Source organism: Vitis vinifera, chromosome 4 (assembly GCF_030704535.1).
Source record: "Vitis vinifera cultivar Pinot Noir 40024 chromosome 4, ASM3070453v1".
Taxonomy (NCBI): domain Eukaryota; kingdom Viridiplantae; phylum Streptophyta; class Magnoliopsida; order Vitales; family Vitaceae; genus Vitis; species Vitis vinifera.
Genome location: NC_081808.1, coordinates 15,778,303 through 15,900,198, shown reverse-complemented (window position 1 = coordinate 15,900,198; position 121,896 = coordinate 15,778,303). Strand labels below are relative to the sequence as shown.

The 121,896-nt window shown below is 34.8% G+C and overlaps 2 protein-coding genes and 1 pseudogene across 2 annotated transcripts; 1 reads left to right on the top strand and 2 right to left on the bottom strand.

Annotated features, from left to right (window-relative positions):
* Nucleotides 1-328: 328 nt before the first annotated feature.
* LOC100263816 (heat shock 70 kDa protein 17-like) lies at nucleotides 329-13,290 on the top strand (annotated as a pseudogene).
* Nucleotides 13,291-22,463: 9,173 nt separating this feature from the next.
* Nucleotides 22,464-83,586, bottom strand: LOC100241547 (uncharacterized). Its single transcript, XM_002268058.5, has 13 exons — nucleotides 83,188-83,586; nucleotides 81,714-81,885; nucleotides 81,376-81,593; nucleotides 73,269-73,329; nucleotides 61,062-61,134; nucleotides 55,669-55,746; nucleotides 39,712-39,869; nucleotides 36,099-36,267; nucleotides 28,235-28,697; nucleotides 27,677-28,060; nucleotides 25,793-25,996; nucleotides 23,683-23,816; nucleotides 22,464-22,861 (listed from the first exon to the last, which is right to left on the bottom strand). The coding sequence occupies exons 1-13, from the start codon at nucleotides 83,542-83,544 to the stop codon at nucleotides 22,678-22,680; spliced, it is 2,655 nt and encodes an 884-aa protein (XP_002268094.2). The 5' UTR covers nucleotides 83,545-83,586; the 3' UTR covers nucleotides 22,464-22,677.
* Nucleotides 83,587-105,694: 22,108 nt separating this feature from the next.
* On the bottom strand, nucleotides 105,695-108,156 carry LOC100255209 (two-component response regulator ARR22). Its single transcript, XM_002268997.5, has 3 exons — nucleotides 107,325-108,156; nucleotides 106,621-106,877; nucleotides 105,695-106,068 (listed from the first exon to the last, which is right to left on the bottom strand). The coding sequence occupies exons 2-3, from the start codon at nucleotides 106,867-106,869 to the stop codon at nucleotides 105,895-105,897; spliced, it is 423 nt and encodes a 140-aa protein (XP_002269033.1). The 5' UTR covers nucleotides 106,870-106,877; nucleotides 107,325-108,156; the 3' UTR covers nucleotides 105,695-105,894.
* Between the last annotated feature and the right edge of the window lie 13,740 nt (nucleotides 108,157-121,896).

The window sequence follows — 121,896 nt, the reverse complement described above, 5'->3', positions numbered from 1 at the left end:
GTTTTATGAAGGTCGAGAAATAAACATGTAAAGAATGAATTACCAAAGTGGTTGACATAATAGAAGGAGCACACAGATAGGTAGGTAGGTATGGTGGTGGTGGTGAGGGGCGTGCGGGGGGGAGGGGAGGGAGGGGAGGGAGGGAGGTTTTGTTCCTTCTGTTGGATGCATGGAGTGAGAAGTGGTTCCTTCTATTTTAAATTGGGGAGGAGCCACATGGATGTAATTGTTCATTTTTGATTGGTTATAAATAAATAGAGAGAGGGAGGGAGAGAGAGTTGTTCCTTCTGTTGGATGCATGGAGTGAGAAGTGGTTCCTTCTATTTAACTTACTGCTGCGCAATTGGCGGGTGTTAATGTGCTTGCGCTAATTCATGAGCATTCGGGTGCGGCATTGCAATATGGGATCAATAAGGATTTCTCGAATGGATCGAGGCATGTTGTGTTTTATGATATGGGATCAAGTAGTACCTATGCTGCACTTGTGTATTTTTCTGCTTACAATGCCAAGGAGTATGGAAAGACGGTCACGGTTAACCAATTTCAGGTAAACTTTTATTAATTGAAGATTGTTTGTGTTAATTGTTGTACATATGTTTTGTATGGAGCCTTATACTGCTTAACAATTTTTCATGATGACTAGTTTACTGCAATAATATATCAATTGTTTGATAACAAGATTTAATGTTGAAAATTTCAGTGTTGATATAATCTAGAAGTGTGAATTTGAACTATAAAATCAAAGATGCAAATTCAGGTTTCTTTTTTATTATCTGTTGAAATTTGGCATTCAAAGTTAGGATTTTAATTTAGGAAAGTATTTTAGGAATAAAAAAGGAGAGATCATTTAGGATGATTCAGTTTCCTAATTTTAGGAGAGAATCAAGCTAGATTGATATTTTTTTATTCAGTCATTTGTGTATATATATGTGTATGGTGTGTACCTAAAAAATCAATAAAAGGAATTCAGAAATTCTTCATGGTATCAGAACCAGTTTTTTGAAACCCTAATCCCTTCTGGCCACCTCTTATTCAGGCCATCATTCATTCCGGCCAAATCTCTCTGGCCATCTCTCAATCCGACCATCTCTCTCTCTGGCCATCTCTCATTCCGGTCATCAGTCCCTGTTCTCAGAGCCAAGGGAGAAAACGCTTTCCGGTCGGTCGAATCGTCGTCAGAAAACATTCACCGCCGGCGAACTTTTCCGACGACGGTTTTTTCTACACTGCAAGGACCGCCTGGAGGAGATCTCCAATTTTTCCCAAAGCACCGGAGTCAGAAAACCATCCACGCGCTGGCCACGCGCGTTTTTCCGGCTGGCGACTGCATCTCACGCGCCGACGCGTGAGGGTGCGTGAGCCAATTTTCGGCGACGCGCTTCCTCTTCCAGGCTCGCCTGACGCCGACCAACCACCCTTCTTACCTGTTTCTGCCATCCGAGCCCTGCACGTGCCTCTTTTGGGGTTCTTTTGCCTCCGCGGGCCCTTCGATCAGTTTTTCCGGCGTCCTCCGGCTATTTTTTCTCAACTCCAATCCCTGCACGTGCCTTGGGAAGTGTTCTTCTACCTTTCCGGTCCATGACAAAATACGGAATGACATCATCACAAGTATCCAGCGTCACGTCACCAGAATCAGGGGGCAGATCTGAAATTCCAAACCTTGGTGGCAGTGATTCCTCTCCTATTCTCATTACAGGACACAAATTAAATGGCCATAACTATTTACAATGGTCACAATCTGTGTTGCTGTTCATTTGCGGTAAAGGAAAGGATGAGTACCTCACTGGAGAAGCAGCCATGCCAGAAACTACAGAACCGGGTTTCAGGAAGTGAAAGATTGAAAACAGCATGATCATGTCATGGCTTATCAATTCCATGAACAATGACATAGGTGAAAATTTTTTGCTATTTAGGACTGCAAAGGACATCTGGGATGCAGCCAAAGAAACTTACTCAAGTTCTGAAAATACTTCAGAACTTTTTCAGGTTGAATCAGCCTTACATGACTTCCGCCAAGGAGAACAGTCAGTTACTCAGTATTACAACACACTCACAAGGTATTGGCAGCAACTTGACTTATTCGAGACTCACTCATGGAAATGTTCGGATGATGCAGCAACATACAGGAAAATTGTGGAACAAAAGAGACTGTTCAAGTTTTTCCTAGGACTAAACAGGGAATTGGATGATGTTAGAGGCCGAATCATGGGCATTAAACCCCTTCCAAGTCTCAGGGAGGTTTTTTCAGATGTTAGGCGTGAAGAAAGTAGAAAGAAAGTGATGATGGGATCCAAAGAGCAACCTGCCCCAACATTGGATGCCTCTGCCCTTGCTGCTCGGTCATTTAATAGTAGTGATGGAGATCGTCAGAAACGGGATAGGCCTTGGTGTGATTATTGTAAGAAACCAGGCCATTATAAGGAGGCTTGCTGGAAGCTTCATGGCAAACCGACTGATTGGAAACCAAAGCCACGGTCTGACAGAGATGGCAGAGCACACGTGGCTGCCAACTCTGAGAGCACATCTGTTCCCGAGCCGAGTCCATTCAACAAAGAGCAGATGGAGATGCTACAAAAACTATTAAGCCAAGTTGGCAGTGGCAGTACTACTGGGATAGCCTTCACTGCTAATCGAGGAGGAATGAAGCCGTGGATAGTGGACACAGGTGCTTCTGATCACATGACAGGAGATGCTGCCATTCTTCAAAATTACAAGCCAAGTAATGGTCATTCATCCGTCCATATTGCTGATGGTTCAAAGTCAAAAATTGCCGGGACAGGTTCTATAAAACTTACTAAAGACTTATATCTTGACTCTGTCCTCCATGTTCCAAACTTGGATTGTAATCTTTTGTCCATTAGCAAATTGGCCCGTGATCTCCAATGTGTTACTAAATTCTATCCAAACTCGTGTGTTTTTCAGGACTTGAAATCGGGAAAGATGATTGGCAGTGCTGAATTGTGTTCTGGGCTCTACCTCCTCTCATGTGGCCAATTCTCAAACCAAGTCTCTCAAGCAAGTTGCGTACAGTCTCAGAGTATGTTAGAGTCTTTCAATTCTGTGTCAAATTCTAAGGTCAATAAAAATAGTGAGATTATAATGTTACACTATCGCCTTGGTCATCCTAGCTTTGTTTACCTTGCAAAATTGTTTCCCAAATTATTTATCAATAAAAATCCAGCATCTTATCACTGTGAAATTTGTCAGTTTGCAAAGCATACTTGAACAGTATATCCTCAAATCCCATACAAACCTTCGACTGTTTTCTCTCTAGTACATAGTGATGTGTGGGGTCCCTCCTGGATAAAAAATATTTCTGGCAATCGATGGTTTGTGACATTCGTTGATGATCATACACGGGTAACATGGGTTTTCCTTATGAAAGAAAAGTCAGAGGTCGGACACATTTTTCAAACCTTCAATCTTATGGTTCAAAATCAATTCAATTCCAAAATTCAAGTCCTCAAGTCAGATAATGCAAAGGAATACTTTACTAGTAGTCTCAGTACTTATCTTCAAAATCACGGCATTATCCACATAAGTTCTTGCGTTGACACCCCACAACAAAATGGGGTGGCTGAACGCAAGAATAGACATCTCTTGGAGGTTGCCCGGTGCCTTATGTTTTCCTCTAATGTTCCAAACTATTTCTGGGGGGAAGCTATTCTCACAGCTACCTATTTGATTAACCGTATGCCATCCAGAGTGCTTACCTTTCAATCCCCACGTCAACTTTTCTTAAAACAATTTCCTCACACCCGTGCAGCCTCTTTTGATTTACCACTCAAAGTATTTGGATGCACGGCATTTGTTCATGTGTATCCTCAAAATCGTAGCAAATTTGCTCCTCGAGCCAATAAGTGCATTTTCCTAGGGTATTCTCCAACCCAAAAAGGGTACAAATGCTATTCTCCAACCAACAAAAGATTTTACACCACCATGGACGTCTCTTTCTTTGAACATGTCTTCTTCTATCCCAAATCTCATGTTCAGGGGGAGAGCATGAATGAACATCAAGTTTGGGAGTCTCTTCTTGAGGATGTACCTTCTTGTCACTCAGAGTCACCAAATCCTTCCCAATTCGCGCCCACTGAGTTGTCCACACCCATGCCATCATCAGTCCAGCCAGCCCAGCACACAAATGTTCTTTCTCCCGTGACCATCCAGTCTCCCATGCCTATTCAACCTATAGCCCCACAACTTGCTAATGAGAACTTACAAGTTTATATCAGGAGGAGAAAAAGACAGGAATTAGAGCACGGATCACAGTCAACATGTGGCCAATATATTGACTCCAATTCAAGTCTTCCTGAAGAGAACATAGGTGAGGATAGGGCTGGAGAGGTGTTAATTCCAAGCATTGATGATTCTACTCTGCCGATTGCATTGAGGAAGGGTGTTAGGAGATGTACAGATCATCCAATTGGGAATTATGTTACGTATGAAGGGCTATCACCATTTTATAGAGCATTTGCTACTTCTCTTGATGATACTCAGGTTCCCAACACAATACAAGAGGCATTAAAAATTTCAGAATGGAAGAAGGCAGTACAAGATGAGATTGATGCACTTGAGAAGAATGGGACGTGGACTATCACAGATTTGCCGGTTGGGAAGAGGCCCGTGGGGTGCAAGTGGATTTTCACCATAAAATACAAAGCAGATGGATCAGTCGAGAGATTCAAGGCTCGTTTGGTAGCTAGAGGGTTTACACAATCCTATGGGATAGACTATCAGGAGACTTTTGCTCCTGTTGCAAAACTGAACACTATCAAGATTCTTCTCTCATTGGCTGTCAATCAAGATTGGTGCTTGCAACAACTGGACATAAAAAATGCGTTTCTAAATGGTGACCTAGAAGAGGAAGTCTACATGGAAATACCACCTGGTTTCGAAGAAAGTATGGCAAAGAATCAGGTTTGCAAACTCCAAAAATCCTTGTACGGCCTTAAACAATCTCCCCGAGCCTGGTTTGATAGATTCACAAAAGCAATCCTGAAGCTGGGCTACAAACAAGGTCAGGCTGATCATACTCTATTTGTCAAGAAGTCTCATGTCGGGAAAATGGCCATATTGATAGTCTATGTCGATGATATTATTCTATCTGGGAATGATATGGAGGAATTACAGAAGTTGAAGAAGTATTTGTCAGAAGAGTTTGAAGTTAAAGACCTTGGAAATTTGAAATATTTCCTTGGTATGGAAGTGGCTAGATCAAGGAAGGGAATTGTAGTCTCTCAAAGAAAATACATACTCGATCTTCTTAAGGAGACTGGTATGCTTGGATGCAAACCAATTGATACTCCTATGGATAGCCAGAAGAAACTTGGTATCGAGAAAGAAAGTACACCGGTAGACAGGGGGAGATATTAGCGGCTTGTCGGGCGCTTGATTTATCTCTCACACACTCGGCCAGATATTGGCTTTGCAGTGAGTGCTGTAAGTCAATTCATGCACAGCCCCACTGAGGAACACATGGAAGCAGTCTACAGGATTCTTAGATATTTAAAAATGACACCAGGGAAAGGTCTATTCTTCAGAAAGACAGAGAACCGTGACACTAAAGTATACTCAGATGCGGATTGGGCAGGAAACATCATTGACAGGCGGTCCACTTCTGGATATTGTTCTTTTGTCTAGGGAAATCTTGTTACCTGGAGGAGTAAGAAGCAATCAGTTGTAGCCAGAAGTAGTGCATAAGCTAAGTACAGAGCTCTTGCACAGGGAATCTGTGAAGGGATTTGGATAAAAAGGGTTCTTAGTGAACTGGGACAAACGAGTTCATCTCCAATTCTGATGATGTGTGATAATCAGGCAGCTATAAGCATAGCAAAGAACCCCGTGCATCATGACAGAACCAAGCATGTTGAGATTGACAGACACTTCATCACAGAGAAGGTGATTAGTGAGACGGTTAAATTGAACTATGTTCCTACCAAGCACCAAACCGCAGACATCCTCACCAAAGCTTTACCTAGGCCTAACTTCGAAGACTTAACTTGCAAGCTGGGATTATATGATATATATTCTCCAGCTTGAGGGGGAGTGTTGAAATTTGGCATTCAAAGTTAGGATTTTAATTTAGGAAAGTATTTTAGGAATAAAAAAGGAGAGATCATTTAGGATGATTCAGTTTCCTAATTTTAGGAGAGAATCAAGCTAGATTGATATTTTTTTATTCAGTCATTTGTGTATATATATGTGTATGGTGTGTACCTAAAAAATCAATAAAAGGAATTCAGAAATTCTTCATTATCCTTATCATATTTATTTCTTTTAGCTGCTTGAAGTTTTAAGTACTACAAATTCAACATTAAAAAATTTTCGTATGCTAAACTTTCAGTTTTATCAAACTCTGTCTTAGTTTGTGGTACTTAGGTTCCTTTGTAGAAATTTGTTGGTTGAAGATTTAGTTATTTTTTCTACTTAATTTTGAGCAAATGTTAATTAATTTGTGAAGATTGGGTCTTCTGGGAATCATTTATCACTCTAATTGGGTGGTTTATAGCTGTTGATTGAGATTATATTGCAGAAGATTGATATACAAGACCCTGATGATTAATGGTTCTGTTAGCTTGTTTTTAATTTTAGTTTTTTGTCACTATTGTCTGTGTTATTGTTTCAATCTGTGCATATGTATTTACATTGTTGATTGGGTAATTGTAACCCCCTTTAAATCATTTATCATTGTCGCCATCCTCATTTTATATGCAGTTTCATTCCTATCCGATATTTTGCTTAATGTTGTACACATCTTTGTAACTTCTAATCAACTTGGTGTTCTATCCACCTGTGGATACAATTGTAGGTTAAGGATGTTAGCTGGGATCCAGAGCTTGGTGGCCAAAATATGGAAATGCGTTTAGTGGAGTATTTTGCAGATGAGTTCAACCAACAAGTTGGAAATGGAGTTGATGTGAGGAAGTTCCCCAAGGCAATGGCTAAATTGAAGAAACAGGTTAAGCGGACAAAAGAAATTCTAAGTGCGAACACGGCTGCTCCAATATCAATAGAATCCCTCTATGATGATTGAGACTTCAGGTATGTCCAATCATATACTTCCTTGCTAGTCTTTTCTGTCCAACATCAGTTTTTGGTTATCCTTTGTTTAGTACAGAAAGTTAGAACTGTAAGGACATAGTGAATAAGTTTGCAGTTTGAATATGCTTTTAATTCTGGCCCAAATGTTGATAATTGATTCTACGGTGGACACTCACCAAATGGATGCTGGATTGAGCTCAAAATGTCTATTTTTTATTGCAATGAGGTGAATGAGTGCTCAAAAACAATTGATAGTATAAATTTTGTTTGACCATACATTTCAAGTTGGTCCATAATTAACCAAGTAACAGAGGAATAACTTGGAAAGCCAAGTTCTATTTTCTTGATTCATTGTTTATAAGCCATGCATTTATGTCAATGGTTCTTGAAAAAGGATAGGTCTATCCCATGAAAGTACACACAGATGTTTGAAATTAATGTTTATTGGTTTGTTGTTGGAAGTTATTCAAACCATGCAAAATGTTGATAGGCTCTGGGCATAAGAGTGATATTGGGTTGTCTGTTAAGGAAATCCATTATTTTGGAAGCATCCATTTCCTACAATAAAATTTTAGAACTAAACTTCATTCTAAGTAGCTGGCATAGAATGAAGGGGTTAAAAAGGAGAGGACCTGTTAGTTTGATAAAACTATATTGCTTCGACTCTCTATGACAAATGTGTTTTATTTTGCAGTTTCCATTGCTTATCTAGATATACCCTAGATAGGACAAATACCCTAGATGTAGGTTATAATTTACTTCCTTTACCTTGGAGTTATGCGTTTGATGGTTGGCTTAGGTAAATAAGCTAAACATTATTAATTTTTCTTATCAGAGATTTGCTTTTTCTCTGCCAGGAGTGCCATAACTTGTGAGAAGTTTGAGGAGCTCTGCGAAGATTTGTGGGAGAGATCTCTTATTCTTGTGAAGGAAGTGCTTAAGAATTCAGGTTTGAAGGTTGATGAGATATATGCAGTGGAGCTGATAGGAGGTGCCACTCGAGTGCCAAAGTTGCAGGTTTGCATTTCCTTCCTCCAGTTTTACATATTGCCATTTTCTGTGCATAGAAGCAGCACTGACTTTAGTTTAAATTAACTATCCCAATGTACTAAATAGTTGTAAATGTTGTGCCAGATAAATTATCTTAAATTCATGTTTTTTAGTTAAAAGCTTTGTTTCTTGTTCTTGTAGGGCTGTTATGTCAAGGCTTTTGTGTTCCACCTATTCTCTGCTTGAGAACCTGTTATTGGAAAATTATTTACATTTTGAACTCCAAGGTGGAAGAGTACTAAACAAAATGTCTATATATTGAATCTAATAAAAAAATTCTCAGAGATTCCCTGATGACTGCTAAATCAACATTACATGTAGTATAACTGAACCTTACCTATCAAAAAAAAAAAAAATGTAGTATAACTGAACCTTACACAATTCTCAAGCATGCATTTAATTGTAAAGCTGCTGCAGTCATTATCAGTGATATCAACTTTGAGCAAAGCATCCATTTTTAACTTGCTCTGTCTCATAGATGTGATAGACCAATCTTGTTGTGTATGCTGAGTGTGTAACAATATTCTGGATTTCACAAATGCCAGTATTGTGGGTTTTGACTGTTGGTGTGAGGATGCTCGTTCATACTTATAATACAATCTACATTTGTGTATCAATTCATTGGCACATAGTACTCATATATGATTTTAGATCCTTATTTGCACAACTATTTTTTGAAGCTTTTACTGGTTTTGGCCTTCTCTGTATTCTTCTGTATCAAAGCATAACGTGTGTTATCAATTGATACATAATGTGTGTTCTGCATTAGTGTCCCATGTATTATCCATCAGACCTCAGCTGTATCAATTGACAATGTGTTTGTTGAAGCAAAATTCATTGTTTTTTTCCTTTTTCAGGCAAAGCTTCAGGAATTTCTTGGAAGGAAGGATCTGGACAGACATCTGGATGCTGATGAAGCTATAGTTCTTGGTGCTGCACTACATGCTGCAAATTTAAGTGATGGAATCAAATTGAATCGCAAGCTAGGAATGGTTGATGGTTCTTCATATGGACTCGTGGTTGAGTTAGATGGCCCTGGTCTTTTGAAAGATGAAAGCACTAGACAGTTAATTGTCCCAAGAATGAAAAAACTCCCCAGTAAGGTATTGAACCGATTCTATTAGAGGGAAAATAGTAGAACAGAATTTCGAGCTATTATTTCTGTGTTTTTAGTTCTAGTCAGTCATTTTTGTGTCTTCCTTTGTAGCAGATGTTCAGATCCATTATCCATGACAAAGATTTTGATGTTTCACTTTCATATGAGGATGAAGATCTTCTACCGCCTGGTGTTTCCTCTCCTAGATTTGCTCAGTATGCCGTGTCTGGTTTGGCAGATGCTAGTGCAAAGTAAGGATCAACAACTTCTACATGCCATGGAGATTTCAGTTTTCTTTAATGCTTTTTAAAACACTGATGACCTATTCATCTGCATGAAACCTTCAAATAAATTGGTCGAATTTGAAGTCTTTCTTCTTGTTTGCAGATACTCTTCTCGGAACCTGTCTTCTCCCATCAAGGCAAATCTGCATTTCTCTCTTAGTAGAAGTGGGATACTTTCTCTGGATCGAGCAGATGCTGTTACTGAAATAACAGAATGGATTGAAGTTCCCAAAGTGAATGTGACTCTGGAGAATTCATCTGCTGCATCCCCCAATATATCAGTTGAAACAAGTCCTCATAATGCTTCAGAAGACAGCAATGAAAACTTGCATACTGATGGCAGGATTGATAACACATCCAATGCCACTGAAAATCAAAGTGACAAGGATCTTGGCACAGAAAAAAAAACTGAAAAAGTGAACATTTAGGGTTCCACTGAAGGTACAAATTAGCTTAAAACTTAAATCCACGTGAAAGAGACCGTTGCATGCTGTATCTTAAATCAGAATCTGTATCTTGCATATCCTTCTATTAATGATTATTGTTATTAATGATCATAGGTAGTTGAGAAGACAGTGGCACCTGGAATGCCACTTTCAAAAGAATTAATTGCTGAAGCTAAACACAAGTTGGAAGCATTGGACAAAAAGGATGTAGAGCGGCGTAGATCTGCAGAGTTAAAAAATAATCTGGAAGGATACATCTATACTACTAAAGAAAAGGTTCGAAGCTTTTGATGAATTCATCTTGCATTTCTTAAGGGGAAATGGGATGGTTGTCCTATATTATGTTGTCATCCTTTGCATTATTCTCTCTCACATGTAATGTTTCTTTTTTCCCCCATATTATAGTTAGTTTTCTTTTAACTGCATAACATGTATAACTTTTCCCCCATCTTGCTGATAACATGATTGGTTATACCAGCTTGAATCATCTGAGGAGTTAGAGAAGATATCAACCACTCAGGAACGCCAGTCCTTTATTGAAAAGCTTGATGAGGTTAGCCTAAGTTCAGAGTCTGTTATATATTTACACATGCACATTCAACTTAAAGTTTTGACTTGATATCATGTTATATTTTTAGGTGCAAGAATGGTTGTATACTGATGGTGAAGATGCTACAGCTGCTGAGTTTCAAGAACGTCTAGATTTGTTAAAATCTATTGGTGACCCAATATTTTTCAGGTCTAGCCCAATTCTCAGTAACTGCTTAGAAAACCTAGCCTATCAAAAAACTTAGAAAACCTTTACTTTGTTGAGTACAAGACTTATTCTAGCTGATGAATTACTGATTGTAGATTGAATGAGCTTACTGCATGGCCAGCGGCAATGGAAGATGCTCGCAAATACCTTGGTCAGCTGAAACAGGTATTTTAGATGTCTAAGTTGTAAGAATTTGGTGGCTTATAGTTCTTGTTATCCTTTCTGGACTTTGTGTCTTTATATGCATGAATGCACTAGCTACAGGAATGCATGATACATGGGTGGATAGATGGTGGTTGTTGAAGAGTTAAAGAAGACAAAAAAAGCTTGATAAGATAAATGAACCTTTTTATCTGTACATTTCATTCAGTGTACTTTTGCAGCACTTCTTGAGTTATTTAAAGCGAATGGGAACAGTGATTGACTTTTTCTCTTCTGAGCATCTGCAGATTGTACAGGACTGGGAGACAAAGAAACCTTGGCTTCTGAAAGATAAAATAGATGAGGTGCTTGATCACATTTTCTTTGATTTGGATCCCACTTAATTTCAACTTAGATATGCTTAAATGAAAATTGAATATATTTGGATTGGTATTATGTTATGTTTTATGAGATATATAGATAAGCACAATTTTCATTTTCAGGTCCTGAGTGATGGTGACAAGGTCAAAAATTGGTTGGAAGAGAAAGAGGCCGAGCAGAAAAAGTAAGTTGGTTTGTACGTTTTCTTGGTGTGCCAGGTGTCTTCTAATACCTAGTCAAACTGCTTCTCTAGGATCCTTTTGTGGTGTGGGACAAAGTGGTAACTAATGAATGAGCTGAAGCATTGATAATATCTAGACTTAGCTGTTGCCCTAGCTAGGAAAAGAAATGGAAAAGAATACGAAATCTTTTAAGGGCTGTTTAGAAACTGTTCTTGAAAATAACTTTTTGTTCTTTAAATCAGAAAACAAGTTTCTAACCTCTAAAAACATGTTTGACAAAATTTGTTCTGAGAATGGGGTAAACTTTTAGAAAAAAATTTGAGGTGTTTTTGGGTGTTTTTTTAGAGTGCTCTAAAAACAATTGGAAACATGGAAAATAGGTCAGGAACTCCTGCATCATGCATGCGTAAACAGTGTCTTCATAAAGAACATGCCAAAAAAACTGTTTTCCATATTTGAATTTTCAAAACTGAATTTTGTCCTTGAAAACAATTTTTAGGAACTTGTTTAAAAAACTATTTTGTTGAGACAGCGGATGTTGAGTCTGCTCTCAATATATGCTTAACCTAGAATCAAACTAAATGATTGTTGGTTTGGCTCTGTTCTAATATATCATGTTTCAGTTTTGGGTCAAAATTTTGGGAACTGAACATGGTTGGATTAGTTTTGGATTGGCACCTAGGATTCATACTCTGCTTATGGTTATTTTGGTTAGTTTTCTATTTGTTTTGAAAAACCCTTATTTATAAAGATTTTTTGTTTGTTCTGCACATTTATAGTAGAAGCTGGGTGTTATAAGTTGAGCAGGATACTGCAAACTTGGGTGCTTGTTTTTGAACTTTCTGCTTGATTTTTCTTCATATATTCTAATGCAAGGACGTGTTCTTCTATTTTTAATTTTACTCTCCTTGCTGCAAGATCATATCTGTAATGAGCAGAAGGATGCCTTCAGCTTTAAATCTGAGTGCACATTCTTTTTAATTTCTGAGTTGCTACACAGAAATTGAGAAGGCAGTTGAGTGAATTTTTTCATTCAGGGCTGCCAAGGAACATTGTTCTGTTGTTTGAATTGATCATTTGCAATTTTTGACCTTAAAAATTGCTTTATTTATACCTAAATGGAGTTTTGCCTGCTTGCAAGACTTCTTATACACATTTTCTTTTTCTTTTTACAGGACTTCTGGATTCAGCACTCCTGCATTTACCTCAGATGAGGTGTATGAGAAAATTTTCAAATTTCAAGAGAAGGTATGATTGCAGTTTCTTCCTTAAGTAAATGTAGATGCGATTTCCAGTTCATCATATGGATTTGTGATACCCTCTTGGACTGAATTGATCATCCGTATTTCTCTAGGTTGCCAGCATCAACCGAATTCCTAAGCCAAAGCCAAAAATTGAGAAGCCCACAAAGAATGAAACCACAAACAATGGGGCTAGCAGTGAGAGAAAGCAAATGCTTCCAACTCATCATCTGAGGAGACTCCCTCCTCCCAAGATGATCAATCAGCCGCAGGGGATTCAGATGGCAAGCCCAACGAGGAAGCAGAAGCAGATGTCCATGATGAGTTATGATCAAACCAAAACAGACATACAGGTATCTATACTGATTATTGCCCTCCTAATTCAAAAAACATGGAGAAGCAAATGTAGAATGAAAGGGGTGAGGCAGATGCAGAAAGAAAACAGAGATGAACCCTTTTTTTCTTTTATCTTTTCTAGGAAGGCATTTTTTTTTCTTATCCCACATCCTCTCAGAACAAAGAAGAGAAACAGGAATATGGTTCCCATGTTATACCCAGCTGATGGGGAATTTTGGTTTGTTATATTGAATATTCTGACCATATAATTACACTTAGAGGAAAGAAGGTGATGTAACGGATATTAAATAATATAATGTTCTCTTGTCGTCCAATTAATCTATTATTACTACTGCGATCATAATTGATGAGTATCTCTATAATTTTCCTGGTTGTGATGAAGATGGAGCTACTGGTAAGCCTTTTGTTTTGCCTTTTAGTATTCTTGGAGGTTGCAATCTGAAGTACTATTCACTATCATTAGGATGTGGTTGTTAAGGGGGGGAATAGGAATCAGCTAATCCTGTGAGGGAACGAATGGGAAAAAAAAAAAGAGCATGTGGTATCAATTATCAATGGAGAATTCTGAGAACATATCTTTTAAGATATTCTGTAAGCCCCATTTTTTTTTAATATTCTTTTATTTAATTTATTTGAAATTATGAATGAAAAACAAATTTTAAAAGTTCAGGTTTTGTTTGGTAATTGTTTTTTAGCACAATTTTTGTTCTCCATAAGAAAAAAAACACAAAAAAACATGTATGACAATAAAAAATTGTTTACTATTTTTTTTCTTACAAATAGAAAATAAGTTGTTTTCAGAAAACATCTTTTAGTTGTTTTCTATTATTTTCTGAGAATTGTTTTAAGAAATAATTATATAAACATGTGTAGAATGATTAAAAATAAAACGTTAGATATAAAATGTAACGCCCAAGTTTTTTTTTTTAGGGATACTTTAGGAAATTAATAATAATAATTAAATTAATTAATTAATTAATTTAATAAAATGAAAGAGGGGTAAAAATGTAATTTTTTGAATAAATACCCTAGGTATAAATTAGAAATTATTGTTCTTCCTGTTCTTTTCTGAATAGCATTCCTGTTTGTTAGGAATTTGAGGCTAATCCAACCTATGGTAATCACCCTAGAGGGGGAGAGGGAGGGGGGGGGGGGTGAATATGGTGATGGTCTTTTTTCGCAAATTTAAACAAGTGAATGTAAGAGACAATTATATGCAAATATATAATAATCAATATATAGACAATTGCATATAAATTAAAGAGTAGGGAAGAGAGAATGCAAACACAAGAGTTTATAGTGGTTCGGCGCAACCCGGCCTACATCCACTCTCCTCTAGCTTCAATCCCGAGCTTGAGGTTCCACTAATCCAAGGCTTCCAAACCAAGCCTTCAAGCAATACAATTGGATTATTGTTCCAATTCACCCTCTTGGACTTTTGGCTCCAAGCACCCTTTACACTTCTCAAGAGATATCCAACTCTTGAACAACCCCTCAAGTGATACCTCACACTTGAGAAACTTTATCTCAAAGATTTACAAATGAATGATTTCTCAAAAATCCTAGCACAAGAACTTTAAGCTCAAATGATACAAGAAAAACTAGGATTGAATGGTGTACTAAAGATATGCAAGTTTTGAAACAATGGTGCACTAAAAAATACTCTTCTAAAGCTCAAATATAATCAAGAAAGATTTGGGAAGGTTAAACTATTTAAACAATGAAGATTGAAGCCTTTTTATAGAAGAGAAAAGCCAAACTAGCCGTTTGGGGTTCGACCGGTCGAGTTAGGGGTCTACCGGTTGACTAGCCATTAGCATTAAATGCTTGGCAGGTGACCGTTGGGCCTCAACTGGGCCTCGACCGGACCTCAACCGGTTGAGGTTCAACCTTGACTGGGAAGAGAAGGCCACTGGGAGAGAGAGAAACTTTTTGGCCTCCCTCAACCGGTCGATTGGTTGAACCGATTGAGCCATTTTTTGGCTCAACACCCAACCTTTTTCAACTTAAAACCTTTTAACATAAGTTTGAAAATCATTTAACACAAGGTTTTAGTTGAAAACATGAAATCATCCAATTCTTAAGATATTTAAAACAATATTACTCTTGGATGATTTTGGTGCATAAATAAAGAATGAAATGCATGAAAGTCCTAATGCACCAATTGTTGAGATATTAGGAATGCTTTCCTTATATCATTATTTCCTTATATCATTTAGTGTTGAAATATTAGGAATGTTTAGATATTAGGAAAGTTGAGATATTAGGATATTAGTTGTTATTTCCTTATATCATTATTTCCTTGTATCATTCCTTCCCATTCTTAGAATGATGATTACCCTTTATATATACTCTGTACATGAGCGAATGAAATTTTTTAATGAAAAAACTATCATTTATCAATTTGAAGACCAACAACCTTACAAAGAGATCTTATGAAGCTTTGGTCTTAAAAAACTCTTCTTTTTTAGGTGGTCTTCTTCTTCATGATTTCTCCTTGGCTTGATTTGTCTTTGTGATTGCTACTTTGAAAATCGTCTTGCCTAATCACACTTGAAATATGATCATTAGTTCTAAACCTTGTTTTGTTATCATCAAAATCAAGATTAACCAAACCTTGGTTTCACACTATTCATTCCAGAGAACATAAGGTTGAAGTTGGAATTCAGGGTTTGAAGAACAGACCTCTACAGGTAAGATTCTAACCCATAGATTAATATTTTAAATTCATTAGTTAATTTCAAATACATTAGATATTTTTTTGGAAAATCCAAATCTAGGTTAGGGTTTGTTTATTTAACTTTTAGATCAAAATGTTTGAAAAATTGCAAATATAGGTTGATTTATTGATGAAGATAGGAAAATTTCAAAAATTTCAATGGAATAGAAAAATAAATAAATAAATTTAAAATAAAAAAAAAATCAAAGGAAGAAAAAAAATTTTAGATTTAGATAATAAATAAATAAGTCGTTTGTGGAGGCTTTAGATTGAAAAGAAAATAAATAAATAATAAGAAGAATTACATGATTTTTGGATTTTGGAGGGGTGATATAGATACTTGTATTTATGGTATTAAGGCATTGTATTTGTGTGCATATTGTTGGAAGGAAAAAAAAAAAAAAAAGGTGGTGTCAGGGTTAAGAAAGAAAGAAAGAAAAAAAAAAAGAAAAAAAAAAGAGGCATGTGCATTGGAAGAAAGGCCTAAGAAAACCAATATATATATATAAATAATGAATCATCATAATAACGATGATGACAATTGGAAGAACTTGCTTTGTTTTATTGGTTTTGTGTGTATCGAAAACAAGTAGGTGATGGTTTGGATGGCTATTGAATTTGATAATTAATAAAATAATAATATTTAGATTTAGGTTAATATATAAGATAATAGTAATAAATAGATCAAGAGATTTAGTAAATCTATATATATATATATATATAGAATTTTATAATGAAATAAAATTGCAATTTAATTAAATTAGTAATGTGTTATTAAAAACAAATTGGGAATTTATTAATTTATTTAAATAAGGAATAGATTAGTTAAATTATAGATAAATAGTAATAGTTATTTCTCTTATGTTATATTAGGTGAATAGTGGATTTTCCAGAATTATTTTTCTCCCAAGTTTTTGAGACTTCTTTCGAGGTAAGGGAAATTAATGCAGTTGTTTTTTTTTTTTAGAAACAAATTTTTATATACATCATTTGGAAATGTTTTGAGTTATTATTCCTTTTATAAATTGATCAAGTATGTTTTGCATGTAAAGTATGTTAGAACCTTATATTTTGTTTATAATAGAGAAATGTGGGGATATTATATTTTGCAAATTTGAATGATTGAAATAAATGTTTGACTCTGGTTTGTTTGGCCTTTACCAATGGGGTATAATAGTTAACTTTTACATTTCTTGGTGAGAAATGTAATTGATTTGGACCCCAATCTCTAGGGGTTTGGTTAGAGGTTTCTAGTACTAGTAGTGTTTGGTTTCGTCTACCTTAAAAAAACAATTTGAGGCTAGTCACCTATTTGAAAAGTCCCACCTAACTGGACACCATTTGATGTTTGATGACTAGAGTAAATAAATGATTTGAATGTTTTGACTGAATTTGATATGAAAATGTTTGAATCAGAAATGAAAGTGTACAGTTAAAAATTTCGAATGTATTGACAAAACTGTAAAACCAAAAGTCAGATCAACATTTCTTTTGAAACCATTCCACTTTTATTCCAAACCGATGGATCAATAGTACTAACTTACCACCATATTTATATAAAGCATAATAAAGAACCACTTATCCCTCAACAAGAACCAGAATGGGAAATGACCCATTTAATTGAATTTCCATAATATATTGTTACATTTAGGGCTTTTTAAATTTATGATCTTAGACCAAACATAAATAATTTTTTTATCTTGTTAGAGAAACAAAAATTGTCTATTTGGAGAAACCAAACTCTTGTACACATTACAATTTCAAAACCTTTTATAACTCCTAAAGAAGAAAATTTTATAACTGAACTTATTATAAAATTACCAGAACCATCATTTTACCTTAGTAATAACACAATATTTTAGGACGATCCTGACGAAAAAGGTTATCAGAACCTTAAAAATGCGATGAAACGATGACATCAACAATGACGATATTGAAATAATAACTATGTTCCCAACTGCAAACATTTAAAGCAACAAATAAATATCAACAAAAGATAAACATTGCCACATTAAAGTACTTTTGACCACATGAAAAGAACGAAAGAAAAAAGAAGAAAGGAAGTGGCGGATGAAGGAAGGGAAAAAAAAAAAGTCAAAATTTTATATCAACTCCCGTTAACACCTATGTAATATTTTTTTTTTTAAAAAGATCGAGTCATAGTAGAAATTTTTTAGAAATCAAATTTTATTACTAGAGTCTTTATTCTTAACCCTTGACCCATAACTTGTTTTTGCCGAAAATTGGCATATTTTTGGGACACTTTGTTTGGTCAAAAGGGTAGTGTTACCATGACACAAAGTGATGTTTTAAAATTTTGATTTTATTCAAAAAAATTTCTACAAAAATCTAATCTTCAAACAAACTGTCTATTTTCCTTTCCATCGCTGCTTGTCATGTTGCAATAATATTTCCAACAACAATTATACTAAAAACCTTAGAATTAAAGGTAGATGCAATGTTAGATATTGGAGCCAACAAAAATCTTTTATTTGAAACCTTAGTGCCTCAAAAAAAACCTTAGTGCCTCAAGGACAAGCTATTCTTTAGAAAAATTATCATAATTTAATTACAATAATTTTAATATCTTGAAAAAAAAACTTGGATTAGATAATAATTTTCTTTCAAAAAATATGATAATCTAAGTTTTTTAAATTAAAAAAAAAAAAATACAAAAAATGACTTTTGAAATCCAAATTACATATTTTTTTAGTTATAATTTAATTTATTTATATAATAGTTTATTCCCAACTATTAAACTTATTGATCATATATATATATATATATATGATTTGTTTATTCATATTAAATAATTTTTATATCTATTGTTGTTTAATATATTATTAATTATTAAATAAATTAAAATTTAAACGGATGCATGAACTATTACTCATCTGATTACAATGGCCTCATTCATGCACCTAATCACCTTTCAATTGTCTTTTTCATAGTTAATCGTCATTACTCACTTTTCCTCTTTTCTTTAGGTGGGATGAGAGAGTTACAACTAATCCATTATGGAAATTGCACCAAATCATCTCTTTGTGTTCTAAGAAATGAAGAATCCTTGTATTTATCAAAATCATCAGTGTCTTCCAATTGAAATGTTGGTTAAGATGATGATTCACGTTGAAAAAAACAACATCAATGGACTTGTGCATCAAGCCTCCAAATTATTTTTATATGTATATAGATATATAGTTATATTATAAATAGAGATTAATCTTCATATTTAAAATTGTAGTTAAAGAAAATTACATGAGGCATCAAAGGAGAGATGAATCATATGATATATCTTGCTAGAAAAATTCCTAGTCAGCCCATGGTGTGAATTTAGGATCGAGGTGACTTCATTGTTAAAAAGTTGTAGAAATGTTCGAAATCCATAGGCTAATATGATAAGGAATAGTAAATTTTTATTTTAGAAGATTTGGTAACCCTATTTGAATCAATATTTATGCTTTATTTATTGTGAACTTCTCTAGAATTGATTTTTTTTTTTTTAATAGTTAGAGTTTCTTAGCTTGGAGAAAGTATACTAAGGTGTTACTCTTTTGAAGAGAGCACTTACAATGAAGCACATGGGAGCAATGTATGTGTATGGAATCATTTTGTTGTGCAGAGCTAGAAATTTTAATGAAAAAGAATGGTTATATCTTTTGGATGTGGTTAAGAAATCAATCTAGTTAGAGGAATGCAAAGCAAGAGTGAAGTCTTTCATATTGACAATGTGGGTTAGAAACCAGTCTTACATATGAAGAACTCAAGATCTATAGGTTAGAAACATGTAAAAAAATAGAAGTTGACAGACAAAGATTGGAGTGACACTTATTTTGGAGAAGTTGAATGTGAGAAAGGTTGCTAAACTTGTATGGCCGCCAATGAAGTCTCCACCTCTATAGAATATTTAAATAGATTATAAGGTTGTTTAATTATGGTTGGTTTGATTTTGATATAGAATGCACTCCCATCTTTCTCAATTTTTTTTTTTCTCATTTTAGTTGTTTCTAAAAAAAATGTTTGGGTAAATAAAAACGAGTTTGCATTATCTTTTGTAAATAATTTTGTGAAAGGTCATTTTCCCATAATTTTTTTTAACTAATAAAATTGAATTAGATTTTAGTACTTGTAAATAAAATTATAAAAGTCATGTTTTCAATAAAAGTAACAAAAATCATTTTATTTGCAAATAAAATTGAATTGAAATATATTTGTAGATAAATTTATAAAAAAAAAAAAAAATCATTTTTCTAAATTATTTATAAAAATCACTTTTCTTAAATTATTAAGATTGTAAAATTCATTTTTTTTTATTAAGTAATTAATTATCACACTTCCTTTAACTTATTTATTAAAGGTTTTTTTAGGGTTTAAAGGATGCTTTCATGGTACATTCCCAATAAATTACAACTTTGTTTTTGTAGATATGTTTTTTTTTAAAATGAGTAATTTTAATGTTTTATTATTTATTTATTTACCTTTAGAAATAAACAAAAATAAAAGACGACTCCAACTTTTCAAAAATTAGTTTTTCATAATATAAAAACAAATCTTGTGATCAAGTGGGAATCCACATAAAAGAATATAGGTCCACACTAATCAATTTTCTTTTCTATATTTTAATAAAGATGAGGATTTCTCCAATATTATGAGCTACTAAAGAAGATTAGAGGTTATATGGAGGAGAATGAACAGATGGATGATGTTAGATGTGTTGCTATTTCATATGACATAGCTTCATAAATCTCCTCCAAATTCTTTCTAAGAGTTATTTTGAAGTTCAAAATAGGAGATAAAACTATTTTAGTATATGAAAGTTTTGACATGACTCCAATAGAATGAGTTTCTTTCAATATGTTACAAGTTCTTGAGGATTTACAGATAGTTTCTGGGATACGGTGAGGAGACTTATTATTATTATTATTATTATAGTGCTTCATTTATGTTAAAAAAAAAATTTTGATTTATATTTCATTTTATCAAAATTGTATAGTATATATTAGGGGCATTTCATAAAGCAAAAATATTTCATGATGAATTGATATTAATGACATTGTTCAGAAAGGGAAAGAAATTTGAATATGACAGCTATTTTTGAAATGATTTTTCACATTTGGTAAATTGTTTTTTCGAATAGATCTTTTGGATGATAATTAATCTTGATCAACTCATGAAGTTGGACTAAAATGTTAGATTATTAGTTCCTTGATTTTCAAGTCATCAATGTTTTCAATTCTTAATTTAAACATCCATATTTTTGAGGAATAGATGAGGGCTTGGGGCTTTGCACACAAGTTTCTTGCGAATTTCCATGAAAATAGGAGAATAGTGAAATTAGTAAGGAATAAATTGAGAGAAAAAAAAATTATCTTGTTCTCAATTATGTGATTTATTTATAGTAAAAAGAAAAATTCATTTTTATGTCACAAATAATGAACTTTTAATAAACTCTATTTTTTTTAAAATTTAAAATTTAAAGAGGATAACTCATTTCTTCTAATAAACTTTTAAAATAATTTAAAATTTAAAAACTAATCCAATTTATAAAAGAAATTCCTAAGCCAAATGACACAAATAGTCTCAATAATTGAATAGTAAATATGTACAAAAACATGGCTTATTTGCATAAAGTGAAAATTATGCTTGTTAACATCATATTTTATAACATTTCCTAAAACAATACAATTTATGATTTTATTGTTAATATTGGTATTCGTCTTTTGCCAAAAAACCATTAACTTTTATTTAATTTTACTTCATTCATAACTGTAAAGTTATGTTGAATTTAAATTCATATTAATAAAAATACAATTTATAAATAAAAAGGATTTTTAAAACAAAATTAATTATTTTTTCCAAAAAGGTTTTTTATTTTGTTTTTGAAAAATGTTTTAAAAACAAGTTCTAGAAATATATGCTCCAACCACTTTATTTTTTTATTGATTGAATATAACATGAGATAAGATAAGAGATAAGATATTATATCTTGTCTGATGTTTGATTAGTGATAGAGTAGAATGAGTTATTTTATAACTTATCCTATATTCAATTAAATATAAAATAAGTGGTGAGGTATATTATCCACCCACTTTTTTTTATGTCTTCTAGATAGAATATGTTAATCCCATGTTAATATATGATATATATGGGATATGCATATCGTATGTATCATAAATTTATATGTTTTTATCAATTTTTTTATATACTTAGTTTGTAAAATAATTTTTTTATTATAAATTAAATGTATGATTAAAGAAAAACTATATAAAAAAAATTATAGACCAATATTAATATATAATATATAAATTAATTTATATATTAAATAACATGATATAAAAAAATTTATTTATAAAGTTTAAATATTTAATTATGAATATTATTAAATATAAAAGAAATTTTAAAATTTTAAATAGAAGATATTGAAATGTGTTTTAAACATTAAAAATAATCTATATTTCATATACATATATATATATTGAAAATCAATATGTAATTCATATTCATTGGGATATGATATCGTAGAATACACGTATCCTATTCTATCCAATCATATCCCACACCAACCAAACGTAGTCCTTATGCATAAGAGGAATTCCATTAAAGAAATGATCAAGTTTAATCTTATTTATCGTTTTTGCCTTTTCTTTTTCACTACCCTGTTTTCCTCATTATTTTCTGTCTCATACTTTCCTGTCCTTTTCAGGTTTCACTATCCAAATAATAAAGCCTTAAATTAGACGATATAAAGAAATATAATACAATAAACCATTACCAAATAATTGCTTAAATCATAATTAAGTTCAAATTTGAAAATTTTCATATGTTAATGTAGTAGTTAACCTTACAGTTACACTACAACTACCAATTTCAGGTATGATCTTGGGACATTGAAAAATGCAAGTGGTTGGCACAGGGCAGAGCTGCATGCAAAATGATGTTTTTGGTTCCTAAGGAAAGGGGAATATACAAGAAATACCTGTTGTTATTGCTGTGATGATGTGTCATCAGTGGCAGCAGTATCAATCATCTGCCTAGCAGATATCACCCTGTCCAGGGTTTCGTCCGGGACTGCAATTCCAGAAGTCTCCATGTCTGCAACTATGGCTATGGCTGCGTCCAGTTCCCCAAGATCCAGACATAGAATGATGACTTCATTGTAAAGGGGACTGCAAGAGGAAAAAAGGAAACATCAAGACACAATTTTCTCAATGAAACCATCCTAGATTGGATTGATAAAAACCTACATGGTTTCAACCTCTTGAGAACTGATCTGAGCACAGAAATCAGGATACATTCAGCATAATTAATAAGCATTTGGTAACTCTATACCGTCTGCAAATTTCAAGTGGCCAAGTTGAGATTTACTAGCTTCAAATGAGGCCACAGGTACTGCAGATCTTATCCCCACAATACTAATTGCAATATTCTAATTCTTGAGGATATTGAGAGATTTCACTTGCATATAAATAACCATTATGTAGCAGTTAAGGGAGCTTGTACTCATATTCTCAAGCAGAGAACCCAAGCACTATATGATACAATACGAGTGTTAGGGTGCAACAGTGCCACTCTAAAAAGCTCGGAATGGGTTACCCAAATGATGGTAATCCAGTGTCATAAAAGGCTGAGCCTACCCTCATTCAACACTTATTGGTTTTTAGATGAGATGGTCAAAGCCCAATCCAAGAATGAGGATTGATACCAACAAAATGGTCTGAACCAAGTCTTTAAACATTTTATAACAAGCAGCAACAACTCAGTGTGCTACTCATGTTTAGTATGTTTTAGAATTCTTCCATTAGTACGTCTTTTCCAGAAATGCATTAGATATCATGATAGAAAACAAATTCTGAAACAAATATTGGAAAATGCTCAGGTGATTCTAACATTGCTTGTTTGTTTTTAGCTGGCACGTCTGACAAGATTCAATATGAATTTTTTTAAATATAAGTCATCTGCAATTATCATTTCAGAAGCTTAATCTTACCTCCCAAAGACGTAACCGAGTTTGTGCGTTGTCTGCAAGACTTTTAAGAAGGCTGAAGGGAGAGGAGCCCTTATAGCTGCTCGCAGTATCATAGCACAGTCTCCAATAGTTGGTGTCCCACCCAATTCTATTACCTGAAATATAATTCAATATTTGATTTAGCTCAGAGGGAAAAAGATAAAAGGCAATTATTTTGGCTACAGTGAATATTCAGTATCAGGGTGATAGGAAAAAACAGATTCTTTTTGGTGCATTAGCTCAGAAGGAGAAAGATAAAAGGGAATTATTTTGGCAACAGCAAATATTCAGTATCAGGATGACCAAAGAAAACAGATTCTTTTTGGTGCAGTCTTTCTACAGAATCCTTAGGGAAGCCACATGATATATCAATATGTAAATGCAGCATGGAATGATAAATACAACATTTCATTGTAGTGAAAGTTTCAAAGGTGTACATGGAGAACTCGAGGTTCGAAATGCAGACATGTCAATAGATACATCAATTTTGGCACTGAATTTCAGTTTCAACAAAAATATCTAAAACACAAGATGCAAGTAACGATTGAAACCTGGTGGAGTAGCAAAATATGACAAGACATAACATTAAAAAGAAAAGTTTATGCCTACAAGTGTTGCAGATTTAGAAAGTTCCTTTATCCATATGTATGACAATTCATTATCTTTCCTAACAATTTATAAAACAGAAGAATGAAATACAACAATAACCTGCTAAGGATGTTTACCATATTGCTCAATTCAATAATAAGTTCTTGAAACCTTTATTAGTATGAATTTTTGCTATAGTTTGACAACCACAGAATAAACAAAATGATAATAAAAATTGTTGAATTTTTTTTTCCCAATAAGAAAATTTATATAGTGGAAAGAAAAAGTTGGTTATTCTTCAGCCAAAACTGAAAGAACTAATGAATATCAGCACCAACACAAGAAATGAGAGTCTCAACACCCTCTTAACACTAGCAAGGCACCAAAAACCCAAATAAACCGTAGGGAAGTAGGAGGTCCTTGACAAACATGTCTACAGAACAATGCTCCTCTCTTAGCCAACCAACCTACTACGTAATTGGTGGACCTCCACATCCAAGAAAAGCAACAGTCAATCTCTTTCTTGACATTTAAGATCTTCCAAATCCTTGTATCTCATCCCCATACTCCCCCTCCTGTCCTGAGAAACTCATGAGATGGTAATAAAAAATTTTCATATTCATTTTCGTATATACATAAACATATAGTTTAGTAGCTTTTGGGATTACTAAATTATTATTTGGATGTACATGAGAACCTTGCAGAGACCTACCTGTTATACCATAAAATATTGCAGAATGTTTCTTCAAATTTATAATAGACAAAGCTGGTTTCCCGTGTGCAGTAAGTAATGGAAAAAAGGAACAAATGGAAACAGGAAAGGGAGAGGAGAGAAAACAAGGGTAATAAATAACATCTTTACCTAAGACAAAGAAAAAAAATCTCAGGAACATCTTAAATTCATCAATTTAAGGAAGTTCAGCCAAATCAGTGTGTTAGAATTCAATGGGCTATGATATCCATCACAGACACCAGTTATTTGACACAGCAGCCCCCAAAGAATTGAACTTTGCTAAACAATGGTGACGAATACTGATATTGGTTTCAATTGGAAAGCAGGTTAGATATTCAACATCAGAAAAAAGGAAATGTTAATTTAGTAGTTTGTCGTTACATAGCCATTTCAAAATTTCAATTCTGACATGGGTTCTGTACTCAATATTAAAGAAAAGGAATAGCAAAATTAGGAGGTGCTTTACAGTTCCAATATTTTGGATTTTGAGATAGCCTCTATATTTGTTCCACTGATACGACATGCCAATGGTCATCCATGAATGACAGACTAACAAGTTCAAAAAATTAGCTGAACTCCAGAAAAAAAAAATCAACTAAGCATATGCAATTCCAAGGAACCATAGTGATGGGGAGAAAATGATAAATACAAACTAAACAGACCAACTGAACTAGGAGTAATTCATATAGATGAGGAAAGATGATGTATAATGTGAAATAATACTAGAATCAGAAATGCAGTAGGATGTAAGCACAAGATACGCGAACATGCCTTCAGCATTACTTTGATTGCCAACTCAACTTCCCATTCCTGTGTCCAACTACGAGGAGGTTTGTTCTTCAGTTCTTTTTCCCAAGTCCAACCCCAAACATCAGCAATTGTGTACATGTCTGATACATCAAAAATTTTTCTCTCTCTCATCTCTTTAAACGCCTCATGTATGTCTAGAGGAAACCAGTCATCATCATCAGAGTCCTGCATCCGTATGCAACAAATGTATTGAATTTCTGTTTTTGACAGAAAAAATGGTGATAGATAAACATCTCCAAAGTTGGAGAAAGAGGAAATGAAATGCACATGCCAAGTAACTCAAATGCAAATAAAAAAGCTGTGGCATTTTCATTTCAAGAGATTGTTAAAGATTTAGAAGAAACACCAGACCAGAAATAATTTATCCTTGATAACATCTTCACTTAAATGCACAAGCCAAGATGCAGGAAAATGGAAACCCAGGCCCTCCTTAACTGACAGGAGGCTGCCTTCAAAGATTTTATTGTTGGTCAAGAGTTGAGAATAAGGGCAATTAGGTCACAATGAGATTGATTTAATGAAATTTATAAGTGGAAGGGTATGTTTGCCACCAAAGGACAGAAAACTTCTGTTCTATATAATCAGGTGGGATGACAGTGAACATTAGATGAGCATATGACACACCACAACACCAAGACTGGTTTGAGCAATTATGGCCATGACATGAATGGACAACTGCATTGGGTTTTTTCTTTCTTTCTTTTGTTTTGGTTGTTATAGATGTTGTCTTTTATATCATGCTTTTTGTGCTAAAACTTGGGAATCATGCTCTAATTACGAAGTTTTTCAATCATGCTAGAGAGTGTGTGAGAAGGCGATGAATGCTTCTAGATCAAGTAGAATTTATTGGGAGTCTACAAAGATGTCTCTCTCTCTCTCTCTCTCTCTTCCTTCCTATGAGTCAATATTGGCAAGATAACTCCATACAAATAAAACCTTACACCACACAGCAAAAAGGCCTAATAGGAAAAAAAAAAAAAAAAAAAAATAATTATCCTTCTACCTCTGGCCCTTTGAGGCAAGTTCTTCCAAACACTGAAACCAGCTAGGAAAAAAAAATTTCAATTGCATTATCAAAACACACAAATGAAACTATCTTGTACTATTAATAACATTTTCAAGACAAAATGAAAACATGTTTCTTGATTCCTTTCTCGTCATACTCTGTTTTTTTGACAAACATAAATAATGGACACACAGACAATGTGCTGTAGGCATTGAACAAGCCTGTATGCAGTGGTATACAAAATGAATACACATCAATATGTATCTCTACATGAAAATGCAGGTTTTCTAGAAAAAACTATAGTTCCTTACAGATTGCTTACACCATTTAACATATTATATATGGAAGACAACTTGGGAACAAATCCATGTATCCAATAAGAGCATTAAGTACTTTAAGATAGTAATATGTACAACCGTGATCAACCTACATTGTTGTCTATGAGGTGAACTTCTAGATTACAAGATTGCTTGTTTCATGTAGTCTATTTATTTATTTATTATTATTTAAATCAAATTTACTTCCATTCATTATATTTTTGTGTATCATAGTGTATTGACCAACATTGTACTGGAGCACGATGATATCACCATCCTGATTGATGGTGCTGTCACTATTTTAAACTTTTCAAGCATTATGGGCAAGTTCCAATCCCCTTGTATGCACAATGGCCTTAAAAGGAAAGAAAGGAAAAAAATAAAGAAACCCCTACCTCCAAGATATTGCATTATGAAAATAAAACAAAATCAGGTACTCTACAAACAAAAGAACTAAGTTAAGAGTGTACAGAAGAATGTAGTTTGATCAGTTGAAACTTGCATGAACATATACTCCCATACCTCCATTGATGCGCGAGACAACTTTCTCCTTGATTTTCTCGTTGCAGGAGTAGTTTGATCAGAATCTTTTAATAGTTGGACTCCAATCATTTGAAGAGGCTTCGCAGCTTCAACTTCCTTGTCCTTGACTCTGTCTGCTACTTGGCTTTCAGTTGGCTCCACTTCCTCTTCCTCTTCATCAGCTTCATCATCTTCAACCTCTTTTGCAGTATCCTCTCCAATATCAGCATCATCCAGAACATCTGGAAGTTCTGAATTCTCCTTGTCCATAGGCTTTCCACGACCAACAGTCAAGTCCTCTCCAAGGAAGCGACGCTTCCAGAACTCTGTATTACCTTCTTGCAGCTTTATCCGTGAAATTAATTCGTCTAGTTCTTCGTCAACCTGCCAAACAGATAACACAATTTAATAATCAAACTTGAGAAATTACAACCAAGAAATTCATTACAGGCCTTCATAATTTGACACCACAAAAATTAAAACAATAGCAAAAACAAAAAACTGCCACACACATAAAGCAACATGAATCAGGGACTCAGTCATAAAGGAATGATTAACCTCTTCTTCCTCCTCCTCCACAGGAGGAACCCAAAGGGGACGACCACGTGATCGATTTATTCTCCTGGCCTTTTGCACCCGCTGGTAGAGCACATTTCTAGTTCCATCAGTTGGCAAACCTTGTGCTTCCAATTCTTCCTTCAGTTCAGATACTATCATTTTACTAGCTGCCTTGGGCTTTAAAGCATTTTGGTCAGGACCCTTTATTATTTTCCTCAGTCTCTCCTCTACTCTGATATAATCTGACTCTGATACTTCCCCTAAGGCTGCAAGTCCTTCATTCCTTAATGTTTTCAAAAGCTTTCGATGGTACATCTTCCAATCCTCGAGACATCTTTGTTTGAAGGAAGTTTCCATTGGGTTTGAATAAATAAATCCAAGGGCATCAGGATCAAGAGGAGTTTTTCCTCTTCGTGGAACCCATCGCTTGCGATCACCTGTAAGCCCTCCCTCTGCAATGTACCTGGTTAATGTGCAAAGTTAGTAGTTATTCCAACAGAAAAATTAACATCAATTCCATTCAGTAGATCATTTCAAGCATGAGTTCCCAAAAATCACTGCACTAATGCTCAAAATATTTTTTTTTGATTTAATTTCTCAAAATTTTTACTACAACAATTTTCAGAAATAAAGATTATTTATAAATTATTAGGGATAGAAGTGGAGAAGACAATATTTGTCCTGGAAGTTTTGGAAGACTACCAATAAATAAATAAATAAAAATAAAAAAAGAAAAGGAAAAAAGAAAAAAGAAAAAGGCCCAACAAGATACATAATTTCTACACAATATTGTTACCTTGATGAATTTACAAAAGGGATAATCCTATGTTAGAATTATGAGCAGAAGCATTGAACAAGATGCATGAGAAGAACTAAATATATGCATTCTGTTGGAGAATCTATGTGATTCTCTGACTTGCAGAAATCAATATACAACTGTAAGGATTTTGGTAAAATAGAGTAGTTTCCCAATTGTAACACTTTCCTAATTTTCATGTAATTAGTAAGGTTGTCCCCTGATTTTTGCGGATTGATAGGATTGTGATAGGATGTCAAACTCTCCTTAAATAGGTTGTAGGTAATCTGTATATATATTTTTCCTTTGTAAAAGATTATTCAATATAGCAGAAAATAAATTTTTTTTTCTTCATGGTATCAAAGCTCTCACTTTTTGGGAAAAAAAATTCTGCAAAATCCTACAACTTTTTTTGTTGAAAAATTTTCTGATAAATTTGATTCTCTGAGAAATCCCTTCTAGCTGTCCATTATTCAGTCCTACCCATTATTCAGCCATGTCTGAAACATTTGAAATTTACCCTATTGTTGTGATTACTGAAAACCAATCTACAGAGGTGCAACCAAACTCTCCAAAAGAGGAGTTGCAGAATATTCGATTGTCGTATCGATTGAATGGTAGAAACTATTTACAATGGTCACAAGTGGAGAAGACTTTTCTAAAAGGAAAAAGGAAATTAAGCCATTTGATGGGAATCAAACCTGCTCAGAATGATCCTACATTTGTTAAAAGGGACGGGGAAGATTCAATGATCATGTCTTGGTTATGGAATTTGATGCTGCCTGAAGTAAGTGGGACTTGTATGTTTCTAACAGCAGCAAGGGAGATATGGGAAACAGTTCACCAAACCTATTCCAAGATGCAAGATACAACCTTGATTTATGAAATCAAGACAAAAATAACAACCACCAAATAAGGTACTCTTTCAATCACTGAATACTATAATGTCATGAAAGGAATTTGGCTTGAATTGGATTATTATCAAAATTTTCAAATGTAGTGAAGATGTTGCTATGTTATAAAAGTTTGTAGAAAGGGAAAGGATTTTTGAGTTTCTTGCAGGACTTAATGTTAAGTTTGACCAAGTTCGAGTGCAAGTTTTAGGGAAAGAAACTCTACCCTCATTACAGGGTGTTCTCAATGATCCAAGCCGAAGAAAGCCGAAAAGATGTCATGCTTGAATCACAACTCTTAGAAGGGTCTACCATGGGTTCCACAAAAACAAGTGAAGAAGGAATCAAGAGGGATGCTGAAAGACAAGGAAGCACAATCAAAACCGTTAAGAATGAGTCAACAAGGTTGTCCAACAGTTTAGGCGTTTGTCAGGGTTAAGGATTAATCTAAATAAGAGCACTTTCTCTGGAATCAACATTAGCCAAAGTTAAACAGCTAGGTTGGCTTCTTTGTTTGATTGTGCAATCTTTGATTGACCTTTAATGTATTTGGGTCTTCCTTTAGGGGGGAACCCAAATTCGATTTCTTTTTGGGACCCTATGATGGATAGAGTCTCTAGGAGGTTGGACGGATGGAAAAGAGCCTTCTTGTCCTTAGGTGGTAGAATCACCCTAATTCAGTCATGTTTGTCACACATCCCGAACTACTTTCTTTCTCTTTTTAAGATTCCAGCCTTAGTTGCTTTAAGGATTGAAAAAATACAAAGAGATTTTCCTTGGTCGGGTTTGGGGGAGGGTAAAAGGGATCATTTGGTCAAGTGGGATTTAGTTTGTAGGCCTAAGGAGTTTGGTGGTTTAGGGTTTCGGAAAATTTCTCTGAGGAACCAAACTTTATTAAGGAAATGGCTTTGGAGGTACCCTAAGGAAAGTTTTATCCTTTGGCACCAGGTTATCTTGAGCATCTATGGGACACATCCGAATGGATGGGATGCATACAATATAGTCAGATGGTCACATCTTTGCCTTTGGAAGACCATTGCACATATGCTCCACGTTTTTTCCACACACACTCGCTTTGTGGTGGGTGATGGGACCAGAATTCGTTTTTGGGAAGATCTGTAGTGGGGGATCAACCTTTTTGCTTACAATTTCCAAGATTGTTCAGAGTCACCACAACAAAAACCTTCCTATTTCAGATATCCTGGGTAATAACACTTCTTTGTCTTGGGATTTCACTTTTCGTCGCAATCTATCTAGTGCGGAGTTTGGGGATCTTGAAAAACTATTGTCTCTAATTTCCAGTGTTCATTTATCTCCTTCTGTTCCAGATGCAAAAGCTTGGGTTTCGTCCTCTTCAAGAGCTTTCTCAGTAAACTTGTTCTTTCCAGCCTTATCCAATTTCTATTCCTTTCTATTGTGCTAATTTTTTGTGGAAGACAAAAGTCCCTTCTAAAGTCAGGACCTTTGATTGGTTAGTGACACATAAGAAGTTAAATACTAATGACATGCTACAATTAAAGAGGTCTTTCAAAGCCCTTAGCCCTGATTTGTGCATTCTTTGTAGGGGGAGTAGTGAGACGATTGATCATCTCTTCTTGCACTGTCCAATCACTTTAGGTTTGTGGCATACGATCTTTTCTTAGGAGGGGATGGATTGGGTTCAGCCAGGTAGCATTCGCGATACAATGGTGATCTCCTTCAAGTGTTTTGAGAATTCTAACAGAGGCAAAACTCTCTAGAGGATAGTGTGCCTCTCTTTGTTGTGGATTGTGTGGAGAGAGAGAAATGCTAGGATTTTCGAGGATACTTGGAGTACGCCGGAGTTGATGTAGGATTCTCTTCAGTTTTATGTTTCTTTTTAAGCTTACTGTATAGACATTTTTAAACCTTATCCTTTGAGTGTAATTTAGCTTAACTGGTTATCGATTTGCACACTTTAGGGTTGGGTCTACAAGGTCTGGGTTCATTATACGTGTATAGGCCTTTTGTCTTTTTGTATAGCCCTTCTTCTTTAGCAGAGTTTTTCTTAGTTTTTTTATTAGGTTTGCACATCTTGGGGAGGACTTCTCATCTTTCTCTTGTTTTTCTAATTTAATACAATTGTTCGTTTCTAATAAAATAAAAAAGAAGCAACAATCAGCCTAAAATAGAAATTCTAGGCTCGGTTCTTGCTAATGCTCAGCCACTCCAAGTGTACTCTAGGAGACGGGTGTCCATTCCTTCACTTATGCAAGTTCAAGAGTCCAATTTGCAATCAGGTATAGAAACACCTCCTCCTATAAATGATCTAGATGTTCCCATAGCACTTAAGAAGGGAATTAGAAATTGCACTCAACATCCACTATCTCATTTTGTTTCTTTAGACAAACTATCTCCTCAATACAAGAGCTTTTTCACCCAAGTGGATCCTATTCAAATTCCTCAAACTCACCATGAGGCACTTATGGATAAGAATTGGAAAAATGCCACGAATGAGGAAATGAAGGCATTAAATAAAAATCAAACTTGGGAAATAGTGGACCTTCCAAAAGGAAAAAAGATTGTGGGGTGTAAATGAGTGTTTACAGTAAAATATAAAGTTGACGGGGTCTTTAGAAAGATATAAGACAAGATTAGTAACCAAGGGCTACACTCAAACTTATGGAGTTGATTATCAAGAAACTTTTGCACCTATGGCAAAAATAATACCCTGCATGTGCTCTTATCATTGGCAGCTAACTTTGACTGGTGTTTACAACAATTTGATGTGAAAAATGCATTTTTGCATGGTGATTTGGAAAAAGAAGTGTATATGGAGGCACCATCAAGTTTTGACCAATGATTTGACATGAATAAAGTTTGAAGGTAGAAGAAAGCTTTGAATGGGTTGAAACAGTTTCCAAGAGCATAGTTTGGAAGATTTACTAAAGTAATGTTAAAGATGAAGTACAAACAAAGTCAAGGAGATCACATATTGTACATATAACACTCGACTTCAAGGAGAGTTACAACATTGATTGTGTATGTTGATGATATAATTGTGACAGGTAATGATCTAATGGAAATGCAATTACTTAAAGACCAGTTGGCCAAGGTATTTGAAATATAATAACTTGGAAAGCTCAAGTATTTCCTAGGAATTGAAGTAGCTCGATCAAAAGAAGGAATATTTGTATCACAACAAAAGTACGTACTTGATCTCCTCAAGGAATCTGGAATGTTAGGATGCAAGTCTATTGACACATAGATTGAATTAAATCACAAGCTAGGTGAGACTAGTGATGATACACCAGTGGATTGAGGAAGATATGAAAGGTTGGTTGGCAAGTTAATTTACCTTTTGCACACACAACCAAATATAGCATATGCCGTGAGTGTGATAAGTCAATTCATGCATAACCCAAAGGATGTTCATTTTCAAGCTGCCTATAGTGTTCTCCGACATCTCAAGAGTACCCCAAGGAAAGAAATTTTGTTTAAAGCATACACGGATGCTGATTGGGTTGGGTCAGTTGTGGATAGGTCAACTTCAGGGTATTGCACATTACTTGGAGGAAATTTAGTAACTTGGAGAAGTAAGAAGTAGATTGTGGTGGCAAGGTTTAGTGCCGAGGCAGAGCTTAGAGCCATAGCTCATGGTATTTGTGAACTTTTGAGGTTGAAAATCATTCTTGATGATCTCAAAATTAAGTGGCAAGGACCAATGAAGTTGTACTGTGACAATAAGTCGACCATCAACATTGCTCATAATCCGGTTCAACATGATCGAACCAAACATGTTGAAGTCAATAGACACTTCATCAAAGAGAAGCTTGAGAGTGGATCAATATGTACACCATATGTCCCAACACATGGGCAATTGGTAGATATTTTAACCAAGGGATTGACTAGCTCTTCATTCCAAAAGGTTACAAGCAAGCTAGGAATGGATAATATCTATTCACAAGCTTGACGGGGAGTGTTGGAGAATCTATGTGATTCTCTGACTTACAAATATCAATATACAACTGTAGGGATTTTGGTAAAATAGAGTAGTTTCCTAATTGAAACACTTTCCTAATTTTCATGTAATTAGTAAGGTTGTCCCCTGATTTTTGCAGATTGATAGGATTGTGATAGGATGACAAACTCTCCTTAAATAGGCTATAGGTAATCTGTATATATATTTTTCCTTTGTAAAGGATTATTCAATATAGCATAAAATATTTTTTTTTTCCTTCACATTCCAATTTTGCCAATATAATGATATTACTCTTAGAGGGGGGGATTTTTAGCTAATGTGTGCAAATATCCAAGGTGTGATGGATGACATGGATATAAACCTCAATTTGTGAAGTTATTGATTTACACCCATCATATGTAGTGTGATGGATGACTTGGAGATAAACCTCAATGTGTTAAGCTTTTTACTTATACCCATCATATGCAGTTTGTTAATGGATTTGGGGAGTTCCATTAGAGGCAAAGTACTATGGAAATTTTCTTGTTTCACGTTGATATCGATTGTGTGGAGGGAAAGAAATGCTAAAATTTTCAAGGATAAGTGGAGGACTTTAGAGACTATGAAATCTAATTCATTCCTATTCATCCTTTTAGGCCTCTTGTTCCACAATGTTAAGGGCATTTCTCTCAATGTTATTCAACTTGACTGATATTCAATGTGCAAACCATGAGGGTATAGAGAGGAGAGGAGATTTGTTATGATTTCTATTCGAAGGAGCTGTGTTAATACTCTTGGAGGGATGAGAGTTTTATGTTGTATATTCTCATATGGTTAGTTCTATATGATGTATAGGTCTTTTTAGTTTTTTTTTTTTTTTTGGTAAATTTTGGGAGGATTCCTCATCCTTCTCATGTACTTGATTTACCCAATTCTAGTACACTTTGCAAGATGGTTCAATAATTGGGAACTTGAGGGAGTAGAGGTCCTTTCATAGAAATTGCATAAAATTCCAGTTAGAAGCAACGAGGATAGGACAATCTATAAGGAAACCAAATGTGGCAAACTCTCTATTAAATCTCTCCATGCTTCCTTATCCGAGAGAGGTAGTGAGCCTGTCTTCGCAAACATGGTTTGGAATCCATGGATACCAACAAAGGTAGGCTTCTTTGAATGAGTCGTCTAGGGATGAGCTCTAATGCTAGATTAGCACAAAATGAGAGGTTGGATTATACCGAATAGAGGTCACGATATAAAGGTGATGGAGAATTGGCTGATCATTTACTTCTTCATTGTTCCAGAGCAAGAATTTTGTGGCAGCTGGTTTATTCTTTATTTGGGTGACACATTCTGTAGTTAGAGGGAATCTCTTTAGTTGGCACAGCTCATTCCAGGGGAAGAAGTGGAAGAAAGCTTGAAGGGCTGCTCCTTTGTGCTTGCTTTAGACTTTATGAAAGGAAAAGAATAGGAGGTCATTTAACAATGCTAAACAACAAGATGAAGTAATCAAATCTCATTTTATGTCTATTTCTTTGGAATGGGTTAGAGGCTATATGATAGGCTTTATGGATTGATTGAGCTCTAAGTAAGGAAAGACAGATTTTTTTTTTTTGGCTAACCTTTAGGCACATATTTTATACATTGCGTACCTTGGTCCATCCCTCCTTAGGTACTATCAGTAATTTTTTTTATTGCCTATAAAAAATGAATAAATAAATAATTTGACGTGACAATGAATTAGTAGATGACCTATACTCTAGTTGTACCTCTTCCACATTGTGTACCAATTGGTGAGATAGCTTTTTTTAGTCCTTTCCATTTGAAGGTTCTCTTTGTATTCACTTTCCCGTGTGCCAACAAACAAGCAAATTTCTTTACTTTGTGCGGAACCTAGGCCGTCTCTACACTACATGATGGGGTTCCTACTAGATCCTCAAAGATAGCTCCTCTTTATTTGTAGTTTTTCCTTCTTTAATTTCATAGTTTGAAGGTAACTACAGAGGCATGCTCTCCAAGGTACTGGAAGTGGTAGATTGGTAATGAACCTAGTCTTCAGCATTTTTGAAGAAGCCCAAAAAGTAAAAGATGTCATAGAAAAACGAGGAGAGGATTGAAATAAGTTCAAAGAAAAATGTAAGAACATATATTTTAATAGCCACAGTTCATGTCTAAGAATGAGACAGGTATTTTCCAGTAAGTAAATAAATGAATGAAACTGTAACATGCTGATCATTAATAGTAAGCAAATGTACACACCTTGCTATGTAATCAATCTCATATCCAAGTTCAGCTTCTTCTTGTAAAGGTTCAATCCATGAGCTAACTAATGTACGGTATTTTCTACTCAAAATCATGGCTCTTGGTGGAATTGGTTGGTTATCTTTGGCCATGGCTTCTAAAGCATCTAGTAACTCAACAATCCTTCCTAATTTCAAACATCACACCAAAAGTGAGGTCCCACCAAATAGATTCAAAATATTGATTAAAAGCTGTGAGTAGTTGTTTAATCTCAAAAGATGATGCATAATGTAGCCATGGACAGCAATAAACCTAAAGGATTTACAATAGACAACACTAAGAGGATATTTGAAAGCATTGCTATTATCTAATAACACATGTTTCAAATTAAGGCTGCAGAACAAATAAAATAATAATAAAAAAAGAAATATATAAATAATAATTAAATAAATAACAGCCATTTAAATCACAAATTAGATTGATTATAAACTAAAATGGCAATTACAAGTGAATTATACAAAATTTAGAAAAAGGTATTCATACTTTTTTTATTTTAATTTTTACTTTTGACTTCAGTGATTGTCATTTAGAAACTTCATATTTATCAAAGCTAGTAAATGAAAAGTTGCTCATGGAGAACTAAATATTGGTTTTGTCGGCCATCTTGTTTAAGCTTGTTCACTGCCCTAAAGAAGCCAAACAAAGCTCAACTGCCAAAAATCCAGACTCAAGCAACATTGAAAACACCTTGGCATGTTGTAAACGACTAATTTCATTTTTTAAACTATGAGATAAAAGGATAGAGGAAGGATGAGTGATCCTTCAAGTCATAGAAAAGGAAAAACAAAAACAAGGAATATGCTCATCTTCTTTGCTGTAGGTCAGTCCTTTACTAGTCCATCTTGGAATTTCAATTTTCATCAAAACTTCTGATTTGAAAATTTAGTTTGGAACTCAAAAGCTCTACCAAAGGTTAAGGCCTTTACTAGGCTTGTGGCTAAGAAGAGTGTTAATACCAACGATATGCTTCAATTGAGGCGGCTGGCCTTACAAACCTCTTAGTCCACATTACTGTAGTATGTGTAAAAAGAGTAGAGAATTGGCCAATTGTCTCTTTCTTCATTCCAAAAGAGAAGGTTCTTTAGCAGGTGGTTGTTTTATCCTTGATATGAATTATCAGGTTGGAGAGGATTTTCAAAGATGGATGGAGATCTATGGATGCCATTTGGGACTTGATTTACTTTTAACCTTCCTTTTGGGCCTCAGTCACCAAGTTAACCTTCCCTTTGGGCCTTAGTCACTAAGTTAACCTTCCCTTTGTTTCTTTTATGTTTGATTGGAAGAGTGTTTGTTTCTCAAACAGGTTGATGAAGAAAGTGTTGATTGGTTGGTGTCCCCCCCCTCCAATAGGTTTGGTGAAGTAAAAACTTTGATGGATGTTCCTTGGGTAACCCTAGTCAGATGGGTATTGGAGGCGTGATTAGAGATGACTCTAGTACAGTGTTGAGTCTCTTCTATAAGCAGGAAGGAGTGGGGTTAGCTATAAAGGCAAAGATATTGGCATTGTTAGAGGGTCTTTTGCAGGCTACTATTATATCTTAGGTTATTAACAAGGAAAGAGCTTCATGGAAGTTTGACCATTTGATGCACAAAATTATGGATGTTGTCAGTGAGTTGGGTTGCTCCCTCGCTTGGGTTCCCCTTTAATCCAACCAAGTCGCAGATCAGTTAGCCAAACAATGAGCTAAGCATTTGGCCTTTTTTGTTGGAGACTTTCCTCTCCCTTGAATGTGCTATGTTTCTATTCTTTGTACCTTGGTTTTTATTTGTAAGGTTGGGTTAGTTCTTGTGGGGCTTGACACTTGGTTACTTTAAAACTTCTTTTTGTACATCCTTGCTTGTCTGTCTTGTATTTATCTTTTCAGATAAATGAAGTTGTCCTTAGTCCTTCTGTTCAAAAATCAAATAAAAAATACATATAATTTTTTGGCTGAAGCTATCTACCAGGTTATCCAAGATTTCATCCAGTTTGTTCATTAACATATATTATTTGGTTCTGGAGAGATTTACAGCGAAGAGATCAATATCTTCAGCTTCAATTTCCTATTTCAAGAGAGTAGAGACAACCCTATTGCCCTTGTTCTTGAGCAATCCTCTTCAACTTTTTCTTGGAATCTTTCATTTCTTCATAATTTGTAAGTTGGGAAATTAATCATCTATCAATTGTCATGCACTGTTGAACTATATTTATCCATCCCTTTGATCCCTAATGAGAAGGTATGATCTCCAAATCCTTTTTTCCTAGCTTTTATTAAGAGTGAGTACCTCATATTACTCCGTCAAACTAGTTTTATAAAGGAGTCCAAAGTTTCACCTACAATCAAGGTTTTTGCACTGATAGAGGCCAACAAAAAGATAAAACTGATAAATGGTTATTAATCAGGAGGTCCTAGGAGGACTTTGGTCCAGAGTGATGTGTCCTTTGCATAAACAGTGATGAGATTGAGAATCACTTTTCTGTTTGTAGTCCGATTGCCTTGTGCTTGCTGCACATGTTATTTTGGCTTCTAGGCATTCCTTGGATTCCTTCTAGATACATTGCAGATATGATGATACTAGCCTTAACAAGTCTTGCAAAAGTACACGTAGTAAGATGTTATGGCAGTTGGCATTGCTTACTATTTTTTCGGTTGTAAGCTTGGAGATGAATGCAATTATCTTTGAGGATAAATGGAGAGGAAAATGTTATTGGTACATACTATCAGTAAAATGCATTGAAGATGAAATTATCAGGAGAACAGCCAAATGATTGTCATAGTGGTGTTTAAAAAAGAAAGCATGAAAACTTTTAGATACTAAAGAAATTCCAGAAGATGAACAAAATGCTTAAATGCAACAATTGATCACTGAATTCCTAGAATGAAGGCCAGAAAAGAAGAAGGAAGAATATTGGTGACATAGTTCTTGCAAAGGACAGCCAAACTCTGTAAGTTCACCCTTTAACACAGAAACATAGACATGCACAAGGTCATCAATATTGAAGAATCAAAACATGTAAGTATAAATCTGAAAGAAAGTTTCAATGATTATATGAAACAGAAGTTGGCATCAGAAGATGAGTAATAAAAATGGGGTTTCCCAGAGAAACACCTGCTTTTTGAAGGATACTGCTTCAAGTACAATGAAACGCCATTCCTTGTTAAGGACAAAGCCATCTTCCCGTTATGGAGTCACTCAGGATTTTGAAATGTTTTTGAGTTTTGATCTTAACTAACACAATTTTCTATTCAATAACTATCATTTAGAAAATGGTAAATAGCACTCCCATCAGACTGAAGCAGCTTTCATCCTTCTAAGCAAGGTGTCAAATTCTAGCCCCCACAAATTCAAAACAGCTTTCATCCTTATAAACATTCATATGTCACAATTTTAGTTCCCATGATTAGAGACCTTAATCAAAGGACTGCTTGATTCCCATTGTGCAAAATTTTCTCTCTACATGAGATCATTATTAAGTTAACACAGATAACAGCCTTCAAATGATTAAAATTTGAAAAATTGAAGAGGAAATGAGATTCTAATAAAAATGAAACTATTTGTCATGGTAATATAAGTATTTTCTTATGCATACCTTCCCTACATAAAGCCCGAAGATACAAAGAAAGTGGATCCCCAAAGTTCCCTTCATCATGCAAAACTTTAGTTCCCCCTTCAAAGTTTTTAAGGGCACGGAAATGTCGTATAGCTTCTCGTACTACACAATACTTGGTCAAGCACTCCACCAGCAGCCTGAAGATAGAGGTGGAATCTTACATATGTTTTAGGTCAAATAAAAGACATCAAATTCAACAAGAAGAACGATGGTTTAAAATAATTAACAGTATTATCAGAAATTGGATAGGTACTAGTTCCATTTGAAGGTATAACATGTACTTTATTCACAAAATGAAAAACAATGTGGTGCCAACAAGGAAAAAGCTAATCTGATGCAGAAATCAATACTAAAGAAATAAATTGTTTGTCTACTAAATGCTAACTAATTTTGTGTGAAACACAAATTTTCCTTTCTGTAGTGGATCACTTTAACTAATAAACTTTCTTGTTCAGTTAAAAATACACAATGACATGTAATGCATACTTGCAATATTTATACTCAGCCTTTCCTACATTGTTATAGATAGGGAATACTACCTTGGGTCTTTATAAAGCTCTTAGGAAACAAGAGAAACTGTATTGATATAAATTAAAATAAGAATGAAGAAGTACAAGCTATCCTTCAAACCAAACACAGAAAAAGCGATCAGAAGTATCCCTAACAAACGCCTCTGACAAAAATGCTGATCATTTGGCCAAGCTATATGCCATCCAGTTGCTGATCAGGCATTCTAAACAAGAAGCATCCCAGTCCTTTTGTAAGGTCAATAATCCTATAGATCCAAGAATCTAATTTCCGGCCCTCTTTTTCCTTGAGACATCCATAAGAGAATAACAGCTGAATACCCCTCCATCTGAAGATTACTAACACCTTATGAACACCCTTCAAACAAACTTTCTAATAATACGTCAATCCAAATTCAGTTGGCTGTGCAAAAGCTTACCTCCCTGCCCCTCTTGATCACTGAACATCCCACAACCCATTTGCCATTGAAATTTAGTCCTAAAGTCACTGCACACTCTTCTGATGCCTAGTCGACTCCTAATAAAAATAAGCTAACAAATATTATTCCACGAGATATATGTAGTCTTCCATTGGACTTCAAAGGTCCTAGCATTTCATCAATCTAGATCACCCAAAGAATAGCAAGCATAAATCCATGCTGCAGTTACTTTTTTTTTTTTTTTTTTTTTAATTTTTTAATTTTCATCAGTTAACCACTTCACGTGAGATGAACCCAATCATTATAATTTGGAAGCTTTTTTTTTTTTTTTTACCAGTCAATAGAACTTTCCATGACAAAATGTTTGTTTCATCTTGTCATCGATGAATGGTGATTGCTAATGCATTAAGATTTTTGTTGGCATCTGGCTCACCTTATGCCATCAAATTGATAGGTAAGATAAACCTAACCTATTTAATCTATTTTAGAAAGCAATAATCACATTACTATTGTGATCTCACAAACAACCCAATTCCCGTCAGCCCAGTCCCCAGTAAAAATCAATTAAAGTTTTCTGCAGGGAACTCAAACTGTTGACCACCCAAACTGAATCCTACTGTCTCAACAAGCCTCTCTCAAGTATAGCAAAATCATGCCAAATGAATGCCCCTAAACTCTCTGGAAACAGCTCCCTATAGAGAAATAAGATGGTAAGTAACATCCTACAAGGACTCAAAGATACCCCCACTTATGATGCAGCCTAGTGTATGAAGAATTTTTGCAATGTTAGGAATACATGTCCATTTTGGATTAGCTTCCTACCATTACACAATTTCCTACTTTTAGAGGATTTTCCCTATCTTTTAGGTTTTTTTTCATCTTTTCAGATTCCTTATTTTTTTAGATTTCCTATTTTTATCTTTAGGTAACTAAGTCAATTACACTTGGAATTGTTCTCCTATTATTCTTAGGGTTAGGACAATTATAATTAGTTATTATAGCTTAATACTGATTCTAGTTATGCCCTAAGGATTATTGTTCTTTAGTTTTGTGGAAATCTGGAGGAAATCCGGAATGTACAGTTGTGTGCACAGCTATGTTGCAGTTGTAGCTGTGTTACAGCTACAATTGTGACATAGTTGTGTTATAGCTACAACTGTGTTACAGTTGTGGTACAGTTGTATTTCTTATTCTAATTTTATTTCCTGATTTTATGAGACTCTCTCCTAAAATCAAGGATTAGATTTCTTTTCTAAGACAGATGGCCTCAACCATTCATATATAAATAAAGAAGTATTTTTTTCCCTTAAATTTCTTCGTGGTATCAAAGCTAATTCTAAACCATTCAATCCATCCATGACCAAATACAAAATGGCCACCAAGAAGGACTCCTCAACCTTAGTAGTCACCTCCACTCATTGAGCAATAATGAAGGATTAGATAGTGTTACTCTTATCATTACTGGACACAAACTGAATGGGCAAAACTATTTTCAATGGTCTCACGCAATCATGATGTTCATATGCAGTAGAGGGAAGGATGACTACCTCACCGGTGCAGTGCCTCAACCTATGAAAGAAGACCCGAAATTCAAAGGATGGAAGGTTGAGAATAACATGGTTATATTTTGGTTAATTAACTTGATAAACAATGACACAGGGGGAAATTTTATACTTTATGAAATGACACAAGAAATCTAGGAAGTAAAGTACATTTATTCCGATATAGAAGACACAACAGAGGCATTTGAAATAGAAGGGATCCTCCATGATTTACGCCAAGGTGATTTGTTTGCCACTCAATATTTCAATCTCCTAGCTCGCTATTGGCGACAGTTGGACATGTTCGAGACCATCAAATGGGACTGTCCAATGGATGCAATCAAATACAAGAAGATTGTTGAGAAAAAACAGACCTAAAAAGTTTATTAGGGCTTTACAAAAATCTAGATGAAGTTGAAAATAGGTTAGGACAGCAAAAGATATGCAGAAGGAAAAAAAACAAACAAAGACGAGAGAAATGGGTAGGACCTTGAAGGTCTCAGTGGAGAGGAAGACATTCTGGGTTAGCTTCGAGGGAGGAATTGGAGGAAGATGGTGCTCAATAACAGAGCACAGTAAAGGCTTTGCCTTCGTCCTTGGTTTTGAGAAGGAAGAAGTTAGCTGGTTGATAGAACAACTGACAAAGGCCATTGAGTTGAAGGTTTTTATGGGTTTCAACAAAAAATTTAGAGGAAAGAATAGTGTTCATCTATTGGAGGTTGGTTTCAACGAGCATGGAAGGTATATAAGATTATCAGAATTTGCATCCAGAAGGAAGTCAGCCTTTCTGGTTATACCTGAGGGGGACAATGGCAGGGGATGGGAACTTTTGAAGGAAGCGTTGTATTCAATGCTGGTGGTCCCCTCCTCGGGTTTTGACGAAAAAGGTAGGCAGAGCAGGGAATGAAGGAATCTGCACAAATTCGCGGGTCCCTTGCAACGGTCCTTTGCGAATGTAGTCAGTGAAGAAAGACCGAGGAGAGGCGGCCTTGTATCTGTAGGGAGGTGGGCGAGGGCCGTGGTGTGTGAATGTCAAGTTGATTCTGTTAAATGGGACGAGGTTGGTCGGGCTTTGGCGAGAAGGTTAGGGCACAAAGGCGTGGTGACAGTGGTTCCATTCGCCAGAGGAAAAGCATTGTTTTTTGTAGAAACCTTAGAGGAGGCTGTAACACTACACGAGTCAAGGTTCATCAAGATGAAAGGAGGAAATACAGTCTTGTTGAGAAAATGGTCGCCAAAGGAAAACTCTGAAATAGAGGGGAAATTCAAGGAAGGTTGGATTGAGTTAAGGGGTTTACCATTCCATTTATGGTCTGAGGTTCACTTGAAGAAAATCATGGAGCAATGGGGGACGGTGACAGAGATAGATTGGCGTACACTGAAAATTTTTGATCTAAGCAAAGCTAGGGTGAGAGTAGTTATGAAAGAAAGATCGGTGCTTCCCGCTTTGATTGAGGTGGTAGACGGGAGTTGGGACTTCACAGTCTCAATTACAGTGGTAGGGAAAGAAGTTGGCATGCAGGATAGAAAAATGGGTGAGTTAACTCGGCATTTGGCTGAGGCTCACTTGAGGATAGCTGGCAGAAGGAGGGATGTTGAAGTTAGATCAACGGCTGGAAAGGAGTCCTTGGCTGAGGCAGCTGACAGTCTGATGGAGTGGAGAGAGGGTCAAAAGGCTGGAAATGCTCCCGGGAGGACACGTGGTATGAAGTGGACAGAAGAGGGAAACAGCTGGCCTCCTATGTCTTTTAATTCAAAATTTAAAAGTCTGGAGGCAAGAGGTGTTGGGCCAAAGCAGGAGGGCAAGGTCAAAGCCCAGTCAAACCCCATGGATGAGATTTGGGTCTCCAAACATTTGTCAAGGGCCCAATATTTTAGTAAGCCCAGGCCTAAGTCAGAAAGTGATGCGGGCTGGAAGAGGGAAGCCTCTAGGAGAGGCCCGATCCAGCAGATGGGCCAAGAGTCGGGGGGTCAGCAAAACAGATCGAGGAAGGGCCCGACACACAGGGCTTCTCGCGCTGCAAAGGGGAAGGCGAAGGTAGGTTACGATGACTCTGAACTTCAACGGAGGGAACCCACGGTGATGCGGGGTTCAAAGAAGCTGTGGAATGTCCTACTTCCGTCAAGGTCTGAAAGCCGACAAGGAGATCGAAGCCGAGAAAAGCCAGTTACGGCTGAGAGATCGCCGACAGGTAGCGATTCTCTTTCAGTGGAAGAAGTCGCCGAAGCGGGTTCTATTTTGCTTCAAGGGGGACCCGAGGAAGGAATGAAGCCGTCGGAGGAAATCGAGGAACAAAGGAATACTCCTAGGGTTCCTTTTATGTCAAAAGAGAAGGAGAGAATGCGCAATAACGTTATAGGAGAAGACGGAGAAGGCGGTAAGGGCTTTGCGGGTTATTCTCACAGTGGTTCTTCAGTCGCGGATCACCCTTCTTATCATGAGAACAGAGAAAAAGGGCTTATCGTTGGGGGGGACTGCGGATTGACGAAAGGGGGAACTTTCCAGGTTTCTGTTCATCTTTCTCCTCAGCCTTCTCTGCCTTTACGGTATCCCTTTTCTGGAGTGGCTCCTCCACACCAGAGTCTTTTTGTACCCGATTCTTCCATTTCAGCCTTTCATTCCCAGTTTCCTATGAAAAACCGAGTGTTAACTGAAAATTGCTTAAAAAAAAGAGATGATGGGGATCATCGTCTTGGGTATGCTGGCAATCCTAATCATGATGGAGTGGCGTCCCAGGTGGCTGGAATGAATCTGATGTCAGAGAGCCTTAACTATGATATGACCAATTCCAGCTCGTCTCATGGGATCCCTATTATGGGAGCAGTAAGCAAGGGAGTCTTAGATTTTTCCCAGACGAGTGGATTCCATATAGAAGGTCTTTCCCCTAGCAAGATGGCTAAAGTCTGTGAAGTCTTGAGTTCCTTGGATATTAAGGTGTACTCAAGACGAAAGAACAGAATTGCCATAGGCAATTGAGACTTGGTGGTGATGGTCTGGTTTTAGGGGCAGTGAGGTGTTTTTATGAAGATCATAAGTTGGAATATAAGGGGGTTGGGTTCTAGGACAAAGAGGAGGGTGGTTAAGGATTTTCTGCGGCTTCAGAATCCGGATGTAGTGATGTTTCAAGAAACAAAAAGAGAGGTGTGCGACAGAAGGTTTGTAGGTAGCGTCTGGTCGGTCAGGAATAAGGAGTGGGCTATTCTTCCGGCGTGCGGGGCTTCAGGAGGGATTTTGATTATTTGGGACTCAAAAAAAATGAGAGGCGAGGAGGTGGTAATTGGATCCTTTTCCGTCTCAGTTAAGTTCTTGTTGGATGGAAGCGGACCATTGTGGATGTCTGCAGTCTATGGTCCTAATAATCCATCAATTAGAAAGGAGTTTTGGGTGGAGTTGTCAGACCTTTTTGGTCTTACTTATCCCTCATGGTGCGTCGGAGGAGACTTCAATGTGATTAGGAGAAGATCAGAAAAACTGGGGGGATCTAGAGTCACTTCCAGCATGAGGGATTTTGACGGTTTTATAAGAGAAAGCGAATTACATGATTCCCCATTAAGGAATGCCTCTTTTACTTGGTCAAACATGCAGGAGTCACCGGTGTGTAAGAGATTGGATCGGTTTCTCTATTCAAATGAGTGGGAGCTTTCCTTCCCTCAAAGCCTTCAAGAAGTTCTTCCTAGATGGACATCAGATCATTGGCCGATTGTCTTGGATACTAATCCGTTCAAGTGGGGACCAACACCTTTTAGGTTCGAGAATATGTGGTTGCAACATCATAATTTCAAAGAGAGCTTTAGTAGTTGGTGGAGAGAATTTGAAGGAAATGGATGGGAAGGCCACAAGTTCATGAGGAAGTTACAATTCGTTAAGGCAAAATTGAAAGATTGGAATAAAAATACTTTTGGATTGCTTAAGGAAAGGAAAAAATCCATTTCGGATGAAATAGCTAACATAGATGCCATTGAACAAGAAGGGGCTCTCTCTTCTGATCTTGTAGCTCTAAGAGCTATAAGAAAAGGGGAGTTAGAGGAGCTAATTTTAAGGGAAGAAATTTATTGGAAACAAAAAGCTAAGATAAAATGGGTTAAGGAAGGGGATTGTAACTCAAAGTTGTTTCATAAAGTGGCTAATGGGAGACGTAACAAGAATTTCATCAAAATCTTGGAGAATGAAAGAGGATTGGTGTTAGACAGTTCCGAGAGCATCACAGAGGAGATATTACTATATTTCAAAAAGCTCTACTCGTGTCCTCCTAGGGAGTCATGGAGAGTAGAAGGTATTGATTGGTCCCCTATTTCAGAAGAGAGCGCATCTAGGTTGGATTCCCCTTTTGCCGAAGCAGAGATCTTTAATGCCATCTTTCAGTTAGATAGGGATAAGGCGCCGGGGCCTGATGGTTTCACCATAGCAGTATTTCAGGACTGTTGGGATGTGATCAAGGAAGACTTAGTGAGGGTGTTTGCAGAGTTTCACAACAGTGGGATTATTAATCAAAACACTAATGCTTCCTTCATAGTCCTTTTGCCTAAAAAGAGTCAGTCAAAGAAGATTTCGGATTTTAGACCTATCAGTCTGATCACTTGTCTATATAAGATAATAGCAAAAGTTTTGTCAGGGCGTCTAAGAGGAGTTTTACAAGAGACCATCCACTCCACTCAAGGCGCCTTCGTACAAGGGAGACAAATTCTGGATGCAGTTCTTATAGCCAATGAGATTGTGGATGAGAAAAAGCGATCAGGGGAGGAGGGTGTTGTGTTCAAGATAGACTTTGAAAAGGCTTATGACCATGTGAATTGGGATTTCTTAGATCACGTGTTGGAGATGAAGGGTTTTAGTCCTAGATGGAGGAGTTGGATGAGAGGTTGTCTGTCATCGGTTTCTTATGCTATTCTAGTGAACGGAAATGCTAAAGGATGGGTCAAGGCAGCTAGAGGTTTAAGACAAGGTGACCCGCTATCCCCTTTCCTATTCACTATTGTTGCAGATGTGTGGAGTAGAATGCTGTTGAAAGCTGAGGAAAGAAATTTGCTAGAGGGCTTCAGGGTAGGTAGAAATAGATGCAGGGTGTCCCATCTGCAATTCGCAGATGACACTATCCTATTTGCTAGCCCTAGAGAGGATGAAGTGCAAACTCTTAAGAGTTTATTGTTAGTGTTTGGTCAAATCTCTGGGCTTAAGGTCAATCTTGACAAGAGTAATCTTTTTGGCATCAACCTTGATCAGAATCATCTTTCTAGGTTAGCGTCGCTGCTTGATTGCAAGGCTTCAGATTGGCCTATTCTTTATCTGGGTCTTCCTTTGGGAGGGAACCCAACTGCTTGTGGATTTTGGGATCCAGTGATAGAGAGAATCTCTAGGAGATTAGACGGATGGCAAAAGGCTTACTTATCTTTTGGTGGTAGGATAACTCTCCTACACTCTTGCCTTTCCCATATCCCAAGCTACTTCCTTTCTTTGTTTAAGATTCCAGCTTCAGTGGCTGCAAAAATAGAGAGGTTACAAAGGGACTTTCTATGGTCAGGGGTTGGGGAAGGTAAAAGAGATCACCTTGTTAGGTGGGAAGCAGTATGCAAGCCGAGGAGTATAGGAGGTTTGGGGATTGGGAAAATTCCTTTAAGGAATCGTGCTCTTCTTGGGAAATGGTTGTGGAGGTTCCCTAGGGAGAGTACATCTCTTTGGCATCAAATCATTCTTAGCATATATGGGACTCACTCAAATGGTTGGGATGCCAATACTATTGTCAGATGGTCACACCGCTGTCCTTGGAAGGCCATAGCACAAGGCTTTCAGGACTTTTCCAAGTATACTCGGTTTATCATAGGAGATGGGGAAAGAATTCGCTTTTGGGAAGATTTGTGGTGGGGGGACCAAATTTTAAAAGACCAATATCCAAGACTATTTCGAGTAGTAATGGATAAAAATATTCCAATATCTTCAATCCTTGGTTCGTCTCGCCCTTTCTCATGGAACTTTAATTTCCGTCGGAATCTAACCGATTCTGAGATAGAAGATCTAGAGCGCCTCATGCACTCTCTAGATTGTATGAACTTATCCACTTCCGCTTCAGACGCGAGATCATGGTCCTTATGTTCTTCAGGTTTGTTCACAGTCAAATCTTTCTTTACAGCCCTGTCCCAAATGCCTGATTCATCTCCATTTTTCCCCACTAAGTTTGTTTGGAAATCTCAAGTCCCTTTCAAAGTGAAGGCCTTTATCTGGCTTGTGGCACATAAGAAGGTGAATACCAATGACTTGCTACAATTGAGGAGACCCCACAAAGCTATTAGCTCTAACATATGTAAGTTGTGTATGGAACAAGGAGAATCAGCAGATCATCTCTTCCTTCATTGCTCAGTTACGTTGGGGTTGTGGCACAGACTTTTTCAGCTAGCCAAGATGGATTGGGTTCCTCCGAAAAGCATTTCAGACATGATGTTCATCAATTACAAAGGTTTTGGCAAGTCCAAGAGAGGGGTAATTCTATGGCAAAACGCAAGTATAGCGTTAATCTGGGTTGTGTGGCGTGAAAGAAACGCTAGGATATTTGAGGACAAGGCTAGGAATGCAGGGAATCTTTGGGATTCCATTCATTTCCTTGCGTCCCTTTGGGCGTTTTGTTCAGCGGGTTTTAAGGGCACCCCCCTTAAAGTACTACAACTTGATTGGTTATCAGTGTGTTGTTCAAATAGTTCTATTGGGACGGTCTAGTGCTTTGTTATTTTTTCTTGTTGTCTAGTTTTCTTTTGGAGGGAGGATTTCTCATCCTCCTTTTGTACTTCTTTTCTATCAATATATTCTAGTGTGGTTTCCTATCAAAAAAAAAAAAAAAAAAATCTAGATGAAGTTTGAGGCAAGATATTGGGAAGTAAACCTTTACCAAACATCTGAGATATTATCTTAGAAATACGCCAAGAAGAAAGTAGAAAGAAAGTCATGTTGGGACCACAAACCAACCAACCCTTAACTAAGGGTTCAGCTGTAGAGGCACGGGGTCCTCCTTATCCTTCCAATGACAACTGACCAAGAAAAAGGAGACCTTGGTGTGATCACTACCAAAAACCAGGTCACACCAAAGACATGTGCTGGAAATTCTATGGGAAACCAGTGGATTAGAAGTCGTCACATCCTCAAAATGATAGAGAAAGTTGAGGACACCATGCCACCATTGAGGATAACCTAACAACACCTAATTACAGTCCGTTCAGCAAAGAGCAATTGGAACCATTGCAAAAAATGTTCAACTAATCCCAACTAGGGGAAAATTCCTCCCATTCTATCATCAAGTCTGGATCCTTAATTCAAAAAGGTAATTTTCTTGCTACCTTGAAGGTAAAAAAGGAAAATTTGAGCTTTTGGATTGTTGATTCAGGAGCTTCTAATTACGACTGGAGATGCCACAATTTTCAAAATTATACACCTTGTTCTAGAAATTATATAGTTCATATAGTTGATGGTTCTCTCTCAAAGGTGGTTGGTATAGGTTCTATTGTCATCTCTAAGGACCTAACTCGTAACTCTGTTCTTTTGGTTCCAAACTTGGATTGCAATATGTTATCCATTAGTAAGCTCACTCAGGAAAAGAATTGTGTTACTAAATTTTTCTCATACCATGGTGTTTTTTAGGACTTGAATTTAGGGAGGACAATTGGCAATGCTGAAGTGTGTTTGGGACTCCATATCTTCGAAGTGACTGATTATATTGAAAGACAACCTCAACCATCAATTGATGAAAAACGATCTCTTTTTGTTTTTAGTTCTAATAAAGATAGTAATGTTATGTCAAAAAAACTCTTGACTAAAACCTCAACCTCAACCTCAACCATCTAGGACATCCTGGTTTCTTGTATCTCAAAAAACTCTTTCCATCATTATTCACTAAAAGTTTGAATGTTTTTCAGTGTGAAATTTGTCAATTATCCTAGCACGTTTGTAAGTCCTATCTAATTCAACCATACAAATCATCTCATTCTTTTTCCAAGATGCATAGTGATGTTCGGTGGTCATTTAAGATAAAGAATATAAGGACTAGATGATTTGTGTCCTTTGCAGATGATCATATTAGAATTTCTTGGATATTCTTGATGAAAGACAAAACAGAAGTGGGTCAAATTTTCAAAAATTTTTATAGCATGATCCAAACCTAATTCCATGCCAAAATACAAGTGTTGAAAATTGAAAATGTAAGAGATTATTTCAATTCTATCCTAAGGGAATTGATATTAACAAAAGGTATAGTTCATCAAAATTCTTACATTGATACTTTTCAATAAAATGGGATAGCTAAGAGAAATAATAGACACTTGTTAGAAGTTGCATGGGCCCTTATGTTCTCCTCCCATGTTCGAAAGAATTTTTTAGGGAGAAGTTGTATTTACTACAACCTATCTTATCAATAGAATGTCTTCCTGTGTCTTAAGTTTTCAAAGACCGCGCAAAGTCTTTCTTGAATCATACTCTAGGAGTTGACTCATCTCCTCCATTCCACCAAAAGTGTGTCGTTGCTCAACCTTTATTCACATTCCCCAACAACATCGAAGTAAGCTTGAGCCTAAGGCCACTATGTATTTTCATGGGATACTCTCCAAACCAAAAGGGCTATAAGTGTTACCCTCCATCACAAAAAAGTTCTACACCTTCATGGATGTAACATTCTTTGAAAAACAACCCTATTACTCCAAAACCGATATTCAGGGGGAGAATAGAATTTAGGAATGCTAGTTTCGGAAACAGAAGCCATAACTGAACCTCAAACACTTGAGTCTGTTATAGTTCACAACTCTAATTCTATCTTTCTTGTTCCTCATCTCATGTTACAAACTATTGAATCCATAAACATTGAGCCGAGTACTTCTCTTCACCCAAACCAATTTCAGACTATCAATAACAATGAGTTTATTATCTACTCAAGGAAAAAGAAGAAGTCTAAAGAAGATATAAAGCAACGAACACATTCTGGGCTAGTACATGAAACCGAACATAGTTCAGTCCCAAAATAGACACACTTAGGTAACATTGATTCTAATCCTAATGAGTCATAAGATGATGAACTCAATTTGTCAATTGCCAAAAGGAAAGGAGTAAGATCTTACACAAATCATCCGATTTATAATTTTATCTCCTAAGAGTTTGTCACCAAGTTATCGAGCTTTTCTTACCGAACTTGCGAAGATTCAGACTCCCAACAATATCCAGGAAGCCTTACAAATACTTGAATGGAAGATAGCTATTGAGGAAGAGATCCGAACTCTTGAAAAGAATGGGACATAGGAGCTTGCATTACTTCCAAAAAGAAAGAATTCGGTCGAGAGTAAGTGAATCTTCATAGTCAAGTACAAAGAAAATGGTATTGTTGACAGGTACAAAGCTCAATTAGTTGTTAAGGGATTTACACAATCCTATGGAATTGACTACCAAGAAACCTTTTGGAACTCAGTTGCCAAATTAAACACAATTCATGTTCTATTGTCGTTAGCTGTTAGCCAAGATTAGCCTCTTCATCAATCAGACATTAAAAATGTCTTCCTCAATGGTGACTTAGAAGAAGTATACATGGAAATTCCTTTAAGTCTTGTGATTGAGACAAACATTAACAAAGTCTACAAACTAAAAAAATCTCTATATGGTCTCAAGTTATCTCTTCGAGCTTAATTTGATCGTTTTACCAAGGTCATAAAGAGGTTTAGTTACTCCCAATGTTAGTCTAACCACATTCTATTTGTAAAACACACAACTAAGGGAAGAATTGTCATTTTCATCGTTTATGTGGATGACATAATCCTGCCCGAAGATCATGAGGAAGAAATAGGCAAACTCAAGAGTTTTCTTGCTCATGAGTTCGAAATTATAGGCTTGGGGAATCTCAAATATTTTATTGGGATAGAAATTGCTAGATAAAAAATGGGTATTGTGGTCTTCCAATGTACGTATGTTCTAAACTTACTAAAAAAGACTAGAATGTTTGGTTGTAAACCTGCAGACACACTTTTGGACAACACTACTAAACTAGGAATTGTCGATGGAAGTGCTCCAATGGATAAAGGGAGATATCATAGACTTGTGGGGAAACTCATTTATCTCTCTACATAAAACCAAACATTGCTTTTTTAATCATCGTGGTTAGCCAATTCATGAGCAATCCAATTGAAAAGCATATGAAAACTATGTATCGTATTTTAAGATATCTCAAAATGACTATAGGAAAGGGACTCTATTTCAAAAGAACACAAAAGAGAAACATTGAAATCTTTTCAAATGCAGACTACATTGGCTCCATAATTGACTGAAGATCAACCTTAGGATATTCCTATATATTAGGGGAATCTAGTTACTTCATAAAGCAAGAAAAAATTTGTTATAACTCAGAGTAGCGCATAAGCAGAATTTAAAGCTATGACACATGGTGTCTGTGAAAGAATGTGGTTAAAGAGACTCCTAAACAAGCTGGAAATTCTAGTAAAAGATTCCATGAAGATGTTCTGTGACAATCAAGCTGCCATAAGTATCCCTAAGATCCCAATTCATCATGATTAGACAAAGCATGTGGAAATAAATCATCATTTTATCAAGAAAAAGATAGAAGAAGAGACAATTTCATTAGTTTACACTCTAATAGCTCTCCAGACAACAAGCATCCTTATCAAGGCACTTTCTAGAACCAACTTTAAAGACTTGAGATCCAAGCTAGGAATGATCAACATTTACAACTCAACTAGAGGGCTCCGGAAATCTGGAGGAAATCCAGAATTTATAGTTGTGTGCACCGTTATGTTATAGTCGTGTCACAGTTGTGTTAGGGTTGTGCCATAACTGTGATAGTTGTATTTCCTATTCTAATTTTATTTCCTGATTTTATAAGAGGCTTTCTCTCCTAAAATCAAGGATTAGATTTCTTTTTCAAGACAGATGACATCAGTCATTCATGTATAAATATTAATACAATAATCAATTTGAAAATAAGAGAAAATAATAGTTTTTTTTTTCTCCCTCAAATTTCTTCAATTTTTATTTATTTATTTATTTTTTATTTAGCAATGTGAGTTTGTTCCAACTTTTTCCTTGTTCTTACTAATTCTCTTAATTTTGATTTGAGCTCTTGTTGCAAATGATTTAGCTAATCTAATCTTGGTCAAGCACAAATGAATATAAGAGAAAATGTCATTCATACATGAAAACTCTTAAAGCAAGAAATTGTTACACTTTGGGCTAGAAAACCTTATAACGATATTGCTTGAAAATAAAAAAAACCCAAAAAAAAAAAAAAATATTCTTCCCTAAATATAAAGTGGTGTCAGATAGTCTCACTGGATCATAGGTAAAAATAATTTAAGGTCCAATGCATAACTTCCACTATACCAATATAGAAGATCTAAAAGAATAGAATAGCATGGACATCAACAATTTCATTTGTTGCTCCTGAATCAATCAATCAAAAGGAATGAGATGAGGTAAAGGATGCAATACCTGCAGTTGACATGTACCTAATGAGCATAGCCAACATTACCCATGGTATTGGAGGCTCTAGTGAATCACTAGTGTCCTAAGATACTAATCTACGCTTAAAAGAGAGAGAACTTAAAATTGTATCACACTCTCATTAGCTGGAAGAAAAAAAAAAGGATCTTGTCATGCTCTTTGTGTGATAATGGTAGTAATACTTCAGTTTAACCTACTAACCAAAAGCTACCACTTCCAATTGCCTAGCCCACAATTTTAAAAGGTGCAAGGCACATGCCTACGCAAAGTGAAATGGAACTTAGGATGCATATTAATTTTATAGAATATGGTCCAAAATCCAATCCAAGCAACAAAAAGTAATGAAATTATACAAATTTCAGTATACAAGTGGAAATTTTAAGAATGGAAGTGCTTAAAAAAGAAAAATAACACAGATATGACATGCACCAACAAGGTGCATGCCTTAGCGAGTAAGGCACTATAACCAAGGATGAAAAAATCAGTATCTGTCACCGATTTTTCATCAAAATATCAGATATCGGGCGGGCCCAACACAAAATCTACAATGATTTCTCTTTTCACCAAAATTTCCAATTTTTTCTACATTTTTCCCTAATTTTTTGGCGACATACCGATATTGCATCGATTTATTGGTATTATCACCAATTTAATTGATGCCACCTCAGCACCAACCTTTTCTTTGAAAAAATCCATATGCTAGGGAAAGCACATCCAACCCAATTAGAGAAAGCCCACTCAGCCAAAGAAGAGTTGTAGCCCATTACAATTGGTTCCTTATTAAATTCAAGTAAATTTTTCCTTTCTAGTTCCAATGTGGGATTGTTTCTTAAGCCAAGAAACTAAAATTAAATTGCACAACCACCAAACCAAGGATCAAACCTAGGAGCTCAAGTGTGAGCTTGGTTGGCTACAACCATTGGACCCAAGCTTTATTTGTGCCATACTTGTACATACAAATTGATATATATTATATAAATTAATTAAAATAAAATTATTATGAATAAATTAATTTTAATTATTTTACTATACCTTTTATATAATAATTAAATACAAAAAAATATAAATTTATAAATAAAATCATCAATATTTTTAAATAAAAAACTTTTTCCGAACTAAATATATTATAAATTTAAATTTAAAGTCTTTAAATTTTGTATATTATTATAGAATGTCACAAAATATATTATACATATATTGCTTTTTTCTAAAAGAAAAAATTGAATATGTAAATTATTTCTTATTCATTATTTCTTAAAGTTTTTTCCAAAAATTTCATGAATTTTGATTAATTTCATCACATCGATATTTTGCGTCAAAATATCCACCGATATATCTATAAAATCAAGTTGTCGATATATCTTTCAAAACCTATATTTTTATCCTTGATTATAACTAGGGAGTGGTTGAGCCTTGGACCTAGGCACACTTTAAGCGCAACTATATGCCCAACTTCACAAGTTTTGCTTTTTCAATCCCCAATTCTCAAGGATGTAAATGAACCTCTCTTGGGTGACAGACTGAAGTGGGACATTCCCACCATCCTCTCCTCACACAAGCATGATTATGAGACAATAGGGGATCTCTTTCCAAGACTTGAGCTTGAACTGGGCAAGCTCAAGGTCAATCCTGCCATAAAGTCAAAATGCTATTTTACTCCATAATTAGTAAATAGATCGCTGGAGATTGACAGCCTAGTCAAAACTTGATTATACTTTATAGTTCTGCATGCATTTTACCCAGTCTGAAAATATCATATCCACAGCCTAGAAATTATGAGAAAGAGGGCAACAAGATTCAGCATTACATAGCCTTATATGTTAAATATTAAGTAATAAAATAGACTAACAGTTCCTTGGGATTATAAATAAGCATTCATGAAGGCAAATACCAACTGAAACTGAAATAATCTTCTGGCAATGATAGTAAGTAAATAATTAAAAGTTCTTTGAATTAGTTGAGATAGAAAAAAGTCATACGCATAGGTCTTCACATTAGGTTGTAAGCGTTTGTGGTCTTCGACCATCATACCAAGTAACTCAGCAACATCTTGCACCCTACATGTCACATCAAAACCACAAACAAAGAGGACATAAACATATAAAACAGAACAATATGAAATTATGAAACAAATGAACTTCTGAAAATGACTAAACAAGTAAAGAACACATAACCATGTTCATACATGGAAAAGACAATAACCAGGCATTTAATGGCAAACATTTTGCAAGCAAAAACTCAAAGTCCCATGGTCACACAGTCAATGTCAGCATTGTAATCTGCATCCTCTCCTCCAGTTCCTCTTCTCTAGGTTAAAGGCCAACAATAAATCAACTATTCTCCTAATTTGAACTTCACTCTAAATCTAATTAGGAGCTATCTTATCAGTTCTCATCACTTCCTAAGTGTTCTATGTTGTAACCTGCATCCTTTCCTTCACCCACTCTTTTTCTCTTCTCTAAAGTCCTACATTAAATCAACTCTTCTCTGATTTTGAATTTATCCCAAATCTAACTAGTAGCTTTCTTGTCTCTTCTTCATTGTGTTGATCAACAGGGAGGCCAAGGCTTGATAGAATGTTTCTATGGGCCTTAGATAAGGACAACCTCTTTCCCCCTTTTGTTGACATTGGTTGTGCATGTCATCAAAAGAATGTCATAGACATTTTTTCATCAATTTTTTTTTTATTTGAAACAAAATATATTCATTTCATCAAATGGTAAATACAAAAAAGGATGAGCAGTCCTTCCAAGATGTACAATTGCTGATAAAAAAGTAGAAATGCACTGCTCAACAAAACTCGATACAATCTGCACAAACTATAAAAGCTCTACATACTCAAAAAGGAAAAAGGTCTCCAACAAAATAAATAAAGTGTTTTTCTTGTTGCTTAGCTAATGTTTTACAGCTTGATTAGCTACGCGAGGAATCCAAGAGAAAAAGCATTCTATTTCACTAGCAACATCAAAGCCAACTATTGAACTTCCATGAGCCTCTACCCCTATCAGACATCTATGAGTTAACAACAATGGTTGCCTTTAACATTTAGGTTGAAAAGACACAAGGCTTTAGCTTGCAACAAGCCCTCTATCAAAGCTAGTATCTCCACCTCAACCACTCCAGCAGGTTTAGAGTAATCTCTCACTAGCATACTTGAACGATTTTTTACCATGCTTCCTATGCTTAATTATCTCTAATGTTTTCAGAACCGGACCTGTCATTGAACCGAAAAAATTATCGATTTATGGTTCAATGGTCAGACTATGGTTGAACTACGGTCAAACTGATGACAATAAATATATAATTTATATACTATATAAATTTAAAATATATATAATTAAAAATTTTAATAATATTTTATTTTTTAATATTTGATATATCAAATTATATCATAAAAATAAATATAAACGTATTAAATTTTATTAAATAAAACATATATAATATTAAAGTTTGAAGATATATTTAAGATGAAAGAAAATTATAATATTTAATTTTATTTATATGTCTATGCATTTTATTATTTTAAAATTTTAAATATTATTATATTAATTAATTTATATTATTTTCATATTTATAATTTGATGGTTATTATAAAAATAAATATGAATATAAATATTTGCATTTGTTTAATGGTTTTGATATGATAAAAATTTGATAAACACGAGTATTTTTATATATATTTATTGTACAATAATATCTTCAAAGTGCTGCATAGCTAAGTGGTTCAACCTTTGTTTTACCACTTGGAGGTCCATGGTTCAAATCCCCCCAGCACAAAGTCTCTTTTATTATCTTTAGTTTATAATCAATCCCACATCAGAAGGTTGTGGACTGTTTGTAGTGTACAAATATCTAGAGGCAGTTATTAGTTGGTAAGTTGGTTGGTGGAATGAGCAACAAGCATTGGAAGACCAGTTGGGCCAATAGGTCCTGGTAGTCAGTGGGGACTGAATACCATTTTGGTCCAAAGTAATACCTGTCCGATTTCCTATGAACCAGATGGTTCGTCCGGTCTGGTGGTCCAACCGCCAGTTTGAACGGTTCCAAACTAGTCCAAAGCTAAAGCAGCTCGATATGGTGAACCAAAACGGAAAAGCCGCTGGTTGACAGTCTGACCAGTTGGACTGGCCAGTCCGATCTAGTTCTGAGAACATTGATTATCCTAGAATCCAAATTACCCAGAGAACACCCATCACAATTTTAACTTTACCAAACCTAACGGAGGAGGTAATCAATCAAACATAGACTTACCATGTAACCTCTTAAAGTAGCAAAACATTATTCCAATCTAGCAATAGAAGGTGCAAAGCCTACAGAGGGATCAGTTGTCGAGGCCCATAAGGAGGAGAAGAAATAAACCAAATCCCAAATAACCTCCATAGATCTCCATTTGTGGAGTCCATCTAATTATAATCATGTTTAAAAAAAGTTTTCATGATTTTCTTTTAAAATACTTCGATCATTTTAATAAGCATATTGTATATATTGCCTTGGGACCTACCAGGTTAGCAACTGACGCCACAAAATTGAACCATGAACCAAAGAAAGGACCAACTCAGGTAGGTAAGCTACTCTATGGAAGCCTCACAGAAGAGAAGCATGTCATCAACAGAGAGTAATTTAGATATCTCCATTCCATCTCCTCCATGCTTTGCCACCATAAAACTTCAAGTGAGCCTTTTTCTCTTGTCCGAACGAGAAAGCAACTTACAACCTCCATTAGCAACACAAAAAGATAAGGGAAGAAAGGACTGCCCTCTCTAAAACCCCTTACAATTTGGAAGAAGGCAATAAAAGACCCATTCACTAAACTAGAGCATCTCAATGTAAAGATGCATACCTTTATCCATCCAATCCACTTTTGGCCAAAACTCATGCTATCCAAACAATGACAGAAGAATTTTCCAACTTACATGCTAAACTCACACCAACTGCATTGGAGAAGGTTTTATTATTGTCCCTCTATCATCTCTAAAAAAGCCATCAATACCCTTCTGACCTCAAGTTACCTAAAGAACATCTCTTAAAAATTGAATTTCAAGGACCCAGTTAAGGGGAAGGGAATCCGCTTAGCCTAAAGGCTTAACCCACCTCTAAGTGTAGCAAAAATTCTTTGATTCAACAATAAGATGTTAAAAGATACAACTTCGGACTCCACGAAGGCAAACATCACTAGAGCAAACTGCCCAATAAATCATCCACTAATCTTCTACTATTCTCAAAGTTTTGGCCCTCCTCTCTAATCAAATCAACCATACAATAACAAGGACACTCAATCCCACAAAGCTCTCCTTTTAGGCTCCTCCTTGGACATGGTCTTTCTGTTTAATTTAGAAAGAGATAGCTTGGATATGGGAGTCATTTTGTCTTCTAGATAACTTTTTCAAGTTCTTCCCTTCAAATGATAACATGACCACTTTCAATCTAATAAATTATTATGGAAAACAAAAATTCCTTTTAATTCAAAATCCTTAAGACAACTAGTAGCATTTAAAAAGGTTAATACCTGCTGTACTTCAAATCGAAAGGCTTTAATCAGCCTTGACATATTTTTGTGTTTAAAGAGTGGAGAATCAATCAACCATATGTTTCCTCATTGCCTTGTTACTTTTGAGTCATTATTGCCAACTTGCACCTCCTTTTTCTGGCCAGTGTTCTTCGTGAGGGACCCCTAAAGACATCTACAGTTGGTTGATAATATCCTTTGAGGGCTTTAGCAGAGGAAGATGTGTAGATGTGTAGGGTGTTGCGGCAATATGCTCTTCTTTGTTAGATTTGGGTGATTTGGTTGAGAAGAAAGGTCAGGATCTTTCAAATATAAAAAGAGAGATGTTAAGGATATGTAAAAATATCTATATATATATATATATATATATATATATATATATATATTTACCCATCTTTGGATCAACAAGACTACAGAACTCCTTAGCTTCCTGCCAAGTGCTATTTCTTCAGATTAGAAGGCTACTTAGACGGGTAAGAAAGGAGAAGAGGAAACCATTTGTCTGAAGAATTGGTGCATGCTTCCTCCAAACCAGCTGGAGATGGGATGGCTATGGAAGCCAAGATCTCAGCACTTTAGGAAGACATGATTATAGCATTTGATTTGGGCCTCAGGAACCAACTTGGGGAAGGGATTCCATAGCAGTTATTTCCTTGGTTTTCTGGAGGCTAACTCACTGACTGAGGAGTACGGCCTGCTCACTGGTTGAATAGGATTAAGGTTCTTTTGCAGAAAACCATCTCCTCCCTTATTTGGAGACCTACATCATCCAGTCAGGTGTTAAATAATTGGTAAAAAGGGGTGTTAGATCCTGACATGAATTTTTGGAACTTTATCCCTTTTTTATCTTTGGTGTGTGGAAAGCTTTCTTTCTTCTTCTTCTTCTTCCTCTAGGTCTAACTTATCTCGAAAAAAAAGTCCCCCAAGTAGCCTCTTCCAAACTTTCCAGTAATATGAGAACCTTTGCCTACATAACCTACACAAATCCAGAAGATTTTGAGAACACTCTGATAAGATCACCTTTATGGCCTCTGAGTAAGGCAAATCAGCCTCCATTTCAATAAAAAGATGCTAGGAATACCAGTGAACTCCATAGACTGAAACCAAAGGGAAGTGAGAGAGCAAATACTGGAGACAGAGGTCTCTATCAAACATCCTCTTATCTAAAAAATTCTGGAATTCTCTTAAGCTAGGTCACCACAGGGCAGCAAAGTAATATCACAACACTCCCCCTCAAAGGATATAATTAACACATTTGCTACCTCTAGATGCAAACTACAAGGTACCAACAAATAAAACGACCACAGCTTAGGTTTAAACGCCTAACATGAAAGAAACTATACTTAAAACTTCATACTCATCAGTTGTTAAGCGCTTTTAATATATTGCCTATAAAAAAAAACCTCTAAGGGACAGGCTAATGGAGAAGACATTTAATTTCTTGTCTTTTTATCTATATACACTGGATACACACAAAAACATAAAAGATAAGTCATTTATCAGAAAATGAAAATGTCAATAAGAATATCAGCAGAGATAATCATAGTAACAGATCCAAGGCATAACAGAGATATGTAGACATGCAAGTGAGCATTAAGAAGAATGAGTGCTAAGATGCAAATTAATACATTTGGACCATGATACAGACCACATATTATAATCACATTAAACAGTCATCATCATCACTGCCAAATTATAGTAAAATGGTCATGAATATTTCAAGTTAGGCTTAATTCATTGTGTCAGTTTAATTCGTCAACTTTGACAGCCAAATCACAAAGTCAAGATTGCCCCTACTAACAGTCCATGTTTCCAAAATTCATCACAAAGAATATGTCAGTAGCATTAATCTGCTATAAAAGTTACCTATCATAGGATTCAGCCCTGGTATATGCTTGGATCACCCAATTATATGTCTCTGTATCAGGTTTCATGTAATCTGCCATGGAAAACTAAGCATAAGCATTATAGAAACCTTTATCAATTTGAAAGTACAAGCTAGACAAATTAACCTAATTGATAAGAACTCCTGTCTAAATCTGCAACATTAACTAGAAGTTGGTTCAAAGCACAAAGTTCAAATCAACTTCTAGTTAATTCGTAAGATGTAACATGAAAAATAATCTACCCTTATTAAATTATAACTTTGAGTCCTTTGAGTTAGTTCAAAGTACAACGTTCGATCAACTTCTAGTTAACTGGTAAGGAGTAAGGACTAGAAATTAGCCCCATTTATTTCAAGTTTCAATTTCCAAATCTTTTAGATTTGCAAGGACTAGAAATTTATATATTTCCTCTATGCTAGTTGATTTCTACTCAAAAATCACACATTTTAGAGAATAATTCTCATGAGTTTCACATCTTTTGGGTAGTAATTATGCCTAAAACACTCAATTAACATGTTTTTACCCTTGTAAGAGTTACTAACAAGTTTTATGAAGTTTTGGAGTCATTTCAAGGTATGATTTTGATAAATTGGTAACAAAAGAGATGAATCAAATTGAAGAGAACAAATAAAGTTGATGATGATCCAAATGCATAATGAAAGAAGCAATGCAATCGGTTTGGATTGGGATTTGGAGTTGATTTGGAGGTAGTTGAAGTGGAATCAAAAGAAAGAAATGGAAGAAATGACAAAAAGGAGTTGAAAAAACTATGTTTTTCCATTTCGCATGAACATGCGAAAAATTCGCACAGTCGTGCGAAATGGAACAAAAAGGATTTTGGCTGCAGCTCAAACGGGAAAAGTGAAAACTGATTTCGCATGACCATGTGAAAATTTCGCACAATCATGCGAAATGCTCCAAGAAGGCGAAAATGGTGCTGATGAATTTTCCACTTCGCACAATTGTGCGAAATTGCATTTTTTCCAGATTTCTTGGTGAAAAAGCCTCCGAAAGACCTCTTAGATGATGCCAAGTGTCCACTTGACCTTGACCTATAAATAGAAACTTGATTTACTCATTTTGGGGGATTTTTTAACAATTTTGCAATTGTAGAACTTTCCAGATTTCCTCTCTCTATATAATATTCTACTTTCCTTCATTTTCTCTTATTTTCTCACTAGCCAAACATGCCTTGTGAGATCAAATCTCCAAGCATGAGTGGCTAAATCTCGTTTTTCTTGGAGGAGGGAGGATCTAAAGGCAAAATCTATGGTGAAATAGAGAAATGAGCTTGAATTGCAAAGGTAATTTGATCCAATTGATTGATTAATTGAAATTTGGGGATTTTTCTCTTCAAATTGTCTTGGATGATTACTACAATGCAAGCTAGGTAGATTCATCAAATTCTTAATGCTAGATTTGATGAAATTGAATAGTTGCATTGTGTGAATCATTGGAAGATAACTTAAAATGAATTGAATATATGATTTGAATTGATCTCTTGGATTAGATAACCTAATTTGAAGAGAAATTAGATCTAAACCTAAAACTAAATAAAAAATCGGTTTAGATGAAAATTTAGGTTTTCAATCTAATTTGATGAAAATTAGATCTTAACATCTATTCACCATAGAGATTGTTTTCTAGAAAATCCTAACTCCGAGAATTTCATTTTCTATTAATTTTCTTTTATTTTACATTTCATTTTCTTCTCAATTTGGAATCATTGTCATTTTGAATTGTAATCATGAATTGTCAAATCATTTTCACTTGATCTCAATCATTTCTTTTCCTCTCATTCAAGCTTTCATTACCAAGAATAATTCATCTTTGTGGACGATACCTAAAAACCACTATACTACAGTAGTTTGTACTAAAACCACTTTTTGATTGGGTACAAATTGCTATAGAATGGTAAATTAGGTTATAAATTTTGTTTTGATCCAATAAACGACAAAAATTAGAGCGATCACTAGTTCTATCCTCTATCCATCCTAGATTTCAATTTTCATCAAAACCTTTCTGATCTAGAGATTGAAGAGCTAACTACCCTTCTTTCCTTCTTGTTATATGTGTACCAATCACCTTCCTTCCTAGATGAAAAATTTTGGTCATGGACACCCTTAGAACCCTTCTTAGTGAGCCCATTCTACAAAGTTCTTCCATTCTCTCCTGTCTTGACTCCCTTTGCTTTTGCTAATTAATCTGGGACTCAATAGCTCCACCTAAGGTTAAGGTTTTTTGCATAGTTTGTGGCTAATAAAAAGGTTAAGGCCAACGACTTCAATTAAGGAGGCCTTACAAAGCTCTTAGTTGGGACCAATGTGTTGTATGTTTGAAAAGTAATGAATAAGCATATCATTTTTTTTTTTTTATTGTCTCACAACACTAGAACCGTGGCATTGATTGTTTGATATAGCCAATGTAGAATGGGTTCCTCCTATAGGCATAGCAAAGGCGTTGGGAATCTCTTTTAAAGGCTTTGGCAGCCTAGCAAAAGGGAAGGCTCTTTCACAAGTATCTATCTTATCCTTGATATAGCTTTGGATGGAGAGGAATGCTAAGATATTTGAGGGTAGATGGAGATATGTGGATGCCATCCGAGATTTAATTTACTTTTTCTCTTCCCTTGGGCCTAATTGACTAAGTCTTTTGTATATTCCTTTGTATATTCTAGTCAAAGAGATTGAAGAAGAAAATTATGATTGATTGGTTAACACCTCTCCCCTAAAAATAGTAGGTTTAGTAAAGTCAAACTTTGACAAATTTTCTTTAGGCAATCTTGGACAACTAAGTATTAAATCCATAATAAGAGATCATCTAGGTACAATATTAAGAGCTTACTCTAGATCAGCAGGAGTGAGATCATCTATTGAGACATAGATATTAGCATTGTTAAAGGCTTATTAAAGTTCAAATCTTTATGCCTATCCAATCTAACTTCACTCGACAAATAACTCCACTCACCCATGAAAGAGACTTCAATGCAAACAGTTGTTCCAACTCTGTTATGAAAGAAAGTTGCAGAAGAGAAACACTAATGTGATAAGTCTTCCTGGTTTTCCCTAATGAGGGGCTTTAGGGAGTAGTGTCCTCCATTATATTCTCCACCCACCCACTGACCACATTCATCTCCACAGCACCTCTTGGGTCACACAAAATATTTGGTTGTAAAAAAGGAACACAAATCCATAGAAAATCATCCTCCAATAATGTTCCATTAGAGGTGACTCTTTCTTTATGGTCATGGAGATGGACATTAGTTGTTAACTGACAAAAGATTGGGAATGGTACAGAGGATTTGAAACTGAGGAACTCAAACATGTAAGAAAAATTAAAGTAACTGTGAAACAGTAGGTGAGATAAAACCCAAAGCAGACTCCTCAAATAAGGTCTCCAGAATAGGGAATCTCAGCTTCAATTGCATCTCACATACTAGCCAGCTTCAAACTTAAGACAATGCTCCGATGATCTCTAATGATAACCTCTAGTCCTATCCTAGCTAGCATTGTCAAGGAGACATCCTAAAAAATTGAGCTCTAGTTCCCTCCAAGAATAGTTGAGGGTAAGGGCTAAGTAAAACAACAAACTGAACACCAATCACACTCTTCCATTCTATATGAGCAGGATTGAAACTAAAGCAAAAATCGAGAGAAACACAGAAAGAATGAGATTTGCGAGAAAAATATAGGGTAGACATGATGTTGGCGAGTCGGAGTTGGAGATAATTCTAGATGAACTCTAGCTAATTATCCAGTTATTTTATTAAAGTATTTATCTGGCTTTTTATTTCAAATAAAGGTGTGTAACCCCCTAGTTTTTAGCCCTCTGTTTAATGGTTTCCTAGTCCTTCAGAATATTTCATTTTTTCCATAATTATTTTCCTGAATAAATTGCCTATTTATTTAGGGTTAGCATTCTGAATGAAAGATAGAACAGAGAATTATGTTTCCTCCCTAATTTCATGGTATCAGAGCAGCAACACATTTGGGCTTCATTCAACCTTAGTGTGAAGACTGCCATGACTGGAGGATGTCGTGGAGACGAGTCTTCATCAGCTACTTCAGGTTCCATACAGCAGATGGTTCAACCTGTGTTTGCTTCACTATTATACAGAGGAGACAATACCTCTTTGCAATTTCTTGGACATAAATTGAATCGAAAAAGTTGGCTGAAATGGTTCCAGGTTATGAAATTGGTGATTAAAGGAAGAGGAAAATTAAGGCACATGATAGGAACCACAAAGAAGCCTCATGAAGATGATCTGACCCTTCAAAATTGGGACTTAGAAGATTCCATCGTTATTGCATGGCTGATTAATTCAATAGAGCTCAAGATTGGTCAAATGTACCTATTTCTACGTACAACAAAGGATGTGTGGGATGCAGTAAAGAGGACTAATTCAGACCTTAGAAACTCAACCCACATTTTTTAAATCGGATGCAAATTGAAGAGACCACACAAGGTAATCATTGTGTAACTCAATATTACACTGATCTTCAAGCTTTATTGCAAGAGTTAGATTTATTTATAGAGGTCAATTGTTGCTTTGACTGTACTATAAAACAAAGAAGGAAAGAATGTTTGATTTTTTGGCAGGTCTCAATAAGGACCTGGATGAGGTGTGAGGAAGGGTCCTTGAAAAGGAACCAGTTACATCTCTTGATGAAGTATTCGCTCAAGTCAAAAGGGAAGAAAATCGGAGAAAGGTGATGTTGGGAGAAGAGAAGGACTCAATCAATACCCTCATGGAAGGTTCTGCTCTGGCTTCAAAAGGAGGTGATAATGGATACCATGGGGAGCAGAGAACTAGAAGAAGAATGTGTTATGATCATTGTAATAGACTTGGCCACACCAAAGACAAATGTTGGCCGCTGCATGGCAAACCTACCAATTGGAGGCCTAGATAGAATGATGGAAGGGGTTTTCAGGTTTCAAAAAATGCAGGAACAGTCTCTAAAAGTGAAGAATCCACAACCACACAAATCTTTCTTAGCAAGGAAAAGATAGACCAGCTGTGTAGACTTCTGAATCAATCACAACAGTTCAAACCCAATATCAAATCTTATAGTCTTGCTTCAATAGTTAACTTCTTAGCAGCCCTTAGTGTCACAAAAAATTCAAAAGCACCTTGGATTGTAGATTCAAGTGCTTCAGACCATATGATAGGTACTTTTCAATTATTTTTCTTCATACACTCCTTGTTCCAATAATTTAAGGGTCAAGATAGCTAGTGAGTCCTTGTCAATTGTTGCAACAAAAGGCTCAATTAAAATCTCTGAAAATATTAACTTAACTTCAGTACTTTATGTTCCAAATTTATCATGTAACCTACAGTCTATAAGTTAACTAGAGATCTTGGTTGCATTGCTAAATTTCCTCCTCTTCTTGTGAATTTTAGGAGTTACACTTAGGGAAGACAATGGGCAGTGCTAAGTTACATGAAGGGTTGTATTTTTTTTAGAATGCAGACTCTAAGACTAGACAATCTCTTGTTTTTGGATTTGAATTTGTTTCTATTACTAGTGATGAAATAATATAGTAGTGTTATAGATTAGGCCACCCTAATTTCACTTACTTAAAAAACTTGTTTCCATTGTTATTAAAAAATAAAGACCCTCATACCTTTCAATGTCAAATTTGTCAAATTGCCATGCATACTCATGTTCCTTTCTTCCTACAGCCATAGAAATCATCAAGGCCTTTTTCTGTTATCCATAGCAATATGTGGGGACCATCTAGAGTAACTAAATGGTCCGTAACTTTTATTGATGTCTAGTTGGGTATACTTCTAAAAGAAAATTTTGAAACTTGCAAAATATTTCAAACCTTCCATTCAATGATTAAAACTCAATTTCAAGCATAAACCCAAGTCCCTCCTTACGATTGACAACAATCAAGAATATTTCCATTCTATTTCAGGAGGTTACCTAGAACAAAACGACATCATTCACTAGAGTTCATATGTCAATACACCTCAACAAAAAGTTGTCACCTCTAAAAAGTAGCTCAAGCCCTCATGTTTAGGACTGGGGGCTCAAGCACCTCATGTTTAGAACCCAATTTCAAGTCAAAATCCAAGTCCCTAGGACTGACAACAGTCAGGAATATTTCCATTCTGTTTTAAGAGGTTACCTACAACAACATGGCATCATTCAGCAGAGTTCTTATGTCAATACACCTCAACAAAATGGCCTTGCCAAGAGAAAAAACCGTCACCTCTTAGAAGTTGCTTGAGCCCTCATGTTTACCATGTGTATACCTAAATACTTGTGGAGAGAAGTTGTCCTTAAGGCATGCTATCTAATTAACCGACACCCAAGTTGTTTCCTTCAGTATCGTATGTGTCCGTCCTCATTGAGTTTTATCCCACATTTCCAACACTCAACTCCTTACCCTTGAAAATGTTTGGTTGTTTGCCTTCACCCATGTCCATAACCAAAACAAAAGCAAACCCAATCCACAAGCCATCAAGTGTGTGTTCTTAGGATACTCTGCAACCCAAAGTGGGTGCAAGTGTTTTTCTCCAACCATAAAGAAATTTTTTGTCTATAGAGATGTCATCTTTTGCAAGTCCCAACTGTCCTTTTCTACAAACACTCTTTAAGGGGAGAACCTTGAGAGTGAAGAGTGTTTTGGGGAAACAAACACACAGCCTATTAGTGTCTCATCTGCCCCTGAACAACCCGAGTCTAGAAATCGATCAGAATTTGAATCCATAAAGCTACCCAATTCCACTCATCTCAATCTAGCTAAGCCCACTATGTCCCCAACTCAATACATTTCAGAAAGAGGGGGAGATCTAGAGATGAGCTTTGTGTTTATAGTAAAAAGATTAAACCTCAAAGGGGGCTGCCTATCCTAGAATCACATAGTTAAGAGCCTGAACTGAGTGTGATAGATTTGCAAAACAATCCAGGTATTTTAGATTCTGCCCAAAAAAATCTAAATCAATCTGTCTCTAAAAATCTAGATTTACCTATAGCCCTTAGGAAAGGTGTAGGATCCTACACCATGCACCCATATCCCACTTTCTGTCGTATAAATGTTTATCTTCTTCTTTCCAATCTTATACTACTAACATTTCTTGTGTTAAGATTTCAAAGTCTATACAAGAGGCCTTGACTATCCCTAAGTGGAAAAATGCAATACAGGAGCAAATGAAGGTGTTGAAAGAAAATACTACTTGGAAACTGGTTCAATTGCCAAAAGGGAAAACTACAATGGGTTGTAAATAAGTGTTCACTGTTAAATACAAATCAAATGGAATAGTTGAGAGGTATAAAACATGTTAAATTACTAAAGGTTTCACTGAGACATACGAGATAGATTACCAAGAGACAATTACACCTGTTGCCAAATTAAATGCTATACAAGTCCTCTTGTCACTAGCAACCAACCTAGACTAGCCTCTTTAACAGTTGGACGTCAAGAATGCATTCCTAAACCGAGAACCAGACGAGGAAGTTTATATGAACTCGCCACTAGGATTTGAAGACAATGGAAGCAATAATCATGTCTACCAATTGAAACAATCCCTTTACGGTCTGAAATAATCTCCTAAGGCATTGTTCGAGAGATTCACCTGAACTATAAAAGGTCATGGATTTACATAGGAGCAAACTAATCATAACATATTCTTCAAGCACTTGTCAAATTGGTAAGATCACCATTCTCATAGTGTATGTTGTTGATATAATTCTCACAAGGAATGATCTTGAGGAGATGGAAAGGCTCACAAGTGTTATGGGTAGAGAATTTGAAATTAAGGATCTCAAACCCCTAAGGTACTTCCTTGGAATGGAAGTGGCAAGGAGCAGAAAGGGTATTGTAGTCTCTAAAAGAAAGTATACTCTTGATTTGTTGAAGGAAATAGGTGTGCGCAGCTGCAAACTTGCTGATAGACCAATGGATCAAAATAAGAAAATTGGAACATATAATAATGGGACTCCTATGGACCAAGGCAGATATCAACGACTTATGGGTAAGCTTATTTATCTTGCACACTCAACCAAATATTGCCTTTGCAGTGAGCATTGTAAGTTAATACATGCACGCCCTTGTGAAGAACAACTAGAAGTGGTGTTTTTTCAAATCTTGAGATATCTCAAATTGACTTCTAGGAAGGGACTTTTCTTTAGGAAATCAAAAGAGAGAAAATTAGAAGTTACTGACGTAGATTGAGCAGGATCAATAAAAGATAGGTGATCAACTTCCAGATACTGCACCTTTGTTTGGGGAAATCTTGTGAGATGGAGAAGTAAGAAGCAATCTGTGGTGACAAGAAGTGATGTTTTTTTTTTTTGATAAGTAAAGGAAATTCATTCAAAAGGCAAGACGCCACAAAGTATACAGGGGGTATACAAGGCAACTAAGCCTCAAAAACAACAAAACAAAAACAACTCCCATTAAGTGGAAGCCATCCACTCAAGAAACCCTATAAGGGAGAACGTCTCCTCACCTACATACAGTTTGGCCCAACTCCACAAGTTACAAACAAAAATATTCTTTAACTTTTGAACGTTCAACACCCCCTCCCTAAAAGCTATCCTATTCCTTTCCTTCCACACCGTCCAAAAAATACACAACGGAGTGGCTTCCCAAATCTTTTTCCTTTTCTTTCCCACAAACGAACCCCTCCAACTAACTAAAACATCCTTTACAGTTTTTGGGAAAACCCATTTCACATCTACTAAACCAAACACTATATCCCATAAAACTCTAACCACTGTACAGTGTATGAGTATATGATTTACACTTTCTTCCTCACAACCACATAGAAAGCAGCGATTTGGAAGTTGTAACCCTCTTCTTTGAAGTCTATCCAAAGTCAGCACCCTCCCCCACGTCGCCTCCCATGCAAAAAAACAAACTTTAGTTGGCACCCTTGTCACCCAAATGCTTCTAGAAGGAAAACCTGTATCCTCAGATCTCACCAGCAAATTATACGCTTCCTTTACCCTGAAATGCGTCCTTCCTCCTTTACTCCACAGGACTGAGTCTTCTACCCCAGAGGGTTTGTGGCCCCTCAAAATCTGAAGAAAATCTCCAACCAACCCCAACTCCCAATCATTGAAGTCCCTCAGAAAATTTAGATTCCAGTTTCCGTTACCCGAATTTTGATCCCACATTTCCTCAACCGTTGCGTTCCTTTGTACCGCCATAGCAAAGAGATGAGGAAAACAATGGGACAGCGCTGTCTCTGCACACCACACATCTGTCCAAAACCTGATTGTGTTGCCCTTCCCTACTTTGAAGAACATGTTATTCCAGTACCATTCTGATTCTTTCCAAATCTCCTTCCAAACCCCAACTCCCACCGCCCCCTTAGTCTTCTTTGGCCTCCACCCGAAATCCTCCTGCTCGTACTTCACCTTGATCACTTGTTTCCAAAGATTATCTTTGTCACTAGCATACCTCCATATCCACTTGCCAAGTAATGCTTTGTTCAACAAGGCTAGCTTTCTAATGCCTAGCCCCCCTTTGGTCTTATCTGTACATACCACCTCCCAATTAACCAAGTGAGTTTAGAGCGATGGTTTTATGGAGAACTACGTATGACTACAACCAATCCAATGTTACTATATTGTGACAATAAAGCAGCCATAAGCATCTCATACAATTCAGTTCACCATAATAGAACAAGACATGTGGAGGTAGATTGTCATTTCATAAAAGAGAAGATTGAAGGAGAAATGCTTAATGTGAAGCATGTGCCTAAAAGGGAACAAGCAGTAGACATCCTAACAAAGGAACTGCCTTGTCAAAACTTTGACAAGCTCACAAGCAAGCTGGGCCTACTGAACACATACTCCCCAACTTGAGGGGGAGTGTTGGCAAGTAGGAGTTGGAGATTACTCTAGATAATCTCTAGCTAATTATCCAGTTATTTTATTAGAGTATTCATCTATTTTTTTTTTTAAATAAAGGTGTGTAAACACCTAGTTTTTAGCCTTCTGTTTCATGGTTTCCTAGTCCTTAGGAACATGTTATTTCTTTTGTAATTATCTTCTTGTATAGATTACCTATTTATTTAGGGCTTGCGTTCTAAATGAAAGATAGAATAGAGAGTTGTGTTTCCTTTTTGATTTCACTTGACAAACTTCAATGAAATTTAAAGCTAAATTATTATTGAAGATACATGACAAGGCATACATTCTCAAATAATGTGGCAATTTTAAAGTGCTTAAAGCATGCAACTAGGCTCACTTTTGGTTTGCCCAATCCTTAATGTATTATAAAGGAGAACTAAATCTCCCTAAAGATCCAATGATGATATGAATCCTTCTGAAGTTTTTCAAATAGCACTGAACCTCTTGGTTTTCTTATCCTCGGACCTCCTTTCTGTTAATTGATGTCAAGTATGATGACAGAAAGTGATTATATCAACAATTTTTTGATGCAAAAGAACTTTGTCCCTGTTAGAACTCCAGACTAGCAAAAGCACTCTAAATTACACTCACCCATTAATAGGCAAAGTCAACTAATTCAGCTTACATGGCCAATTCAACTAAGTACCAAGTAAAAAAGACAATCATCCCTACCATTCACCCACAACATGTTCTGAACAGGTTTTTGGTCACCACCAATAATTGGAACTACCTTTTTAACGGTCAGTACCACCATTATCACCACCTGCCTCCACAGCCACCTGTGTCACCAGAATTGTAGCCTAAACTGCCATTAACTTAATTAATGCATCTCATCAGAATTATCATTAGCACTAAATTGACTACAGCCTTCACCACACAAATACCCATTATTGCTGCCATTACAGGCCACTCACAAATCTTATATCAACTACTATCTTTAGCATTGAACCAGACACATCCTTACTAGATATGGACATAACTAGCTGAGAACTTATCATAGTCTAATCTTTGGTAGGTAGCTGGTAGAACTGCAAATATTGGTGAAACACCATATATGAGTTTGTTTTTTTTTTTTTTTTTCTGATAGGTAAAGATAGTTATGTATAAATTTAAAAACGAAAAAGTATATCAAAATACACAAGACATATACAAGGGGCACCTAAAGGAAGGCCTCAAAAGAGAGGACAGAAAAAACCACCCTTACACTCAACAAGACCCACCCAATCTTTAAAATCAAAGGCATTGAGCCTTCACCTATGTACATGCTAACCCACGCTAAAAGATTACAGAGGAACAACAGTTTTATCTTTTGATCAGTTTGTTCCTTGTTTTCAAAAGCTCTTTGATTTCGTTCTCACCAAATTGTCCAAAATATGCAAAGAGGCTACAAAGGAACCATGTCGACTTAACATGATATCTTTCACCAAAGAAGGAATCACCCAAACTACACAAATAAGGAGAACATGAGATGCCATAGAATCCTTGCTTTGGTGCAATGAAGTAGAATATGATCCATAGGCTCCCCCTCAAGTTTGCAAAGAAAACATACATGAGATATGACATCATCTTTTTTCTTTCTTTCTTTCTTTTATAATAAAAAACAAACAGTTCATTAACATGAAATAAGTATAAAGAAGGATGAGGATTCTGTCCTCTGTCCATCCACACATCTCTAATAAAAAGTAGGACAAAACTATCCATTCTAAGAAACATAGGACATTGTTAAAAGAAAAAGTGGTTCAAAATACAAAATCAATACTTAGGGGGTACAAATCTCCTACAAGAAACAACAAATGTTTTGCTCCCCACTTTGCTATCATATCCATAGCCAGCCATCAAATTTCCACAAGTCTCTTTCTTTCTTATTCATAAAGATAAAATTACTGCAGAATATATAACATCATCTTCAAATTTTAATTTAAAAGTTGAAATACAACTGAAGCTTTCATAAGGAGTTTTAGGAGTTGGGTTCACCTAAGGAAGTTTTGATGGTAGATTAAAGCTGTTACAGGGAGTTCTCAGATTTAGGTTCACTTTAGAGGAAGTATTGGAGGGTGGTGGAACTACTCAATAGATACTATTGGAGGGTGGTGAAATTGCCCCAAAGAGCATGCTGGAAGGTGATTGGAGAGAGAGAGAGAGAGGTATGCACTGGCAGCCATATGGAAGCTCTTCAGGGGCTCTGCAATTTTTATATCATGAAAAAATCTCTGCAATTATATTATAACAAACTGTTTATAATTATCCTACAACTTAAAACAACGGAACAATCATAACATATAACTAAACAGGCATAAGTACAAGAAAATATAAACCTTCTCCATATTCCATATTCTCAAATGTTGCAAAAGCTATTTCAGGTATTCCACAAGTTGCCTACATGCAATAAACAAAAGATATCAGTCAGATGTTAGATGTTAGGAAAACAGGAGCAGGTCTATAGTAACCACAGGAAAGAGCTTTCCTGAAAAAGTAATGCTCTGATGGAGAATTTATCCATCAAGCAACAGCCAAAGCCTTCAACCAAGGTTCTTATAAACATGCACTGTGCATCTAGATTACCCTTCTCAACAACCATGGGATGCTTCCTTTTTAAAGGACAATCATGGGATTCTTTTAAACAGGATAAATTTAAGCAATCTGTAATCACATAAATCATTAATTTTGACATGCATAACAACTACAACGTCACCTTTGTCAAATTGTTTAATTAATGCTCTAAAATGATGTTGAAAAGTGGACAGCATATACATTTAGCAACTACCACAAATGAAACCAAAAACAAAAATCAAAACAAAACAAAAAGGTGTGGCATTTCCATCCTATTGAAACTAATCAGGCAAACTACAAGTACTGAAAAAAGACCTAGCATTCCTTTTTCAGCAAAACAGTCCTACGAGTTGCTCAATCTAATAAGATCCATAAGAGAAATGCTACAATCTCTGATAGATCAAAAATCTCGAGTAGATATGAATCACTCCAAGGCCTTGTAATTTTGTGGTTTATTCAATGAACCACAACGGAATTCGCTCTCTACATATGATGCAATCTGCGAAAAATAGATGTGAGAAGAACTCATTTTCCTCCAACACTGTTACCCACATCAGCACCATCCCAAAAGCTACTGGCATTACCTTGAAAAGAAACAAAGAAAGCATGTCCATGACAAGGATGAACAGGAAAGTAAACACAGGTTTTCCTTAACCAAAAAACTCTTTGAACTAACAAAATATGCAGCAGAGGTTATTAGCCAAAAAAAAACAAAGGATCAGGAAAAAAAAGGAAAAAGGAAATGTTGGATGTCCAAATTTATAATATTTATAAATTGAACATGAGCTGTAGTTTTTTCTTTTTTTTTTTTTTCTTTTTTTTTTTTTTCTTATAGGCAAGCTAGCAAAGGGTGCACCAAAGTAGTGCACAGAGATGCCAAAAAGCAAGCCAAAAAGAATTAGTCTAGCCTCGGGAAATCTTTGTGCCTGCACTTGGTGTGGCTGTGCCTAAACCTATGCATCCAATATATTCTATGTTCTTGCCTCCAATTTCCCAAAAATCTCCTCAATCTAACATAGTTTTAAAATGTAATGGCTAGTTTTAAAAACAAACAATAGAATTGACGCATTTTGTTCTTTAGTGGGTTAAAGCATAATCTCAAGTGTAAGGTGTAAATATCATAATTTACAAAATTAATCAAATAAAACTATAAAAATATAAGGCAAAGTACATAAACAAAATAAAAGAATAGACAAAAATTATTAAAATAAAAAATAATTTTAAATTTTATCTAGTTTAAACAAAAATTGAAGCATCAAATTCTTCTTTCTTTTGGTTTTTTTTTTTTTTTTTTTTTACCATTCATTGTTGAATCACTTGTGTGAAGTTCTCGTAATTTCAAAGCCATAAAGCCATAATAGATAACTTCTCTCACCATCATTATTAGGACCAAAAACTTGGAGACTGCCTAAATGAAACTATTCTTTTCAAATGAGCAAGAGATGGAATATGATAGACTCATAAGGAGCGGATGGATTTGGAGAAAAAAAAAAAAAAAGAATTGAATTTAAATCTCCAATTTCCATGGTTGGAATGGAAGGTATTTGTGAAAAGAAATAATATGATTGATGTAATTGAGAAGAACCTTTATATTTCAATTCCTTCTAGAAAGAATGGAATTTCACAAATAACATTCATTAAAACAGAAGATGTCTCACAACTTACCTTTTTTCAACATTACTCTTACAACTCCAACTCCAATCTTCTACAACTGGATATGTTTTTCCTTATCCTTCTTCTTTTGTTGTCGTTTTGTCCATCCTCATCTAGTTTTTATTTGACATTTTTCTATTTAGAAACTAACACATACATTGATATGAATTTAAAAATAAAAATGAAGTGTGAGGAATCCTTCCAAGATTTACAAAATCTGATTGAAAGAAGAGATGGAGCAAACTTCTATGAGGGACTAAGGAGATCCATACATCGCTAGAGTACCACATGCAACTATACAAGGTAAAGACTCAACACTCCTCCAGGGCGTAAATAATCTCCTACAAAGTGAACCTAAAACATTGCTCCTCTCTTTGCTAAAAGATCAGCAACATTATTAATTCAACAAGAAGACTAAGAGAAAGAGAAGTCCAGAAGATGTGCAAGTATGAAACATAGAATATTTGACAAAGCCACCCATAGTAACTCAAAGGCCCTCTTTTCAATTTAGCCACCAAGATGACAATATGGTAAGAGTCCCCTTCCACAAGTAGGTTAGAAAGTCTAAGCACCCTGGCTTGTAGCAAGGCCTGTAAAAAGGCTAAACCATCTCTTACTTGTTTTGAAAAAGCTCTAACCGCAACACCATTATAATCTCTTATCACCCCTCCAATCCTTAGTTGTCTTGGGTGTCCTAGGGCACAATCATCAAAATTTAACACCAAGGGCAGAACCCAACTAGGGAACAACTTCCTTTTTATTAGACAATTTTTACATATTAAAATTGCCAAAAAATACCTAAATAAATTCATATATCAAGAAATAAATTTGATGAAAATTTGTTCTAGTTAGGCAGAATCCTCCCAATAATAATTCAAAGTTTGTTTCAAATAAGTATAAAGATTTTCTTTTTTTCATAAAATCTACTAAATTCCTTTTTCTTTTTTTTTTCTTTTTTTTCTTTTTTTTTTTAGGAAAAGGGTTTCTTTAAATAATTATTCTTTTGTTTCTTCATTATTAAATGTATTATTTTTTCGAGTGAAATAAGCTTTCATTTGAATGATAACTTCTCTTCTTTTTATATATTTTCATGAAGTTGTGCATGTTTTTACTATATTTATTCAATTTTTAACAGTAATATGATTATTTTCATTATTTTCTCGTCAAGATTGGCTATAAGATTTTCTTTGGGGAGGGGGAAACACGGGTAGGAAAATCCATTTAGTTAATTGGAAGGTGGTGTGTACTAAAAAAGAGAAGGGGGGTCTTGGCATAAGGAGGATGGGGATTTTGAATAAGGCCTTATTGGGCAAGTGGATTTGGAGATTTGCCGTAGAGAAGGATGTCTTGTGGAAGAAGGTAATTGGGGTGAAGCACGGGTTGGAGGGTTGTGGTTGGAAATCTAAGGAAAGCCCGGGGGCCCTTTGGAGTGGGAGTTTGGAAGGAGATTTTAAAGGAGATGGGCTGGTGCTGGAATAACATGAAGTTCAAGGCGGGGAGGGGGACTAAGATCATGTTCTGGACTGATCATTGGTGCGGTAATGAAGCGCTGTCCCAAGCGTTTCCCCAGATTTTTGCCTTGGCAACGTGCAGTAATGAGTCGGTGAATGATGCGTGGGACCCAAGGCTTGGCCAAGGAGGGTGGAATTTCAGATTGGTTAGAGATTCTAATGATTGGGAGTTGGTGCTGATAGAGGATTTGCTCTTTTTGCTAAGGGACATCAGAGTAACCCCTGAGGAGGATTCAGTGCTTTGGAAAGGTGGGGATTCTGACAGGTTTCAGATTAGGGGGGCTTACAATCTGCTGGCAGCCCCTATTCCTCTTGTTTTTCAGGGAAAAAATATTTGGGTGGATGAGGTCCCAACCAAAGTGGCTTTCTTTGCGTGGGAGGCTACTTGGGAAAAAATCCTCACGTTGGATAGGCTGCAAATGCGTGGGTGGCAGCTTCCAAATTGTTGTTTTTTGTGTGGTTGTGAAGAGGAAAATGTAAATCACATTCTTTTACATTGTACAGTGGTTAGGACCCTTTGGGATATCGCCTTTGCCTTATTTGGGGTTCAGTGGGTGTTTCCAGAGAAGGTCAAAGAGGCGTTATTCTGTTGGCGGGGCCCTTTTGTGGGTAAAAAAAGGAAGAAGATATGGAAGACCATTCCACTATGTATTTTTTGGACGGTGTGGAAGGAAAGAAATAGGTTAGCTTTTAGAGGGGGTCTTTTGACTATTCAGACTCTTAAGAATTCTTTTGTATGTAGTCTGTGGAGTTGGACTAAGTTGTATAGGGGAGAGGAGTCCTCTTTACTTCTAGGCTTCTTGGAGTGGGTAGCGGTCCCCTAAGGGCTGGTGAGGTGTTCTTGTTTTTGTTTTATGGCCTTATGGCTGCTTTGTATACCTCCTGTATTCGGTGCGGCCTTTTGGCCTTCTCTAATATATTCTCTGCTTTGCTTATCAAAAAAAAAAAAAAAAAAAAGATTGGCTATAAGAATCCATTTTATTATTTTGATCTTACTAATCAATGATTAATAGATTAATCTTTATGTGCGATTGATGCATGCCATGATAGCAAAAGTGTTTTTTTCCATTTATTTTACAATAATAGATTGGTTTCTTTTCAACCCCTAAAGGAAATGAAGTTCAACTTCTTTCATTTCAAATATGTTAATTGAATTCATTGCCTTTAGGATTTATTTTTAAACCAACATAAAGAACAATATTGGTTGTCCCACTAGCACCTAAGCCACAAAACCTCTAAAACATGATCTAGACAAACTTTAAGCAATCTCCACTTGAAATGTCTCAAGTTTAGTCTCTTGAAGCATACCACATTAATTTTCCAATGCTTGAGCTGCCTAAACCAAAACCTTTCTTTTCCCAAGCATTCAACCCATTCACCCACCAAGACATTAATAAGCTCCATCAATTAGTGCAAGTTAACACAATCTAGTATTGTATATATACAACAATGAAGCTTCTTCCATTCTCTTTTCAGCATATCCTCCCCATGTCTACCTTAGCTTGTAACCTTTAGATCATCACCATGACGCTATTTAACTTCAATAACCAAGAATAACAGGCAACATCATTCTAAAACCCTTTAAAGAAGAAATCTAAAACTGGAATCTGATTCTTCATCTTCACCCTCCTAAACCACCAATTCAACCCTGATAATATCACACAATAATACCCTAAAAGAACCTTCCATTCTAAATACAACTTCTGGAGTATAATCCAATAACCTAATCAATTCCCATAATCACTAACTCAACCCTCAATCTTTTCCCCCACCCAGAAACCACCCCTTTACTGGTTCTTAAAGTCAGAGTCTCTACTTTTATCTCATTGGACATTCCATGATCTCATTACATTGAGCCTGAGCCAAAATAGCCACACTGTCATCCAAGATTTGGCAATCAAGAGCAACTAACACATGTACAAGTCTCTTTTTTTTATCAGAGCACATGTACAAGTCTGACTTTTTATCCAAAAGAACCTAACAATTCCTTAGGTTGGGTTGCAACCCATTATCTATGTCATAGCATCATATATATTCTTAAGTTGTGTTAAATGGGAAGGTCTTCCTCTTAAGGCTTCAAGGTAAGGCTGTAAGATGACCTGAGAAAGACATGATGGAATGGATGGATGCAAAGAAGGGAAAATTTCAGTATTGATAACTTCTTCTTTTTTTGCATGGAAAGCTTCTTGGGAAAGGTTTTGACTTTGTATTAGCGGCAAAGGAGAAAATAGTCTTTGGTGAATCAATGTATTCTCTTTAAGGAAGATGAATAGTCAATAGATCACATCCTTTTGCATTGTGCTAGAGCTAGAGTGTTATCAAATTCAACATTGTCTTTGTTTAAGGTTGCATGGATGATGTCAAGTTTGGTAAGAGAAACCTTTTTAGAGTGACACTGTTCTTTTGTGGATAAAAAACCAGAAGGTGGTCTAAAGGGTTATACTGCCATGTGTTCTTCAGTCATTATGGATGAAGGGAAATTGTAGATCCTTTGAAAGCAAAGAAATATTTAATCAAGAGATGAAATTCATCTTTCTTTGTAATCCTTTGTTGTGAATTAAGATGTACATAACTGGGAGTTCCCTAACTGTTGGTGCATTAGTTAAGTTGGCAATTTTGTTTTATTCATCATGATTTAGGACTTTGTGCACTTTCCTATAGTTTACATTGCTCTTGAGGACTGAAAGTTGCTGAAAAATCAACCCAGGATTAAGTAGGTAAGCATAATTGACTTAATTCATAATAATGACGTAAAAGACATAAAGTGAACTTGTATGAAAATAAAAAAATATAATTGTTTTGGAAACAAATAATTTTTTGAGTATTGTATATTAGAAAAAAGGAAATGGACATTTAAAGAATTCAAAAAATAGAAATTTTAATTAGAGCACTCAAGTGCCCACAAGGGCCACTCAAGCACTCTCAACGCTCACCCTCCAGTGGCCTTAACAAGTGCAAGAGGGCTCAAGATGGGATTGTCCAGATTTTCCAAGGTTCCAAATTTCTCCCAGATTCCAATTTCAATTTTGGTAAAATTTGATTGTTATTTTGAGTTCAAGTTCATTAGGGTTTATCCTATATCTATATGCCTAATATTAAGTAATTCCACTTTTTATGCACCTAAGTTTTATGTCATTACTCTTGGTGCTTAACCCGACACTCTCAAAGTATTTATAATTGTTCATTGAGTTCATGATAGAGAATTACATTCCTTCAAGGTGTTGAAGAGTGAGCACAAAGGTATCGCATAGTGGACATGAAAGTATGTGTAGGTACTATCAGCGTAAGTCTCAGGCAGTAGCAACTACCAAGTAAATTTGTGCATCCATTTCTTCATAGTTAGTGGATTTCAACTCTGCAATCTCTAATCCCATGATTCTTACATCCACAAAGTCTATGAAAGGCTTTGTGGGTAATTTTCCACATAAATCATTTGTGTACTTGTGCGATTGAAATTCTTGAATTGATTAATAACTATCAATCTAATTAAACAATCCATAAAAAATAAAAAATAAAAAAATTATCTTTGGGCTAAATAAACACCCTCCTCTAGATAGTTACACAATAGAAGATCTTAAACTTTCACTAACCATGTTAAATTTTATAGATTGATTAGGATCTTTATGAAGGGCCCTTTATTTTTTATGTCGTTTCTTTTTCTCCTATGCTTCATGGCATCTTTGTAGACGACTTGTGTATTTCAGTGCAGTCTTTGTTACATGTTGTCAATACATTTATCTTGTTTGCATATAAAAAGGAAAATAAAGAAAAATTGAAAGCATTTTGAAGTTGTGTTGCAACCACAATATCCATTCAAAGCCAATAAAAGAATAAAAAAAAAAAAAGAATTCTCTATGATAGAACAATACACCATTGCAAGAAAGTTTCCCCAATGCCTATTATTGAGCCTCAAAATATAAAACACTCTATAATTACAAACTCTTCCCTTTACCCTTCCAATTTCAAGCTATGAACCTTCTTCCTCCATGTAATAAATTTATTAAAGCATCATTGAAAAGATTGCCTATGTTTCTGCTACCTGAACATTTAGAATGCTCCCAGCTTTACAGTAAATATTTCCTTCCATTTGAGATTTCAACTTTTTCGTATCCCCCTCTTTGATTTACCACCAAAACTCCCTCCTAGGTCCAACCTCCTTAGTGTAGATGCCAATATGTTCTTTATAATCCTTCACCTTCTTCATTGGTGCTACTTTGTCTGATCATAAACTGCAATCTTCTATGTTTCCTCCTAAATTGCATAGCAAAATAGTGCCTCAACTGGATTGACTGTTGCACAGGTGAAGGTGCTCAGGTGTGCTTAGAGTCTTATAGGCTCAAAAGCCACTTGACCAAAAGGAGAAAGTACAAGTAGAGACAAAGAAAATGACAATAATAAGGCAAGAACCATGTTGCACCCAGCAAAGATCATACAAGCAGATAATACTTAGGAAGGCATGAATCTCTAACAACTGCCTCAAACACGAGGCTCTAGGCTTAATCAGCTTATTTGCTCCCTAGTTAGTAACACATCCAAGTGAAAGAGCAAGCCAAACCCCTTGAAAGATCTATAATTACACCCACATTACTTATTTGGTGTATTTATAATTAGACATCTAAACTATGTAATCCTGACTTCTTTGAAGGAATAAGCTAAACAGATAGATGTAAGAAGTTCAAAGTCATGAAACAAAATTCTATTAACTCACCTGCACACTAAGGAGACAATTGAAATGATAAGTGGTTGCCATACGCCCAGCTGCCTCCATTTCGTAGGCAATGGTTAGGGCATTAGAATGGTCCCCGACTTTACAGTCTTCCTCGATTAAAAGATCATATAGCTCATTTGTAGCTCTCAGCCCACCTTTGGCACCCTTCAGGAACACCTTGTTGGCATCTTCTAGATGATTATGCCTAACAAGCTCCTCTGATTAGAAGAACTTCACCATCTTAGATAAACGTTCAAAGCATTGAATGTGTGTCTCTTATTGGCATGTACATACAACTTGAAAACATAATAATCATTGAGTTAAGCATAACATCGTACCAACAAGAACTAGCCAAGCTTTGCGGATGTCAAAGTTCAATTTTTCCATAGCTGCCAGGATTTCTAAGCCTCTGGTAGCATACCCTTTGGAACCAAACAACCGAATCAATGCCACAAATGTTTCATGGAGAGGCCGAAGGCCTGCACTTAACTCTCTCCTCAATGATTGCATCTGCACTAAAGCAACCTCAAATGTAAGTATACTCGGAATAAAGTGTCAACCATAAATACGAACAGAAATTAAAATTTGTCCTTTTTTCATAACCAGTTCTTTCATTACCAGTTCTTTCATTTTTGTCCACCTAGTATATTATTGTCATGTACTGATATTGTTACCTAAACCTAGAATTACTGGAAAGAAAGCAAAGTTTCTTAGCCTCCATTTGGAGCATGGAAAGTTTGAGGATAAAGATGATGGGAAAAAAAAAATAAGGGGGAAAAAAGAAGAAAAGGAAGGGTGAAGGGAAAATAAAAAATAGGATTAATTGATTAAAAGGGATGAAAATATACCAAATTTGTAAAACTAATCTCTCCCATTTTTGAACTTGAAGAGTAACCCATTTTTGACATAAATAGCCTTCAACATTTTCATTATTTACATGTTTGTTTTAAAAGAAAAGATTATTTTTACAAGAAAAAAATAAGGGTATTTTTGTCCAAAATGGGTATTTTTTTTGGTAAAAAAAAGTGGGAGGTTAGATTTGCAATTTCATGTTTCCTTTGTCCCTTTTAATTGGTTATCCCTAAAAAATAAGTTTACATTATAAAATTCCAATCCCTATCCAATTTTATTGTTCTTTTATATAGAGAATGAAGAATTTGGCAATGCATATGTTTTAAAATTAGTTTTATAGATTTTATTCTTCCTTCTATTTTCCATGGTACATCAAAGAAGAGAATTGGGAATTGCTTATATTTTTTTTCCTCTCTACAACTTTTCAAGAGGGAGGAAAATAATTTGAGCTGCAAACAGCATCTTTGTTTGCATCTCCAACACACTTAATAGCATGTAATAAATTTACACAGAACCTAGAGCATCTATGTATTGTTTTTATCCAGGGGAACACTTCCAAAGTGGCATTATTCTTGAGGAAAAATATTTTGCAAAACAGCTTTCTCAAATGATTCTCTGAACACAAACATATTGCAAATATTTATCAAGGTTATTGACTCCCCTTCCGAGGAGCCTATATTTTCTGTCCTTTTCCAACAATTTCACACTAAACAATCACACTCTTAGAGAAACTGTTCTTCAAAAGAGTGATGCTACATTCCTTGAAGATACATATCATAATTTATCATCATTGCCTTGATTTTGTAAAAATTCGAAATGCTTAATAAGAAGCTGTTTGGCCAAGCATTTATGTAAACGACACTTTTATTTGCATCGAGAAAATCATTTTCATTTCTACTGTCAAACAGCATTCATTTTCCTCCATGATCACAGTAACCAGACATAGAAAGAGCACCTCACCGCGCCCTCATCGTCTCCATTGAGAACGGTAGACACGATCAAGCCGTGGAACGAGCGAGGGCCAGGGCTGAGCCCGGCGGCAACCATGTCGTAGAACACTTCGGAAACTCCGGCGGTATCTGCGCTCCGGGCGCGCTCCATTAGCTCCTCCATGAACGTCAGTCTCAGAGCCTTCTCGCCGGCCGACACCGCCGTGACGGCGACGAAGCTGTCTTCCTTAGGCTGCTTTGTTTTTTTCTTCCGCCGTGGTCTCTTTTCCGGCGAAGAGATTGCCGAAGTTAGGGTCAGTGTCCGGCGAGGATTCGTAGGATAAGGGGATTTGAAGGGGAGGTGCGCGTATGTTAAGAGGCTCGACATTGTGAAGAATTGAAGACAGTGGATAAGAGGGAGGGAGTTGGGTTTTGAGGGTGTTCGGGTTTGAACTTCACAAGAATCAAAGCTCACGTGACATCACGTGTCTAGATTATTTTTTATTTATAAAATAAAATTGAAAAAAATGATTAATTTTTGGGATCCTAACCTAGTTTAGCTCGAACAAATACATTTGAAAATTGAACATTGATAGGTGCATTGTTATTCTACATTTGAAAATTGATAATAAAGATTAATAATGCAATTTAAGGGGTCTATTTATATACAATTTTAAAGAAATAATCTAGGTGGATGTTTGGTACACGAACTTAATAATTTAAAGTGACTTAATAACTTAATTTAAGTTATTAAATAAATTAAATATATTTAGTAAAATAATTTAATAGTATAACTTAAAGTCATAAATAACTTTAAAAATTAAGTAAAAATAATTTACTTGTTTTTAAGTTTACATCTTCATTTTACGTTTTTATCTTCATTTGTCAAATTATCCCCATGATTTCTTTTATTACTCAACCCCTTTTATAATTTATGAGGATAAATATGTCAATTTGATAATTTAGAATAAATTTTAAGTTAATTTTATCAAAGATCATTGATACTTAAAAGTAAGAGTTAAGTAATAAGTTTTAAGTCAACAATTTAAGTATAATTTAAGTTAAAATCATCAAGTCTATTAAGTTTTACCAAACACCGTCTAAGGTTCATGTTTGGTATATGGGAATGAAAATGGAAATAACAATTTTCTTTCCATTCTCATTTCTCCTTGAATAGGAATGGATTTGGCGATTCCAATTGTTGTATTTGGATGCATATAGAAATATAAGGTTTGAATAATTATTTGTTTTCATTTTAATATTAAGTAATAATGAGAATAAAACAATATATATACATATGTTGACAGTAATATTAATAAATATAATTTAAAATAATAATTTTTTTTTGTTTCCAAAAAAACTTTCACACTATACAACTTTTAAAATAATTTTTTATTTTCATTTAAAAAAATATTTTTGAGAGTTTTTTTTCTAAATAATAAAAAAAAAACTATTTGAGCTTGTGATTTAAAACAAATATGTCTTTAAAAAATTAATACCATTGTTAATTGTTGTTCTTGAAAAACAATTTTTAAAAAACAAAAGTAATAAGTTTAATCATTTTTAAAAATAATATTAATAATTATTAATTTTAAATTATTATTATTTATTTTTAATAAAATAAATCAATTATGCTTTATAGAATGTTAATATCCATATTTTTATAATATTTATAAAAAATATAATTTATGATTTTGTTATAATATTACTATTCATATTTTATCAAAAATATTTATTTTTAAAATTTATTTGTAATCACAAAATTATTTTTATATTTAATAAATCTTGAATTAAATTTATTTTATAATATATAAATTGAATTTACAATTTTTTTTTATAAAATCAAAATAAAAAAATATTTTTAAAAACAACTTATCTAAAAGAAGTTTTTGATTTTTAATTTTTAAAATTAACTTGTACTAGGAAATTAAAAGACCTCTTCTTATAGATGAATTGAAATCTCACTTTTAAGTGGAATTTCTTTTCTTTTGAAATCATTCTTGATTTCATTCTCATCGCCACTTAAGTTATTCAAACATGAAAATTAGTGAGAAAATGAATGAGATGTCCATTATTACTCTCTCTTCTCACCTACTAAACATAGCTTATAGTAGTTGATGAATATTTAGGTGTTGAGCCTAAACGAGTGATTAAGAATGACTTCAAGAAGAAAATGCAAAGATAATTTATATATATCAAACTCTTAAGAGAGAGAATTCAAAAATAGGGTATTTAAATAAACTAATACTTTACCTTTTTAAGTCAACTTTAAGTTGTCCTCTGTTCAGGTTATCTGTAAAATGCCATAGTCAAATGCTATCTAAATTTCAATTTGATCAATAAAAAAACATTAAAAGTGTGTTTGATAGTAATTTTAGGAAATGTTTCTAATATTTATAATATTTGAAAGATAAAGTATGTTTAAGAGTGATTCTAGAAAGCATTTCTAACACTTGAAGGATAAAAATTTTCAAGTATTAGAAATATTAAAAGTACTTTCTAAAATCATTACCAAACGAACTCTAAAAAAACTCAAATCATGTAAAATAAGAATTTATGATCTTTATATCTAAATTCCTAGTTTCCAATATATATATAGAGAGAGAGAGAGAAAGAGAGACACACACACATATATAGTGCAAAAATATAAAATTATTAACATGCAACCATTGTCCACAATACAAAATTCAAAAACATCTAGTCATAAAATTTGTGAAATTGTCAATAAAAATCAATTATCACTCATCCTCCAAATCCACAAAATTATCATCGTCATTTTCATATTATTTATCATAACAATAAGTAGACAAATAAATATAATAAATTGTTTTATAATAATAAATGGATAGATAAATAAAATTAATTAAAAGCATTATATAATATATTCCTTTCATTACCATAATAAATAGAAAATAAAAAAAATGAAAAACAAAAACCCAACACTTGGATAAATAAGTAGTTTCAATCTTTCATAATTTCATTATAACAATAAATAAATAATAGATAAATTATTTAAATAAATAAAAATATGAAAATTTAAATTTAAATGCCCAAGAAACGTTGTGAGTGCACTAATGAGAGAAATCAATAACCTATAGAGATGTTGAATTACTCATGGCGACCACCAGGTAGACACTATTAGGACATTTAAGTCTTGTTTGTATGTTGAAAATTTTATTCATTTTAATGTTTGGTCATAAAAGTCATTTTAGATAGTAACTTGCTATCCATTGAAGATCAAGGGTTGTTGTTCGTCTAATTGGGAAGTCACAGATACGTCTAAAAAGGTTTGACTTGTGACAAGTTAGGTTCTTATGAAGTATAAAGAGGAACAATATCTTTTAAATCAACAAAATTGATATTTTGTACAAGTTAAATGAAATAGAGGATGCTCGAGTGAGCAACATTGCTCAAGCGCTTAGCATTGCTCAAGTGCCCAAAACGCTCAAGTGGTGGTTAAGTGTGCTCAAGTCGTCATGCATTTTCTATTAAAAAAAAATGGAGAATATTTTGGAGAATTTCACACACATTGGATTTGAAAACCTATTCATCCCGAGCCTCTTCGGGTTGTTTGCCTATAAATACCTCATTATAACCCTACTAGAATTAGAGATTGGAAAGATTTTTCAAATGAGTGTCCTTGAGAGAAAGCCTAACGAGCCACACCATTTACGATCTCTCATTCGAAGGATTCAAGCTTTGAATCTTGGGTTAAAGACCTTCATCTCTTCAACGAGGTTGAAGTGTACTCATAGGAGCAATAAGAGCTTGTTGCGTCGCGGATGTGGATTGAGTTGTAGGTATTGGAGAATAATTCTTTAGGGTAAAGTGGGTTGGTACATCTATGTAACTTGATCTCATATGGTGTATTTAGATTAGCCATCTTAGACTTTATGATTTTTTATCTCCATAGTTAGTATGAGGGTTTTCCACGTAAAAGTTCCTATGTCTCATTACGTATATTTATTATCTTGTAAGCATTGCCTATAATTGAAAGAATTGATAATCCTTAACTACTTGTAAAGAAAAGTTAATTATAACATACAAACATCTGTTTAAATTTTTAAGGGTTTATTATACTTTACCCCACTAACTTATAACGTGTTTTGCACATTGCCCTATCGAGTTTAAAATCGAGCAATGTACCTTCTATGCTTTATAATTGCATGCAATGTGTATTTGTTGTACGACGACATTAATTATAATGAACGGAAGACATATGTGCTAATCACGTGACATGTTTAAATAAGGGCAAAATTGTCATTTTATTTTAAAACCCTAAAACCTCAACCCATCCCTCCTCCTTCCTCTAATCGTCTCCTCAAATAGTGGTCGAGATTGTTTGATTAAATTGCAGTAATCTTTTCCAATTTATCAAAATCGAATTAAAACAATCAATTCAAATTACATAATCAAACAAATCAACCAAAAATAAAAGAGAAAAGTGGAAATGGATACAAAAGAGGCTTCGACTATTGGAGAAGTGGAATCCTTGATCAGAAATTCATCTAAAAAAATCATTTTTCAAGGAATGATTAAAGAAGAAAAAAACGAACAAAGAACCTTGCTTGGTTGCTCAGTAACCCTAGGAAGGGAAACAAAAATTAAATTGTGGATCTAACTCCTTGCGATGATTTATTTCACAAAATAAAAAAGAAATGAAAACTTCAATTCCATCAACCAAATGATCATATTCTTTTGCCCTAAAAATAATATTTTGTTGTACTTCCGAAACGAATGAATTTTGTTTAAAAATAAAAATCCTTGTTTGGTTTCTCAAAAAAAAAAAAAAATTAAACGTTCATAAGCAAAACTCAAACGCTACCTTCTTCCAAAAAAAATAATAATAATAAAATAAAATAAATAAGTGGAAACAAATAAAGGAAAAATGAGGTTAAAAAAAAACAAACAAAGCAAAACTTGTTTCTTATTGTGCTCATCGCTGGTGAATCAAGCAAACCTTTGCCTTCCTCATAAAAATAAAAAATAAAATAAATAAATAAATAAATAAATAAAAATTCTCAAGAAACAATACTCTTAGGACTATTATGAACACTAGTATTCATATGATCTTAGAGACCTTGCCATTTTCCTTTGGGATGGCTAAGAGGATTCTAAAAGATTATAAGGTGTTCATATGAAAGTTAAAGGTTCTTCGGGTTCTTTTCTCAAGAAGAATAAGAATAATACCAAATAAGGAAAGTTTAAAAGAAGAAATAAGAGAGCAAACTCAAGGGCAAGTGATTTCTTTGTGACCTTTTGGGACACTAGAAAAGGAATGCCTAGTTTACCTAAAGGAAAAATGAAAGTATATATCATTTTCTCATTATTAAGTATTTAGTGTTGGATTTTACTATTTATGGTGGATAGATTGCAGGTCCACTACTTGTAAATCCTTATAGGATGTTGAATGTTGGGATTATACTTACCTTAGCTTCAAATGCAATGTTAGTTATGTAGGTAAGTGAGAGGTAATATCCTCTTATTTTATACATATTCCATTATCACTTTGCCAAGTGATGAGAATAGTCAGATTTCATGATTAAACCTATCACTAATTAAACATTTGGTTTCTAGACCTAGGTCATATTAATCAAAATAGGATCCAAAGACTGGTAAATTCGGACTCTTTGATTCCAGAAGACCTTTCAGTCTACAAATCATTCATAGATAGAAAAATGATCAAGAGACTAGGCTAAGGAATGTTTGGAGTTAGTGCATATTGACATGTATGGAATTTTTAGTGTCCATGCATGGGAAAAGTACGCGTATTTCATCACTTTTAGTGATGATTACTCTAGGTTTGGATGTGTACATAGGAGATTTGATGCCTTGGATACATTCATCGAATTTAAGGCATGATTGGATAACCTATTGGGTATACATACCAAGTCACTTCGATTAGATCGAGGTGATATGTCTAGTAAGTTTGATTTTTTCCATTGAAGCACAAGATTATTTCCTAGTTATGTGCACCAAGGTCTTTATTGTAAAATGGAGAAGTGGAAAGAAGATATCAAACTTGGATGGACATATTGAGATCATAGATAGGTTTCTCATTTTTTTTCCCAATTCTTTTGGGGATATGTCTCATAGACGGTGTAATACCTCTTTTTCTTAAGAGGTATATTAGTTTATAGGATATCTAAGATGATTTTTAGGTTATTACCTTTATAATCATGATCATCATAAGATATTTGTGGACTCAAATTTGAGATTATTTATGAAGACTATATGATAAGAAATAAGGCAAATTGTAATATAGATTGGAGGATATATTAGAAGATAGTCTCACATTGCATAGGATATTATGGATCTAGAAGGTTAATAACATACCATTCCTATGATTTCTAGTACACTAGTGTCTCATCATAATGGGAGGTTCATATTCCATAGATTATGATGAAGTGGTTAGCAGTGTTTGTGCTCACTTAAGGCAAAGAGCTATGAAAAGGTAATTATAATCTTTGTAGTCTAACATAGTTTAGGTTCTTGTAGAAGCACCTAAAGGGATAAAATCCATAGGGGTAAGTTAGTCTACAAAATGAACACAGGAGTAGATGGAAAACTTGAGTTTCATGTGGCTAAGATTGTAGCTAAAGGTTATAGTTTGAAACTTTGTTTCAACTATGGAAAACCTTTTCAATAATGGTCATACTCAAATCCATCATATTACTCCTATCTATTGTAGTGTGGCTCATTTATAAGATATAACAACCAAACGTTTTCATAGTATAGGGCCTTGTGTTTATAAGAAGGCACAAGGAAGTGTGGTGATGCTCTAAGATCTTGCAGGTAGATGACAATCTACTCATTGGATATGATGTAGGGATATTGTCATTAGTTAAGATTTGGTAGTCTACTCAGTTCTAGATGAAAATCTAGAAGAAGATGCAATATATTATGAGAGTTACGATCATTTAGGATTGCAAGAATAGGAAAATTACACCATGTCACCTACATAGATGAACATTTGGTCAAGTACATGATGCAAAACTCTAAGAAGGGTTTGTTACTCTTTAGATTTAGAGATATCTTTCTTAGGATCAACATCCTTGGACATTTGTGGAGAGAAATCGCATTAAGGCAGTGTCCAATGCCTTTGTAGTGGATAGTCTTAAGTATGCGATGTTATGTGTTAGACTAAATATTTGCTTTGCTATAGGAATAATGAGTGGATATTAGTTCATTTCCTGATTAGAGCTTTGGGTGGATGTCAAACATGTGCTCTAGTATCTTTGGAGAATAAGAGATTATATGTTTGTGAGTCTTTGCGATGAGTTGGTACTTCTTTTGTATTGGGAAATTGGACTTCAGTCTAAGAACTCTTGCAGATCTACCTCTAGGTATGTGTACACTGTAAGTGGCTTGTTTTGTTGTTTCTATAGCAATAAAGGAAGTCTTTTGGCTTATGGGTAGTTCTCTTGGTTATATCATCTAAGATCTTGTTAGTGATAACAGTGGGATAATGGCATGGTCTAAAAAATCGAAGTGCCACTAGAAGAAGAAACACATAAAGAGGAAGTGTTACCTTATTGTGAGATAGTACAAGAAGGTGATATGATTGGTGTAGAATCTTTTTGCAATGCCTAGTTTGCTTTTTGGGCTAGTGGGAGCTTGTTGGGATTGAACCCTTAAAAGTAAGACATGATGTAACAAAGTTAGACTTAACTATCCCCTTGCTATCCCTTTGGTGTATTGACATTGATTTGAGCATTCAACCCATATCTCTTACATTATACATGACTTTGGTGCATTAGGAGTTGCACAGAAGATACAAGTCATAGGTTCCTTGTAAGTAGGTAAATTTTTCGCTATTGATTCATAGATTTGGGTAATCTAGTAAAGACTGTAGTGCACCACCTCCTAATTAGAGGAATGGTTTGTCTTGACTGTCAAGATGAATTTCCCATGGTGAGTGCACTAGTGTATGTGATACACATTGGACAGGACCTATGGTGAATCATGATGCAAGGTTATCAATTGTCATGATTCACCAAACTATTATACTACATAAACTCTAAACCTTGAGAGGATATTGAGTCTGTGCCAAAATCAATAGGAGGCTTTAATTTATGGGTGAGACCTTAAAGTAGTCATATATCCCTATGGATTGAGTCATTATTGATGGAGGTTGGTGGCAATAGGTATTATCAATAGAGGTACCATGATATCTCATATGATTGAGATAGTGTGTTCCCTTGGGTGATCCAAAGGACACATGATTATGAAATCTATGGCCATAGTGATTCCTTTAGTGGAATTTCACATATGCTCCTTGGAGCTAGAGTATGTCAATTGATCACATAATAAGTGAGATTTGTAACTCAAGGATTGAAAAGGTAATCTTGATAGGTGATAACACTACTTTGTTAGATTGTGGACACTAGTTCATGGGGAGTTTGCATGTAGTGGATAGTAGGTCATGGACTCGAGCACTTGGTGTCTCGTTGTAATAGACATAGAATACTAGAGTGTAGTTGACTTTTTATAGTGGGATGTTGAGTTAATCTTAGAATTTGATTATGAGGGAGCTAGTACTCCTATGGGTTCTAGTACTCTTATGGGTCTTAATGGTCCTCGCTTTGAGCTCATATTCCTAGATAACACAATTTATGAGGGTTGGATGAGTTATTAGTTTACTTTTATATATAAGGACGTTTTGATAATTACGTAAGGTTGCACAAAGATAAGTGAGTGGTATGTTTGGACTGAGCTAATTGATTATTTAAGGTCTTGTATAGTTAATTAATAAATTAGCAACCTTTTTAGGTTAAGTCACTTAAGCCCAATAGGAAGCCTATAAATACCCCTTTAGGGTTAGGGTTTCCAAGTCTTGCCATTCTTCCATTCAATCTAGAGAGAGAACCCTAGCCTCCACTCTTGAGATCTCCACCATCGTAGTGCCTAGACATAAGGAAGAGACATCAGATGGAAGATTATGGTGTTTATGAGATCTATTATGACTTTGGAGTTATCTACATCGATTAGAATTAATCCGGGAACATCTAGATAAAAGGTATGTGGCTTTATTCTCTAGATCTATGTTTTCTATGGTATCCATATTGATTTTGAATACCTGTTTATTCGTTGCGATAGATTTAGCGAGCTTATGATAGATTTGCATGTACCCTACATCATCTAGGGCATGGGAACAGAGTAATCCAAGGTTTCCAACAAGAGGAAAAGAGTTTGATAATGTGGATGCTAGCCCTTTTTACGAGTTTAAAGAGGTTAAACGTGAATTTTCAACCCTAGAACTCTTCAACAGAATGAGGTGACTGAAAGAAAAAATATTTAGTGTTATATACTCAGGGATGGAGTGAACCTTAGAAAGTTTGATGCTAAATCTTATGTCGGTATCTTTCGAGGCTATTCTACTCATAATAAAGCCTATAGGGTTTATAATCAAAATTCACAAGTTATTCAAGAATCCTCTAATATAACCATAAATGACACTAGGTATGATCAGGATATAATTGAGAGTCAAATTTTTACCTATAAATCAATTGGGGATAACCCTAAAGATGTGCAGATCATAAAAGATAACCCTAATGATATCCTTAAAAAAGACATTGATCCCAATAAGAATGAATGTACCTCTAGATGACATTTTTGAAGAAATGAGGAATAAACATAGATCTAGAGTACCTAAGAACCATCCAATCTCAAATGTTATTGGTAATATAAATGAACGAGTAGTTACTAGGAGACAATGAAAGTTAAATGGGATGGGTCTTGTATGACATACTTCCTAATTAGAGCCAAAGAATGTGAAGGAAACTTTAAGTAATGAGTCTTGGATTACCGTACTTTAGGAAGAGTTAAATCAATTTATTAGGAATGATGTGTGGTATTTAGTCTCTAGGCCTAAAGATAAGCATGTCATAGGTACAACTTGGATTTTCAAGAACAAACAAGATGAAAATGAGGCTATTGTGAGGAAAAAAAAACAAGATTAGTTGCCTAAGGATACTCACAAATAGAGGGGATTGATTATGAAGAGACATTTGCACCTGTAGCTAGATTATAAAGATTTACCAAATGGATGTCAAGAGTGCTTTTCTGAATGATATTTTGAGTGAAGAGGTTTATGTTGAGCAACCTAAGGGTTTTGAGGATTCAAAATTCCCTAATCATGTCTATGGTTTAAAGAAAGCCCTTTATGGATTAAAGTAGACTCCTAAAGATTGGTATGAGAGGCTCACAACCTATCTTTTGGAGAAAAAAATTGAGAGAAGGGGAGTTGATAGAACCTTATTTATTCATAGGTTTTAGGATGAGTTGTTATTAGCTCGGATTTATATAGATGATATTGTTTTTGGAGCCACCTGTAGTGACCTTATCCTTAGTTTTGACAAGGAAATGGAGACTAAATTCGAAATGAGTATGGTAGGTGAACTAGACTTCTTCCTAAGATTATAGATTAGGTAACTAAAAAATGGAATCTTTCTATCTCAATCCAAGTATGCTAGGGAGTTAGTTAAGAAATATAATAAAAAATCCATCAAACACTTTAGGACACCTATGAGCACTACCTCTAAGCTTAACAAGGATACATCTGACAAGGATGTTAAGCAAAATCTTTATAAAAGCATGATAGTTAACTTATTATACCTCACAACGAGTCATCTTGACATATCTTTTAGTGTTGGAGCAGGTACTAGGTACTAAGCAAACTCAAAGAGTCACACTTAACTACTGTTAAAAGAATTATACGTTATGTAAATGAGACTTTTGACTATGGTTTATGGTATCCCTTTGATTATTCTCTTATGATTGTTGGCTATTCCGATGTTGATAAGGTTGAAAATGTCGAGGATAGAAAAAACACATTTGGTGTCTGCTTTTTCATTCGTGATTTTCTTGTGGCTTGACTTAGTAAGAAACAAAATTCTATATCTTTATCTACTGCCAAAGCTAAATAGATTGTTGTTGGAAGCTGTTGTACACAACTCTTGTGGATGAAGCAAATGCTAAAAAACTATGAAATTGAGCAAGGGACCATGAACATACGTCGTGACAACTCTAGTGCTACAAATATCTCAAATAATCATATTCTTCATTCCCATACTAAATACATTGAAATTCATCATCATTTCATTAGGAATCTTGTTGAAGAAAAGCTTGTCTCTCTAAACTTTGTCCCCACTAAACATCAATTTGTAGATATTCTTACCAGACCCTTGGATTATCTTAGGTTTGAGTCTCTTATGAAATCGCTAGGCATATGCCTAATTAACCGATCTTCAAGAGTTATAGGCTTCAAAGGTTTTGAGCATATTGTCTATTTTCTGCTTGTTTCCTTTGGCCTTCTTTTAGTTTACTTTGGGCATATGATTTTTGTTTAATTACTTGATATATTAACATGTTTTGTAATACCTCAAGTTTGTGAACTAGAGAAATATACTATGTCTACAAGACTTAATATGGATTGATTCATAGATATTTGTTAATCATTATTGGCGTACTTGATTCTTGATAATTAAATATCTTTGTATAGTGGAATATCAATCTTAGTTACACCTTGTGATTGATCAAGAGGAAGACTTCTTAAGTTTAAATCATAAAGTAGACTTTATTCACTTTGGAAGGATTCTTGTCCATGCTCAAATCTTATCATCCACATGCCTTGTTTAACTAAGATCATTATAATTGTTTCCCGAAGTGAGTCAATGACAAATTCTTGAATCATTGGTTAAGCATAATCCTCATATACTTTCTCCAAGATTCATGCTCCTAAATGTATGTTACTTGTAATATTTGGAAACACCCCTAAAGTGGATACAAAGGTAACCATGAATGAAAAAAAAAAAAAGAAAAATCAATAGTGATCATAGTGTACAATGCCTCCACTTCCAAAAGAAAAAGGAAAGAAAAAAAATATGATATCAAATTAAGGGGGAGTCAAGTTGTATTGTATGTAGATCAACACGACCGTGTTAAATAGAAATTTGACGATCTTGGATCAAATTGACTGAATATGTAATTTAATTTTTCCAAAGGTATGACTGGATCTCTTCTAAGTGATCAATTTCAAAATATAGAGCTAGACAATAAGTCTTATTCCCTTGAGCATCAATACTTATGTTTCTATGTTGGCCATCTTATTGATGGCATGCATTAGGTTTCAAAGTTGAGATTATGATTAACTCTAGCCTTAGAACTTGAAACCTCATTCTTGATGGACTAATGTATAATATCTAGAAGACTCACTTGATTTCTTATTGATTAAACTAATCTTAAGAGTTTTGAAACATGATGATCTACCCAAGTCGATTGTTTTTCTGTTTCTTATCTCATCTTTGTTATCTTTTGGTTTCTAGTTAACTTGTTCAATTTCTTAGTTCTCTAGGTTTGGTTTTATTTTTCTCATTAACCTTCTTTGAGGCTTCAAACACTTGAGCGTTATTACTAGCACTCAAGCGTTGCATCTATCTCTATTAACATTCAAGTATTGTAAGTCTTTTCGAGTGATTAGACCGCTTGAGCGCTTTAAGTCATATCTACTATCGCTTCTAGTGCTTGGGACGATTGAGTAGTAATTTGCATCCAACCATCTTGATGACTATTTAATCGTCCTGCGTGTCATATTCATTTCAAACATTCCTATTTCCTTTAAGCGCTTTGGGATTCTATTTCTTTGTCATTTGAGGTTAGATCTCTTCATTTTTCACGTTTTGCTTTCATTATATTGTTCTACACATCATTTTTAATATTCCTAGCGGTTTATGTTGTCTTTGGATTTTTATCAGTTTTTCCTACATTTAATTTCATTTTGTATTCCGTTTCATTTATGGCTAGTCGTAGACGTTCGCTAGAAATGACCTCTCCTAGGTCACTCGAGCCTATCCAAGGCATTGCTCTTCAAGGCCCTCTTTCAACCTTGCTAACCTCCAAGTGGAGTGCTTTCATTGTCAAGAGTCGTGTGACCGTTATTATGCATCTTTCCATCATTGACACATCGAGGTTGAGCGGGCCATCGATCCCTTAGCCTTCCAAGACACTTCTTTTCCTATCATTCTTCATGAGAAAGGTTGGAAGCCAATGTTTTCACTCAAAGGGACCTACTTCTCTCACCTAGTTCACATGTTCTATGCAAATATGCCTTCCATCGTGGCTGATGTCATATTTCGAGTGACCACGTATGGACAATCCTTCCTCATCTCCTCTCACTCCATTGGACATGTACTTGGCATGCCTAGATTAGATGCTCGTCTTCCTTTATATGTTTTGGAGGTAAAGGCTCTCACTCAAGGAGAGCTTGTGACCATCCCAACCACCCTTTTTGGTGCCCATCAAGCCCTTCCTTTTTATATCTCCATTCTTGGCTTCTCCAAGCCAGGATGGATCTTCGCTAAGTTTCTCACTTATTCTTTTTACCCCTCTACCCATTGTACCGAGATTTGATGATTGAATACTTAGTTTATTCACGCCATTCTCATTGGCTAATAGTTTAATATTGACTAGGTCATTCTTGATATCATGACTCCCTACCGTGATCCTTCTTTTCGATCTGGTAGCCTTCCTTTTGCGCTCCTAGTTTCCTACATCCTTGATGTTGGCAGATCGGAGGTTTGGCCGTGTCCATCAACTCCCCTTGTGTTCGCCATGGGCTCTTAGGTGAATGCACTATAAGGCTAGGGTATGCGCCTTTCCTACAAACAATTGCTTTTAGGAGAGTTGGTAGCGCCTGAGGTCCTACAAGTGGTATCAGAGCTGAGGTCACGGGTTTGAACCCTAGGGGTGTCGTTGGGGGGGAGATTGTTGGCAGATCGGAGGGTTGGCCATGTCCATCAATTCCCCTTGTGTTCGTCGTGGGCGCTTGGGTGAATGCACTAGAAGGCTAGGGTATGCGCCTTTCCTACAAGCAATTGATTTTAGGAAAGTTGGTAGCATCTAAGGTCCTACACTTGAGAATGTTGGTTTTGAGATTTGTGATGCCATGAGAGTCTAGGATTCTGAATCCCCACTAGATTAGAGCTCTTGGGACAAGCATTATAGTCATGTATATGGTTCCATGGCTCCTCTTGCTACTTATAGCCCACTAGATGCAACACCAACACAACAAGTAGCTTAGAAGGCTATTGCCGAGGAGAACAAGATCTAAGTGATGAAGCAGGATGCTCCCATTCCTGAGGATGACTTCTTTGAGCCAGCTCCGAGGACTCACTCGAGTCATGGTCGTTCTAATTCTTCATGAGCTACTTATGAGGGTCTTTTTCCACTGACCTGACTACCTAAGATACATTGGATTCCATGGCCCATCGCCATCAGCGGATAGACGGATAGGACATTTACTTTTGTGAGATATGAGGTTAGTTTGATTACATCTTATTCTGGATCCACTCTTAGGGCCCCTCGAGTTCTGCCCCGTTGCCTCATCCAAATGCTTAGTTGATTATATTTTTTGTTTTATTAAATTGGGTTTTTTAATTTCTTGTTTATCTTATGTATTTAGATTTTTTTTTTGTTTTGTATATATATATGATGTTCTTATTTCTCTTTGTCTCTTGTGTGCTTTTAGTGTTTATAATTCATATGTTTTGCCATTTTTAAGATAAAAAGGGGGAGATCATTGACCATATTTAACTTCAATAGCGGGAGCATAGATGTAGAGTTAATATAGAAAAGATAAAGAAGCTCCTTGACAAATAAGGAGAGTTAATAATTTTTTGAATTATTTATTTAATTCATTCTTTTATTCATTTAATTTTTAAGGGAATGAATTGAAATATTGGAGAAAATTAAACTTGAGATACTGGAGGTAATTAAATCAATTGTTGAAAGCTTAACTTAGAAATTTAAATAACATGGATGTTTCTCGCAAGATATTTCTATTTGAATTATTTATTCCTCTAGAACTATTTGGAGTCATACAAACTTTTTCCCATGATTTTCATTGCCTATTTTCTAGTTGGAGATAGACTTCTAGGAATTATTTTTTATCTATTGTGTCTAATCAAGCTTCTATTATATTTGGTTGATTTGCATACATCTAGTTTATTCTCAATATTTGCTTTGTACCTTGGTGTCGCTATAGGGATCTATTTCTTTTTCATTATTTCACAATGCATCAAGCAAAATCTCCAACTATCTTGTTTTGTTGTGTTGATCATATCTTATCCCACACATTGCTTTACCTTTGGTATAGTTTTCTATATTGTGTGCAAGTTATAAGGTTGGAAGATTAGTACTACAAGGTGGTGAAAAGAATTCCCTTAATTTATTTTTAATTGAGCATTAATGTGTTTTATGTAAACTTCATAATGAGAGTTTGGTTGGGTTTATGTAACGATGTTTTTTCATAAAATTTCCAAAGAAAGAGATTCTTAGAAAATTGAGTCTTGTTTATATGTTGGCAATTTTGTTCCTTTTAATGTTTGGTCATAGAAGTCTGTTTAGATAGTAACGTAACTTGCTCTTCATTGAAGATCAAAGGTTATTGTTCATCCAATTATGTAGTCATAGCTACGTCTAAAAAGGTTTGGTTTGTGACAAGTTAGACTCCTATGAGGTATAGAGAGAATTGATTTTGTTTTGATCTTAAAAAGATTTAAAATTGATATTTTGTAAAGGGTAGGACCACTCAAACACCCAGGACGCTCAAACAATGCTTTAGTTGGGCTCGAGCGGTCATGTAAATTATGCCAAGATTTTTTCACGCAAATTGGATTTAAAATTCTTCCAAACTCGAAACTCTTTAAGTTGTTGCCTATATTTATTCAAGAAATTGGTAAGAGATATCATATTCCTTTGAGAAGGTCTCATTGAAGAAAAATCCTAACGTGCCACACCATTCCCAATCTCTCATTTAAGGATTCGATCTTTGAATCTTGGGTTAAAGACTTAAATCCCTTTAGCAAGATTGAAGTATATTCACTAGATCAATCAAAGGTTGTTGCGTTACAAACATGGATCAAGTTGTAGGTATAGGAGAGTAAGTTTTAAGGGTAAAACGGCCAAGTAAATCTGTGTAGCTTGATCTCATATAGCGGATCTATATTAATGGTCTTAGACCTCGTGGTTTTTTATTTCCATAGTTAGTGAGGGGGTTTTCCATATTAAAATCTCATGCCCATTGCATGTATTTTAATTTCATTGCTATATCTTTGAATTTTTTATTATCATTGTTATTCCTAACATCTCACAAGATATCCTTAGAAGATTACAATCATATTTTTATATTTAAAGGTTTCAAGTATAGCCTATTTGGTTATGTTAGGTTTCCCCAATATCTCTCAGGATAAAAAATTGGGCATAATACATACAAATCTTTATTTTAAATTTTAAAATCACCCATTCACCCCCTTTTGGGGTGTTCCTTATTAGACTTTCGATGTTTTAGATCTAATTGAGGTGGTGAGTACATCTCTACTTAATTCAATTTTTTCCTTAAGGAGCATGAGATTATATCTTAGTTGAGTGCACCTAGAATTAGTTCCATAGCAAAATAAAGTAGTAGAAAAAAGAATTCAAAACATTAATGGACAAGGTAAGATCCATGATGAGTTTCTTATCACTTCTTATATCCTTTTGGGGATATGTTTTGGAGACCATGAATTACTTAATTTAGTGCCTTCCAAGTCAATACCTTTGACTCCCATAGAGATGTGGATAGGTCATAAACCTAGTTTTTGACCCATTTGCATTTAGGTTGTCTAACAAGTGCTAAAGCCAAAGTTAGAGAAGTTGGAAGCAAGGTCAGAGGTATTTAAGTTTTTAGGCTATCCAAAAGAAATGAGATGATGTTATTTTTATAGTTATATCGACTAAAAGGTATTTATCTACACAAATGCCAAATTTCTTGAAGAAGACTATATGGTAACTAATAAGGCAAAACATAATATAGATTGAAGAACACTTGAAGACACTCCCACATTAGCATAGATGACTATGGGTCTAGAAGTTCTACACCTACCATTCAAAATGGTTTTAGTACACGAGATTTTGGTTGTAGTGGGAGGGTGGTTGTATAACCAAATAGGTTCATGTATTTGGGAGAGTCTTCCGAGGCATTTTGGAAGAACATGAGACCAATCTCATGGATTATGATGAAACAAAAAGCAATGATGATGCTTATCTATAGTAGGGAGCTATAGAGGTAGAGTTCCTTCGAGATAAAGCCCTGGAAAGCATGACATGATGAAATAGTTTTATATTCATTAATAAATTTATTTATTTTATGTATTTTGTTCCCTCTTTATATCTATATGTATTAATTAGTTATCTGAGAATATACACATCACTTGCATTGTACATGACTTGGGTACTTTAAAAGTTTCATTCAAGATACAAGTCATGGGTTCCTTGTAAGATGATAAGTTTTTCACTATCAATTTATAGATTTGGGTAATCCAGTAGAGATTGTAGGGCACTACCTCCTAATTAAAGGGGTGGCTTGTGTTTTTAGGATGAGTTTCCCTTGGTGATTGCATTAATGTGTATGATTACACATTGGACATGATGTATGGTGATTCATTACCTTTACAACCTGATAGTCTTAGTTTATGATTCACCAAACTACAATACTATTAGGATTAAGCCCTTAAAAGCAAGACATAATGTAACAAAGTTAGACTTAATTGTCCCATTACTATCCTTTTGGTGTATTGACATTGATTTGAACATTTAAGCCATGTCTCTTATATTGTACATGACTTGGGGGTATTAGGAGTTGTACAAAAGATACAACTCATGGAATCCTTGTAAATAGATAAGTTGTCTACAGTTGGTTCATGGATTTGGGCAATCTAGTCAAGATTGTGCACTACTTCCTAATTGGAGGGATGACATGTCTTGGCATCGGGATGGGTTTCCTATGGTGAGTGCACTAATTTATGTGATGCGCACTATACAAGACTTATGATGAATCATGATGCAAGACTATCAATTTTCATGATTCATCAAGCTATTATACTGCATGGACTCTTAACCTTGAGAGGATATTGAGTCTATGCCAAAATCAACAAGAGGCTTTGACCTATGGGTGAGACCCTAAAGTGGTTGTATATCCTTATGGATTAGGTTATGTTGATGGAGGTTGGTGGCAACAAATATTCTTAATAGAGACACCATAATATCTTATAGGATTGAGATAGTATGTCCCCTTAGGAGATCCAAAGGACATGTGATCATGAAATATGTGGCCATAATAATTCCTTTAGTGGAATTTAACAATGCTCCTTAGAGTTAGAGTATGTCAATTGATCACATGATAAGTGAGATATGCAACTCAAGGATTTGAGAGGTAATCTTGATGGGTGATAGCACTATCTTGTTAGATTAAAGACACCAATTCATGGGGAGTCTACATGTAGTGGATACTAGGTCATGGACCCGAGTTTTGTCTCCTTGTTATTTACATAGGGTATTGGAGTGCAGTTGATTCTCTTCAATGGAATGTCGAATCAACTTTAGAATTGTATTATAAGGGAGCCAGTACTTTTATTGGTCCCAGTGGTCCTTACTCTAAACTTATATACGATAATGACACAATTTATGAGGGTTGGATCGACTCCACGTTCATTATTGTGAATAAGGACATTTTGGTAATTATGTAAGGTTGCACAAGGGATAATATTTATTTATCAAAATAAAAGGAATAATGTAATAAAGAAATTTCCAAATATTGAAAAATGAAAATTGAGAGAGCACCTTCTCTTAAAGGAAACCTTTTATTCTTCAAGGTTTCTTATAAAATATATTTAAGGAAAAATATTTTAAAATCCTTCAAAATATTTTATAAAATGAAAAATTTTCTCTTTTGATTTAATTTTTTTTTTCAAAAAAATTTATTTCTTTAATCTGCACCATTCAATGACCTAATCAACATATGTTCTAGGAATCCAATTTTCAAAAAAAAAAAAAAAAAAAAAAAAATCCATTAAATTACCAAAAATACCAAATATTTAGAATCCAAATGCTCTCAAATTTACCAAAATGTCTTTGCAACTAAAATTAGGTATTAGAAAAACAAAAAACCCTAAAAAGCCTTAACCATTGCCACCTGGAGCATTAAGAGCACTTAAGTTTTGGAGCCATTATACTATCATGGACCATAATGAGTTCTCTTAGAACTCCACCCAAAAACTCACTTTTTTTGGACCATTTTTTCTCTATGAATGATTTTGAATAGACAAAGGTTTTGTTTTCTTCTCTTGGGTCATGTGGATGGATTAAAATGCTTGAAATTTTATAACCAACAAAAATTCTTATGATCTCAAACCATAGCTTACAACCCATTTAAGAAAAGTAAAGATTTTACAATGAATACAAAAATCGTATACTCTTTAGATGTGTACAACCTAACTAGAGAAGAATAAAACAACCTATTTTTTTAGTATTGCATTCATATATAAACATAAGTACCATATATTCATCCCTATTGGCAATGGGATGAAGTAAAAAACCTTGCAAAATAGAGTTAGCACATCGGATCTAACATACTTAATCCTATCCTAGAGCTATGATACTAGTTGTTGGTAATGAGATCAATGGTGCATGTTTTCCAAATCCTAGGGTTACTAGATCTACTAATAGCAAAAGAAAAAAACATATTACAACAAAAACATAGATCTAGGAGCTCAGAAATTACCTTTGATTTGGATGTTGTAAGATCATATTCTAGTTGATGTAGTAGACCTTAAACACCTTGCAAGCTTTTACCTAACTGCTCCTTCTTTGATCCTTGACACTTGTATCAAGTGATTACACACATTAAGAGGAAGAGAAATAAAGGGAGGCTAGGTTTTTCCTTGTGGAAGAATGGAATGGATTGATAAATTGATGACCAACTCTAAACCTTAAGAGGGTTTAGATAGCCGTTCTTGTAGGCTTAAGTGACTTTGGCTTAATGTAGGCTTAGGTCACTTAATCTAGCACATTAGGTTCTAATTAATTAATTAGTCTTAATGAGCTTTAATTAATTAATTAGATTACTCTAAAAAAAACCCTAAATAATTAATCATGAATTCATCTGCAACCTCTTACTTTTACTAAAATTTTTGTATGCATATAAATGATTGGTTCTCCATAAAATATTTAAAACTTTATACCAACAAAGAATATGAGTTTGAGTGGCAACCATTAGGATTTATAGGAAAATAATGACTCCATTATAATCCAATTCTAAAGTTGACTCAACAATCCACAAGAAAGAGTCAAACTACACTCTAGTACCCTATGAAATTACATTGAGATGAAAATTGATAAAAAGTAATTTAATCAATTTTTTGGATTTGTGAACTATTATCCACTACATGCAGACTCCCCATGAATGAAAATCTATAATCTAATAAGGTGAAAACTATTAGCCTTTCGAAATTACCCCTACCATCTTTGAGTCTCAATTCTTCCTATTTTGTTATCAACTAATATATTCTAGCTCACAAAGAGTACATATGAAATCAACATATTATCTTGCAAGGAGCTTATGACTTAGATCTTTTTGTGGAACTTATATTCTAAGTCATATAAAATGAAAGTGATAAATGCATCAATGCTTATATAATTAATAATGCAATCAAGGATAGATAAACGGAAACTAAAATTATAATATAAAAATAAGTTAATGAAAATTTATTTTATTTCATCATATCATGTTTTTAAGGCTATATCCTAATAGATTTGACATAAATGAAGAGAATAAAACAAATAAGAATGAATTTGAACCTTGAAATCAAAAAAGAAAATATTGATTTAATGAGGTGCAATCTAATTCATCTTAAAAAGGATACATACTCTAATTTGATTAGATTCATTCACAAAATTTTCTAGATTTGTTTTTATCTATTTGTTTCTTAATTTCTCATTGTTAAACCTTAAATTTTGAGGAATCATTCACTTGCAACTAGATCTATAGTTAAAAACCCTAATTTTGAGTTTTCTTGGACTTGTGTTTAGTTGTTCTAGAAGGCATCTCGATTTCAAAACAAATCTAATCATTTTTGAATTGATGAAAAATTAATCTTATGACTTTAATCATTTTAGAGACTGCTTAAAAACTGTCCTATTTTTTTTTTAAAATTATTTTTGGCTTAGGAAGTGAATATTTGGTAAAAGTTTTTAATTGTGCTTTACAATAAGTCTTCAAAATTTTGATTTTTGTGAAAAGTTAGCATTATATAACTACTAAAGCAAAGTAACAAGTCAATTACACCTTGCTTGTAATAGCAATACTTTGATTTTTCTCTAACTCTACCTTTCTTAAGGGCTAAGAGCACCTTTCCAAGTTGTCATGTCTTTTGAAACTTTGATAGCATAAAAGCTTTGGTGATGAAGGGTTTATTAATTTAATCATTGATTTAGTAGAGCATAACCCCAAATCAATGTACTTTATAAAGCCTTCAAATAACTCCAAAATTGTTTTATTTTGTTTTATTTTATTTTTTAATCTAGGAAGGTCTCAAACTTTATTCCATTTTCGATGAGACCTCAATTGCCAAAGCCAAAAAAATGCTCACCTTTTCTTTTCTCGAAAATTCTTATTCCCTTATGGTGTAGCTTTTCTATATTTTTTTTTACTAGATGGTACTCTTTTTATTATTTTTTTCTTATTTGATTTTCTTATTATTATTATTTTTTGTTTTTGTTTTTGTTTTGGTTTTGGGTTTTTTATTTTTTTATTTTTATTTTTTTATTTTAAAATTTTTATGAATTAGGGATTGCATATACATTGTGTTTTCTTACTATGGGTATTGAAAGAAATAAAAAATGAAATAATTTTTAGCTAGGATTTTCGAAAACCTAGTTAGTAGAGGCTTTTCGTTTTGTAAGTATTGATTGGTATTTGATAAATTGGTAAGGTTTGTTGAAGTTTCTAACTAATAATTCAGATATGGTTTTGAGGTATATTGATGTTGGGATTTCATATTATTTATAATTGGATTTTTTATAATAATTAGAATGATGGTTTTTTTTTTTTTTTTTGTGTACTTGAATTAGTTTTTTATTTGATTTTGATTATATTCTTATTTAAATAGGGTTTGTAGAAGTTGTTACTATATTTATATAATCACTGTATGAGAAGAGATTAGCATTTATTAAAGGAAGAGGAAAGGATAAAGAAAATAAAAGATTTTCATTGTGTCTCTTTAATAAGGAATGTATTGAGTGCATTTCATGAAATATAAGGAGAATGAAGTTTCCTACCAATGTAAATGATTTGATGAAATATAAGAAAATATGTTGAATGAAAATTGTGTTAAAAAACAATAGGTAGATAATAGTTGAAATTAGAGCCATCTAAAATGGATGAATATGAATTAAACTTGATTTTATTAGAAAGGTAAAAAATTACAATTCTTGATGTTTAAAATATAAAACTTAGTCTTTAAATTTGGTAAATTTGGTTCCTTTGTAAAATACCTCGAATTCCATTGAATTTTGTTTCTTACAAAAAGAAATAAGATTATGATACATCACTTAGTTGTTTATAGAAAATATGAGATTTTTTCCATATAATCATAAAACCATTATGGTTCTAATAATGAAAGTAAAGAAGAATTACATAATCATAACTAATAAACATGCTTATATTTATGGAAATATAAAGCCAATTTTATTCATAATCAAACTTAAAGGAGGATACATCAACTCCATAGGTTCACTAACAACATGTCTCTCATAAAGGAGACTAAAACAGACTAAAACATAAAGCACATGACTTAATGTCATGATTTACTTGTGTTAGATAACTTAAAAACTAGATCTTCAATATAGATGACCTTCTTAGACTTCAGTTGTTCTTAAGCTCATTGAGCACAGCAGTGACCTTTTCGGCATTGAGGGGCTTCACATAGCAAGCATTTAGACCAGACTTCATGAAAGCTTGTATCTCTGAGTCTTGGCTACGAGATGTCACTCCTACAATCATGCTCGTAACACCCATTGAGCGGAGCTCCTTGGTTGCCTATCAAAGTATTATAGTTTAATATCACATAAGAATTTGGGGAAAGTAATATAATAAGTAGAATTTTGTTTGATTTTTTTTTTTTAAATGTGAATGATGAATTTACCTTTTAAAATTTATATTACATATTTATTTATAGAAATTTCCTTATTTTTATTTTCTGATGTAAATGATGAACATTTATTATGAACATTAGTATTAAAATATAAAATTATATTTTTTAATAAAAAAAATTGAATACTTCAAAATGAAATTAAACATGTGAATATAAGATTAATAGACTACTCTTAATGAGATTGTAAAAGAACCCTTTGTGACAATTATTTTATAGAAATATAGTGCAATTTGGTTTTGTTCTGTGAGAGGAATACTCATCTTATTTTAAAATTAAAACATAAAATTAGGCTAGAAAAATGGTTTTGACTTGTTTTTAGACCAAATGATGCTCTCTTACCTTTTGGGGATAGCCACCAATTTGGCCCTAACTCTTTGTATGTATTTTATTACATATTCTTCAATAAAACAAGTTGGAAAATATGTTTAAGAACTTACTTCAAATCCATCCATAATAGGCATTTCGAAATCCATAAGGATGAGATCAAAAGATGCGCCTGAGCGGTATAGGTCAACGACTTCTTTACCATTTGCCACAACCTGGACTTCAGTTCCAAATTTAGCCATCATCACTTTATGGATTTTTTGAATAAGAGGATCATCCTCTACAATGAGAACAGAGATCTTCTTTTCAGTGTCAATGATTTTCATGGCCTTTGAGCTCGATGTAGCCTTTCCAAATCCCATTTTTTCTTCTGCATAAACAAACCAATATTTTTATTTTAGCTAGATAGATGTGTGTTGCATACATTCTTAGTATAGATTTATAGGAAACATATCATTTGTTGTTTCATTTTGAGCATTAACATGGATCATGTAACTCCATAAATAATATATCATAAATAGGAACTTTGCTTTTCTAAAATGTGAGCTTGTAGGAATAAATAAAACAATCTCTATATAGAATATGCATAAATCTCCTATGGTAGATATATGAGTTTGCTGACATAATTGTGTGAAGCTCTTTGGTAATTAAGAAAATGATAATCATTGTATTGACTCGAAAAAACTCAAAATTCATATAGTAAATCAAATGAGTGAAATTATAATGATATAAATTAAACATAAAAGCATTTGTGACAAACATAGAAGTAGAACAAAACTTAAAATTTCACTCTATTAGTAAACACCAAATTTATCACCTTGAATTTCTTGGCGAAGATAACACTAAGAGAAATGAAGAGTTTGAATAAACAAGGAAACTCTTTTGCTTGATACTTAAAATTAGTTCTTGGGGTTTAATATATAGGGGATGAAAAGAGATTCTCAAGCATGTATTTAAGACAACATCCACTAGGATACGCAAGTTGTCGTTTAGCCTTGGTTTGGTGTTACTTAAAATTAGACTTAAAAATAAAATCCATTATTTTGAACATTTCCCTTCTTTAGTAAATACGCTTAGGTGCAAGAAAATCTAGAGAATCTCATATTCTAAAAAGTTCTGACAACTCTGTAAATATCTTTTTACATTTAGACGTAAAATTATAATCTTGAGATACTAGTGGCTTTGCTAAATCTACTTTTGGATTTGGACATCTTTAATGAGATAGACTTCGAGAAGAAGTTATTTAATCTAGGGACGGAAATTGAATGACTTAAACCTATTGGCTGGGATTTGGTTAAATATGCTTAGGTTTGATAGAAGTAGATTATCTTAAGTCCTTGGGTTAGGCCTGGTTCGCCTAAAAGCTAGGGTTCAAGCTCAAACCCATTCTACTTTATATGTTGGGGTCTAGTTAGGCCATAAAAAAATGTAATATGAAAATGATGAATTAAAGATAAAAGATGGAAGAGATATAACTCCTTAAAAGAAGTACAAAAATGTTGATAATTAAAGCTCAAGCTTAAGTGGCTTAGGCAATGCTTATCTTAAGTCTAAAAAGGATATTGTTTGCTTAAGCCTCTAGGTTGGGCTCATAGGAAATGAAAGGTAGAGGCCATAGTTTAGGCTCGCTTCTATTCATAGCTGCTTTGAGCTTTGGATTATAGGCTAAGCTATTATAATAAGGTATTAGGAGTTTTTTTAATAGTTTTTTTGTTAGATATTTTGAAATTAAAGTTTTAATTGAATCAAATTCATGAAGCTTGTCCAATCTACTTACTCATTTGTTGAAAAACTTGAAAATATCTTTCATATCATATCATTTAAAAATGTCGATAGTTAAGGCTTAAGCATAAGTTTCAGTAGTGCTCATCCTAGGTCTATAAGGGGTATTGGTCACTTAGGCCTTTCAATTTGGGCTTAGGGAGCTCAAAGGCTGAGCCCTTATTTTAGGCCTCTTTCTATTCATAGCCACATTGAGCTTTAGATTATAGGTTAAGCTATTATAATAAGGTATTAGGAGGTTTTTTTTTAATTATATATATATATATATATATATATATATTTTGTAGCAATTTTGAAATTAAAGTTTTAATTGGATCAAATTCATCGTGCTTGTCTAATCTACCCACTCATTTGTTGAAAAACTTGCAACTATCATTCACATCATATCATTTATGGAAGGTCATCATAAATCTTACCATAGGAATGTTGTAGACATAAAAAAAAATTAGTGGATTAAATTACCACTAATATGGTCTTTTAAAAAAAAATAGATATCCTCTTATGGATAAATTTCCTAAAAAAAGGGAAATTAATCTCCAACTATAAAAAGGATAATAACAATAATAATAATAATAAAATATTATTATTAAAATTATCTTGTTGCTAAAACCTTCGAAAGAAGAAAAGTTGCTAAATCAAAGAACCAAATCCCTTGAATTAAACAACTAAAATTCGGGAATTCAAAATTCAATTCCCTCCCTTCTCCTATAAATAGAGATGACTTCCTTCAAGAGGGAGGGGGATGAATCCAAAGGAGATAAAAAAAATTTAGATCAAGAGAATGAGATCTACAAAGCGATTTCATACAAGAAAAAAAGCTTCACAAAAAGAAAAAAGAGCTTCTTAAAATCTCCCTACAAGTTTGGTAAACTGCCTACACTTGCGTTCTTCACCATTCAACAAGTTTATTCACGGAAAAGCCGTTCTAGGCCCTTGATTGATATTCAAATCCAAGAAAATAATTTCGCAATTGTTCTTTGAATTGTGATCAAAATGAAAAAATTAGAGGGAAAATATTCTTTTGTAAAGAATATTATATCTATGATTGTATCCCACAAACACAATTTTTAATAAAATTTTAGTCCGCATTATTTTTTTATAGTTTTGCTAATTTTTTTAGGACTTTTGCAAAATTTTGTGTATACAAATTTCTAGCACGCCCCATGGGACTTTTCTACCTCCCATCTCTTTAGTTAAAAGATTGATCACTATTATGTAGATGACATCTAAAAGGACTCAAGTCACGTATGTCAACAAGGGAAATGACAAGATTGTCATTGCTCAATCGACACACAATACCACTATGGGCCCCATGAATCTTAGCAAAGCAAAATCAACATCTACACTTTCAACGAACTAAAAAAAACGACCTTACTTGTTTTCTAAAAATAGTAAGGACACATGATGAGCACCAACCATTCATCACCTTGGCCTCTTTGTGGGAAAAAATCCACAAACCTCATAGTAGGAAAAACTTCTTTCAGCACTAAAGGAGTTTGGGGATAATTCCTTGAAAGGAAAAAACTCGGATCTCTTTGTTTCTCTAGTCCAAATCAGGTTAAGAACATGCATAACTATCTTAAGCTTTTTCTAAATCCTATGCACAATGAAAGAAAAAAAATTTATACTTTAAAAGGATTCAAAAAGTGCTAACAAAAACCATACCTCATATTCAGATGTTCCCAAATAAAATTCACATGGTGAAGATGAAGATTGAAATCGCAAAAGTCTCATAAACCGTAAGTCTTTTACCCGATGACTCAAACCTTGATCTTGGCACAATTCCAGTGGGAAGGAAAAAATGGTGGAAGCTATGACTTTCTATCTCTCTAGATGGTAGAAGACAAAAGCTATAGAAACCTTAACCCCTAGGGGGTATTTATAGGGTTCTTAAGTAGGCTTAAGTGACTTGAGCCCACATGGGCTTGGGTCACTTAATCTAGCCCAAAATGAGTTTTAATTGATTAATTAATCCAATAAGGCCTACTAATTAATCAATTAACTCAATCCAGAGACCTTGTTCACTTACCCCTACACAACCTTGCATAATTACTAAAACGCCCTTATGCATAAAAGTGAACCTAAAGTCAATCCAACCCTCAAGTCTACCTCTACCATTCTTGAGTTACAAATCCTCGTATTGTGTGTTCAATTGACATATCTTAGCTCTTAAAGAACTTATGCCAAGTTCCACTTAAGGAACTACTATGGCCATAGTTTCCATAAACACACCTCCTTAGGATCACCCAAAAGGACACTCTATCTCAATCCCAAGAGATATTATTGTGCTTTTATTGAGAATACCTATTACTAATAGTTTCCATCAACAGTGATCCAATCCATAGGGAATATATGATCAGCTTACGATTTCACCCGTAGGTCAAAGCCACCGCTAATTTTAGCACAAGCTTAATATTTTCTCAAGGTTGAGAGACAACACAAAGAAGTAGCTTGGTGGAGGCATGACTACTTGATCGCCTTAAGTCATAACTCACCATAGGTCCTGTCCAATGTGTAGCCATACACACTAGTGCACTAATCATAGGAAACCCATCCCAATAGCCAAGACTAGCCATCCTTAATTAGAAGGTGGTGCACTACAGTATTTAATGGGGTGCATAGGCCCATGAATCGACTATGAACAAGTCATCTATTTGCAAGGAAACAGTGACTTAGACCTTGTGTGCAACTCCTAATATACCTAATTCATGTACAATGCAAAAGATACAATCAAGAATGATCATAAAGTATAATATATGGAACAAGGATAGATAAAAGTGAAATTGGAACATCATTAAATAAATACTGAATTGCAAATTTATTACATTATGTCATGTTTTTAAGGGTTCTATCCTAACAGTCCCCATACTTTGTTATCACTGCCAACTCCATTACCAATTCATACTTTGGATTACGTATTGGAATGCCAAATGACAACTACTTTAATCATTCTGACTTTTTTATTTTTCTATTCTCGATGATTACATTGATAATGGTAACAAAGACTATATCTGTAGAAGAATAATTGGTAGAGCTAGTTTGCGTCATCACCAAAATCACCAAGACGGTGAAGGAGAAGGATGTGTAGATAGCCTCTCTCATAAATAAGGCTGAGACACAAGTATAAAATACAGGTGAGTCAAGTTAAGGGCTCAATCACCTTCCGCATGTTTCATCTTCTCTTGATGATGCACCACATGCGTCTAGAATAGAGCAAGTTGGGAAAGAAATGGTGGAATCTATCTTAGTGGCGTCATTATATGTTTAACAACTTCAAGACATGATAACTAACATCATTAGAACACAATATGGTGGACCCTCACAGAGTACACTCATAGACTTTAAGTCTTAGATTGAAAAACTAGTAACCTATGTATGCCTGTGGGTTATCAATATCTAAAGTTTCAATTATTTTACAAAAATAGAAATTTAAAATAACGTGTCACCCATTTCATTAAAACTTGCAACAATGTAGGTACAAATGATGACCTATTAGTTAAACAATTTGTTCGTTCTCTCGGAGAGAACACTTTTGATTGGTATATAGGCCTTGCGTCTAAGTGCATAAAAAATTGGGACCAAATGGAGTATGAGTTCCTTAACCGTTTCTAAGTACCTAATGAATTGTAAGCATGATGGAGCTTACTAATATTAAGAAATGGAAAGACTAATCGGCCATGGACTACATAAATCGTTGGCATTCCTTAAGCCTTGACTGCAATGATAGATTATCCGAGGTATTAGCCGTGGAGATGTGCATACAAAGAATGCATTGGGGTCTTTTGTACATCCTCCAAGAGATACGACCTTGCACCTTTGTAGAGTTAGCTACTTGAGCACATGACATGTAGCTCAACATAGCCAACCATGGTGCTAAGAAGGACCTAATCGTTAATTGAAAAAGAGAAAGACATGATGGAAAAAAATGTGATAAGATCTCAAAGAAACTCATCCAAGAGTCGATGGTAGTAAATACGACTCCCATTAAAATCTTAGTACAAGATAAATTGAAAGAAGTAAAAGAAGCTGGACCAACCTAGGAAAATGAGAGGTGTCGGTTCACCTTGAAGGAATTAAAAGAGAAGAAATATCATTTTCCTGATTATGATGTGCCTAACATGTTGGAAGATCTGCTTCAGAAAAAGGTTATTGAGCTATCTAAGTGCAAACATTTGGAAGAAATGGGTTGTGTTAATGATTCGAACTACTATTATTACCACTAAATCATAAGTCATCCAATGGAGAAATGTTTCAACTTAAAAGATCTCATAATGAAACTTATGAAACAAAGAAGAATTCGTTTGGATTTGGATGAAGTAATAGAGTCAAATCATGCTATAGTCGCATTTGGCTATTTCTATCCCATTCCATCACATGTTCCACCTAAGACATTAGGGGTATGTGCCAATACTATTTAATGCTAGTCACTAAAACCAAAGAAAACATAATTGTCATATCAGGACACCTATTTTCAACTTTGCTTTACTAATGAATCAATGTCATATAGTGAAGAAGGTTGGACATTGGTAACACAACGAAGACCTTGCAAGAAGCAAGTATTTGATCCATACCCAAAACTTCCTAGGAGGAAATGACATGAGTGGAATACCCATCAACATCCAAAGAAGAAAGAAAAAAAAAACCTTGAAAGAAAATAAGCGATTGTACAAGTAAATGACCTCTTGGTCAAGAAACTCATCAACCCTATCACCTTGGGAGAATACTTCCCTCCAGGGGTCTTTGATAAAAAAGTGACAATATCAATTGGTATGGTCTCTTGCAACAAGACTTCAAAAAAAAATGAGTCAACTAAAAATGAAGAAGAGATTCTTGTTGTAGAGCTAAGCAAAACCAAGGAAGAAGGGGAGGTAATAGCAAACTTACAATACTTATCCTCGCTTTCTAGTATCTATGTAATGCTACAACTTCCAAATAAGATGTGAAGTGCATTGACTCAAACACTTAAGAATCCAACACTTTATGCCACCAAAATAAAGAGGGCAAAAGACTTGATAATGAAAGCCACAATTGTGCAACATGTTATGTGGCCATCACCTTCACTAATGAAGACCTTCAGTTAGGGTTAAAGCCATAAAATTAACCCCTATTTGTTACTTGATATATGCAAGAACATAAAGTCACTTGCATATTAATTAATGGAGGATTTGCAGTAAATATCATGCCTAAGGTGACAATGAAATGACTTGGAATTGCCACAAAAGAATTAGTACGAAGTCGCCTAATGATCCAAGACTTTAATAAAGGAGGACAAAGAGCTATTAGTATGATTCATCTAGAGCTTATTATTGGTGAATTAATTTCAAACACATTTTTCGTGTAATCGATGCAAAAACATCATATAATGTGTTACTTGGGTGGCCATGGCTTCATGAGAATGGGGTAATACCTTTAAGACTTTGCCAATGCTTTAGGTTCTATAAAAAAGAAGTGAAAAAAATTAGAGGTTGACACTAATCCATTTACAGAAGTCACGTTTTACTTCATCAATGCTAAATTCTACACAAAATGATGTCATACAAGAAGTTCTTCTGCAACTATTCATTTTACTGGAAAAACTAAACTCAAGAAAATTTTTTGAGCATTTTGAGCCAACATTAATAGGAGACATTTCATAGCCATGGATGACTCTAATTAAAGGCAAACGAAATCCTCCAAAAGATTGATGTTGGACTTAAGAAGAGTCACTACTCCCTCTGTTTTTAGGTATGTCCCGAGATCTTGACGAAGTAAGGGTCAACCACCTTTCATAGAAGATAGAAACGATTTAGAACCTCGAAGGTTGGAAAATGGGGATTTTCATGTCTTGAAAAAAGATGCGATCATTCTTCTTCCAAACTTACAGCGTATCTTTAGGGATGAGACAAAAATTCATTAAATCCTCAAGAAATCAAACAGAAAAAGGATTTTTTTCTTGATAAAAGAACAGATGAGGAGTTTGGCCCTAAGGCTTACATGTTATTAACCTAGGTAGGGTATGAATTCACTTTGTCATCACGATTAGGAGAACTTAGCTCTGATACGATAGATGAAAAGATGCATGGTCTTAACAAAACTCGAAAGAAGTTAAAATAACAAGGGTATGCAGTAAAACTTTTCAAGGAAAATTTAGGATTTGTGTCGTCCAAGCCCATCAAGATTTTAGCTAAGATTAAAAAGATTAAGGTAAGTACACAACATATTACTATGGAAGACATGGAGGAAAGTAGTGGGTCAATCAAATTGTGGCTCAAACTACACAAGCTTTAGTGTTCACTAGGTTGGGCAGTTTTAACCAGTTGGGATTAAGCCCTAAAAAGCAAGACATGGTATAACAAAGTTAGACTTAACTATCCTCTTGCTATCCCCTTGGTATATTGACATTGATTTGAACATTCAACCCATGTTTCTTGCATTGTTCATGACTTAGGTGCATTAGGAGTTGCATAGAAGATACAAGACATGAGTTCCTTATAAGTAGATAAGTTGTCCATAGTTGGTTCATGGATTTAGGAAATCTAGTTGAGGCTATAGTGCACTATATCCTAATTGAAGGGATGGTTTGTCTTAGTCATCAGGATGGGTTTCCCATGGTGAATGTGCTAGTATATGTGATGCACACTGGATAGGAACTACGGTGAATCATGAAGCAAGGCTATCAATTATCATGATTCACCAAGCTACTATACTGCATGGACTCTCAACCTTGAGAGGATATTGAGCATGTGCTAAAATCAACAGGAGGCTTTGACTTACGGGTGAGACCCTAAAGTGGTCGTATATCCCTATAGATTGGGTCACTATTGATGGAGGCTAATGACAACATGTATTCTCAATAATGGCACCATGATATCTCATGGGATTGAGATAGTGTGTCCTATTGGGTGATCTAAAGGACATGTAATCATGAAATCTGTGGACACAGTAATTCCTTTAGTGGAATTTGACATATGCTCCTTACAGTTAAAGTATGTCAGTTGATCACATAATAAGTGGAATATGTAACTCTAGGATTTGAGAGGTAATCTTAATATGTGATAACACTACCTTGTTAGATTATAGATAACAGTTCATAGGGCGTATGCATGCAGTGGATAGTAGGTCATGGACCTAAGCACTTGGTGTCTCGTTGTAATTTACATAGGGTACTGGAGTGCAATTGACTCTTTGTAGTGGGACGTTGAGTCAATTTTAGAATTTGATTGAGAGAGCCAATACTCCTATGGGTCCCAATGGTCCCCACTCTAAGCTCATATTCCTTAATGTCACGATTTATGAAGGTTGGATGGATTTTTAGTTCACTTTTGTGCATAAGGGTGTTTCAATAATTATGCAAAGTTGCATAGGGATAAGTGAATGGCTTCTTTGGACTGGGCTAATTGATTAATTAGGGCCTTGTATGGTTAATTAATCAATTAGCAACCTGTTTGGGTTAGATTAAGTGACTCAAGCCCATGGTGGGCTTGAGTCACTTAAGCCTAGTAGGAAGCCTATAAATACCCCTTTAGAGGTTAGGGTTTTAGTGTCTTGTCATTCTCCCCTTCAGTCTAGAGAGAGAACCCTAGCGTCCACCCTTGAGATATCCACCATCTCAATTCTTAAACATAATGAAGAGTCATCGAGCGAAAGATCATGGCGTTTACGAGATCTACTATGACTTTGGGGTTATCTATATCGATTGAAATCGATCTAAGAACATTCGAATCAAAGGTATGTGACTTTATTCTCTAGATCTAGGTTTTCTATGGTATTCTTATTATTTTTTTAATACCTGTTTATCCGCTGCGATAGATTTAGAGAGCCTTGGATAGATTTGCATGCACCCTACACAATCTTGGGTATGAGAACAAAGTAATCCTTATTATACAAGAGTCTCCAATTTAGAAAATAAATATTTTGGAAATTTTCATTAGAGATAATTTATCATTAAAATGTTTTACCAAAAGGCTTAGTAATTTGATGGAAATAAATTTCTTTGAAACATTTCCTAGATCAAATATTTATTAATTGGAATTGTGTATATAAGTAGAATTGTATGAAAATAGTTTTAAAATTTTTTTAAAGTGGATATTTTATGAAAATTCTTTTTGACAATTACTCTCATGGAAAATTTAAAATTTTCATGTTGGTATTCTCCTATTACATTAGGTTTCCAATTAGGAAATAAATATTTTTGTAAATTTTTCAAGTAGACAATTTATTCATTAAGGAAATTACGAATGGTTTTAAAATGCTCTTATTTATCTCAAAAGATTAAGTGGGAGAGGGCCTTAGGCAAGCCCACGATCTCCATTGTCGAGCGCTTCTTGATTTGGGTTCATCACCACCCCCACAGTGGGTTAACCTTAAGAATAAGGAGATATGGACTCTCCACATGGATGAGACTAGATATGTCTGTAGTGGGAACGACCACCCCCACAGTGGGGTTCCTTACTTGGTGACAGTTCAAGGACAATGGTTACACACTTGACATTGGATATGAAGTGATAGAATCGCCTTATGTGGTCCCACTTGCAAGTCCATGGGCTAAATAAAAGGTATGTTGATCTTGCCTTTAGATACCTTTATGGCTAAGACAAGGAGATCAATCTGAGAGGGTCTCTAACTAGTAATAAGGTCATGACATGCCCCACATAGGCTTGATTCTTATGATACTAAGATACCTTGCAAAATGATAAGTAGTTTGAGAGCACTATATTTTTGCTAAATTAATTACCAGATGCCATGAATGTTCAATTATGTCATATGCTTGATTATATTCTTTGTTATAGATATCATGTTGGTTTTATTATCACTCTCTTTCTCACAATAGGCTAAGTCTAACCAATCAATTGGACTAATTTTATTCTAGATATAGTAACGATTTGCAGACAAGCTAGTTTAGGTAGAGCTAGTTATTCCTTATGAACTAACCTAGAAAATGGAAAGAGTAGAATATCAAAGAGGTATTACACAGATCATAAGACCAAGTGCCTAATACTAAGATCTTTGGATAATGTGTTGCAATAGCAACACATGCCTATTACTAGAGACTTTGATATTCTTTTTCAAGTTTGCAATGGTTATTTGGTGATAAGGGTAAGTCAGCTTTGACAAGCTACTCTTAGGACTGTTATGAACACTAGCATTCATATGATCTTAGAGATTTTGCCATTTTCCTTTAGGATGGCTAAGGAGATTCTCAAAGATTATAGGGTGTCCATATGGAAGTCAAAGGTTCTTCAAGTTCTTCTACCAAGAAGAAGAAAAACAATACCAATAAGGAAAGTTCAAGATAAGGAATAAGAGAGCAAACTTAGGGATAAGTGATTCCTTTGTGACCTTTTAAGACACTCGAAAAGGAATGCCCAGTTTACCTAAAGGACAAAGGAAAACATACATCATTTTCTCTTTGTTGAGTATTTAGTGACAGATTTCACTATTTATAGTGGATAGATTCCAGACCCACTATCTATAAGTCCTTATAGGATATTCAACAAGTGAGAAGGTTAAATGATGGGATTATACTTTCTTTAGCTTTAAATGCAAGGTTAGGTATGCAGGTAAGTGGGAGGGAATATTCTTTTCTTTTATATGTATTCCATTATCACTTTACCAAGTGATAAGAATAGTTAGATCTCAGGATCAAACCTAGCACTAATTAAACATTTGGTTTCTAAACCTAGGTTATATTAATCTAAATGGGATCCAAATACTAATAAACTCTAGACTTTTTGATTCCATAAGATCTTTCAGTCTACGAATCTTATCTAGATGGTAAAATAACCAAGAGAACTAAAGCCAAGGAATGTTTGGAGTTAGTACATACTAAAATGCATGGAACTTTTAGTGTCTATGCATGGGGAAGGTATGAGTATTTCATCACTTTTAATGATGATTACTTTAGGTTTGGATTTGTACATAGGAGATCCGATGTGGACCCGCATTTTTCACATGCGCCCCCACTCGATCGATGAGACTCACTTTTTATTTGTGAAAAATTAATTTTTGGAAAAGTCGGAGTTGCCACTTATTTTATTTATATTTTAAAGGGAAAATAAAACAAGAAATAAAACCCTAAAAAATGACTCCGTAGTTTTTCGAAAAGTGTGTCTTTGAAAAACTCGAGTTTAGGTTCGGGGATCAGGTTACTTATTGGGACGGTACCTCTAGGAGGTAGCACCCTTCTAAGCCCTAAAGAGGTCTCTACTGACTAAATTGGGGGAAATGTGGCAATTAGTTGATTAATTGAGGATACCTAGATAGACTAAGGTGATTTTAAAAAATAACATGCTAAATAGGATCAAATTACAATAAAGGAGAGTTATGGTGCATACCTGGACTGCTTCTTAAGCACCATCAAAAGACATCAATGATTAGTTTGGAAATATGACACATGACATGCATTTTTATCAAAGATGATCAAACAAGCATCAAGGCAATCAAGTATGGCATCAAACATGGCTCATGATAATATACACATTCATAGAATTTTAGAGTTGGAGGGTAGAAAGAGTGTACCTAATTAGCGAGCATCCATACCTCTATAGGAAACAAGGGTAACTCAACAATAAATATAAAACAAATTCATGTATTCACGAAGAGGAAATGCAATCAATAAAATATCAAACAAACAATATCGAAGATAATATCATAAATGTCAAGCCCCCTCTAAAGCCCTAATCAATTTTGCAAGAGTTGATTTTATGAATTCCATTGTTTGGAATCATGAATTTTGTTCATGCTTGTTGAAGGAAATGAGAAAAACTGTGAAAATTAGTTGAAAATGATGAAAAGGCATGCTGAAAGGGAAATGGTAGCAAAGAGTTTATTAAAAATCTACATTTTAATGTATATGAACTCCTATTTTCTAACAGAAACAAAAATCAAACTTCCAGAATTTCTCCCATTTTTCCAAGGTCGGTGGTGTGTGATGGATCCAAATTTCAATGATGCGTGTTCCAGATTTCTGCAGGTCACTAGAAGAACCTTGGAATCAACTATCCAATATTTGAGTGAGATTGTTGCACACTTCATCTCTCATGTTAACAATTCCGTCACTTCTCAATATACGCCCAAATGCAATGACAAATATTCGGACAACATGCAGGAAAAGGGATAGAGAAGAAATAAAATGAAATAAAAATGAAGTAAAACTCGGAGAAGGAAAGAGCAGAAGATGTTGATTAGTAAACATGAATAACCCCCACTTCAAGTATTAATCCATGGGATAAGAATAGAACAGAGGGAACAATGTAAAATATGATTCAAACGAAAAAACAGAGTATAATCACATTCAGGCATGGAGTTATATATTTCTAAAGGCATCCATGACACATAAAATAATCAGAATCAAAATAGGGTAAAGAAGTAAACAACAAATATCAGCAGAACAACTTGTGGTCCTTAACGTCCACACCAACCAACAATATGTTAAATATTCGGAAACAAACACATGGAGAAATCGAACATGAGAAAGAATTCCGAGAATAACCAGGAACGCACCTGGAAGAACCTTGGCTGCAATCACTCCTTTCTCGCTTCTCTGTGCTTTTCCTCAAGACAATCCCCTAAAAAATCCCCTTTCTTGAAGCATCCTCTCTTACGTAGATATATTAGCCCCAAAATAAAAAACCCAAATCTGTTCCAAAAAAAGAAGGAAAATTCCTTTTTTTTTTTTTTTTTTTTTTTTCTTTTCTTCATTTTTGCAATTTTTTTTTTTTTTTTTATGTATTTGTGTCAGCCTCTCAAAACTCAATCTACTGAAGGAAATCTATTTTCCTTTATTTTATTTCCATTTTTTTCGAAAATCAGAATGTTTCTTTCTTTCTATGTAGGATCTCCTCTTTCCATATGTATGCAGCCACATTAATCCTCTTTTCCCTCCAAAAATATTTCTCTTACCTTCTTCGAGTGCACACGCCTTAGTGAGAGTTGAACAGTAGCCCCCCATTCTCTTGTCAAACAATAAAAATGAAAATAGAAAGAATAAAACCAAAGAAGAGTTAACAATGTTGCAACATATAAAAGAATAAAGTAAAATAAAATAAATAAATAAATAAAGTAGAACAAAATAATAAAATAAAATAAAATAAAATGGTCAATCATATGCGGGCCATGCAAGTCATGCGACTATGTGAGTCATGCAAGAAACGTTAAAAAAAAGTCTCATAGGCCAAGTGTGCCTATGAGGGCTTAAGTGAACCTAGATGGGCCTAAGGAGAGACTAGGTGGTCCTAACTAAGTCTAACCTAAAGTGCACCCAAGTGAAATCTAACCTAAACTTGAAGGGCAGCCAAGGTCATAATGTGGATCCGGATAAACCCCTCAACCAAAGTCTCCAAAGTAGCTCAGAGAAGGTAAGCTACATGAGTAGTAATGGGCCATCAAAGAATCACTGTGGAATATTGGAAGTTAACTTAAAGGCATGTGGTAAAGGGACAAAATGGAGGGTCTACAAATATGCCCCTCTTCGGTATAGATCACGAGTATAGGGAATGTGAGTTGAAATACGAATAATGAGTGAAGCAAAGTGAATTGTACCGAAGATCTAAAGAAGGACCGGAGATTTTGTCTTAGCGCATGATGGGAGTAAGATCAGAACACAGGACTACAATGACAAGGATGGAACAACTCTACGTGGGGAGGAATTACAGTAAAGAGAGAAAGGTATGTGACGAGTAACACAAATATGGAAAGAGGTGAAAAGGATGACTCAAATTCATGGATGAGATGAATGACTCTAGGTCATGGACAAGATGAACGACTCTTGGTCAAAAATAGGATAAACGACTCTGAATCGGAAATAGGATAAACGACTCTAGGTCGTAAATAGGATAAACGACTCTGGGTCGTGAGCTCGGGGCTATAAATGCTAAGAATGACTTTGGGTCATAGATCAAGTGAATGACTCCGGGTCATGAGCTCAGGGCTCTAAGTGGAAAGAATGACTCTGGGTCATAAATGAGAAAAACGACTTTGGGTCGTGAGCTCACGACTCTAAATAGAAAGAGTGACTCTAGGTCATAAATAAGAAGAATGACTCTGGGTCGTGAGCTCAGGGCTCTAAATGGATAGCCAATTAGGATGCTTTCCGGCTCATGGTGCCGGGTCGAGGCCACTCACAAGTGGTTATGATGATGAAAACGAAACATCTCTAGGATATGAAGGACGCAAACGACTTTAGGTCATGAGCTCAGGGCTCAGGATGTTATGGATGACTCTGGGTCATGATGCAATGGGTAACTCAGGGTTATGATGAATAGCTCAAGGCTATGGATGGCATGAATGGCTCTGGGTCATGATGCAATAAGTAACTCAGGGTTACGATGAATAACTCAGGGCAATGGATGACATGAATGACTCTAGGTCATGATGCAATGAGTAACTCGAGGTTACAATGAATAGCTCAAGGCTATGAGCTTCGAGCTCTATGACTGATCGGCTAGAAAGAGAGTGCGATACACAAACTCCAGGTCATACCACTCATGGGCGACCAAATGATGAAGGCTCAGCTCAGGGCTAGAAAGACTTTAGGTCTCAAATAAGAAATGATAGCTTAGGGTTACGAGGCTCAGGGCCTAAGAGGAAAATGATAGCTCAAGGCTACGAGGCTCAGAGCCTACGAGGAA

Bases quoted from the DNA above. Each gene is read 5' to 3' on its own strand.
- LOC100241547 (XM_002268058.5), bottom strand. From the start codon at position 83,544: ATGTCGAGCCTCTTAACATACGCGCACCTCCCCTTCAAATCCCCTTAT. The intron at 81,594-81,713 runs GTACGATGTTAT...TCTTCTAATCAG, and splicing joins AGCTTGGCTAGTTCTTGTTG to AGGAGCTTGTTAGGCATAAT. The intron at 23,817-25,792 runs GCATGTTCGCGT...ATTATATTTCAG, and splicing joins CAATCAAAGTAATGCTGAAG to GTAATAGAATTGGGTGGGAC.
- LOC100255209 (XM_002268997.5), bottom strand. From the start codon at position 106,869: ATGGGATTTGGAAAGGCTACATCGAGCTCAAAGGCCATGAAAATCATT. The intron at 106,069-106,620 runs GTAAGTTCTTAA...ATACTTTGATAG, and splicing joins CTATTATGGATGGATTTGAA to GCAACCAAGGAGCTCCGCTC.